This window comes from Apiospora hydei (genome assembly GCF_038363865.1).
Source record: "Apiospora hydei strain CBS 114990 chromosome Unknown utg000009l_segment0_segment0, whole genome shotgun sequence".
Taxonomy (NCBI): domain Eukaryota; kingdom Fungi; phylum Ascomycota; class Sordariomycetes; order Amphisphaeriales; family Apiosporaceae; genus Apiospora; species Apiospora hydei.
Window position 1 is genome coordinate 4,191,364 of NW_027117368.1, and position 108,843 is coordinate 4,300,206.

Below are 108,843 nucleotides of genomic sequence, written 5' to 3' on the forward strand. Positions count from 1 at the left end.
GGGTTTTCTCTAGTTCCAGATTCACCAACGGGTCGAGGGGGTTATATTACGGCTAATAAGATTGATACGTACCCACGAAGGCACACCTGATACATTAATCCGTACATACGCACATTACATATGCGCCTGCGTTGTGCTGCCGGCATCAGGCCTGCCTGGGGCTAGCGGCTTCCCGACACCTTGGATGCACTGTGCGTGGTAGTGTGTGCAGTATAATTTTTTTTTCTTCATATCTTTTCCCTTTCCTGTGCCGGGCTGGTAATACTGTTTCCGGCACCCCCTTTCTCCCCTCTCTCTCTCTTGTTTTGTTGGTCGCCGGTGACATCTGCAACTTTCTACCGACCGCACCATGGACATGCTCCTGTTGCCTGCGCGACTTATGCCTAGACTAACAAATAAGAAGAGAACACCCAGTCTTCCTTGCATGCGACCTGCACCGAGGCCGTATACTGGGCCACCGGTGGATTATGGCCAGATTGGATTGAGGGGTCGCACTTGATTTCATACATATCACCAATCAATTATTCACCGATAATACGGATACTGTACGCAGTTTCAGCAAGGGATGAATGGGCATGAGGGTCCTTCGTTGCTCTCCGGCAGTGGCATCTAGAAACGGTTAGAGCCTGTGGTTTTCCTCGGGTCTTCCATCTCCCAAGAAAACCCATAATGTTTCCTGCCTTCCGACCCACGAACTGGCAGGCTGCAGGTAGCCTCTATAAGTGTTTGCGGTATAGTAGCAGCATTATTTGACATTGGCACGATAAGTAGGCTAGGTACGCCAGCCTGGCGACTCTAGCCACAGGAACCACTCTCGAGCTATGTCCCTATTAGGCTATTGCTGACTTGACTTTCTTGCTGCGCACACTTCCAACTCTCCGGGAGAGACAGCTAGAACCGTGACAAGCGCTCGCCCATTTCCACAAACACGTCGGTGCGCGCCGCGGCTGCCCGGACTACAGTCCACTAGTCACATCTACTAGCATCAGCTAACGGCAAATGCTCCCAGGCTCCCCTCTCGGTCAGCCCAGCCTTGGTGCTTGGGGGTAAATCGACCAGTCTGTGTTATCGGCCGACTCGCTCGATAGTCCGACAGAAGCGCCTCCGGCTGGTTCAACCGTTCTGGCGACCCTGGCGTCTTCCGAGCCGAGAGAGCTGACAGACCAGACCAGTCCAGTCCAGTCCAGTCCATACGTACCCTGGAAATCCTGCCCATCGCTTAGGTAGTTGCTGCGCTCACTCTCTCCTGCTCTCCACGTATCCCATCATTTCATCAGGTGGTGATGTGTCGTACGCTGTAAGTGGCTACTGTCGTCGTTACACACATACTGTGCCGCACTATGAGAGGCCCGCTCTCTCGCTAAGCAGAGCCATTTAGGGACTAGGCTTGAGAGGCTGGCAGGCTCAAGAGGATCCCGGTTGTTGCCATCTACGGCACCTCTCTCTACCCACGCGACGGATGGGATACGTCTATTCCGCGAAGGGCGAGCATGTGCCGCCTTCCTTTCCGCTGTGCCGTCGTATAAAAGCAGTGCTATCATCCTGCTCTGTAACGGTCGACCCGTGGCTGGGCGGCACCGCGGTTTGAGGCGCAACCTTGTCCCTAATTTCTCGAGTCAGGGCGCTAAGGGCGTCTCGAGTGAATGCAGCCTATTCTTGCCCTCCCCCAAGATGATCAATATAAACAGCATGTCCTGGAGCTGGCGGCCGGGCCAGGCCATGACGCAAAGCGTGAGCGACTACTGTAGCCCTGTAGAGGGAGAAGCAGGTATCAAGGTATGTTGTGTGGGTGGTGGTTCGCACTTTTCGAAAATGCCGGGCTGTGGGCAATTTGGCTACTTTAAGGCGGGCTGGCGGGCTCACAAGGACCACACATTAGGGACCCATTACTCAAGCCAACTTCGGCAACTAGCCAGCCAGCATCCGAAACATCTGTAGATCGCTGAGCGGCTGATAAGGTACGGTACTCGAGGTACTTGTCCACGCCCGGCAGCTAGCAGTCATCCATCTCCAGCGCCGTTTCCAGCAAGGCTCACAGCTCACTCCCTCCCTCGTAAAATTGCTGTTAGGGCGAAGGGCTGTGCAGAGACTGTGCGTCAAACAGTGCCTACCTAGGATAACCTACCACCTACTCCGTACTTGTGCTGATAATGGAGGACATCATACTTACAATTTGCACCTGCATCCTGGGGTCGTTACCGCGACTGTGGCGTTTACCATGGATACGACACTGCGTCCCCGAAGCGTGACTTTGCAGCCGCGAGCACAGATTTAGTTCCTGCCGTTGGTGGAAATACTACAATGTTGCAATATCGCCGCAGGAGCTGTCTCCTGTGCCTGTCTCTCTGCCTGCCTGCTTGCCGAGGCGCGTTCGTTCTAGTCGTCAACAACTCCAGTGGTTTTCTCTCTCTCTCTCTCTCATTTAAGATTGGAACCCGAGCGCGATGATAGTCTGGACCACTACTCTTGCAACGGGGGTTGGATCTAGAGAAAATCGCAGGGCACCATGGCTTGCAACGTCCGACGGCCGGAATGTGCAGAAGGCCGTGTGACAGCGCAGAGCTCTAGACGCCCCGCGCTGTATGAAGGGGCACATCACCCAGCCATGATGGGGCCTTTTCCCCCTTGGCTAAGAAGGGGGCTACTGCTGACTTTACAGGCTTAGCGGGCTGGCTTAATATTTCGAACGATCTTGCCCTCTTTCGCCCATCCCTATGTCTGGTAGGCCAGATACTTTCCACCGGTGTACTGTACATAGCGTCCGCGGCTGCTGGGCCCAGACAGCATGGGGCCCCAGGGATATGGGTAAGATGAAAAGAGACCAGGGTGCCGGCATCTCAGAAGGGTATTCTTTGCTGGTCAGCCGCGCGCAGTGGTTCTGGTGGCGCCCAGGCATCACACTATGGCATTTCTCATCTAAACTCCCGGAAACGTTTGCTTGCAGAAACGCCACAGCTCCCTCCTAGTCGGGCCCCCTGTCGGCTTGTGTCCTGAGGTCGGTCGGCCCATGGTTTGATTTGCTCCGCCGCAAGCGTAGGATCAGGGTATGACATCAACTGCATATCCCAACCTGTGCAACGTTCAGCAGCGGAATAAGAAGACCGGTTGCTATCAGCCCAGCACGCTTGTCCATCGTCATTTGCCCGTTTCGTAGATAGGATTGCTTGCGCTTACGCTTACTTGACCACCACACCCCCTTCGACGAAGATGACTGCTGAGTGCATATACTAGTGCCACCGTGCATACCTGAAGCCATGTGTTTTCGATCCTTTGAACACGGGTCCAGGCCACCCAGGCGGCAGGCTACGTATTCTAGAAATCATGGTAGGTCATGTGTCCGTGCCTTTCCTATCAATCAGGTCAGGGTATCGTGGCGCCTCATGTTCCTATTCGTGTACAGCAGGACTCAAGGGAGGGGATGGGGCCACCGTTAGAGACATCAACCTATGATGGAGATTGTTGTGTGATACATTACACGACGTTCGGCATTCGCAGGTCGGCGACCAGTTCACAATAATGACATGTAAGGTGAATAAGGCCTCTACCCACTACCTACACTACATGTCTATACACATCATACGTTTAATAAGCTTCCCAGTGATAGATACAGAGGACGAGGCGGCCATGACGAAACATCGTGGGGACCCAGAAACGCATGTAGTAGGTTGAATACAAATGGGTTTGATGAAATCATATTAAATGTTTGATAGCGGTAAATAGAATGTGTTTGTTACTTGCTGACGGAAAGGCGGCCACGTGCCCCCCAAGCCTCCGGGACAAGGGTTTGGTTGGGATGGTAGGCTGTCACTGATCCTCCAACTCCTGATGTATTCCTCCATGGCATGAGTTTGGTGTTCTTTTTCTGGCCCTTGCTTCTCCCACGATCCTTCCGCCGGCACAACTCGTGGTTATATATACTGTGTGGTTGAAGGATTAATGGGCAAGAGGGGTTATTGGTTGGCTGTCTGTTCTCGGCAGATGGCGCCTCACCATCCCATCTCGCCAATCCTGTGTCTCGCAGCCGAAAGGATTCATAGCCTGGTAAGCCCAGCAGACGGAAAACGTGGCGCGATAAATTTGGAAGCAATGATGCGACGCTTGAAGGATGGCGTTGCTGTGCGTGGGTGCGTTCCTTCTCGTGTGTGTTGCATAAAAAACAGAGAACGTGCACCTGTCAGTCTGTTGTCGTTGTTGTTCAAGTTTGGTTTGTTGCACATTGATGAATACTTGACCTGCACTAAGCGACGACCTGCGGGAGATTTCCTTAAGATCGACAATTAGAGTTGATGGATCGAGCTCAGTCTCGATGCCTGGCTTTGCTGGAAGACTAGTCCGAATATGTCCATCAATTCGGCGGCAAGGTCGACGAGCAATGCCGATGGTCGCGCTACAACCCGACCCCTGCCCCAGTGCCCCAGTACCGCACATTTGTCTGTGGTACCGCCCAATGTGTACGAAACAAGCACTTTCCGTCATCGAGCGCCCCCTACCTTGTGTACCCGACCCGACCAGGGTATCGACCCCCCGCGCTGACAGACGCACCGTCTGCGCGTGTTGGGCGGCGCACTGTCCGGCATTCGGCCGCTCTGCCGAACTAACCGCTTGGTGTATGTAGCTGCGGTTCCTCAGGATCGGAAATGACTGGAGCATGACGAGAAATCATGCAGCCGGTCAAGTAAGTACGTGAGTGCTGTTAGAGCGCGCCATCCTCAGATCTAAGTGGTAGCTCGATAACTCGGGCTGATCCATGACTCGTGTAGGGCTTTGGTCAAGATTCCATTGGGCCAAGGTACATAAGGCCGGTCTCAGTCGGCTCAGACTGCTTGCTCAGCTTCTAGAAGCACAAGAGCATGTCTTCATGGCTAGGTGCAGCAGAACAGGGATGACTCGCATCCTTCTATGCCTCTCTTGGGCTGGTAGTTGTGGCAGCTTCCTCTTCCAGCGGTAGCGAGCAACGGTGGCTCTCCCATGAATGGCCTGGAGGAACTGAAGCCAATACGGCATACGACCCTCGCCAACCAGGACACGGCCACGCCTGGCTCTGAGTCTCGCGTCTGCTGCAAGCAAGAATCTTGGTCTTTCTCGTGTCATGATATGGGCAGGTAGGGAGGAAACTTGACACGGACGGATATGGCCAGTGCTGACATGGCCATGGTCTAGGGCCACGGTATTGGCCTGCAGATGCTCCGGTTGGGAATTGACTGATGGCCCGTAGTGATTAGATTGGACGAATAGGCCGGTCTTCATTGGATGGCTACACGAGCATGCAACTAGCAGCTGGGTAGCGCCAGAGTTTGACAGGCTACACCACTGGGAGTCTAGGTACCTGTGTCTACTGTATGTAGGGCATCACATCTCGCCCAGAGGAGTGAAGGGCACTTGTCCATGATGTACCTGGCGCACCAGCCACAGCACGGTCGGTTACACAACATCCAACTGCCAGTGACAAACCTCCGAACGGTACAGCATGGATGGGGCCCTTCCCCCTTCCCCCTCCCCGGGCTCCTCTACTGTACAGTAGCTGTCGTAGTAATAGCAATCGCACCTTTTATTTTAGTGCAGAGGGGCGAGCAGGGTGCATGGTCTTTACTTTTTGCTCCCCGAAGCCGCTGCCATTGCATCGAGGTAGGCGACAAGCCGGCCGATCTCATGAACCGAAGTGGGAGGGGGTATGTACATTATGTATGTATGCGGTCTTTCTGTCTACTGGGAAACGGGAGGTAAGCACACGCAGTAAAGTATTGTACAGTGCAGCGCCGCGCAGGGTCTGTCTATTTTTAGAGTCAATAGTACATACGGGTAATGTCAACGGCTCATCAAACTAAGCTGCTGTAGCCTGTAGCCTGTAGGTCATCCTGCTTGCTCCTGCTCCTGCTCCTGCTCCAGCTCCTGGAGGGATGCTTCAATGAAAGAAAGAAAGAAAAATCTTGGCATGGATTTCCTGGAGCGGCGTGTTAAAGAGGGCCGCATCTCGCTTGAGAGGAGGAGTTCGTATCTGGCTTCGGTGTGGCTGGCTTTTGCATCCGGCCAATCTGTATGTGTCTGGATGCGCTGTAAAACCGAGGCCCGAACCTTGGATGGGGTCGCACGAGAAGGAAGAATTGAACGAAAGCGAAATGTTTGGGTGGGCTCTCTCGTCTGGGGGTCGATTGTTGGTCCGCCCGAAAAGTCGCATGCCTCGCCGGTCGGCCGTAGGCCCATCGGACGCACCAATGCTTCAATGCGATTTGCAGAAAAGGAAAGGGAAAGGGAAAAGAAGAGCGTCTTTTTATGCTAGACTCGGCATTCCGCTCCGGTGAGCATTTTCTGCGGGGCGAACATCCCACCACGGGCACGACCCGACGATACTTATTAAGATAAGAGGTAGTAGGTATATCCAATGTCTGTCCACTCGCTCGTCCGCGAGGCGACTTTTTGCACTTGTGCCGAAAATCAGGGTCTCATCCTTCTGCTGACAGTGATGTCGAACAGGAAGGTATGTTTTAAGAAAAATGGTATTAAATGTAATATATTAAGAATTATATGTATCATATCATATATAAAAGTGTTGAGCTCGGTACGGACAGTCAGTCACTGTAGTATCTCGATGGTAGGCGCATTACCGGCTTGCAGTTGGAAGTTTCAGCCGGCTTGCCCGCCCCCTTCAGCGCATGCCACTAGGCAGGGATCCCTACTTCGAATCCCAGGTAGGTACATAGTGATAGTAGACCTTATTAGTTGTGCAGTACTACCGGACTTCACGTTCCTGCAGAGTAGTCTTGGCCTGTTGCTGTGCCGCGCCCTCCCAGCTCTGGCGAGAATAGGTCGTTGATACATACCTACCTACCTATTTACACAGTAAGTACTTAGCAGCGCCAGGGTGCCGTAAGTAGGTTACACGGCCGTGGCAGTCAGGACGCACGATATTGAGATGCTGGGTACCTATCATTTGGCCCAGATAGTTCCAATAATCGACGCATGATATATAGTTGGTAAATAAATAGAGCAGCGCTAGTCCGACGGCATATCACCCTCCAGATAATCCATGGTCTATCGTTCACTACCGAGCAAGCCAGTGGGAATAGTCCCAAGTAACATCATCATCGCCTCGCCTGGGCTCAGTTGCGAAATGGTAACTGGAAAAAAGGGGGCGAGGGATCACACCTGCTTGTGCTTCACGAATGACTGCGGGGTTCCGGGCTCTCTCTTCACTCCTTCTTTCTTTCCTTCTTTCCTTCTCGCTCTCTCGCTCTCTCGCTCTCTCTCATCCCTTCTCAATTTCTGCTCATCATCTCCAGTCCTCCGTGAAAACCTAGTGACTGTATGCAGTAGCGGCCTGCTAGACAAGAACCGTCGGCGCCACGCTCTGTTTCGGGGTGTTGAACCCGCCTAAACGACTCGACGAACACCCAGATCAATGTAGAATACGATGGTTACCTAGGCAAAATGCTAGGCTTCATCTCAGACATCGAACGATGTTTTCCCCGCTGCGGTTCTGATCCTGACAGGAGGGAGGGACCCTTGACTCTTGATAGCCGGGCCACACACCTAGGTCTGGCCACGGCTTCGGATTTTGGTTCTGGTTCTGATTGGGGCTTGGGGCTCGGGGCTTGGGCCTTGGGACTTGGGACGGCTGGTACGTACATGTACATAGGTGTATACTACATGCAGTGAAGTAATTGGTCCCCCCCCTTTTTCGCTCCCTCTCTTTTCTATTTTTTTCCTTTTGTTACTCCTGCCATCGCGCATCGCAACGGGCGTCCGGGACGACCATGCGGCTGATCTGGTCTCTCTCGCAGGGGACGATTTCCTTACCGCTTTCAGCACTCTTGTCTCCGCCATCCCCGTACTAACTAGCCCATTCATATGGTGCAATTGCAGGGGCCTTATTCTGCTTAAGCGAACTGTCAATACCATTACTGTTATCGTTGTATTAATCTTGGATATGGTCGTTTCTGACTCAATCCACCGCCCAAGCACATGTCTGTTCGTTCCCGTTCAGGAACCAAGCTGCTTTCAATGTTGTGTAAGTAAGTATTTATGCTGCACGACTATGAAATGGCCCAATTCTCTCTTCGCTGGCGCACTTATTTCGCCCTTTGTTCTTGGTGGCAGGTGTCGAATCGAGATTGCAGTAGCGCGATCAAAAAAACACGTTACGCCTGCGGTCAGCTCGAAGTAACCTTCCCGAACCGGCTCTTGAGTTGCCCCCGCGAGTGGTGGGTGGGCAAGCGTGATGATTGGTGTCGGCGCTCCCATACCCTCTCCGTACGTTTGGTTAGAGGTAAACGTGGGCTGGGCGTGAAACGCATGTTCGGTATCTTCTGTCTCTCCGTCTCTGTCTGCGACCCAACGGAAGCCCCGATCTGGCTGTTGCGGCTGCTTCGCGGGCGGAGGCTGACGGTTCCGCGACTTGACAAACCTGCTCGCCAAGTCCACCATCGTATGCAAAGCCGGGTTGTCGGCGCCCAGATGACATGTTTATATTATTGGAAGGGTGAGAGAGAGTGTGTGAGAAGAGGATAAGCTAGGTCCCTAAAAGAACTCGGCCTGTCAAGATCCACCCCTTTTCTTCGCGCACACCATGAACAACCGAGATAGAGAGAGGGGGGAGTATGTGCGTGTGATACTGCTGCTCACTCTGCCGGCACGGTAACAACCGCGATCCTTACAATACTTGAGGGTGATATAATACTGTATGTTGTGTAGTACAGGTATCACGGTCCCTTGTAACACCCGACGACTGCCAGTACAGTAGTACAACCCAGTGGGTACAGTAAGCATCATGACGCTATGGATCTTGTGCAATCCTATGCGGATGGTTGTAACGTCCAAGCCACCACATGATAGGTTCATGAGACTACCGATGTCCTGGCAGACGCCCTGGGCAAGTAGGTACCTTACCTACAGTGCATGGGGGTTAGGTTGGGTTCGGTGCAACCTACATACTGCCACATGTGCCTATTCTTAGATAGCGAGATGCCTGACAAGCATCACCACACCGGGCTAACACGCGGCATAATAAATGCGGGATGAATCGAAAATGGGTTAACACCCCGTGACCTCACAACGGTTCGTCTTCTCGGTCCGGGCATCGTCTACATCCGTTCGTTCCATGTAACAAAGGTGAATGGCATGTGGCTGCTGTATGCAGTGTAAACTGTTACGGAGGAAATGCCCAAAAGGCCGAGCGGCGGCGGCGGGAACGGTAACGACGGGCAACGAGCGCTTCTGGCCATCAGAGGAAAGAATGGGAATCAATCTCGCCACTGCATACTCGGCTACAGAGCGAACAACCTAGATATACGGCCCCGTCAAGAGCACTGTTCTGGTTTGCTCTGCTCGGGGCCAGTAATTTCCTCCAAACGGAGGGCGGTTTGCTGACTGCCTGCCTGCCTCTTGCATGCGCCCCTCTGTGCGCAGCCACGAGGGTACAGGGTATCAAAGCTGGTAACGCCTGCAGGTTGTTCCAGAGATGTGAAGCTGTCGGCCACTCGAATATGTGGGCGGCTTACCTACATACATAAAACATCATCAGTGTTGGTGCCGCCTACCCTAGGCCCTAGGGGGAGAAGAAGCGCCGAGGCATGCGGAGTAGAACCATAGGAGAATAGCGTGCCTCTGGGAGGATTAGACATGAATGTCAGGCCTGCCTGGAACCCGACCCAACTTCCTTATCGAGGGCTGGTTTATGGTGAAGTTGGCGTGGCTGGTCTCGTGTAAGCTGCCCCAAGCACCGGCCAGCTCTCGGGTGGGCATATCATTGCCAACACGTTCATTGTATTGCTACTGGCTCAGGTTTCAAGCGGATGTATCTGGCCTGGTAGCCTGGCGCCGCGGGAAAGAATCGAGTCGGAGTTCGCTTGTGGTCATTGCATCCACGGCGGCAACAGAGAAGACTGCCGGGATACCCGGGCTCCCTCACCTACAATGTGTGTATTGATGTTGACACCTACACGGCTCTGGGCCTCACGTACTCCAAAGCTGCCCTACGCTCCTTCTTCAGTGCCTGCCGAGCGCCCTTCCAACAGCACGGCTTACATCATGGTCGCGTGGCGGGTTGCTTATGTGTATGGATCGCGGGATTTGCCACGGCAATCATCGTATGAGTGCACTGTAAGACAGAGAATACGAGGTGCCAACAGTCTTGTTGTCATGCTGTCTAGTCCGGCGGCACTACCTGTATGTGATATTACAGCTCTGGGACCGTGAAGACAGCAGTCTCCAAAGTAGGCCCGACCAAAGTTGGTCTGTCATCTCTAACGACACTTTGAGCCATGCCGACGGTAATACTGCATGCCACTCTGATCGACTACACAGGGCGTCTCTTCGTGGCCGCTCAACCGTCGGCAGAATGAGCGAACCGACCAGGGCTGCAAGACAGTCCTCCTGCTTGGGGAGCTGGCGGACCCCTGATTGGTGACCTACGATACGACTTCGTCCAACAGCAACAGCTTTTGAGACGCTAGCAGGTGTGGTGGTCAGACAACATGCATTCGAGCAGCCCTCGCGTCAGTCTCATAGCCGGACAGTTGAACTGCTATCTATGGGGGCTCGAGATGGCAAGACGAACTAACGGCATCTCACGCGACTCTTGGTGGAAGGTCTATCTTCGACTCAAGTGACGCTGCCTTCAGTCGGCCAGAGAAGTCTGCCTGATGACAATGTATGCCGTTAACCTAGATACATGTAACTGTATGACACTAGCCTGGCACGTTCTGATGTCCCCTTGGGAGGCTAGGAGTCGGCTGCCCCCGCAGCCTCTCCCCGGACGGTAACTTGTATGAGATAAAGAACATTCATTAACAAGGAAATAGAGAAGGAGAGAAGAAGCTCCTAGCTTGAAGGATCATGGCTATACGTGCGAGATGTCTTGCCGATTTCGAGGCCTGCCACACTGTACCATCTGCAATCTCCCATTTCCACATAGGATCGGCCCTTTCTATTTCAACACAAAGACTTTGTTTAGTATTCCTTGGCCTCTGTAGCCCAAGCAGGGAATGATGGAACTTCTACTCTCTCTCTCTCTCTCTTTCTCTGCATACCTATACGACCTGACAGATGCCCAGGCCAGATCGACCCAGAACTTAGGGCTTTTACCCGGTACCCCATCAGGACAGGAATGGGAAGTAAGAGCAGACGTTGGTTGTTGAATAATTAAAAGGGCAAGAGGAGTCAAACGCTCTAGGCTGTACTGGCAGACGACCATAGAGACTGTAGACAGTGAGTGACATATTGGAAGTGATTGAGGTGATAATGATGAAAGAAGCACCCAGCAGGTTTTGTGTGCGCAAGACCTCCTTGTCGAACCCGGACATTGTATGGCCATCAACTCCTGCATCCTCTGCCTCAAATTCGGGCCAAGGCAGTTTATAGTCACGCAGAACCAGAAAAGACTCACCAGGGCCAGCAACTTCTGCCCCGGAAATCCAGTGACCGAATCCAGTGATGACCCCAGACGGGCCCCAGACCTCTTCTAACCTGCTCTTCGCAGCTTCAACGAGCCTCCCGTAGCACGCCGTGTATGTCAAGTTTAAATAGCAGGACTGTAGAAACGAAGGGAAAAGAATGCTTCTCAAAAATATTTGTTACTTTTCTTTCTGGGTTAGCAACATGGTGGCAGAGCCCGGCGCACGAATTAGCAGTCACGGCTGCGTAATATGAACAAGTCCGAAATGAAAACAACTCAGAGGCTCGGAAGTGATGTCTCACAGGGACCATAACCCCGGTAATATTTGTTGCGTGTAAAGACTGAAGCTTGAGTACTATACAACTCCTTGCTAGCTAACCTGCTACTGAAAAGGATTCGGGTGCGCATGAAAAAAAAACGCCATGACCGTGAGACCCAATCGTACACAAACCGCAACTCGCCCCACTGTCCCAGCAAATTACTGCTTGGTGGCCAACATATGTGCTTCCTCAATCGCAGAGCGACGTCGGAACACGCGCAACCACCGCTCACCCCATCGTTGAACGAGCTCTACTCGTTTTCCACCAAGGCCATCCATAGGCTCAGCCGGGTCCATCATCTGGTCCTTCGTACCCTCTGCCCAGCTGACGAGGGCATCATCCATCGATTTGAACAGGTCTCGCATCGCCGGAACCTCAGTATCAGATGCACCATCAGCCACACCGCTGGTAAGCACTTGACGAACACGGCCGGTGACCTTGACAACTGTGTTGAGAACAAGCTCGAACACCCACGATTTGCTGAGCGCCTCGCCGCCAGGGCCTGCCTTGCCGCTGACAAGAGCCCAATCGATCACAGCACCGGGAGTGATTATGCTATAATTCAATAGTTTCTCAATGATGACAATCGCAACGCCTGGCTGCGCTGACCAGTAAGAAATCACTGACGTGATGATTTGCAGTCGGGCAGCTTCCGAGGCAGCGCCCACGTCGAGCAGTCTGTCCTTGGTGCGCTCTATGCAAGCAAGAACATGCGAGAGCGACTTCGACCCGACCCAGCAGATGGCTGTCATGAAAACATCGGTGCTGGAAACAAGTGGATCAATCGACTGCTCGAGTGCGGCGGCATGGATACGGGCGATGACGGGCTGGATTTCCTCATCTGTGGCTTTTCTCTTGAGTAGCTGAGCCAATTCCTTGCCCTCGGCAGAGAACGGAGTGCGTTCATTGTTGTATTTGAAGTCCGGCGTATCTTGCTCCTTCTCAGGTCCAATGAGGACCTGGTATTGGGGAGGGAGCGTGCCTTTTATACGTTGTGCAAAACTCAGTCGGATCTCTTTGTCCAGCGCGCCGATGATGAAGGCCTTGCACGGGTGGATGTCGGGAAGTTCCACGTCGTCAGCCCATTCGGTCCATTTCCACATGAAACCGAAGTTGCTGAGATGGTGGGTAAACCAGTCCAAGAAACGGTAACCAAGCTCAAGGTCTAGTTGGTGTATATTGTGGTAGGCATAGCGAATAGCTCTGCCCAAACTGGGAGCGATCGCAGCCGGGGCCAGCTTGCAGGCCTCGGTCAGTACCGAGTGGTAATACACCAGCTTGTGCTCAGGGCTGGGCAACTGGAAAAGCTGGGAGAAAACAGCGTCCACTGCCACGTCCTCGGGCTTCCAAGTAGAGCGACCGCCATCGATATCTCGCAGTCGGTCAAAAGGCGTTGCGCGTTTGACGAACGTACCGTCCGCGAAGTAGCAGTCGACATCAATCAAGTACCGTGCTGTGACGTTACGATTGAAGTCCATAATGTTGATCGTATCGAGCAGCCCGTCACGGATTAAAGAAGCAGCAACATTGGTGACAGGCGGCACCGATTCAACATCCTGGTTGGCATAGACAGACATGTATATCTCGGGGAACAGGGGCCGCGGCCCCGTGACAACAGTCTCGGGTATGGCAATGGCAGGCAGAGGGTGCTTTTGAGCATTCTCCATCTTCTCTTGTAGCTCGATCTCTTCCAAAGGCATCTGCCAAGGTCGAGGCAGACACTTCAGCTCCCACCCATTCAGAGCTTCGTTCTGTAGCTGTTTCTGCAGGAGACCAATCAGGCTCGAGTTTGCTGTAGGACTGTCTTCGCCTTTCTCGGCGTGATGGGGGTCGATGAGGACCTGGAGCGCATGGGGTTCAGATGCAATCACATCAGTCTTGTCCATAAGATCTGCAGCCTTCTGCTGTGCCTGGCTTGATCCAGCCGCCATGACATATGGTATCGTCAACAGAATGATCTTGACGAGTTCGGTGCCGATCGTGTCGTCCGAGTTGCTTGTTTGAAGCTCGACAGCACGGTTGAATAATTCTTCCAAAACAGGAAATAGGCCATCGCCCTCGAGACAACTATGAAGGCACGCAAGAAGCTTGAGATAAAGCTTGACATCACGCCACTCGCCCAGCTTGATCTTTTCCTCGGCTAAAGGCGCGATGCGAGCAAGAACGTCCGTCGTAACCTCGGGCTTGAGAGAGTTGGCAACGAGGACGACGGCAGCAACAAAAGGCGTCTTGAGTGGCTGTTCTACGACGATCTGAGGAACGAGGTCGAGGAAGTTGGTCCGAACTTCTTCCTTGTCATAATTATCGGCTACCATGTGCGCAGTGGTTTGGATTTCTTCGTGCCATCGTCGCAATGGCGATTCGGCCAGGGTCAAAAGCTGTTTCCGGATTCGAACGTGCAGCGGTGGCTCGTTGTACCGGCGACGCTGAGGTCTGTGATCGGATTCATCGTCATCTGCCGAAATCGTGAGTTCCTGGTCATGCGAATAGCCTCTTTCCTTCCTAGGCTTCCAAGGTCATGAAGTGTCATGGGCAACAGAATACTCACCTCGATAACGTCGTTTGCGATTGTAGCCGCCGCCGCCACGACCGCCTTGTCTACGATCGTAATCCGCCATTGTTGGGTTGAATCTGGCTGTTGATTGACCGTGTGTCGACCGTTGGCGTGAAAGGTAGGTAGGTAGGTAGAAAGTCGGGAGGTCAAAAGTGGCTTTCTTTCCCGAATTGTCAATGGATGGACGACGTGATGAGACGCGACAAGTACCTAAAGCAGGCAGCTTAGCTCACGGTTGGATCACTGGAGGTCCCCACAACTGGGAACACTGAAAGGAAGCACCAAGAGGCAGGCCTGTTGAGTCCACATATTTACATCAATCAATTGATTGATGTACCTTACCTGCTCTGGGTACTTGCATATGTACTTACAGCACCAACCAATCCAGTACTTTCATTCCCTTCAATGTTACCTAAAGTAAGTACCTAGGTAGGAGCTGGATACCCGCTACGCCGTATCTGAGCGCGGTACGGTTTTTCTTTTGTCCGGTCCTTATCCTTATCGGAGCTGCTGGGAGATGGGCAGGACGCGGTACGATCGGCAGTCAAACGAGCGCAACCTTGAGAGTAGAAGAAGCGGCCACGTCCTACATGAGAAAGAATGGATCTTCCAAGTGACCAGGCGTGAGTGAACCGTGGGTGGATAGAGAAGCGTGTGCTACAGCCTGCAGAGAGGAATTCGGTGGTTGTTACGCATAAGTGCCGGTGGCAACCCGTTGACTTGCTGCTGATTTATACATGCATACAGCCCTTGCCTTGCACCTTTCGAAGTGCTTTAACGTCGAGCCAAGAAATAGAGAGAGATGATGAAAGAAAGAAAGAAAGAAAGAAAGAGGAAAGAAGAGTGCTCGCATCAGTGTTCACAGTCCGCGTCACAGGGCTACGCAGTCATGGGAATTTATCATCTGTTTCGGGTGATTTCTCCGTCAACTCTCCCTCCATACAAGCAGCAACAGCAGTCTTCCCTCAGTGCCGTCCGAGCCAAATGAGCCATCCCTTCCTTTTTAGAATACCTTTCTTTCAACGGCCCATGACCATTACGAGCAAGTCGTTAGGGAGTAATGAAAATCTGATTGTGAGAAAGTCATGCCGAATCTTCCTGAGGGAGACCACTTTCCATTGTGCTGCTATTGCATCAAGAAGAGCACTCCGCTACCTCCCAGGATCTGTCCTCCTTGTAAGCGGGATGCCACCAAGCATCACTCTGGTGGCCTTTCGCACCATAAAAGATATACGCCAGATCATTCGCCCTCCTTCCCTTTCCCTTTTGGACCTAAGTGGGGGGATGTATTTTTTTTTCGCAAGACCACCTGAAGGGTGCCAGCCGCCTTGTGGACCTTCCACCACAAGGTTTAACTGAGTAATCGAACAAGATGAATATTGAAGTGAATGCCATCGCAATCGTGCAGAGAAGAAGTCTAAGCGAAAGGGCCGGTCCAGGGCTGCGCAACCCAGCCAGAGTTTCAAGGCGCAGTGCGAAGAGGACAGTCCTTGATTCCATGAGGACAATCATTGGGGGTATCGTGGATTCCGAGGGAAAATGGGGTATAATCCCTTGCATAGCTCAGTAGACAAGTCCTAGACGGAAGTTTGTTCGAGCTGTTCCAGCTCTCGGTCGGTTCGAACCACCATCATCGCGGACTCTGGGTAGGGGGCCGATCCGACGTTAAACCGATCATCAACCCGCCAACAAGTACGCAGCTCCGATGCGGACAAAACCGTCTCGAGCCACATTAACAAGCTCATACATAAAACGAACGTCACTAGATCAACACTCAAGACTTGGCGGATCGTAACCAGAGTGCACGGCCTGGCGTGAGCTCAGTCCAGCTTGGCCATCATCTCCGACTTCGGAATGGGCGTGAAGTTGTCGATATCTAGTCCGTTGGCTGCTAGGGAGGCTTGCAAGTGCGTCGGCACCAGCTTGTGGTTAAGCGATGGTGCTATCGACAGTTCTGTGCGGGGTCAGTAAAGAAGTAGGGGGGTGTCTTATCAACAGAAAGAGGCTGGGAGACTTACCGTGCCGCGTAAAGTTGAACAGAGCAGGCAGGTCCTTCAAAACGCCCGTAGAGTGTCGTGAGTCCGGGAGTTTGGTGTTGGGATCACGGAGCTCGTCGAAGAAGGGGTGAACCATAGCATCAATGGCGCCCAGGCGCTCAGTGGGCGTGTACTCGAGCAGTTTGGCTATCAGGTCTAGAGCGTTCGCATCTGCCTTCCGGAAGACCTTGCTGAAGGGGTGAGGCTTGATCTGGGGGAATTTATGCTCCATATAATTGGGGTTCATCGTTCGGATCTGCTCGCGGGTTGGTGTTCCAAGGACCTTGATGATCTCCACCAGCTGATCGATGCCCGACTCTCCAGGGAACAGCGGCTGCCCAAGCATCAATTCGGCCATTACACAGCCCGTTGACCATACATCTGACAATCAATTAGGAAAGGCGAACAAAAAAAACGAAGAGGAAAAAACCAGCAACGCAAGTTGTGAAACTCACCAATCTTTGTTGTGTAGTTGGTCGCGCCGAAGATGAGCTCAGGCGCACGGTAGTACCGTGAGCAGATGTACGAGACATTGGGCTCATTCTCCACCAAAATCTTGGCGCTGCCGAAATCGCAAAGCTTGAGTATACCGGTGGAAGGGTCGAGAAGAAGGTTTTGAGGTTTGATGTCGCGGTGGCAGATGCCCTGCGAGTGAATGTAGGCCAACGCTCGGAAAAGTTGGTAGATGTACAGTTTGACCTCGAGGATGGGCATGGTTGACTTCATCTTGTTGAAGAATCGAGAGGCTCGGTAGACAGTCTCGGGAACGAACTCCTGCACCAGGTTCAGGTACACCTCATCTTTCTACACTTAAGTCAGCAACCCACTGCCATGTCTCCCGAGGGCGCAACGGGATTGCTCACGCGTTCTCCGTTCGAGTAATAGAAGGCCTTCAGCTGAACGATGTTCGGGTGTCTGACGATGCGCATGATTTGCAGCTCACGGTTCTGTAGTCTCGGTCAGAATTGGGGTTGGTGGCAACATCTGGAAGATCGTAGCCGGCTTGCCTTGAATCTCTTGTCCTGTAGAACCCGCTTGATGGCGGCATCTTCGCCCGAGGGGGACAGCTTGGTCTGGAAGACGACACCGAAAGAACCGTTGCCTACAATCTTGCACTGGGTGTATTGCAGGTCCCTGGTCTCACCAGTGATGCCGTCTTGAACCTTTTCGCGGATGATTTCTGTGTCCAAGTTTAGTCTCTCTAATTGCCCAATCATGCGCCCACCTGGCGATGAAGGATTGCTCTCACCTCCCATCCGAAGGGAGTTAAAGGCCGCATTCGGGCGGTTGGCAGACATAATGGTGGTTGAGTCGGTCAGTGCGACGAGTGGTGGCCGTGAGGGGCGCGAGGTTGATAAATGCTGTCAGCGGGGTTGAGTTGTCTTGTCAGGGCGGGCGGGTACGCTGGCTCGTGCTGCCGTGTTGGGCGATTGATGATTGTGCGGACCTTGTTCGAAGAGTCCGCGACCGAAGACAATGATGACAATTGAAACAAATTTCTCGAGTACTGCTTACGCCGAGAGCGACGAGGAAAGGATCTAGAATGGCCCCAAACAATGTATTGGTTGGGTGCTGCCTGACTGATTGATTGATCGACCTGATGGACGAAATGGCTGGAGGATGAATGGTTGCACACTGTCTTTCCCTTGCCTTGGGGGTTTGCCTGCCGCCTTGCCGGAAATAAGTTGTGAGAAGAGGTGTTAACACAGCTGGATTGGCGGGTCTCTCTGCCTCTCTTCGGGCTCTGGAATGAAATGGCGCGAGGAATGTCAAGACTCGTGGGGCCTGCTTCTCTCTGGATCTTCGTCAAGGTCAGGCTTTAATAGACCTGGGATGGTTAGACTTCCGCAGCGAGGGCCTTTCTGCTTTGGTTTTTTGGGGGGTTTATGCTTGTTTACTAAGGAAAAGGGCAAACGCCTATACGAAGAGTGGGAAATAGGTTACAACGTGAGAGAGGGACGGGATTTTAATGAGCAAGCACTCTCAGTTCTGTTATTAACAGAGGGTCGTGCAACGGTGGACTTGAGTTGAGCGAAGAAGGTTGAGCGGGGTGTCAGGTGGAGACTTGCTGTCGAATGACGGTCTCCTGGTAGGCAGTTATGTAAGAGGTAACGAGGTAGTGTGGTAGGTAGTGCTGTTAGTGGTGATGGAGAAGGACAAGGTCGATGGGAGAAAACGGAGAGAGATGCGTGGGAAAGCAATGGACAGCAAGTCGACGGGCGAGCTAGGCCTGGCACCATGCGACTGCGGCTTGTCTCCTTGGCTAGGTACGTCGAGCCAGTCTCGATGCTCAACCTCTTCCTCTCGTGCTGCCCGGTGCTGCTAGGTACATGTAGGTTGAGGGATGAGGGAAGGGAGATGCATGTATCATCAAATGTACATGCTCGAGTTGCTTTGTCCTGCCTGCGCTAGGCTGGCACAAGACGGGCTATCAATGGGCGAAAGAGGGCGCCGGTACATGCCACCGCTGGGAACCAAGCTACTGTGCTGCAAAGGAGGGGCAATCTTCTCCCCGTCCTGCTTGCCGCAGCTTCAGGCCGACTATAAAGATGCCCTGATTTCATGCGAGCAGTGTACGAAAGGGGGATGAGAGGCACGCGCACTACGTTGCTCGACTTGAACACGGTTCGGATCAATCGTAAAGAGAAAGAGAGGGGACTGGGACTGGGAATGGGAATGGGACTGGGGGGAGGGGGCCAACGCAGGGAAGAGGAGAGGCGCAAAGCTAATAGGTACATAATGTATGGAGGGTAGATAGTGTGTGTAGAAATACCGCTTACCAGTCAATACCTAACGCATGCAGTGTTGGATGTTGTTACGAGGAGAAGACCCTGCCCTGTAGAAAACGGGAGTTTTGCCCGTCTTGAATCTTGATACCTGGCCGGTTGCGTTAGTCAGGGTTGCAGAACGGCCCAAGTGGATATTCAATGTGACCGTACTGCTTCGACTGGGCTTCAAAATCGGAATCGAATCGGGAGAGGTTTGTTTACTAGGGGATGAGGGAAGAGGTGCGTACAAGTAAGATGTAGGTAGGTTAGTGGTGAGTGGGAGGACAGTGCTTGCAGCAGCTTCGTACGTGTGTGGTGCACGAATGATCCAAGTGTCGAAAAAAGAGAGCACCGAGAGAGGGAGGGGTTCGCTGGTGCTTTAATTGCTTGTTGCGCTGGCCTGCACTGGGCGTTGCGGCGTGTGTCGAAGGTGATGGGCAATGTGACACGCCCAACCGAATCGGGACAGAAGTCAATTCTTCGCTGCAGACACACAAAACGACGCGCCTATGATGACGATCGTTGGGTGGTCCCTCTCGTCTGCAGTGCGTCTCTCTATGCATCCATCTACTTGATCGAAGCAAACCCCCTGAGAGGATTGCCGTCTCTGGCTGATCTGATGACTCTCTCTTGTGTCGTGCACTTTACAGTTTCCGACCTGAGTCGAGAGAATTAGACGCGAAAGACTCATCCAAACTGTCAACAAGGCGTGTGACAAAAACAACTTGCAGTAGGTCAACAAGTAGCCGCCGCCGCCGGTGGTTGACTGCCCTCTCATTCCCAGTTTCGGTCGTTCGTCTGGTAGATTTATCAAACCTCTGTGTACGCTGCGCTGCGGAAGATGAGGGGCACAGCCGGACTGGAGGGGGAAGCTGGAGGCGGGGTTTGGGATGTTGGAATTCATGAGGGAGGTACCTCCCTACCTGCTACGACTGACTACCTACTACCTACATACCTACTGTATCAATCAATCCGAATCCGACAGCTTCAGGTTCCTTGCGCCAGACTGCCGGGGAAAAACAAAGCAACGGTCTGAAAACAATCTCGGTCCGGACCATCTTGGATCATCACTCAGCACCAACATCAAACACCGTTGGTCTGCGGCTCCTCGTAATTTTCTTGGATGCCCACTCTGCATTGTAAGCATGCTCTCCTCTCTATCTGGACCATTGAAGGAACAATGTTGCCTCTCCAGCACTCTCCACTCCAGAGTTCGAGTCCGTTGGCACGGGACTTTGTCAAGTGACCTCTCTACCTTTTGTCTGTGGGGACTGGGATATTTGGTCTTGGGGCAGGGGAGAGATCGGATTGAGAGGCCCAGAACGCCGAAAACGCACACAGGTGTAGAAAGAACATGGCACCGCCACCCGTCAGGACGAAGGCAAAGGCAGCGACAGCACGTTGAACTTGGCATCTTGTACCTAAGGTTCCCTTGCTACTGAATATATTTGATCTCGGTTCCTCCCTGAATAGATAGATCCGTTCTTCTGTACATGCGTGAGCTGCCTTGACAGAAAGGCATCTGCAATTGATAGGCGGTGCATCTACCGGACTTAGGACATGCGGTCATCCAACCATGGATGTTATTACTGGATCTTGAGGGCCTGGCAGTGGCAGGGGGTAGGAGAGGGACGAATGAAAAGTGGGAATAGTCCAAGATGCAGGTGCTCATGTGCTCACTTCCGAGACGGGGAGTCGAGCGCTAAGAGTGCCTTGTAGCCGAAGTTTAAACAAGACCGTTTCTCTACTTCACGTCAGAGCGGAATTGTTGGGTTTGAAGCGAAGTGAACAAGCATCCACTTCTAATCAGAGGTTGTGAAGCGGTAGGCCAGGCAGACAATATTGTAATAGGCAAACCCTGGGGACAACGAACTGGGATGGAGCGAATCTCTCTACCTTATATATATGTAGGGGTGTGTGTGTGTGTGTGAGCATCCTAGGTAGGTAGGTACCACATGTAGGTAGGTATGCCAGCCAGGCCGTCATCAAAATCTACCCATGTGAGGTGTATATGTATCGTTTCATTTTACATGTAAATTTTTACTACTTAAAGCATGTAATCAGCTATATCCTCCAGTTACCATATGTCTATAGTGGTGTACTTATTGTTATGTAGTTCGACTGCTCCTGCCCACATCTATACCTACCTACCTAATACTGGCCCTCCCAGCTGTGTGTGGCATCGCCGTCTCAGAGGGAATGAGGTGGAAAGAAGAGGACAGAGGACAAGAACGATGGTATAGACATACATGTCTGGTCCATGTTACCATTGAACAAGGTGTTCCACTTTTCAACTATTCTGCATACATCAATACCACTAACAACCCCTCGTTTCCCAGGCATTCGAAAGACGGGCATCCTTATCCCCAGAGTCCCACCACCAAACATCGAATTGCTTCCTGGAGCGAATAGGAGCAGAAGCAAGCCAGACCCTGCCCCACACCTGCATCCCAACATGGCTATTATCGAAACATACGTGTACTTGTTTCGCTATAGAAGCTATGTAGACACTGAACAGCAGCAGCTCGAGACACGGTCTTTTGGGTTGGGTGGGGGGGAGGCTGATAGGTAGCATGGTTGTTGTCTATTAATTGTTGCCGCAGACAGAGCAGAGAGCCTTGGCAGTGGTGCCTTGGAACTGCGAAACAGCTTCTTACTACTCACTACTCGTGCTTTGAATGGCCCTCGATCGACTGACTTCTCAACCTGCTAGTCCGACTGGTTGGCCCAAGTAACTCCCTTGGATCCCTGCTGTAGTTGTTCAACCTTAGCCATGCGTTTCCGGACGCTATTTTGCTGCGCAGATACGTCAAGCAAGCGTGTGTGCATGTTCCGGATTCCACTGTTGATGGGCCTGATTGATTGATGCCTCTAGAGAATTCCAAGATCCGGGTTCCAACAACTACCGGAGTAGAACCATATCTTCCTTACAAGCACAAGTCGATTGCTTCACGTTTTCTTCCTATTTTCACCGCCACCAATGCCTGATCTCGGTCACTTTCTGATTGGCATGTAACATGTAACCTAATCAATGGATGCGGCTAAGATAGGTAGACAGACACGTATCCTAGCCGGAGTCTGGCCCTTTCCGAACCCAGGAACGTGATCGAGGTCGGGCTCAAGCACCTACAAAAACCCCAGGGCATCGCTTTTGCCTGGTGGGGGCAGCTGAGAAGCGTCGTGCATCTGACGAACAGGTGGCTACCGAGAGGTCACTCACCCACTGCCAGGTAGTCTGGATACGGGATTGGTCTCATGACCTGCGTTTTCCACGCTAACGACACTCCTATCATGGGCGATTCCGCTCATTTAGGCTCGTACCTGAGCCTCCGATGACTTCACTTGACTTGTTGCTTGGGTTCTATTCTTGGGTACAGCTCTCAGAAGGCTGGCGCTCGCAAGACAGCTTGATATTCGGCGAGTTCTCTCTCTACATACACGTTGATTGCACAGCAGCGCTCCTCCGCTCCTGATCTCTCCTCCCATTGGGTTGGCGGCCAAAAGTAGCACGATCCGGATCGAAAGGTTCTTTAAAATACGCCACATGTCAAGAGTCTACAGCACCTTCTTGCACACTTGCTGGCCAGACCTCGAAAGACCATAGCCCCTGGAAGTGCAAGGGCCCATTTGCTATATCGTGATTGGGTACATCATTAGCCGGGGCTCAGGAGAAAAAAGTCGACAGCGACGGAATTGAAGGAAGTTACAGTCCGGTGACATAATAATTCAGACAGCGGCAGGCCAGCCACAGATGCATGCTTCTTCGCTACGGAGAAAAAGAAAAGAGGCTCTGTTGAAAGCCTTCACAGACACATTGGTTGGTCTTCGCCAGTTTAAATGTGGAACTGACGAGAAGCTTCAGGCCTCGAAACAACTGCTTACCTACATGTACACATGTACACACATACATACCTCATTTCCTACCTACCTGCACATAAGAGGTAGATTGAGAGCCTTTGAGGTGCGACAGGGCTCCGTCCGGTGCTCCCAAGAGGCGTGCTCAGTTCCGCAGCCGCTTACGGAGTACATATCCCGGCTAAGGAGCGTCAAATGGGCCAATGATTGCACAGATGTGGTTCGACCGAAAGAACCCGTTCCTCGTTGGGCCATGGTATTCATCGGTGTGAGCATGCGGCTGTGGGCGAGACGGTAACCAGGATCTCTCCTGTTCCGATCGTAGCGACCACGTTGCCTAGTCGGAAGGCGACAATGCTTCGGGACTATCGGGCCCCAAAATGTCTGGTGATCGGTGGTTGGTTTTACATTTGCATTTGCATTTGCATTTGCGCTGCATTATCCTTCATCAATTCGTCTTCACGAACGGACGGCTAACAGCGTGCTGGCTGTGTAACAGCGCAAGGCCGTACAGTCGGCAAGCCACTTGCAACAACCTGCGGCCTCTGCGTCTGGTTCCTCTCGGTTTGGACAAATTTGTATGGCCCACTGCCGCCAAGTGGAACAACCAGGGAGTTGGCCTTGAAACTACGTGCTGAACTACGGGCTATTTATTGCTCTGGATGGGCTCTTCTCTTCGCGAGTCCCAGCAAAGGATGGCTTGACTCGCTGGGAGCAAGGCCACCCGGCCTACTTATATACAGAACATCTCATTTTCCGGGTGGCATTAGTTGCGGTCCGGTAGCATCCTAGCCGTCGACCATTCGGGCAATTGCAACAACCCTTCCAACTCGGAAATAGATATCGGCCTTGCGTTGCTGTGTCCGGATCATAGACCCTGCATTGTGTTATTAGTAGTAAGAGGTGTGTGTGGCGTTTTGTCCCAACAAGACATCTGTGTCCTGAAAGGTAGTGGCTTAACCGAGACAACCTCTCTCTAGCTTCTCATGACGTATCCACGTACCGGAGAGATCTGTAGTTCTATATAGAGGCAAGCCCGCGGCATAGAAGCTATTCCAGGCCCCTGGGGGACGGAGGGGGTATCTTACAGAACCTTCTTCACTAATCCGGAGACTTGATTTCGCTTTGGGGCGTTGTGGGTTGGGTCCAGGCATGTCGTTCAATAGTCGTTGACATGCTGGATGCTGTCTCGCCGTTCTAGCTACGCCGCAACATCGTGTTTCTATTTACGGATTGGGTTGTCAATCCCTCGGATTTCGTAGCACACAGCGTCCGTCTCTTCTCATGTCTTACGCCCATTAGAACTGAACCCCTACCACATGCGGGATGTGACCGCCCCCAGACTCTTCCAAGAAAGAAATGGGCGGGAGGAGGGGAGGAAACACTGGAGTGCGCACGCCAGGCTTGACGTTCCGATTTCCCCAATTGGGACGCCTCCCAAGGTCTGCATTCGGACCATCGATGATGACATAAGGCGGGGTAATCCTTCGGGATTTGTTCCGGGAGAAAGTACCTATAAAGAAACATGAAGAAGGGAATATGTAATTGGTGATGACAGCTAGGGAACTGACGCCCTTGGGACGTGGCCGCAGATCCTCAAACACTTTACCAGCCACTGGCAAGTCGCGGATCAGGGCTGGTGATCGATTATGTCAGGTTGAGATGGGCATCAAGCTTCCATCCAACATCCTTGAACTTGCTGCGTGTAAGTGAGTCGCAGGGCCAAAGCCAGCTTACATATATGTAACGAGGTCTCAGTGCATGTACATGGGTAAGGTCTAATCGATGCCGGCGTAAGTGCATTTATCGTCGTCGTCGTCCTTCAGTGGAGGGATGTCAACGTCAACGGCAACGTCAACGCCAACGCCGTCGTCACCCGTCCCCTGACCCTTGGGCCCAGCCTCCTCCCCTTCAACCCCCGCCCTGAGTGTCTACGAGCTTGCAATCTCTCGGGTTGGAAGCTATGTATCGAACCAATCTCTTCTGTGCGCAGTAGGTGAAGCTGTCCCATGCTGCCCTTCGCTTCCCAGTCTTCTCTAATGATGTTGGGGCCCACAGGTCCAACAGGAGTGCAAGTCAGCCCAGTCGGGCCCAGCAAGATGAATATATGCAAGCACTAGAACTTCCGTTTCCGGCGACCTGCTGATCCGTGTACGTACACCCTGTCCCATGTGGCTGTGGCACTACCTCTTATGATGCGGGACTGGGTTTATTAGAAAGGGCCTGGCCTCGGAGCATGGGATTTGCCCTTCTCGCCCAAATGGATATAGGCATCTGCGGGAATTCCAGGAGAGAGCCAGGAAAGAACAGCATGGTGCCCAGACCGGTTTCACTCCCCCTCCCTCTCCGCTGCGAAATTATGGAGTAAAATGGCCATGGAATCGATAACGACGAGCCAAACCCAACTGTATCCTGCCGGTTCCTGGGCTTGGATGGTCATGCTCCCGGTCTTTGGTCCATCCCATTGGCCAACGCACGTTCTAGTCCCGGTGGTGCATCAGTCCTAGAGGTCTCGCCTCTCATAAGACAGAAAAAGCACGGGTGGTGGCATGCCAGCAGCTTCGATCGAATTGGGTCTTCGAAGGGGAAACGGCATGGTGTACGGTATGGGATTGTCTCTATGAAGCCGCTATCTACTGCGGTATTAACGACGGTATCAAGAATCTCATGTCCCTTGTTATGTGCCATTGTTCCATGCTGGTCTCCTAGCTGGTGAGCGTATTACTTGAAGAACGGCAAAACCTGCCATGCTGTTCACAGTACATACTTCAAGGCTGTATCTGATGACGAACAGAGAATGACAGAGCAGAGAGGAACTGAGAGAAGAAATGGCTACGGCTCTCGTTCCACGACATGAGACTACTTCCATTTCGGCCGCAAAGGATACGGAATGGGAAGCAGGGTTTTCTGGTACATTCTTTTCCCCTTTCACCCACACATCCCCCTTGCCAATATTGTATGACTGGACTCGTATTTTCCAGATAATGCAACGTGCCGAGCCGTCTCTTTGGGAATTTCTTTTCCTGTCTTCTCCTTTCCCCTTTCCCCTTTCTTCGCCCCATAAGATATGCTTACCCAGACCTTACTTGTTTTCCTTTTGTTGAAGCTTTCTTTTCTATGCCAAGATGCATTACTGCACTGATCAGTGTCAGTCCTACCGAAAGCTTGTTGCCACATTATGCCTCAAGGGATTTCCCGTAGCCGGGTACCATGTAGCATTTTCATGGCCGTGAATAGCGAAGAACATCATCGGCGGCCACCAAAAGTGAAACATCATCAGGCGGAAGCCAAGTGATGATATGTACCGGCTTACAACTAGCAAACCACACTCACTTTTGGCAGTGCTGTCAAAGCGCAGATCACGGGAGCTACACGCTATTAGATGGCAGGGGCTCGACCCAACAATGTCGGAAAGGTCGGGCTAATGGCCGCGGTGCTTTTCATACATCTCAGCTTCGGCTCTCCTAAGTCGTGCCCTGGCACAAACTTAGGGGGATCAAGTTGTCCATGAATACATACTCGATCTGGTTGGTTTCAGCAAAGACATAGCTCCTGCATAGCTTGCCTGCTGCGGCGAATGACTTCCTATTATATTGTAAGAACCCAACCTTAAGTCCGGTGCACCATACACCTTGTGAACCTGCGCGAGTAGTTTTTCCTGTGCTACATCTCTGTGACCACCAAACAGGTATTGCTGGGTATTAATGCTTGTGTTTTCTATTCACACCTACATTGTAGTATCATCTCAGATACAACGTCTCGTCTGTATGTGATGCCAGGTGGACCGCGAGGCTTCTGGGCCTTCTCTATCCCTGTCACTATTTCAACAGCAGATCCCATAGGGCGTCCTTCTCCATATAATCGTGGTGGATGATGTTCACCAGCCAGCTGTCCCGCTTCGTGCGCTCCAATAGCTTGCTACTTTCGGTGCCCTTGCCGTAGACCTTGGCCCACTCGCCCCAGATTCCGTAGGCTTCCTCGCACCATGCTCGGAAACTGACCTCTTCAATGATAGTCGGCGTAACGATTTCTTTGCCCGGGAAAACACCCCAGGTGACGGCGTTCGTGCTTGCCTCTACTGCCTCCCCCGACAGCCCACCTGTCTCGTCTGAGGAAAAAAAATCGCCGTTCGCGTTCGCAGCAAAGAAACAAACCGAGTCCTTGACCTCGGAAGACTGTAACCTCTCGTAGAGCACTTTCCAGTCCGCCGAAGGGATAAAAAAACTCAACAAAGGCTTTCTGGAAAACGAAACCCTGGTGCGGACCCCAACCGAAGGTGGGATCTGAAGATCGGAGGCCGTTGACCGCGGGCTGCGACGCTACAGTCCACCAGCCCTTCGAATTCAGTTCCAACAAGGGTTGGCTGATGGTTCCAGTCTCCGCATTGAATTCCTCCTCGCTCCAAGGGATTGCCGCTAACTCGCCCTTCAAATGTTTTACAAAGAGGTTACTGATATCTTCAGCCTTTGTGGGATGGCCCCAAAAGCTTATAGCTTGGGCATTAGTGACATGTAAGCTGGGACCGTAACCGTCGATTTCGCCATAAGCTGGGGATCTGGCATCTCCCCATCGTCCATTGGGGTAATCATCCCATGTTGCTTCACGACCCAGCACGCCTTCGCCTTCAGAGATTGCAAGCGTGTTGGCCCGAGTGTTGATGGGCTCGACGGGTATACTGGCATCGGCTGCTGTTGTTTCATACTCCGGATGCGACGGGGTCCGACCCATGACAATAACGCGATTCCGGGGGTCTGAACCGATGGAAGACTGCCGGCGAGAATGATCATGAGCTGGAGGGGCTAGGGAATCTTGAGGGGTCGAAGACCCGCCGTTCACAGTAAGGGCAGGGATGTTAGGTAACAAGTCGTCCGCTACTGCCTCTTCTTCTTCGCCAGGTGTGCCCAAGGGTATAAGTTCCGTCCGCTCAAGGATGAATGATACAGCCTTTTCCAGGTTAAGAGTGTAGAAGTGGAAACCCTTGGGGCCAGGGGGTCCGGCCCTTGATCTCCTTGATGCGCTCAACAATCTCACTAACAATATCCACACCGACGTTCTTGACTTTTTCGTCGTCTTGTTTGACGGCATCTAAACGGGCCATGATGGTATCTGGTATCGAGGCATGACTAAGCTTGGTAGTTCGCTTGATCATCTGGTAGCTCTGAATGGGCATGAGGCCAGGAATCAGAGGTATGGTCTTGAAAGCTCCGCTCGGGTGTTCTCTCAGCGTGCGCTCAAACTTGTCGTAAGCATCTACATCAAAGAAGAGCTGGGTCATGATGAAGTCCGCCCCGGCAAGTGTCTTGTCCACGAGATAGGCCAAGTCGTGCTCTAGACTCTGCCCCAAGGGGTGACTCTCGTCGGCATGCCCTTCAGGATACGCCGCCACGCCTATGCAGAAATAATCGCCGTGGTTCTTTCTGATATAGCGCACGAGATCTATAGCCCACACGAAGTTTGCGTCAATGGCATCTTCAGGGTCACGATTTGGGTCCTCGTACTCGTCCGCTCTTGGAGGATCACCACGCAAAGCCAAAATGTTTCGAATGCCAAGGACTTTTGCATCCTCCAGAGTCTGGTCTATCATTTTCCTGCTCATATTGGTACACGTCAGATGTAGACATGTGGTCAAGTTGAGCTCCCTTTGGCAGATCTCCGCAAGTTCCAACGACTTGCCAGATGTCGAGCCGCCGGCGCCCCATGTAACATTGACAAATAGTGGCCGCAGAGCCCTTGCCATCCTGTCCAGACGATCGCGCAGGTTGGAGAAGCCCATAGCGGTTTTGGGAGGGAAAAACTCGAGCGAAGAGTAGCAGGCATCTGCCGGCAGAGCGGCTATCTTGTCTGTTATTTTCTCCATCGTGAGGAAGGGTAACGCAGTCGTATGTCACAGGCCCTAGAGTTCGGTGAAGTCCCGCGGAAAGAGACAGTAGAACGGTGTTGATGGTGTGTGTCTTATGTCGAGGTTTCGTGTTTCGGTGGATAATGTTGGGCTATGTATGTGGCGACAGCGATCAATTTACAAAGATCAAAGGGCAAATGACGATATAATGTGTTCAAGCTAGGGCGGTGTCGCTCGCAGTTTGACCACCGCAACGTCGGAAAGGCCTGGGGAGGGGCGGTTCCGGTAAGAGGATGGCAGTAGCAATTGATCAACAAACGGGCATGAGTTCAATTGATAGATCTCAAGATTGATGTAACGCAGGGTAAAATGTATGGGAATTAGAAGACCTGCTGGACCTGAAGAATGGGATCGGGTCTGTCGCCTACATCCCAAGGCTGCTTCTGGCAAAATAAAATAATTGCCCCGCGGTTGCGTTTTCGGCGACTGACCCCTCTGTGCCGGCCGCTGCCGCTGCCTGTACCCCAAATCAAAATGGATTCAGATCAATCTGATTTGGCGTATCTCTGGAAAACCCCTGGTTGTTTCCCCACCGAAACAACGGCATCTTCTCGCGGAGCATCGGCGTGAGGTAGGTATCCTCTTAGAGGACTACTACACGTGTGTAGAATGCAAACTCACCGAAAACCTTCAGCTACTGCAGTAAAACGAGAACAACCGTATGCGAAGGCATCTCGGTAGCCTAGCCGCGTGCTGTTGGTACCTAAGCTCGTACGTCTTGGAGTGGCCAACGGGCGTCGATAGGAGAAATTAGCAGCCGCGATCTAATCTTGTCGACGATGAGTACTCTTTCTTTGGCGGCCAAATAGAGCAGATATTGGCTGTTGTATTTGATGTCCTCCAGACATATATACATGTACTTATATATTCTCGAGGCCTGAAGCCGAAGATCCAACATTGAATGCTACATTACCTGGTATGTAGGTACATGTAGGTTTGTGTCGCTGCTATCAGGTTTCTGCCAGCTCGCCAAAGGGAGACAGACGATTTACATTGGTAAGTAAGCAAGTAAGCTGCAGGGATGTCTGGCTCCGCCTAGATGATAGGCCCCCAGCTTCCGGCGCGGACTTCTTATCGTGCATCCCTCACAAACGCCGAGAAGGACCTTGAGCAATCGGGTTGCATTTGTAAGCCTCCCCCTTCGGCTACGGCTTGCTGGGGGAGATTCTGCGGCAGTATGACCCTTCGATATGGGTTAGATGATGCACCCTCCAGAACTGATCCATGTAACTATTGAGCAAGGTGTTGTGCTTATCTATCACGTATGTCTAATTGATAGATTTCAGGCCTTCTCCGCCTTCACCGTATCCGTGACGCTCTAGCTGTCTTCTTCATATTCCACCTTTCGCATTGTTGCCCAACAACTCGACCTACCATATCTATACCGGGCAGCGGTAGATGACTGTTGCTCAATATGGATTCCTCCATGGAGAGCGCCAAAATGGCGAAGCCGCCGCCGAAGGACATGAGCCACCATTTCTCGGATGTGACGTTGGCCCGTCTGCCTAGTAAGATGAAGGAATACTACAAATACTTCCTGATTCCTGGCATTGGCCAGCTTGCCGGCGGTTCGTGGCTGTTTTCCATGTCCCTTCTTGCATGCCAGGACTAACATCGCATTTACGCGGCGCCCAGGTCTCCCGAATCCCCAATTCTTCCCCTACGACACCCTCGAGGCGCAAACCGCCAAACCAGAGCGATGGACGCCCACGCCGAACCGTCCCGGCGCCGACTCGCTCCTAGCCTCTCAGCTGGCCTCGACGTCGCTCTCATCGCCGCCGCCCCCAAAGAAATCCTCGGACCCTCGCGCGGCACCGGAGCACGTCGTTGTACCGCATGACGGCGAGGGCAGCGACCCGCTCAAGAAGGTGGATCTGACCACTGCCCTGCAATACGGGCTGGCCGCCGGCTACCCGGCTTTGCTATCATTCGTTCGACAGTTTGTGCGCGAGAATCTGCATCCGAATGTGCCGTACGAGGGCGGCCCGGAAGTCGTCATGACGGTCGGCTCGACCGACGGCATGTCCAAGTCGCTGGAGCTCTTCACAAACATTTGGGTCGAGGGAAAGAACCCCGTCAGCGAACGCCAGGGCTTGCTTTCCGAGGTGTTTATGTACGCCAACGTCCTAAGCCAGGCACTGCCCCGCGGCTTGAATGTTGCACCCGTGGAAATGGACGGCGAGGGCATGATGGCCCAGGGTCCTGGTGGATTGGAAGATGTCCTCGCAAATTGGGACGAGAGCAAGGGAAAGAGGCCACATCTGATATACACTGTAACGTATGTTGGCCTACCCGCCGAGTCTGAGTCGAGCGTTGGGCCAGACCGGTACAGCCTCAAACCTTGATTGCCCCATATACTGACATCGGTCGGCAGGATGGGTCACAACCCAACAAGTGGTGTCTTGTCTCTACAGCGTCGGAGAGAGATATATGCTGTCTGCAGCAAGTACGACGTCATCATCATCGAGGATGACCCATATTGGTATCTGCAATATCCTTCGGCTGAGCTAAACGAAGCTAAGGCCCGTGGCTTGCCCATCCCGGAATTTAAAGAGGCCAACACATTGGAGAACAAGTCTGGATATCCTTTCTTGGACTCCCTCGTACCTTCGTTTTTGAACGTTGACACCGACGGGCGGGTCGTTCGCCTCGATACATTCTCCAAGACCGTCGCACCCGGTTGTCGCCTGGGCTGGATCACAACGACACCGGAGATCGCCGAGAAGATCCTTCGCATCAGTGAGACTGGCACTCAACAACCGTCTGGTTTTGTCCAGGCCCTGGTTGCGCAGACCATCATGGGCACGCAGCAGACTGAAGGCAGTGCCACCATGAGTCGCTTTGCGGCGTTGCGATCTAGCCGCGAAAAGGCGGCATTTAGCGGCTGGAAGGTCGACGGCTGGGTGCGCTGGCTGGCGGGCCTCCGCGGCGAGTACGAGCGCCGCATGAACCGCATGTGCTCCATACTCGAGGAGAATGCCTACCAGCTGAAGCAGTCGACGCCGGTTCGCAAGTCGGACGCCGACTGGGGCGTCATCACCAAGACGCAGTTGTACGAATTCGACTGGCCGCGCGGCGGCATGTTCCTGTGGATGCGCATGCGCTTTGAGCAGCACCCTTTGTGGCAAGTGCCCGGATCTAAGGGTCTCCCGATAAACGGGACGGCGCTGACGACAGCGCTCATGATCCTCCTCACCCACAAGCCCTTCCTCGTCCTCGTGTCGCCAGGCCTCATGTTTAGCACCACGCCGCAGATCGCCGAGGAGAGGGGCTGGGCCTACTACCGCCTGTGCTTCGCGGCCGAGAGCGACGAGAACATCGACAAATGTTCCCATCGTCTCGTTCAGGGTATTCACCGTTTCTTCCGCATCAAGAAAGTCAAGGAACTCGAGGATCTTCTCAATGAAGCCAACGCCATGAGCAAGCAGGATCTCAATGCCCGCGACGGCCTTGCGAATATGGGAACTTACATGGGGTGCTAAATGTGTAGATGACTACCTACTTATGTGAAATGACTGCCGAAGAGAATGTAAAGATTGTGCTGGTAATATAAAAATGCATTGACAGGTTGGCCTCTTCGCATTAGAGAATCACTAGTCATTAGAAAATAAATGGGAAGAGATGCAAATGCTGCTCTTAAGAGCGAGCGACTTTCATCTGTACGTTGCACCGATTCTGGCAGCATACGACTCATACCCGTGGATGTTACACGACCGTCCTACAAACCATATGATGTACTATCATTTAACTCCAGCTATCAATAACACAAAACGTGTGGGTACACTGCTCGCTCCACTACGGGACGATTGAGCGCCGGGTCATGCTGGGTCGACGGGATATTGTCGAAACGCGTCTTGGATTGGCCATCAAGCTACGCCTGACCGCGGCTGGAGAGTCTGACAAGGCATATCATGAAAGTCAAGCAAGGGCAACCATACAGAGGCAAATCAGCATCGAACATTTTAGATTAGTCATGATCACAATCAATTCATTCCCCTTAAGTGGAGGGCAAATTAGACCCTGTATGAAATCATCATTGATTTACTCGTAAACCGAGCCAGTACGCCTCAGTAATAAACGAACCCATAACCCATTCCCTGAAATGCCAATGCTGCTCACCAAGCACTGATCACGTTTAATCCTGGTTCACAACCTCCTTGAACAGAGCAGCTGTAGGCTGGGGCTTGCCCTCAGGAGCCTTCTGCTCACCAAGCTTCTCCTTGACGAAGGTAGCGTGGTAAGGGTTGAGGCGCAGCATGACCTGCTTATTGCGCAGAGGGTTCTTCTTCTGGACGGAAGCACGCTTGGTAACGGCACCACCCTTGGGGGCACGCAGCACGCTCTGGATTTCGGAGCTGTTGATCAAACGGGTGAGATCGGCGTTGGAAACCAGGTTGGAAGGCAGCAGGAAGTCCTTCTTGAGCTCTGAGGGCTTGGTGGTAGTGCCGTAGATGTTGTCGAGGGCCTTGAAGGCGGCGGAGGTCCAGACGATGAAACGACCGAGGTGGCCACCAGGGGCGAGCTGGAGGAGGTTCAGGGCGTAAACGTCGCAGGTCTCGCAGCCGGGCATGTTGCGGAAACCCTTGACGAGCTCCTTGCCATCAACGGCGGAGTCGTAGATGACAAGAGGACCACGGCGCTGGCGGTGACGTCGGCCTCGCATCTTACCCTTACCAGCTCGGAGCTTCTTAGACTTCTTGGCCTTGAGCACATCGGCACCAGCACCAACGGAAGTCAGGATCTTGAAGGCAGCGGCGGTCTTGGCGGCAGCGGCACCCTCGAAGATGGCGGAGTCGATGACCAGGGGAACCTCGGGAACGGAAGAGATCTGGTGGCCACGGGCAAGGAGCAGAGGAGTAACGGCAGAAGCAGCCAGAGCGGAGGCAGTAGCGAAACGCCTTGTGGAGGAGTAGGTTAGTAATTGACCAATTCTTGACGCTGGAACCAGCAAAACTCACTTCTGGCCCTGGTTGATCTTGATGTGCCACTTGCGCCAAATCTTGGTAGGAGCGAACATGCGACCGGATCGGCACATGTTACCGAAGGCGGCCTGGCCGGCACGGTGAGTACCACCACCAGAGACACGAGGAATACGGGCAACAGCACGACCAGTACCCCAAGACTCGGCAGAGGTCTGGTGGCCGGCCTTCTCGCTGACGGCGTAGGGCTGACGCTTGTTCTTGGCCATACCGGTGTGCACCTGCTGAACGATATCAGGGCGGATAGGCGAGGTGAAGACGGTAGGCATAGGGTGGGTGGCTCCCGAGGGAGCACCGTCCTTGCCGATGATGGTGACGGTCGGTCGAGACATTTTGGCGTCGGTGTTGAGGTCTGTTATGTCGGAGTTAGTTGCAAATCAATCACAGCGATGAATTGAATGGCCGCATAAAATGCAAAGGAAATCAAATGCGCGAGCCAGCGAGGCGAATTGCAAAAACTTACCTCGACGGCGGGTTGGGCTGTTGGGTTAGTAGTCGTCTTCTGATCGTGAAGTCGACTTTTTTTTTCCTGGTGGAGGAGCTGGCAAGCAGAAAGTCGAGAAATCTGCAATCGCACGCACACAAAGCCCGAATTTTGCACTTGTGGGAAGGGCAGCAGGGTTGGAAGCGGGTAAGTGTCAGACCCACATTTTCAGCTGGGGACTATGGTTAGGTGCATAGGCCTTTTAGTTGAATATCACCCGGAAGTCAATGCACCTATTCGTTCCCACCTCTCTCTTATGTACCTACATCTTTAGGTACGTACATGTAGTAGCACGGCCAGCATTACTTCAAGTTGGAACTCCCTTGGAGAATGGTCACAGTACGAAGCAAAAATACGGACGGGATTGAAAAATAAATATAGATAGATATTGCACACTGTAATGAAAGCACATTCAGTCCGATGTGCGTTACCACCAATTTCAACATCTTCAACCACGACTGTAACCGAAGGACGAAAAAAAATCTTATCTCCGATGCGGGGAATCGAACCCCGGGCTACACGGATCTACTATGAGAGCGTGTAATGTTAGCCACTACACCACATCGGATGTGAGTTATTCATGCCGAGATTTCTAATTAAAATATCATATATTCGTAGATTTAGCCAGGTGAGAATCTTAGAGTTGATGATCTAATATTTGCTTTCTTACTAATCTCTCTGTCTATTTTCAAAATCTTTACCAGACCCGGCGTCTTTTACTCTAGTTTTATCGTACCCTTGTGCGTGGTAACTCAATGTTGCTTTCATAGACTTCAGTGCCATCTCTTCCACGACTACCTAGGGTTCATGCTCTTCCCTGATTGTCACCAGCAGGAATACATTAGCCAAGATGCATGCTACTTGGCCTGCCAGAGTTTCGGATACCCCAGAGGTCTCCAGTATGTGGCGCTGTACCGTTACATTGGCCCCTTGTTTGGTCAGGTTTTATCTAGGCACAAAGTGTTGAGATCCCCCTTTAGCAAGGTAGCTGATCGGGTGATACTTGCCGCGGAAGATAGCACTCTTCCATGCAACTTGCAATGTGTGTTGCAGCGGACCGGTACTGTAGTAGTTGAGGACTATGCAATGATACATCAGGTCTACAAGACGCTTAGCTATATCCAACCATTCAAGAACCAACACAGAAAATCGGCATTTTAACTTTGCAAGGCGCCGCCATTCAAAGCCTCCTTCAGGCCAAGCAAGCAACATTGCCTCCACGCCTATGCTGGCGAAATAAAGTAGATTGATGGTCGTAATATAGTTCATACGACATCGGACTTAGGCCAGGCACAGATGCAGAGCTAATCATCCCAATGTCGTGTCTTCCATACGCCACTGGAAATGCTAAGGTGGATTCAGGGGTTAACATGGGCACAAAGCCTATCCAGCTAAATGCCCGGCAGCCTGGTGCCGAGTGCCGGTAGGTGTGGTTCGTTGTAGTAATGTTACGAGTATGAGATACATGTGGAAGATGTATGCGGCGTGCTACTTTTGTTCTCTCGTATAGGGGCGGGCACGCACCTGTGTCCCGAGCTTGCATTATTTTAAGGGGTACAACGGCGTTTCTCAGCAAACGCCGACCTACGTTGTTCGACGGCACATTTCAGAGAACCCATAGCTGGGTGCTCACGGCGTGAGCCCCTAAGTTAACTCTGGTAGAGGAAGAACAATACAATCGGTACTCACCTGCCTGATCTGGTACCCTTCAGGACCTTCGACCAGAACCATGCAACATACGCAGCTATCAGCGGCTCTCCGTTCCAACTGCCAAGCACCTGTTCATATATCTACGCTGCACTTTTGTTAGCTAAACCTGCTAGTCTTATTCGATACGATGACCGAGAAACTTTGATAAATCATGTTGATGGAAAATTACCCAATCTCCTCCCTTTGCCAGCCAGGCTCGACCTTTTCACCTCCTCGGGAGGGGAACTCCCACTAGTAAGTTTCAAACACTCGTGTGGCACGATACGCACCAGCATGATATGCGATACAGACGGCTGGACCAGAAGACACAAACGTGCCGTCGCGTCTACTAGCACCCTTCAGGGCAGCTTGCCTGGTTTTACTTGAGCAAGGTTCCGGCTGCTGATGTCGTCTTGTGTTTTATATCCCGAATCACATATATCTGAAAGGCGCATTCGAGCCAGTCTTCCGCAGCCGAGTTCTTCATTCTCTAGCCAGAAGGGAGCAGCTTGTCAAGATGTGGCTGTTATACTCTGTTACGAGCATACTGTTCTTCCTGGGCGTCTGTGCCGACCCGACATGGCCTTCATCGATCGATGAGTTGGAGGAAATCATGTATCAGGTGTTGGCCTTCAACAACCGTGGATTTGGCGGGACAGTGATACCTTGCACGAGTGAGGCAGCGGGACCTGGGCGACAAAATGCCGCCGAGTGGCTTCGGACTGCATTCCACGACGTGGCATCGGGCAACATCTACTGGGGAACAGGGGGTTGGATGCGTCTTTGCAATTCGAGACAATGAACGCGGAGGACACTGGGCCTGGATTCAACACTTCTCTAAGCTTCTACTCAACCTTTTACACCAGTCAATCAAGCATGTCCGATTTGATCGCTCTCGGGGTTTATTACTCGGTCAGGTCCTGCGGGGGCCCGGCTATTCCCATCCGTGGGGGCAGGATTGATGCCACGACGGCTGGGCCAGACGGTTTCGTGCCGCAGCCGCAGGACGGAATTGGCACCTTCAAGAATCGGTTCTCGCGCCTAGGCTTCAATTCTGCTCAGATGATCCAGCTCGTCGCATGTGGCCATACCATAGGCGGCGTCCATTCGCCCGAGTTTAACGACATCGTGCCGCCAGGTACGCCTAAGAACGAGATGGCTTTCGACTCGACCGTGGCAGTTTTCGACAACAATGTGGTGACCGAATACCTGAATAACAACGGTACGAATCCGCTTGTGGTCGGCAATGCTGTCGCACTTCGCAAGAACTCGGACGCTGTGGTGTTCGGGGCAGATAAGAACCAGACAGTGCAGGCTTTGACAAACCCGGCTGCGTTCCAGTCGGTTTGTCAAAGCGTCTTACAGCAGATGATCGAGGTGGTGCCTTCAGATGTTGTGTTTTCTGATCCAATCCTCCCTATTTCGTCAAACCAGTTGGCATTCAACTTATACTGAACGACTATGCCTCGACCATGACACTGACTGGCGGGATACGTGTTCGGACAACGTATCTGCCAGCTTCGTCGATCAATAGCCTGACACTGACGTACAAAAATCGATATGGAGGTACTGATTGCGGTCCTGCCAATTGCTCTTCAACCGTGACGGGCAGTGGTGTCACAAAAGGGTTCGATGACACGTTCTTCTGGTTCCCAGTGAAAACCACGATTCCAACGGCAACTGGTATCTCGTCCTTCACGCTGGCTCTGAACCTTGCCAACGGGACCATACTTTCTTTCGACAACAATGGCAATTCTTACGCAATCACTGACGGGATCATGCTGCAGTCACCTCAGAGTTGTCTCTTGACAACATCTGGACAGCTGACCGTCACTGCGGCGGTTCGGAACGACCTCGGGTCTATGCCCGTGACGTTACAGGTCACCAACCAGATACCGACCGTCTACCCAGTGGCCAGTCTGGTTGCCAATAGCGTATCCATGACCCAAGGAGACTGCGTGGGGCTGTATACGTTCTATACTGCCAGTTATAATATCACTGGGGGCATGGCTGGTACAGCCAAGATCGACGTCACAAGTGGCAGTGGGTCAACAGCCATTGCGGACACCTTCAACAACGGATTCGAGCTGGGGGCGAACTGCCGGCCCTTCTTCAAACCAGCGTCGTCAGCTTGCGCTACGCCGGGAAGCTCTGCGCCTCCAGTGGCCTCCCCATCTTCCAGTGTTTCCAGCAGCGTTAGTACCAGCTCAAATGTACCCAATTCGGGAACCTCTAGTCTCACGAGCTCGACGAGCTTCTCGAGTTCCACGAGCTCCAATACTCAAGTATCCAGTCCATCCACGTCGTCTGGCACGAGTACAGTAAGTTCCACACAAAGTTACAGTACAGTAGCTACCACCGCCGCTGGCACGTCTACTTCGAGCGCATCGGCAGCTGCAACTCCGACGCAGAAACAGCAAGTGGGCACGTACTCGCTCGTCGGCTGCTACAAAGAAGCAACAGATGGCCGTCGCGCCCTTAGCGGACAGAGTATGGCGGTTGACACTATGACGGCGGAGATTTGTGCCGCCTTCTGTAGCGCATACCATTACTTCGGGACGGAGTATGGGCGCGAATGCTACTGCGGCAACGTCCTCGACTCAAGCAGCAAGCCCGCAGTGATGACCGATTGCAGCATGTCCTGCGCGGGCGACAAGAGCACATACTGCGGTGCTGGCAACCGACTTGACGTCTATTTCTCCAACGCGACGACGGGTCCCACGCAGCCGCCAACCGTGGGCAAGTACAACTGGTACGGCTGTCAGACAGAGGGCACAAACTCCCGGGCACTGAATGCCCTTCAGAATGCCAATAACAACATGACGCTCGAGTCATGTGCGAACTTCTGCGATGGGTTCACGTACTTCGGTACCGAGTATTCTCGGGAGTGCTACTGCGGCAACAACTTTACAGAAGGTTCGGTAGAGGCAGGAACCTACGACTGTTCCATGACCTGCATGGGAAATCCAAAGGAGCTGTGTGGTGGACCGGATCGACTGAGTGTCTATACGACAAAAGGGTCGTCCAAGCTACTCAGCATACACCAATAGACAAAACGAGAAGCAGTAAGCAAGGGGGTGGAACCGAGCGAGGTTATGGTCAATACCAGGTATGTATCTGACAGGTTAATGTGGGATGGAGATAGACTCACTGCAAGTGAAACACATAAAGATGATATCTAAACGAGTTCACATGAATGACAAAGTAATGCCGCCTTTCTGTCTCCTCTTTCTCCATTTCTGCTATCTGCAAGGATATGAAGACAGCTGCCTCGCCGGGAGTGCAAGAGGCTGGGAGTAAGACGAGAATCTAAGACGGGAACCGTGTGGCCTAAATACTTACTTGCGATACGTTGTAGATAGCACGCCAGCTATGCCATGTCATGCAAGCGTTTGTGACCAAGCACATGCTGCAACCTCACCCTTTTTTGTAACATTCTTTCGACCGTCACGCTTCACCTGCCATCTATTCGGCATCTTTCGGGGTGCTGGTTGATCGATTTGACCGTTTGATACTGATTGTCGCCAGCGACGTTGGTATCGTTAACAATCCGTCCCAATATTGGTATCGGGATTATGAGATTTTGATCCAGTTGCCGGACAACCCTTCAAAGATATTAGGGTAACTGCAGAAGTGAGCAGCGATGTTGACAAAGAACTTGCGACCGTCCGACTCATCACTACAGAGCAGCATACATTGCCGTATGCATTACACAACGGTGCCTACTCTGAAGCAGCAGATATCTTGTTCAGAATGGACGATGAAGGGTACGTACACGCATCTCCTCTGGCAGCCTGCTTGCTTTCTTCTTTGTTCGTCTGTATTTCCTGCACATCAATGGGGGTGCAGTGTGCAGCCCAGTAAGTGGCTGTTCCCTAGGTAGTCAGCATCAGCGGGGTAACTGTAACTTCCCAGGTGCCAGGTGCATTCAGGGTCCTCTTCACATGGATGGCAACAAATTAGTGGAGTTCCAGGGCAAGGCTGCCAAAGCTAGAGCAAGGCTTGGAGGTACTGCGCTCATTCAGTCATCTACCTTTAATTGCTACAGCCCTGTCTCTCGGAGGTCCAAGACTTGGGTCGTTTTTTTGCACGCGAAGTCGCCTTGTACAACTCGTCGTCTCCCCTCCACCCCAGTCGGTTCTGCCTGCAATATTCTCTTTTGTTGACTCTACCGCCTAAACAATGTTCTGGGCCTGCTTTCTGGGCCCTTGATTTCTTATTTGTTTTTGGCGCAATCGCTTGCCTCGATCTCGTGCCAGCCAAGTTTGGCTGCTGACTTTAGCAGATCCGTCGAGGAGCATGCAACACCCTCCCCATCTCCGCCGCAAGAAGACCTTCGAACAGTCACGGAGAAGGTCAACATCTCCACCGCCGATACTCACGCGAACGGCAGATTTGGACCTGGGAACAATGCGTACATGACATGGTCAGACAGCATCTTGATTACCTCGCAGCGATCGCCTTTTAACAGCCGTTTAGGGACTGTCCTATCCAGCGATATCGTGATTTGGGTTCGCCTCGAAGGCCTGTCCTGTATGCATGGATTTCGCACATACTTGGTGCAAAGGCTGATACATACCCAGGGCTGCGCGGCAAGGCAAAATGAAGAAATTAATTGTGAGTCGAGATTATGGGTCGCTCTTGTAGAATTGCTGCTAAGGAAACACAGACCAAGTTCATCGGCATTGGTGGTCCTAGGCCAATGGACAACTTGGATGGGAATAACCCGAACATTGCCTCTCCCTCAACATCTCGGTCGGTCCAAGAGACTGCAGATTCGCCGGCCCCGAAACGCCCAAGGCTCGAACAGAGCAACAACCAGAAGAACGATGAGAATAAAGAGCATCACCCTGTGCTCTATTCGGGGTTCGCGCTGCGGGACGATACACCAGGGACTGCAGAGTCGCAGAAGACAGTTCCCCGCGGCAACTTGTCACCCAATGCTATCCAGCCATATGTAGCGGAATACCAGAATGTGGAAAGCTTGATACACCCTCCATCACCGGAGTTGAACGAACGCCTGCGGAAAATTGGAAAGCACCAATCAAGACAGTCAAAAGAAGTCATCGATCTTGCATCCGATGATGGCGGTAGCGAAGAACCCGTCGATTTGGTCCAAACAAGAAAGCAACCACACGTCACTATTGCGGCAGATGAGCTGGCTACTCGGTTCGCGGGTAGAAAACGCACCCTGAATGACCATGGTCAGGGTGAAGCTGCCAGACGCACGATACTCGCAACGAACAATTTCAATGGGAAGCGCCACAGGTCGTCAAGCGTGGATGAGCTGGCAGGAGATAGCCCTATCGCGAAGTTCCGCAAGACCAAACGAACTGCGCTCTCGTCCCCATCGCGTGAATCACAACGAGGCCACATCACTCCTATCAAGTTCGGTGCAAGTGCAAGCCAAGCAGCTCGGAAATTACCCGCCAAAAACAAGACAGCGGAGGCTGTGAAACACGCAAAGCAAATCATCACTTCATTAGGACTGAAGATTACACGGGCAGTTTCGGGCGACTTTGCTTATCCTTCACCAACGGATGATATGTACCTACCATGCGTTCTTCGAGTCCACGAGATCAGCCACATGCTGCACCCGACCGATAGTGATGGAAACATCCTGGACCAAGTTGCATATCTCACTGTGAACTTGGCCAAGGTCAAACAGGTCCGGTTTCCGCAGGGGAAAACACACTCTATTATTTCCATTGTACGAGCTGCCGATCCTGGCCAAAGTGCTTCGGCAAAACTGCATCTCGATCTTGGATCAACCAAGGATGTGCAATCTTTCATGAAATGGGTAGAAATGCCTCGAGAATCCCCTTTTCCGGTAACACTTACTGGCGTAGAGGACGAGAGGTTGCAAAAAGAGATGGATAACCTCAGGTCCAAAGCGCATACCGGTTATGTTATTAGAGATGTGGATGTAGAGAGGCCCAAGTTGCCGGATGATCTACGTCTCGCTGAACATAAGCAGGAGAAACGTTGGCAGCAGCAGCAGCAAAAGTCTACAGCACTGCAAACGTTGACCAGTCACGATCCACTTCGAGCGAAACCGAGGATCAAGGATGACATGCACCCCCTATGTCCCAGCAGCGTTTTGAGGTTGTAGACTCCGAAAGTCCGCAGGGCTCGACTATTCGTCAGACACGTGCCAAACGGAAGCCTCGTTCGCCAAGTCCGCCACCACCTGATTTATGGACTGAGAAGAATCCAGGTTGGGCTGATCAGTGGCGAGATTCACTCATCTTCCCCCAACAGGCAAGAGTCGGGCCACTGTCGACGTGGTTGACATACCTCGTCTTGATGAAGGTCAATTCCTGAATGACAACCTAATCATATTTTACTTGCGCTACCTCCAGCATGACCTAGAAATGCAACGTCCAGATCTTGCGGAGCGCATCTATTTTCACAACACTTTTTTCTACGAGAAGTTGAAACCTACAAAGAGCAGTGCTGGAATCAACTACGACAGCGTTAAAGCATGGACAACCAAGGTTGACTTGTTCAAAAAGACTTCATCGTTGTTCCTATCAACGAGTTTTCGCATTGGTACATAGCCATCATCTACAATGCGCCGAAGTTGGATACAACTGCATGCAAACCACCTGCCGTCGACTCGAGTAATGCCCACACGAATATCCCGGCAAGCGACCGGGACCATGTGGCAGATGTGCAGGGCACAGAACATGTGGTGAAGCCGCTTGGGAATACCGCTGGCGAGGTTGCTGATGGGATCGGCCACATGAGCCTCGAATCGGCAGGTTCCGATGCCATACTGAGTACCAACGGTCCATTGAACGTTTCAAGTGATGCCAAAGGCTTGGACGAGGGCAAGGAAGAGTCGGGAGAGTCGTTGCCAGTGTCAGGTACGGAGCCGAAGAAATCCGCCAAAAAGGCCAGTATTGGTGGGAAGAAGCATGATCCAAACGAACCAAAGATTATCACGTTGGATTCTTTGGGATCTGGGCACTCCCCGGCATGCCGGAATCTCAAGGATTACCTGATCAAGGAACTGAGAGACAAGAAGGGCGCCGAGATGCCTGACCCTGGATCTTTGACAATGACGGCTAAGGGCATCCCGACTCAGTCCAACTACTGCGACTGTGGCCTCTACCTTCTTGGCTATGTGGTTCAGTTCCTACGCGATCCCGATTCTTTCATACGCACCTTGTTGCTTCACGAGAAAATCGAGTGGAGTATTGATGCTCCGGCACTGCGTAATGATATCAGAACGCTGCTGTTCAAATTACAGAACGAACAAATTGTGCGTGAGAATGAACGTATAAAGGCCAAAAGGGAGGCTGCTAGGATCAAGAGGAACAGACAAAGCCGGCCACCTTCCAACGAACGAATCAGCGAGACTCCAGCATCGGCGCCAATGGCGCCCATTGAAGCAAACTCATCGTTCAAATCTCCTGTTAGATCGGACATCGAGAGCAGCCCAATGAAGACCCCATCTCCCGTTATGTTGGCACGAGAGAGCGTTGAAGGTCCCGAAATCGCATCCGCTGCCACGGCTGCACCAAACGAGGCAGACGTCACCCTTCTTGATGAAGATGATCCGAAAACGCCGGACCGCCTGGTTGCATCGCCAAAGGACTCTGATCGTTCATCATCTGCTACAACGGAGTCGGAGATCGAAACTCCAAGGGCAATGCCTTCTAACGACGGCACCAAAGGTGGATCACTCCGAGAAGCGATTCGATCGCCGGCAGAGGATGATACTGCGGAGTCCGAGGTCGAGAGAACCATGCTGGCCCCTCTTCCTGAAACCCCAGCTCGTAGCCCGACTGAGGAACTGCGTGTACTGGGTGGGAATGATTTACCTGCTGAGGATATTGACAGTACGCCTGCTCATTTAGCAGTGGAGATCCCGTCTAGACCGCGGTTCGAGGAGCTACAGCAAGCGAGGCAGAAGCAGAAGACAGCGATGCGTTCGGCCCACAAGCGCCCAAAAGAGACGCCCCGCGAAAGCCAATACTTTCCAGAACGAGAGCGAATTGGTGGTTTACTCCAAGGCGAGAGAGTTGTTTCGGCAACACCAATGCCGAAGAAGAAGAAGATCCCTGAAATAGTCCATGTTGAGGATTCCGACTGAGAAGGCCGTGGAGGTAGAGAGATACCCTAGAAAGTGTTCGATATCTGTGCAGCATGGCATTGGTATGATGAGGCGGTACGGGACAACGGCAGGGCCTTTGCGCTCTGATAGAAACTGCATGGTGTGGTTGCATGGAAACCGGAGTAACGGCATGGTTGATTTTATATGCTTTTGCTATTATACCCCCCATGCGCGTTTGTTGGTGGTGGACGATTCATCTCGCAGAAGAAGGCGTCTCTTGTTGTATTACAGGCATTACAGTCCAACTCACCTCGAGGCTGAGCGGATATTTACTTAGAACGTTGAATGACGAACTAATAAAGGAGCGAGATCGACCCAGTGATGCTCATGTCGGTGTGATTTGTACTGAAAGATTGCCAAGTGAATAGGGCGAAACTATTATGAACATCTCTTCGGATATCAGTGCTGCTTGTTTAAAGGTCTACAGAGCGTGCCACTGCTTTGTCGCCTTCCAGGGTAGCATTGGTTATACATTTTCGGCAGCTCGCAGGCGTTCAACTGACAATCGGAATAAGTTTCAAGGATGGTATACATCTCAACAGTTCAATACAACCGATCTCTATCGAATCTATAGATCTCCTTCCCCCGTCTGTATAGTTGCCATCCCCCCACATCCACGGGATAGCTTTCACGTAGCCGGTTTCCAAAGCCTCTTCGTCAACGACACCCGGCGCTCGCTCCTGCATAACGGGCTCTTTGAAGGTGTGGTCGTAGACCAGGGAGCCGTCGCGGTAGGAAAGCTCCTGGTCGAACCAACGCTCGTCCCGCTCCACCTTCTGCAGCCATACAGCCGCTGCGGCGTCTCGCAGGTCAATCTCGTCGTATGTCGTCGTCGCCGCCGTCGTGGCACCATCCGAGAACGACATCGTCATCGTGTCGGGATGGTGATGCATGCGGACCCAGGCCCGGGATTGAGGACCACCCGCTATTTTCACTTGCCACGGATCATCCTCGTCCTCGTCCTCGTCTCCCCAGCCCACAGAGCCCCTGGTCCCCTCTGGTGCCCGCACCACAAAGACCTCGCCGTGGCCCACGAGGCGGCCGCCGCGGTGGAACAAGACGCGCGAGACCATGACCTCGAACTCGCCGCTCACGACGGCGAAGCCGCCGCGCGCCCAACCCAGCCACGACGACAGGACGGGCCGGATGCTCCACTCGTCGCCTCCGGGCTTCAAGAGCTTGATGCCCAAGATGCCCGTGGTCAGTGTGCTCGTGGGGCCCGCGGCCCAGCCGTGCGCGTGACTGTTGCGGCTGGGGATCGGGTAGGCCGGGTAGTGGACGTAGCCGTCGGTGCGGAAGCCCTCGGCGAGGGTGCTGTTGGTGAACCCGGGCCCCTTGAGCAGGTAGCCCCACATGAGCAGCATCAGCTCGACGGCGGCGTCGTGGTTGCCGGCGGCGCAGTGCGCCTGCAGTTCGAACGAAGAGGAGAAGGGTGACATGACGTTGGGGAATTCGATCGCGGGGGCTCCGAACTTGTTCCAGCGGGCACGCAGCCCCTCGGAGATCGAGTAGGGCTGCGAGGGGAAGGTCTTGGCCATACCGGCGATAAGGGCCCACGAGTTACCGTCCTGGGGATCGCAGTGGTCGTCGCCGAAACAGTGGCGGTCTTGGAGGTTATCAGAGTAAAGGCCGGTGTGGTTGCAGTAAAGAGCCTCGATGCCCGACTCGAGTCGCTCGATCAGGGATTCCAAGTAGTCTTTGTCGGGCAGTTCAATGAGGGGGTCAAACGCGAGGAAAGAGGAAAGCTCGATGGTGCGCTTCAGCACCACTTGAAGTATTGCCGACGCTTCAACGTTGTGGCCGCCCATTCCATGGCGGTTCCAATCAAATGGAGACGTGACGTGCATCAGATTCCTTGAGTCGACTTTGGAGCTGCTCACATAGAAGGCGCGCATGTAGTCCGGCCATTTCTCGCGCAACCAGTCGATATCTCCGGAGTACATAACGTAGTCATACGTGCCCAACAGCGTATGCAAGTGATAGGTGTCGCTGAATTCGTTGTGATAACTCAGAGGCGGCCCGGCGTACGGTAACCGGCCATCTGAGTATTGGCGCCAGTATACGATATCCAGCGCGTTTCGCACTGCTAGCATATCGTAGGTAGAGACAGCAATGCCCGGGATGGCAATATACATGTCACCTGGCCAGACCAGACGGTCACGCTTGGCGCCATCTGTCGTCACGGCAGTCCCTTGGGAAACGGTGAAGTTGGAGTACCACGAGCCCGGCGGGGATTGGTGATGGGTCAGAAAGCTATTGACGTGAATCAAAGCCGAGCCTTCCTTGGGGTCGATAGTCGAGAGCTGCAACGTGTATGCGCCGGCGTACCAGATCCGGTTGAGAAGATCGCTCGAGCTGTAGAAGTACCCGGAGTACGCCCTCCCATTGGGTTGAGACGGGAAAGACGTGCAGTTGACCCAGACCTGGGATATGCCGATGGAGGGTTTGGAGTACGGTCTTTTCTCCCCTTGACCGACAAGTTGCAAGATTGGGTCCTTTCCCAGCAGTACCTTCTGAGCCACACCAGCTATCGTGGCAAACAGTTGTCGGAACGTCCGAGCGATGGGGCTCTCGAAGACGGGAATATCGTCAATGTACAAGGTGAGGTACTTGAAACCACCGCGCAGGAAGTCATCTCCCACGCACATCTTGCCCGTTTTCTTGCCCGGATGGAATTCTAATGGCAAGTCCCACGGGTCATCATTTGTGGCATCCGTCCGCTCGCCGACGAAGAAAGAAGACTCGGTGTAAGCGAGCATGAGAACGGGCTCGTCCATCACACTGTCGATCTGAAAACATACTCTAGAGGGATGGATGGCACTGTCAGTTGCTACACGCCTTTAGGAGCCTGCGCGGTACACATACCGGCCGGATATGTTCTCTTCAAACTCCAGGGTGATATGGCCACCTTCGCCGATAAGGATGCTGCTACCGGCAGAGAGATAGCCGCCGGTGCTTGTGCTTGTGGTCGTCACATTCCCTTCCACCGTCCATATCCTGGCGGGCTTGATGTGCGACTTGTTGGCGGGCGCTTGGATGAAACGGTCCCACGGGCCAGGGAAGACGGGCTCCCGGGGCAGATGGTGGTAATCAATGCCGTCTGGGCCGACTGTCCGCGTCAAGCCCAGAGTGGCGAGGAAGAGCAAGGGCAGGAGCTTTTGGGCCATGATGTTTATCCAATCCCTCGCCCGGCTGCAATGTGAGAGAGAAGACGCGAGCCATTCATGGACAGGCTAGTCTACTGGAGGTCGTTTTCTGGGCCGTGCCGAGTGTCCAAGGGAGCAAGTAATGCATGGATGCCAGTTGACGTCTGACTAAAACATGAAACTAATAAGAGGATCCTGATCCTACGCTTCTATGGCTCATTCCGGACACAACTGTCTGTCGTTCATTGGGGCTATGTCGATCATATTGTACGCGTAACGGGTCTCAATCACAGGTCTCATCTCACAAAAGGTGCTTGCATACTAAACCCGATGCCAACAGCATTAGCAAGGAATGCCCTCGTGACAGGAACCTGTGACCGCGACGCTGCTGCGGGGAAGGTGCACAGGCCCTTTCGTGGGGTAATATGCGAGCAAGTGAGGTAGTAATCGAGGGAGCGGCATTGGACCAGAAATAGCCACCACGCAGTTCCAGATGCTCACGGCCTTCAGCATGCAGCGACTACAAACACGGCACCTTCAGGCTGTCCAACGAAAACGGTCAACGGATACATGCGCAAAAGCTTCAGTTGTGGATGGGGTGGACAAGCTGCTTTTTTTATTGGTGCTGAAGCCTGCCGTGAACCTGAATCGTGGCAACGTCTTTCTTCCCGTCCGAACCACTTGGCCAAACAGAAAAACGCACCATCGCTATTCAGTGTCATGCTGGGTACATGTAGATAGATAGCCATTGTCACTAGACAAATAGCAACCAACACGGTACAGTAGTGACTATGTCTTCGCGGGACCGATGCCCTTGACCTCTCTGTCGTGCCCTTGTCCCGCCAATAGCCACCACCTTCGCGTTCCCAGCCATCTTGCCGCATATCTCGTGAAAACAGAGGGTTGGAGCTTTCAAGCTACCATTGACGACCCTCTTGCTACGTCCGCTATTACTAAGTCATGCTCTCGTCCTCGCTTCGTGCCCGCTTCTACCAGGCTGGAGCTTTCAAGCTACCAAACGGCCTTTTCTCGTCCCTCAATATCTGACGGCTGCTCTCTCTTTCTCCGGGACTCGACAGGGCTGCTCGCCATCGAGGTTACAAGTGCTGTGTTGTGTGATGCTGGGGGTATGGGGGGTTGTGTAGTGTCGTGTCGCGAGTCTGAAGGTTTTGTACATGGGCAACATGATGGCGCTGCCAGCCAGGTTTTGGGGGGCCCGTTGGCGCGGGGGAGGGTATTGGCCACGAGGCGGCAAAGAAGAAATCCAATGTTTCGACCGAGCCTTACATGTCCATCGAGTCGTTGCCGTTGGCAAAGTTGAAGCCACCACCCTGAGCGCCATTGGTGCCAAAGCCAAACGTGCCATTGGCGCCCTGAGCCTGCGGAGCCATAGCCTCATCGGCGTTCTCGTCCTCATCCGAGAAGTACTTCTCGATGATGTTGTAAGACTTCATGTAGATCTCCTCATTGGCGTTGTTCTGGCAGTCGTGGATCTTCTCCATACCACCACACTCCTCAATAAAGAGAGCATACCGGTTGATTGACTCGGCACCCTCACCAGCCGCCTGCTTGTCCAGGTCACCAACCTTGAGAATGTTCTCCAAGCCATCCAGAGCAACCTGGATAATCTTGTTATCCGGGCAGGCCAGGAGATCACACAAAGGCCGGATGCAGTTCTGAGCCACCAGGTAACGAATCTGCTCAGGCTTTTGCAGACCTCCGCTTGTCGCGTTGCTAATCGCCCAGCAAGCTTCCTTCCTTGTCTTAAGGTCGCCGTTAGAGAGCAGATGGATCAAGGGCGGAATGATGTTGGCATCAATCACACTCTGGATTTGCTGGCTGTTGCCAGCCGTGATGTTGGAAATGGTCCAGCAGGCCTCCTTCCTGATACCGTCCTTGTTCGAGCTGAGGAGAGACAACAGACAAGGCAGAGCACCGCAGTTAATGATAACCTGAGTCTGAACGTCGTCTCCCGTCACAATGTTGCCGACAGAACGTAGCGCAGGTGTTTGAACAGAGGTAGAGGCGTGCATCAGCAGCTCCACCAGACGGCGAGGGATGCCAGCCTCAATGACAGCCTGGATCTTATCATTGGATCCATCGCTGAGGTAGCTGATGGCCCAGCAAGCATCGATCAAAACCTCGTCGTCCAAGGAATACACAAGCTTGGCAAGAACAGGCAGAGCGGGCGCAATCTGGCCATCACAGTTAGAAATTCCATCCTCGAGAAACGATTCGTCTTCGGGGCTTACCGTGCTCCAGTCAGGCTGGGGGTCTTCCCCCGGCAGAAGTTGCTCAATGTCCAAGTCGCATTTCGAAGCATACTGAGCTTGCGACTATCGCCAAGAAGGTTCAACAGAGGCTTCAGAGCACCGCAGCCCAGAACATAGTCGCGGCAGGTGGGGCTGTCACCGGCAATGTTGCCAAGGGCCCAGACAGCTTGCTCGCGAACATCGGGCTCGGGGCTTGCCAGGAGCTCGACGAAGATGGGAACAGCACCTGCCTCGATGACGACCTGAGTTTGGGTGGCAGAGCCGGAAGCGATATTGGTCAATGCCCATGCTGCCTCGAATTGGACCAGAGTGTGGGGAGATCGAAGGAACTCGACGAATCGGCTCACTACACCGGTCTTGATGACCTCCTCGATAGGAGGATTGCGCTCCTTGGATAACAGTTTTCGGAATTTGGTAGTGGCTTGGATCTGGAGGTCGATTTGTTCTGAGAAAACACCTTGGACCATTTGAGGAAGGTCCTCGTTCAGCTGAGCAAAAAAGATTGTGTTAGCATAACTATCAAGACATAGAGAGAGAACATTGGACGTTCAAAGCAGGATGGTGCGTAGGGCAGTAGAGATAGCAAGGATATGCTGCGGGGGTAGAAGTGTGATCGTGGAAGCGCAAGTATCATCCGTTGCCAGATGCGCCAAGCATGACAGGAAAAGTGGAAGTCCGATCGGAGATGATCAGATGCGCCTCGATGAGAGGATGGATGCAGCATTGAGTAAAGACAGAAAATTCGCCTACCTGGCTCTCGGTGGGGGCAGTATCATCGTCGCTGTCGGGGGCGGCACCGAGCGAGGCGCCAGGACGGTTCTCGCCTGTGCCGATACCACGGCGCTTTGCGAGGTTCTCCTCTCTCTTGGCCTTTCGGATCTCGACCTGCTGCTCCTCGCGGCGGCGTCGCAGCTCCTCAGGCTTGAAGGTACTCTTCGCCTTGAACTGAGTTCGGCGATGCTCGGGGATGTACCGATCAGCCATGGTTGCGGTAGGTAGGAATTCAGTACGGCGCACAACAATCTGGTTGATGGGGTGTGTGGCTCGCAAGATGGAGTTGGGTAGTGAGGGAGTTGTGTTGATGAGAAGGGAATTTTGTTTTGGTTTCTCAGGCAAAGTATGTAGTAAAGTCCCCAGGGGTCCGTCTGGAAAGACCCCGCCTTTTCTTGTTTATCGCCTTACCGAAGTAGCTAAGGTAAAGTTGGTCGTAATGGCTAGGGAATTTGACCGGATTTTGGCAGACAAGAAATGCGTAGCCCGGCAGGTGACGAGGGGTCGGCGTGTTATGCTGGCTGCCTTCTTGGGTCCTTTGGGGGGAGAGAGAGGGAAAAAAGAAAGTACTGGAAGGCTGATGGAGCCTCAGGATTGGATGTGTGTCTGGGCACTCAAGGCAAAAGAGAAATTGCCCAAGGGAGGGAGGGGGTAATGTTACTGAAGGTTTCTCTCGCTCTCGCTCTCTTTCTCCTCTATTGAATGTGCAGTACTCGGGTCGAAAGACTCAGGCGGACCTAGAAATATGTAATGTGTGAGGGGGCGCGGGCGGCAAAGAGCCCGGATTTTGGGGGCGGTTTTCAGGTTACCTGGTGGAAAGAACCCTTTCCTTTCGTTGATCGATCGGGTGTCTGCTCACTTCAACTGGAAAATCTCAGAACAGCTGCAAGCACTAGCTAATAAGGTTAAGGGACTAATAAAGCAGCCTCACCACCGATGCAAGAGTTGCTACACACGTCTGCTACCTACATGTATCATGCAATACTTTTTTGTCCTCCTCTAGGAAGCCCTCCGGTAAAGACAGAGGCTCTAGTTTGCCAGCTCAGAGGGGATCAGAGGAGCCTATCTGTCTGTCTGTGTCTGGGGTCTGGGAAGGGAGCATTGGAAACAAAGAAGCAAGAACCAGAGCCGGCAGGCATGCCAATCAATGCAAGATGCAAACCACCACCCGATGTGCTCCCTACATGTATTGATGTAACTACATACTTCCTACCAATATGTACGGAAGTAGCCTCCTATGTATCTCTACGTTTTCCACTCCCTCTCACATGCCGCGATTCATGCTCGCGATGTTTCTATCTTTTCGTGGCACATATTACCCCACCATCTACGTAGGTTCTGTAGGCGACCGACCTATGCACAAATGACTTGGGCTGGGCTGGGCTGGGGAGGGGCGGACAAGGAGGGGGACGACACCCTTCCGGCTTAACTAAAGCTCACGTGACCCCTCAGTGACTCGTGACAAACTCGCGCCCACCAAAGTAGCTTTAAGTGCTTCGAGACGCGTCAAGTCGCGCCTGTTTTACTGCAAGCTGGCTGGCATTCATCTGTGAAGCCACTGCCCACCTATCTTGCTTTCTCTCGGCCTTGCAGACTCTCCAGGGTTGCCAACACCCACATGCGAATGTGGCTACGTAAGCATCACAGTTAGAGGCGCAATGGCGGGTCGAGAATCTACAAGTCCTGCTTCTCGCAGTGTCTTGGCCAACAGGCCACTGCCTCCTACTTTCATAAGCATCCAAGATGCCTTGAACGGAGATCTCGCGGCCAAGGGCTCGCTTGTAAACATAATCGGTGTAGTTCGGGACGTTCGGCCTCCTATACCGACCAGAAATGCAGGTGGGTTGAATTATCAACTGGCAAGAGCAGAGCATTCGTCGCTAACGCTATACACAGATTGGAAATGCACCATGACTATGGTCGACAAATCTACCGAGGATGAAAACACCGGAATCAACTTCAGCGTGTTCCGTCCTGAAAGGAGTTGCCGAATCCGGGTTACCTGGATGTCGTGCTCATCATGTCAGTCAAGGTACAGAATTACAGGTCTGAAATATCGCTGCTCAGCAACTTCAAGACCCAGGTACTCGTATATTCAGCCTCGGCCATTCCCATGCCACCAAAGCCTGCCAACGACGCTTTAAAATCTCACACCGGACCCAAGGCAAAGCAGCCTGGGGACGAAGAGCAGGAATATGTCTCGTGGTTGTATCATGCTGTCAACAAGGATACACTCCCTGGCGCAAACGAGTTTGAGGAACAGGCCAACAGATCGCTCAACATAAGGGAAAAGTTCAGCTTGCTGAAAGACGTTGGCGATGGCGGGTTCTCTGATCTGATTGTTCAAGTCATTAAGGACCCTCACGACCTCGTCGACAAGGTTTCTATGTGGGTGACCGACTACACCGAGAACAAATACTTTTTCAATCATTCCTGGGATACTTCAAATGCTGATGCTGGCCGTGATGGTGATCCCTATGGATATACGTTGGCATTTCAGAACCCAACCACACGGGGCTGGCCTGGCCCATTTGGAAAGCGTTGCCTGCAATTGAGTTGCTGGGAACCCCATGCCGGGCATCTTCGCAGCCAGGTCAAAGCAGGGGATTGGATTAGGATGCGTAACCTTCAAATCAAATACGGCCGCAATGGAGGTAACCTGGAAGGGTTCTTACGAGAAGACAAAGCACATCCCTCAAGGCTGGGGTTCGAAGTCCTCGAACCGAGTGAAGGTGCAGACCCGCGATTGAAAGAAGCTATCAGACGCAAAGTTGAATACGGAAAAAAGTTTAAGCAACAAAAGGAAGCGCTGGCAGGAAGCAAGGATCTCAAGCCTGTAGGCGCAAAGAGGAAAGGCAAAGGAGAAGCTGTGACGCTCAACTCCAAACAAAGGCGAAAGCTTCAACGTGCACAGAATGAGCAGAAAGTCGAGAAGCAGCAGGCCCAAAAGGCGGAGTTGCTGGGCCTCAACAAGCAAGTCACATGTGAAAGTGAGGACCAACCTGTTTCCCCACTGGACCGCATACTGGATGGTGTATCGTGGAAACGCAGCGGGATAAACGGGGAGGAGCATGTGGCACTGCCATTCACAAACGTCAAGTTCAGAGCCAATGTTCGAGTTGTCGACTTCCGGCCACGCAGACTCGAGGACTTTGCAGCCGGGAGGAAAGTGACTGAGTTCGACTGTCTTTCTGATTATGATGGAGGCTCGGGGTCCGAATCTGAAGGCCAGGGGGGACTTTGGACAGCTTTGCTGGTCCGAAGAGCTGGGAGTGGCGGTTCGCCCTTGAACTTGAGGATGCCTCGCCCAGAGCAAAGGGTGAAAAGCCGGAACGAATATGGGCATTGGTTGATAACTATGAGGCACAGCAACTTACCAACATGGATGCCGTAAAGTAAGCCGAGAATAATGCGTTGCCTTTCTTCCCGTTTGTTAACCATCGCTAACCACACTTCTTTAGTCTACACCAAGATCCAGACCAACTCTCGCAGCTTCGCGAGCAGCTCTTCAAGCTCTGGGGCAACCTGGAAGAGTGTAAGCGACCCGAGTACGATGCCCATCTCGAATCTATCCGGCGTGCAAATGCACTCGACCCTCCTCCTGACAGTTCCGATAATGAGGGAGTGCAGGATGGCCCAAACCAGCTTAATGGTCACCGGTTAACGACCAAGGTATCCAACAAGCCCTTTACTTGTTGCCTACAGCAGTATGGCCTAGAGATCCCAGAAAGTGACCCGATGAAGTGCGACGCGGGCGAGGGCAAACGCTATCAGAGAGCTTTCAAGCTCTTTGGCACCAGGGTTCGATGATGAGTCTTTGTATTGCACACACTAGATCAGGGCGGGACGGTGTCGACTGTTTGTTGTTGGGAGCGTCCTTTCAAGCGCATATATACCCCCCTTTGCAGCAATCTACGTAGGCGTTGTTAGGGCGCTCTCATGCTAGGCATTAAATTCATGCATCTGTTATGGGCGCCATACTCCTCCATCTGAGGCCTGCTTCATCAAGGCAGGAGGCAGCATTAGAGAATGGAAATGGAATTCTGTCCGCCCCAGGAAGATTGCATGGAGAATACTTAAGTATAGATGCACTGGGCCCCTGATTCTTAGAAAGCCTTCCTCGGATGTAGGTCTAGGTTGATTAGGGGCCTTGGCGAGCTCGTATTACGCCATCATCTCACCAGGATGCCTGGCTACCTGCTCTACTCAAACACCCCTAAGCCAACTTTGCAGGTTCTCGACTACTTTGATTGAAGACATTGATTGGTTGTGCTACTTCTACCACTCGATAGATTCTATGCAATCGAAACTGGGTAAATCCAGCATAAGTATCATCAACTTTGCGGGGGTGGGCTCGGACCGTGCGAAGAAGGTCCCAATATTGTGAGGCCAAGGCTCGTTCACGTTCCATCAACCGTCCCCGAGCGGATCCTCGAAGAAAATGCTGCCTACCTGCCTTGACAGTAATAGGGGCGTGGTGTTCTATATATACATGGCCGGAAACACCTTGGACCAACCAGAACGTCAGAACCTAGGTTAAATAAAGCTCATCATTCCTGCGCGCCTAGAGTTCGTACACATCCCCCACGCCATCCCAGCCCACCCCCTCGACGTCCTCGCCGCGCCGGACCGCCGCCGCGAGGCCTCGCGCAGCCACTCGCCCAGCTCGTGTATCCGGCTGCGCGCGCGCGGCGACGCGGGGGCGGCCCAGCTCCCGCCAGAACTCGAGCGGTTCGCGCAGGGCCTCGCGCTCGCGCCAGCGGTCCATCCAGCGCGCCTGCTCCGCGGCCGACGCGAAGCAGACGCCGTACATGCGGCACAGCGCCTTCCACTCGGCGGGGCAGTCGCGCGCCGCCCCGCGGAACAGGAACGGCCACAGGTGCTCCCACGTGCGGCCCGCGATGTAGTCGGACCAGCGCGTCGTCGCCAGGAAGTCCCGGCTCCGCGCGTACTGCGACCGCGGCCGGCTGCGCACCGCGGCCCGGCTCACGGCGAACTGGGAGCAGCACGTGCCGGCCAGAATCTCGGGCACCTCCACCTGTTGCTGCTGCTGGGGCGCCTCCTGCCCTTCTGGCTGGAAGAAGATGTCGCCGAGGCCGAAGTTTGCGAGGAACGCGTCCCGCATGTATGGCTCTTCTTTCTTCACGCTCTCCTCGGGCGCCCTGGTCGTGTTGATCCAGTCGGGACACGCGTTGAGCCAGCTCGTTCTCAGGTTGGCATAACCGTGCCTGCCCGAATCTTTCACCTTCAACGCATCGTCGCGGCCGCTGACCTCAGGTTGGCCCGATGATGCCCTGTTGCTCAGCCGCGCACGAGGGCCCTTCGTCTTCTTCTGGATCTCGAAATCACCGTCGTCGTCGAGGACCTCACGCAAGTCGAAACGCGACAGCATTTTTGACATGCTAGTGCCCAGCGCAGGCTCGGCGTGCCAGGCATAGTCCTGGGCGTGCACGAGGATGGCGACGTCGGGAAGGTCGTCGTAGAAGTCGTGCAGGTAGGTCAGATACATGAGGGCCTCGCGGCCCTTGTTGAGCACGGGCGGGCGGTAGGGCGCATTGGGCGCGTCCGACACATAGCGGATGACCCGCAGGTTGGCGGCGCCGGGGATGCGGAGACGGCCCGGATCTGTCGCCCACGAGACGTCGTCCTGGGCGCGCGTCGCGAGCACTACGTGCACCGTGACGTTGCGGTCGCGCAGCGCCTCGGCAATGCGGCTCTCCCGAGACGACGACGGGGCGGTAAGGGCGACGGTGGTAACACCATCACTAGAGGCAGTAGTCGTACTAATGCCGGCTGTTGAGACGGTGTCGTCGAACAGACCCTGGGTAAAGTCATATTGCGGTCGCTCAGAGGAGGTTTGGAAGAGGTGGTAGCGCAAAGCAGGGACGCCATGATTCAAGAACAAGTAAAGCGAAACGGCAGACCACAGCGCAAAGAATGCTCTGGTTCTTGGCCGCAGAAGCAGCGGGACTTTTGAGATCGCCGCAGCCATTGGGAATCGGCCTTCTCAAGTTCTCCTCATTATGCCATTCGGATGCAGCGACAGGAAGGTTGGCGGCAGGTAGGCAGGTAGGCAGGTGAGGGTGACTCTCGAAATGCTGGTGTCTCGATCGAGATTAGACTGACCGGATTGGGCTGGATCGACAGGCCTCCTCATTACTCCTTCTCCTTATCTACTCTTTTGCCTGTTTTGTTTTGATGAAACCTTGGGCAGGCCCCTGAATATCTGCCTGGGGTTTGTGTCAATCAAGTCAAGCGCCAAGCTGCCAAATTGTTGCTTCAACACCGGACACCCCCGTCTATTGGTTTATTGCCGGGTAGGGGTTGACGGCGGCAGACGCATTGCCCGATTCGATGTAGCAGGAGTATCACATGCTTTATAGGTAAGCGAATGCAATGATTGGACCAAAGCAATGTCGAGTCTCGTGTAGGTAGTTTTTAGCAAGCATTATATTCAGAAGGATAGTAACATTATCACAAACTCAATACGCCATTTTGCAGCGATTTTGGAAAACCCCGCCCCAAGTCAAGTCGTAAGGCTCATCTATCCTGGTAACAAACAACAACGGCTTCAGGCCGCCGGCTCACTCATACATATGTGGCCATTAGAGCACTCATTGTCCAATAGTCACCACACTGTCCATCCACGTTTAATCGCCCAGGACACTTTCATCGTCCATCGGCTCCGCTGCAGGCTCCTCCTCCTCTTCTTCGTCGTCCTCAATGCGGTCCTCTGCCAGCTCCCGGTTTCGTAGATCCTCAGCTGAACCCTCTTCCGGCTCATCATCCCCAAAAGGATCGACTTCGTCGTCGTCGTCATCAATAGCTATCTCGGCGCTCTTGGCAGGCTTCTTGGCTTCTGCGGCTCCGTCCTTGGCCTTGGCCTTGGATGACTTCTTCTTGCCAGCTCCCCTTACTTCACGGAGGTGGTTTTCGTCAAGGAACGCGACAACTTCTCGGTAATTGGGGCCGAGCTTGGTCTTATTCCGGTTGAGGCGCTTTCTCAGTTTGCCCGCGTGCGGTCCGGTAGCGTCAATCACCTTAGCCAAGATACCAAGAACTAGCTTTCCTGTGAGTTCGCATAAGATCTTTTCCGATTTAAGCTCTGCCGCTTGTCGCTCTTGTTCCGTCAGGTCCTCGTCTTCGTCGTCTTCTGGCGGCTCATCGTCGTCAAGAGGGTCCTCATTCTCCGAAGGTTCGTTCAAGCCCTTATGGGCGCGCTTGGCATACGCACGTTCCGCGGCATCGAATATGGGAATGATTTCAGCGGGGATCAGAGCCGACGGAAGCTCTTCAAGTAAACCTGCCAATGCTCCATACTTCTCTGCTTGCGGTCCCTCCACTACCGGTCGCAGGAATACGAACATTGCGCAGCAATCGCATGCGCTGCCCGTGCTCGAGAGCCGCAGATCGTCGTTGAATCCACGAGACGACAACGTCTTTATGAGATTATGCACAAGCCCTTTGCGGAGTGCTACTAGTTGGTTAATGTCGCCGTCGGCAAGATCCTCCTCGTTTTGCACTGCCAGTTGTACTCTGCGAACCTTCCACATGAGATAGAACTGACAGCACTTGATGGCAAAGGCCACGACTTCGTCCTCGGGGTCGTCGAGGTCATCGTCGGGGTCTTCAAGGAAACCTCTGTGCACGATGCCTACCAAAAGCTTGATAGGCGGATCGCTGTAATCGCTCGCGCTTCCGGGGGTTTCGAGGATTTCTACGCAGTCCGCCACCATTGCCAGCTTTCCAATCTTCTTCAGAACGTTGGCAAGCTCAATAAGCGCTGCACGGTCGAGATTTCCGCGCACACTGAGCTCGCAGGTCTTCTCAAAGTTCCGTAACGAATTGATTGAATTATCCCACAGACTTGAAAGTTTGCTGTCCACGAGCTCTTCCAGCTCTTCATACTGCCGGGCATGAATGAACGCCGTGGCTGCTTCGTTAAGCACGCTTTGGTCAACATGCCGGCTGAATTGCGTTGTGACTTCGTCCAACAGCTTATCGTATGTTGCCGAGTTCTGGCGTAGTTGCTGAAACACATCGAGATCGAGATAATGCTCGAGGCGGAGGATGGTGCCAGCGACGTACGGGTCCGAGCCGAATTTGCTGAGCAGGCTGGGGATGATCGTGGCAAGCTGCACGCCGGAGTCCTCCTGCGCGTCGGCATCGAGCCTGCCAGGCCTTCGCCTTGTTTTGTCATGATCACCACCGCTTTGAACAAGGCTTTCTCTCACAGCAGTGGCCAATACTTCCAGCAATATAGCTTCTTCTGCCGAAGTTGGGGCAACAGCTTTTCTTATGGCTGCCTCTACCGAATTCGTTTTGGATTTCTTGGATCGCGAACTTGTTGTGTGGTCGAAGAGGAGGTAACCAGCGAGAACCTGCCAATTGTTGATCTCCGGCATTTTCTCATATAACGCTTGGGTGGCAAGAGCGATACGGGTCTCTGGTACGTTTGCGTTGACCACATCGGCGGCAACGTCCAAACCATGACGGATCTCATCCTGTTCCTCATCGAGTTGCGAGTTGTATACCGCGAGGTTCTCGGCGAGCGCCTTGATGTTGATCCAGTCTCTTCGGAGAGACTCCATATTCTCTTCGTCTTCATCGCCAAAGACATCATCGATGGCATCACTGCCGCCAATCTCGTCGACCTTGTTGTCAATGAATTCCCCAACAAGGGCAGCGAAAAAAGGTACGACGGCCTTTCGAATTCTGACTTCGGTATCGAAGAGCAACTTGCAGACAGCATCGACCTCCTCTGGTTCCAACATGCCCGACGATCGAAGAATGTCCACAACGGCTATGGCAGCGACACGCACACCAATGTCAGCATCTGTAGTCGCCATCTCAACCAGGCGCGGTCTGAAACGATCAATGAAATGAGCAAGTTTCTCTGCATCGCGCTTCAGAACTCTGCCAAGCTGTTTCAGTACTTCGTGGCGAGTGGCTACAGCGACGTCAGATAGTAGCCAGCCCAGATAGCGTAGATACTCAGGGGCCATGTAGACAGTAGGCAAGGTGCAAATCCAAGTTCCGAGTGCTTCGACACACTCTGAACGGATTTTGAAGTCGATATCACGGTATCTGTGGACGAATACAATGTTGAAAAGGTCCTTAACCTTTTCATCAATGATCTGGCGGTTTTGGTTGGCTGCGTCCAAGGCTTTTTGGGTACTTGCAACCAAGTTCTTGTTCTTACTTCTGCGAGTCGACTCTGCCTGAAGAGACAGATTTGACTTGGTGATACGCTCATCTAGTTGCTTCGTCACGTCAATCAAAGCCGTAAGCAGGGCCAGCCCGACAGTGGTGGCTGTGTGCCGGAAAGGTCGCAGTGCCGAAGACGACATGGTCCCAACCCATCTCTGAACATTTTCCAGGAGACTGTCGTCTGTGTAAAGAACATCTGTCTGGTGGATGAGACTGACGAGCGAATCGAAGAAGCCCACAAGCTGCTCCCGAAAGTTCTTGCTGCTCTTGGCTCTCGAGATCAGGGGGTAGTCTGAGATGCTGGTCTGCTCATAGGCTTCTTCAAGCTCCGATAACTTATTCGCCGAGTTTTCTGGGTCTTGGATATCATCCTCAGTCAGGGCGTGGTCACATCCAGCTGCAAGAAGCACGCAGTTCATCAGATCTGTCAGTGCCTGTGCCTCATTCTGCTGGTAGCGCTGGAACCAGTGGGAGGCTACATCATCGGAGGAGTCGCCAGACGTGAAGATTTCGGCTGCGCAGCGCGTTAGCATCGAGTCCACGGCGTTTGTAGGGAGGGTCATCTATCCTACCATATAGGCCGTCTCCGTCGCGTCGCGCAATTGCTACTCGCACATTCTTCTTAGGCCTGCTGGCCAATCTCAAAGCTGGAGCGGGTGCGTCGTTGGATGCGCCAGCGGGGGCGCATTTCCGTTCACCTTGGCTCTTTTGGCCGCTGGCTTCTTGGGTTTCGCTTTCGACTTTTTCGATGCGCGCTCCTGGTCCTCATCTGCGCTCTGGTCTTCATCCATGTCATCGCCGGATGCCTCGTCGGCATCTACCTGCTCGGGGTCCTCGTTCTCTCCATCTTCGTCGTCGTTTTCCTGGTCTCTCTTGCGCTTGGAGGTGGCGCCTTGGGGTGCTTCGGGGAGTATTTCCTGGGGGGCCTTGACGACGCGTCCGGATCGTCGTCGCGAGTCGGCCACCGATGGGGTGGGCGTCGCGTTGTTATCTGAGCTCTCCATGAGGGGCGCTCGGGACTGTGGCATTTAACAATGTATTCAATGATGTGCGATCATTTCAATGAGATACAATTGGGGTGTTGGCGCGATTAATTCGGGTTGCGCGTCGGGGTTCATTAACATGGACGGATTCGTACAAGGTTTGGTGGGGATGAGACAAGACGTGTTTATCAGGAAGCTGGCCCAAAATTGGTGGAGAGATTACCAGCTCTCGGCCAGGCAGGTCTTCCTTGCTGGATGGAGGTCGAGGTCTTGGGAGCGACGCGCCTACGCTTCAGGCCCCCCCCGTGCGGCCGTGCCCCTTCCTGTAAACTGCGCCTGCAAAAAAGGCACGCTAACCCTACGCCTGCTTTGGTAAAGTGCCCTCAGTCTAAGCCTAGAAGAGCAGGTAATAGTTACGATTGTAACTCCAATAGGTGTGCCTGTGCAAATCAACCAATTACATGGTGAATTGAATAAAGGATACCTATCAATGCTAAGGACCTAGGTTAATAAGGTACAGGTTGCACCCATCTGAAGATAGCATACGGCCTTTGTGTCTATGCAGGCTACATCCAACACGAAACAGCCGCCTCTGCGAACAATGCCGGCAGCTTGGCAGCTTTCGTAGTAGAATAGAGCCAGTCACTCCGTTGCGTTTGCGGGGGCCCGGATACGATCGATCTGCGTGATCGGTCAACGCCCCAACTGTACCATGATCTCTCCATTTCCCAAGTCAGCATCTGCGGCTGGCGAGGGGCACATCGTGGTCAAGCTTCTGCCACATGATATTTCAGCCCTGGAAAGTATCACCTACCAATATCCCTTGAAGCTCATATCCCCTACCGTCAAGGCTACCCAGCAGAGCGTCGTGGTCTTTCTGCTGTCGTATGGGGGTGGCCTCGTGGGCGGTGATCAGGTCAACCTCAAAATCGATATACAGCCCTTCGCCCGCCTAAGTATTGTGACTCAAGGACACACCAAGATCTTTAAGCCTGCCATCCCAGGCACGATTACGCGCCAGCGGCTCTCTGTCAATATCCAAGATGGCGCAGCACTATGTCTTCTACCGGACCCAGTACAGCCCTTTGAGGGCAGTCTGTACGAGCAAACCCAGGTCTTCCATCTTCATGGCAGTGCGTCGTTATGTTTACTTGACTGGGTCACACATGGTCGGGCAGCGCGAGGTGAGAACTGGGATCTCTTGAAATGGACAGGCCGCAATGAGATATGGTTCAAGAACCAGGACACCGGCCTGAAGGACAGGCTGCTTGTGCGGGATACTGTTCTGCTCGACGGGACTTCCGAGTCCGCCCACCCAATGCCTCTACGGGAAACGATGCATGGCCATGCCATCTTCGGTACTTTGATTCTACGGGGCCCCTTGACTCAAAGCCTGGGCGAATTCTTCCTTGGCGAATTCTCGGCTTTGCCCCGGATAGGGGCTAGAGACTTCCGCACTGCAGCAGAGAAAGAAAAAGGCCTAGAAAAGTCTGCCTTGGAAAGCTGGCGGGCTTCAAGACTCCAACAAGAAATCCGAGATGGCGTTCTCTGGTCAGCTGCCAATGTAAGGAGTTGTGTGGTCATCAAATTCGGGGCAGCAACTGTTGAGGCTGGGCGGGATTGGATCGGTTCAATGCTGGCACAGGAAGCTAGTCTTCAGAAAAACTTTGGCGAGGACGCTCTCTTGTGCGTTCGTTGATTTGCAATGGATTTCTAGAGCATGGCGAGGTCGGCCTTGCTTGAGAAGTGATTTGGAGGCCATGCTTCAAGCATGTACCAGTACCCAAAGCGCAGTGCGTAGTTCACCACATGCACGTACTAACTAACGAATCCCGTGCACTATGCAAATCGATCCATGCCTCCCTTTGCCCTCGCCTCGCTCCTTCTAGTAAACCTGACTCATCTTGGCCATGAATCTGAATGTCCATTGCCAAATGCAAGCGTGCCTATGGCTGGCTGAGTGGAGATATCCATGTCGTGGTAAATCCAAGCATCTACTTGTACCTACCTAAGCTAAGGACTGCCCTCCAATAAGCAGGCGGTAAAGCACGGCATAGCTTTCCCAAGCCGTTATTCCCAAGCCGTTATCCCCCACTATCGGTCGACCTGTGTAAGCCAGCCAGGACTTTTTTTTGGGAGAGCACCCCACATGCCGCATCCAGTACTCGAATTGGCACTTTAACCATTGACCAATTTTAGCCACTTCTGCTTCTCAGCTCTGCCTCTCACTGGAAGTCAAGACTTGCGTCCAGCTCTTTCCTTGCTTCCAATGGTATAACGAGAATGCCTCCTCGTGGTTCGCGTGCTGGAGTGAGGGGAGGGGCCAGAGGTGGCCGCGGTGGCGCCGCTGCTGCCTCGACACCCGTCGCAACTTCGGATAATGGCGACAACACCGGCGCAACCGACTTGCCACCTACAGCACCGGAAGATGGCTCTGCCTCGGGCACCACTCGTCGCGCCGCCGCTTCGCAATCGGCTACGCCAGCGCCCAGCACTACAGGTGGATCCAAGCTCAGGCCAAAGGCTAGACGACGAAACTCTGGCGACCGAGCACAATTGGAGGAGCAAAGAGCAAAGGATTTGGCGGCCAAGATAAAAATCGAAGAACGGGAGCAGCGCGATGCCGATCGAAGAGCCCGGAGAGGTGGCCGGGGTGGCCGGGGTGGTGACTCTTCAAGAGGTGGCATGGTCAGGCGAACCGTCACCGGCCATGGCCCCTTCTCCGCAGTCCCAGGTGGTACGTGACCTTATGCGTGACAGGCTCATCGCTTGAAACATACATCACTAACTCTTCAACAGATGGCGTCAAGTACGGCGGCACATCCGGTGGCTACGGCGGCTATGGTAAAAGCGGACCCGGAGGTTCTACCTTTAGAGGAGGTGAAAAGCCAGAAGGGTTCCCTAGATACATGGACAGACGCGCGAACGATGTGCGAGTCAATATTGATCAACTGCGCGACGACGCCGCCCCCGAGTCGAGTTATGGTGGTTCTCAACGGTCGTCTGGCTCGATGCCTTACAGCATTCCACGAGTGGAGCATAAGAAAGAAGATGTCAAGGTAGCAACGACCGCAGAGCTTGAGGCAGAAGAACAAGAAGATGACGAAGAGACATATACCGATCTGCGCGCGGAAATGCTACGCAACAAAGATGCTGAGCTATCCGCCGCCAAAGACGAGGAGCTATGGCATGCTGCGCCTGCAAATCCTCAAGAGGTCAAGGTTAAGGCAGAACCAGGAACAGAGTTGGAAGATGAAATGGACATTGATAACATCCCTGCCAAGCCAGAAGCTCCTCCCTCGCCAGAGCTACAGAAGAAACCCAAGGCGGAGGAGCTCGATGCGCGAGAAATGGCAAAGGAGAGGAAACGCGAGAAGGTCATGCAGGATCTAGAGACTCAGTTCTCCATCGCTGATACTAGAGCGCTGATGGAAGAGCTGAACGTGTCACAGCCTGGTGACGGAGAGGAAGGCCATGAAAGAGATGGTCGTCTGTACCTATTCCAGTTCCCTCCCATCCTCCCTCCTCTTTCCAGGGTTTCGGAGAACGACGACCTGGTTGAGGTCGACAGTACCCCGGGCAACAACAAGGGGGCTAAGGCGAACGCCAAGACAGCTGCCTCGACGTGGCCAGCCGAAGGCGGTTTTATCGGCAAGTTGAATGTGCGAAAGTCGGGCAAGGTCGAGCTGGACTGGGGTGGTATGCCTTACGAGCTCTGCTTAGGGACAGAAACCGGCTTTCTGACGACTGCCATCATCGTTGACGAGCCCGAGAACGATGCAGCCGGCGGTCAGGGGAAAGCCACCGGCATGGGCAAGGTGTACAATAAATTCGTTGCAGCACCCATTCTAGGCGAAGAAGAGGACTGGAACCCGGATTTAGAGGAGTATGGCTTACCCGATCCGTCAGGTCTGTAAGCTAGATGCTGTGAGATAAGGCAGCCACGCATAATACATGACTCTTACGGCATCTGCTGGACTGCTTCAGGGAGCGAGAGACACGAGGAGTTTTACATAGAGAGGCCTTGTTCTTAAAAAAATACCAAATCCGAACTTGATACCCCCTACTGGTTGAAAACACCATGTTGACTACATCAACGCATTCATCATTATAGAGTGAGGGGCATTGCCCCCTGTTGTAGCCCTGACTGCACCCTTGCTTATAAAGTATGTAAGCTTTCAGACAAGAATAGTGCATTCGTCGCGATTGCCATTCAATGCAAGAACCACACACTTCCACCGAACAAACAGCATCTGCATCGTACGCATGTCGACATAGATCCTGCCGACACCAGTCGTGTTTTGGTCTGTGTGCTATTCGGTTGATGAAGCCTTCCCGTCCTAACCTGGAACTCGGGGACTTCATGCGCCCAAGGGGTGGATTTCCGCATCTGGAGTGGATGGTGGGAGGCAGCTATAACTGAAGGGTAGTATTATAGTCCCGTCTGTTTCAAGAGGGTACCGATATGACTGGATTGGGTTCTGTTGCTTTGCTAGGGGGAGCGGGCTGGGATTAGGTGACTGAAATACAAAGCCAATCAGAAAGACTGGCTGCATTGTTGACCCCCTGTCAAGGGTAGCAGCGGGCTTATGATCCGTGATAAGGAGTGCGTTATTATGGTCTAGAAATGTAATCGGGTAGTTAGAATCGGAAGGGCGCATTGCCGGGTAAATCAAGAATATGCAGTCATTCATTTCCCAGCACTACGTACCATGGTCATGAGGGCAACACCTGTTACGATGACGCGAGAGGAAAACAGTGATTACACGAAAGGGAGTGCTTGAACGGAGCATGCGTTGAATCGCTTCACGCAGAGATAGGATGATATTGAACATAATAATCGCCATTTTGTTTTGAAGCTTCCCAATCTGAAGCCAAAGGGGGTATCTGTGATAACCTATACGCCAGCCAGCCAACCCGCTTCCTCCCAAAAAGGGAATCATTAATAACCTTGTCGTGAAGCCCATCGTGATTTAGACATTCGGCTCGACGTCGCACTCCTGTGCACCAGTAATATACACTGTAGATTAGGCGGTGCGACGCTTCACCTCGTTTTCTGAGTTTTGTTTCTCCTTTCTTATTCCTAGTAACAATCATCGACGCGACGACCCCCTGCCTGATTATTATTGCTCTCATATTGTTGCGTTTCTGTTGTGAGCTCTATCGTGGATGAGCTCCGGGATTGGCCGTCGAGGAATGTTTCCCGAGTGTCCGCTGTCCCTGGCGTCTGCGACTGAGGACTGTACGGTTCGGTGCTGATTTCAACGCGGCGAGTTACTCTGGCATCTGAAGAGTCCTCACGTGACACTTGGTCAGGCCTCTCGGAAATGCGCGACATATACGACATCCTTGAACGGCTGGTGATATGGGTCGTGTTGCCAAAATCGCCCGACCCGGCATGCTTTGAGTGCCCTAATTCGATATCTACCAACGTGACGTCCCTGGAGCCAAACCCAGGCATGGCGCCGTTTGATCGGTTCGTTCGCGATTTCGCCTGTCCATTGCTGAGGGGTCCCGTTTGTTTGCCGGTCCCGTTCGAGGTGAAGCCTTTGATCTTCCACGCGCGGAGCAGCGGGCGAATGGTGACCAAGCTCGATGCCACAATTGCCACGCCGGGCTCGACTAACGTCCATACCATGGAATCCGTGCCACCATCTGGGAGGAAAGATATTAGTCAAACAGCCATGAGCCACAGCAAAAGTGAATATTCGACTTACAAAGGATGTCACTCAAGTCTGTAAGATCAGCCAGGAACTTCAGACGGATCAAGGTTGCAATGCTTGCAAACACGCCCATACTCAAAATCAAAACCACAGTGATTTTTGCTTGGGTTGTCATTTTGACGTTCCAGACGATCGGGATCGGGATCAGGGCGTATAGCCAGTCGGAGAGTATGCTCATGACCGAGAGGGCGTACGCGGCGTTGACAATCTCTTCGCCGGAAGCGCAGTGTGCGGATGGGTCCCGTTCGAGGATGGTGTAGTCCCACTGGGCTTCGACGGGATTGCACTGAAATATATTCCAGAAGAACAATGCCAAACTCCAGAGGGCGATAACCACGAGGCTTCCCCAGATAAGATACCTGTACCGTTTCTGGGTAGCGAGTCGCAGAAGGAAGATTCCGATCGACAGCTTGATAAACATCATATCCAGGACATAAGACGCCGTGGCGAGGGCTTGGTATTCGAGAGCCCTGATTTCGCTTGGCTGGTCGAGAGATTTATTATGCCGGCCCACGCCTGCCACGTATCCGACTATGATGAAAGCGCACGATATAGTGAATATAATCTAGGTAGTCCTCCATCAGTTACCTCATACTCGAGAGTGGAAGCGGCAACATGGTTCTTACCTGGCCGATCAGCATGAACCAGTCATCTGCTTGAAATCCATTCAGCATGAACGCCCTCACGTATGTCCTCAAGAAGACAGAAACCCATGTTAGGGTTAGGAAAACAATGGACGTGATAATCAAGGAATAGCCATTGTTTTCCGTCGATACCGTGGGATCCTGGGCCGCCATCTGATGTTCGATCTGATGTTCGATGATAGTATTGCACCGACCTTGGGAGACCAGGAAAATAAGAGCGGTGGTGAGACAATGTAAAACCTCGTATGAGAGAAGGGGAAGTAAGGTATCCCCATGCATACATATAGTCTAGAGCAACCCGGGGAAGAAGATGCCTGGGAAAGGATGGCTCCAGGCAAGTGGAACCAACACCAGGCCCATGCTAGCCGCCATGTGGTGAAGAAAAGGGACCCTGTCTTACTCGAGGATATAGCATGTACAAGCAGAAAGACGCCGTGCCTCGAGACCTTGTCCTGGAAGGGGTAGCACATAGGATGGAGCCCATCAGGGAGAGACCCTGTAGAGGGGACAGTCAAGACGATCATGGCGCCTTTTGCCTGAAGCTGTCAGTGCACATCTTTGCGTCCGAGTACTACTTGTGCAGGGCTCGGATGTGTGTGCCTCGGTAGACCGGCCGGGAGGCGTTCCTTGTCACTCTTCCCAGTATCTCCGCCGGGTCTACTAACGTAGTGGCCGGTGAGCTAGGTAGGTAGGTAGTAACTACCATGCAAAAGACCCAGGAGTGAGTGGATGTCTGGCTGTAGGTACGTAGCTTCGAGAAACCTGTGTTCCCTGTCGGCATGAGGGGATGCAGGCGCTCTTATGCAATAATTGTTCCGGGCCTAGGCGATTGGTCGAGATACTGGCATGTCCAGCCAGCGCTGTCTCGGCGCTGTTCATCCATCGGCCATTAGCGTGCTTATCTTATTATGTACTGGCCGCTGCCGTGGTCCGAGTCGAGCTCGACAGCCATCTTCCGGTTGAACAGGTAGTACGAGGCGCCAAACGGGAGCTTGCGAATCTGTCCCGGTCAGTCGGTTGCTGATCATGCCTAACATCAACTACATGCTGTGGCAGTAGGGTTGCAGCAGCGGCCAAGTCGAGACTGCAAACGTCGACAAGATCTCGGGTGCTGGTGATCAGCTGTTTCGGTGGCATTCAGCTTTAAAGGAGGCTCACCTTGCCCGGCTTCGGCCTCGATATTCTCATGTGCCCGTACATACAGCAAGTTGGATTAGAACAGGATGTGTAAGTCGAGTTTCACGCTAAGAGAATGTTCCGACACCCACCGAGTGCGTGTACATATGCATCTGGGAGGACCTGCAGAGGACCTGCAGGAATGATATGCCCATCACATCCCTTGCAGCCGTGCACGCAGCCGATGCCTCAACATCGGACGACTTGACTGTATAGGAAGGGGTTATTGTAGGCTGCAACCAAAGGGAGAAACACACGGTGGCTGGCCGTGAAGCTCTTTCGGGGGTTGTTTAGATGCCTACGGATTGCATTTTGGATTTTTTTTTTTTGCATTTGTGCATTTTGCACCGGCAGTTGGACTTGGATATGTACAAGAAGAAAGCAGGTATTGAATGCCACAACCGATTTTGTAAAGTTGGGACTCCAGATGAAGAAACATTGAACAGTAAGAAGCGGGCGTATCGGATTCTCGTTCGTACCTGCCTCCCATCTGCCATCCCAGTATTAGTAGATTAACCAAGTCCGCTTTGACCCCCTGTCGGTGTAACCCTCTAGGCGGTCGCTCTTTCTGCTTTGGTCCATGTACAGGCTCCACCAGGCTTTGCACACTACTTGCTGCTGAGGTGAAATGAGCCAACACTGGCTGTCGCTTGTTTCACATGTAGGCTCTTGCTTCCAGACGTGGCTGTTATCAGGCTGTGCTGTGTGCTGCGTGCTGTGGTATTGCGTCGTGGGATCGTGATAACCACAGATGCAGCTCGTTTCTTCCACCACCACCACTGCTGCTATAAGAACAACCCTGTTCAGCTTCCGCCCTCCCTCTCAATATCCCGGCTCGCCCGCCGCCGATCTTAAGCACGCATAGGAACACCACAGCAAACCTGGAAAGAGATCGTGTCTCATGTCCTGCAACAGTAAAGCGCACCCACGTGAATGCGGCGCGGCGCATCTCGACGTGCGCTAGTACTCAAGTAGGCATGTTCACAAAATCCTTCACCACCTATGCCGTTGCCGAAGCGTCAAAGGCGTCAATCGTGCCATAGTTGGTGCTTTTTTCCTTTTTTTTTAATCGCTGCTGACTGAGATCCTGGAGCCATAACACCCTTATGTTGGTTGTATTGTCATCGAATAAGTAAAGATCGGTACCGGTTTCCGAGCCCCCTTTTACTCCACCACAAGAGACCGCTATAACCAAATCCTTTCACATTCGATGGACAGTCGGTTCTTCAATCCGATATTGCTGCGTAGTAGTAGCTCATACTACCGCAGCATGCCGACTAGTAAAACGAACGGACGAGCCATGCCACCTTCGGACGATACAGCGTTCCAGCGCAAAGGTTAGCCTAACGGCACGGCACAGGTTGTCAAGTTTGCATCATCTCTTGGCGAAACTCGACCCGAGGCCTCGGGATGGCCTGCTACCCGAGCCTTCTTTTGATCATTGCAGAACGGTGAACGGTAGGGTGTGGCACTTGACAGCTTGCCGGATTAGTATTACGGCGTAGTAGAACAGGCTAGTCAGGTCAGTCAACCGCATCAACCACGCGACTTCCCACGGCCGAGTACCATATGCTTGTGTGAGCATTACTGGCGGGACTGGTTCCTGTCGCTGGCTGGCACCTGGTCGCGCAACCAGTGGACCATGGTGCAGGATCGGGAAGCTGGCTCGCCAGGTGTTTCTGGTTACATCGTTTCAAATAGAGCCTAGTGCACGCTGTGCGTCTCTCCTCACTTATTTCTCCCTCTCCATAATACAGAGGAGAGTTGTGGGCAACTGTCGCAGGCGCAAGGCCTCGGCCCTCTCTGCCTTGGAAGCATCTTGGTACGTGTGCCGAGGACTGCAAATTGCAAGCCTGCGCGCGCCTCGTGACGTTGCTCCTGAGAGGATCGCGATGGGTTCCAGACGCAGACTAGTATCCCCTTGACCATCAAATACGGCCGTGGATGTGGGACTGTCGCCTGGAATTTATCAATATGTCCGAGTTCATGCTGGTCGCTATAAAGCAGAGTGGAACACATGCTTCGCAAATAGCCTGTGGCGATCCAGTCGGTATTTCAACGTCTCCATAGTACTGGCGGCATTTGTCTGTCCTTGGAGACCGTCGGCATCTTCCGGGTCTGTTATTTGCTATTTGTTGCGCACGCATTCCGCGGATATTCCAAGGCAAAAGAAAGCTGTTATTGGTGAAGAACCTGAAGAAGTTGCGGTCAAATTGAACTTGATATTTAGTTCACGGCTGTCTTTTCCCTGGCAATAGCACAGCGTGATATAGGCCAGTCGTTTCGATATAGTGATGCAGCGGCTATCAATGAATGCGTTGCTCTCTCTCTCTCTCTCTCTATAGCGCTGAGGTCTACTTACCTTACCTAGCAATGCTTTCAGTGGCATTTGGCCCGTCCCGTCTTCCGCATCCTTCCGCCTATCCGACTTCGAACAGTCCGACCCCGCATCGCGCCGGTTCATGCTTTCTTTTTCTCCGCCGAACCAACCATTCACTCACTGAATCTGGTCAAAATGACATGGCCCAAGCATCTCTAAAACGTTATTTCGCACGAGCCTTTGCACCCGTCCGCTTCTCTTGTTATCCAAGCACCTAACTTCGTTTCAAAGTGATTTCCATCAATACAGAAAAGAGTCTTCTGGGCGGGTAGCTCCCATCGCCTTCGCTGAGTAATGGCGTCGTCAACACTGCAATATGACACAATCAAGTATGGCCCCCATGATCTCCAGACCATAGGTCTCTGGAGGAGTGTGAAGGAAGGTCACTTGGCTGGCAAAACCTGGATCATGTAAGTTGCGTTGGGTGTACAGAAGACCATGAACCGCCAAGCATGGGCCCGCAAAGAAATCTAGGACTATTGTCATATGATCCCGCTTTCTAATGCCGGGCTCAGCTACCTACACGGAGGCGCCTGGCGCGACCCGCGCAAGACTCACCTTGACTTCGCGCCGACTCTAAACCACTTCCACGCCTTGCCCGAGAGCTCGCGGGTGGGCGGGTACGCCTCGATTGACTATCGGTTGAGCCCGCACCCGGAGTTCCCGCAAGACCCCGCGTCTACTCCGCCGGAGAAGCTGCGGAACGCGTCTCATCCGGACCACCTCCGAGATGTCTGGTCTGGTCTGCAACTGCTGCAGCAATCGTTTGGCTTCGGTGGCGACTACATAGTCGTCGGCCACTCGGCCGGCGCCACCATGGCCTACCAGCTGTTGATGGGCGCGGCCGCGCTAGGAGGAGAGGGCGCCGAGGCGCCGTCAGGCGTGGAGCTGCCCAGGGCCGTCGTAGGGTTCCAGGGCATCTACGACCTCCGGGGAATCGTGGCTCGCTTCGGTCCCGGGTACGCTGGCTTCATCGCCGCCGCCTTCGGCGACGATACGTCCACCTGGGACCGTGCCTCGCCCATGAAGTACACCGGCGGTTTCGCGTCGAACTGGAAGGGAGGTAAAGTCGCCGTGCTCGGGCGGTCGCCTGACGACGAGCTCGTCGACGCAGCGGAGCTCGAGGGTATGGCCCAGGTGTTGGAGAAGGAAGGGATCAATCACTTGGTGTTTAGGGACATGAAAGGGTCGCATGATGGGGTTTGGCAAGACGGACAGCATGTTGCCCGCTTGATCGCGGGAACTATCAAAGCGATATCTCCATGAGTATATGACAGGCAATAAACACCATCACCAAGCCAGGTAAAAGAGAAAAGGCAATAACTGCGACCAACACTCTCCTGCCCCCCGCAGTGTCAAACCGTCGCTGCTTTTTCCATTCTCGGGCAGTAACGTGGTACTGACGATCGCCTAGCCGGTCCCATACGGCTGCACTCGCACTTCTCCAATGGCCATTATTACACAGCATATATAATCGAGATTTTCCCTCCTACAGCATCCAACGGACCTGCTCTGTGATAATAGTAATATAAGTTTGATATATCAGCTTTTTCGTGATCCCATCATCCTTGTTCATCATGGGCGACGTCGCGCCTAGTATGTTGGCTCCCACGCAGCCAAGGAAGGGATATCACCTCGACACTAGCCTGTTAGATTTGCTTGACGGTGCCTGGGGTTGTGAAGTGAACAAAGCAATAGGATATCTCACAAGGCGGGTAGGTTGTATTCTCGATCAAAGAAACACCCCAGGAGGTGAAAGACGGACAACCAATAAACAAAGAGAAGGTTATCCTAGCTTATAGCATATATTAAAGGCCTAGGTCAATGGATATACCACTTCGGATCCTCTTGACCGTCTTCTTCTCCGAGAGCTATCAAGCTTTTGCTACGCCGGACGGTTATATAATCTATTGTACAGCCAAGAAGATACGATCACAATGGGAGATGCCGCCGGGGAAAGCAACGGATCCGCGGGATTAACAGCAAAGTCCCCTAAGCACACTTTGGACGAGGCTATATCGACTTTACTTAAAGAGGATCGTCTCATCAAAAGGCAAGTGAAGGTGCTTTTGCCGTGTAGTCGGGAACAGGATCGGCTCAAGTACTTCGAGGAACGCAAGGCACTAAAACTGGATAAAATTGCGGAAACCCCCATCGAAGAGTTTGAAGAGAGCCTCCCCGAGTTTCTTGACCGCATACGGCAGTCCGTGGACATAGATCGGAAGTTCGTGGGCACCGTGGCAAGCTATATGTGGGAAGAGTCGGACAAACAAGACCGCGAGAGAAGGGCTGACCTTGACCAAAATGAGTCCAGCGATGATGACGCGGACGCCAGCAGCAGTAACGACTCTGCCAGCGAGGGTTACAGTAGCAACAACGAAACACCGCGGCCGCGAAGGAGGAAGCCGAGACGGTCATCTCGATGGCTCATGTACATTTGCAGCAGGTCCTTTTTCTACGATGTCATCTTCTGGATCGCCGTCCTTCTCGTCCTCGCCACCATGTTCTATCAAATTTTCCAGCATCCGCCGCCGTTCTTTGGCGACGGCCCTCCCGGATGGTTCAACGCGAAGAAGCCACACGAGGGGCCGCCCAACTACTACGCCATCCTCGACATCGCCCCCAACGCCACGGACCGCGAAATCCGCGCCGCGTACCGTCGCGAGATACGCATCCACCACCCGGACAAGAGCAATACTGCTGCCTCCTCCGCTGCGAACCCCGGCAACAGCAGCGACAGCGGCGACGACAAGCAAGAGCGCCAAGCGGCGGCCAACGAGAGGATGCGTCTCATCACGGCCGCGTACGAGACGCTCTCCAACGAGTCGAAACGCTGCTTGTACAACTATCGCGAATGGCCAAAGTCCGAAGGCGGAGTACGACATACGGACGGCGACCAGAGCCTCCGTGAATACTACCAGTGTGTTCGCAAGGCGCGATACACCCTGTTCCGAAAGAAGCCTGGTAACGGGGATGATGAAGTGGAGAAGGCGAGGGCAAGGATGGACAGGGAAGAGATGGCGAGGAAGGAGAAGATAGACAAGGCGAAGGAAGATATGGATAGGGCAGAGATGGCGAGAAACGAAGAGATAGAGAAGGCCAGGGCAAGGATGGGTAGGGAAGAAATGGCGAGGAAGGAGAAGATAGAGAAAGCGAGGGCAGAGATGGACAGGAAGGAGAAGGCAAAGAAAGAGGTGATGAAAGAGAAGAAGGAGCACCGAAAGAGCGTGAGCGCGGCGGTGAAGCAACAGACGGCGATAGAGAGCCCGAAGGCTCCTGTGTGGAAGCAGTGCCTGGTCTATGCCGAGCAGGCGGGCGAGGCCTACCACCAACTTTGCTACGAGAACCCGTTAGCGCGGACGGGACTGTTTGCCTTGACGGGCGCCATCGCTTGGAGATTCGGCGTGGAGCTGCCAGACCTCTGTTTAGGTGGCGGCTAGGAAGGTCAAGACGCCCAGATGGGCTTTCTGTAGATATGTTTCTTATTGTTTCTCTGTTTCAGCGGCTTGAATGAAAACGTTTCCAACCCATTCCCTTTTTGCTGAGTTACATCGACAGACAGGTGGGCAAGCTGCCGAGGACGTGTATGAGCGAGCGAGAGTAACACCAGACCTGCAACCACCCTCCTCTTGCCATACCGGCTTTAGATAACTAAAAGACGTGTGTGGCGTAGATCAGCCGCATTGTAGCACCCGGGTACAGTCTTTACACATCCATCTCCGGTACAATCTTGTGAACCCTTCACTTGTCCTAGTACCGTGGCCGCGCTTCCGTGCCATTAATGACGCAGAAAACCACCACCTAGCCACCCCATTGCTTTATCCCACCTCGGAACGAGCTGAATCGAGGTTCCTGTAGTTGATTTGCGGCCGTTGGTTTTTCGATATACGAGCTACCCCTATTCGAGGGTTGAAGGGCAGGCGTGGGCGTTGGCGAAGGCGAATAGGGGTAGCTCGTATATCTTCATTGGACCACATCCAAAAAGTCGAATTCCGTTCTTCTTATACGGTATAGAACAGCCGCTGGTTGCTCTGGGCATCAACCCATCTTCGCGGTACGGATTCGAGCTCGACTGGCAATCATCAAACTCAAGCCGGCTGGTCCCGTTAAAACTACCCCTGGAGTCAGGCCACATGCGGCAAGCCTTCAGATATGGCCTGCCCCCACTTTCTGCTGTCGCCGCCTCCATCGAGGAGGGAAACAAGGTGCGTGACCGCGAACGAGCGACCAGGCAATCGTGCTTCTCTCTCTCTCTCTTCACCTCGACACTGTGAGATCTCCCCCGAGACTTTGTACGGCACGCCACCCACCTCGACCGTCTGCGACACGACTAGCCCGTCAGCCTTCTGGACCTTGCCCGGTGTGACCACCAGTCCGTAGTCGCCGGTTATCGACGACGGGGAAGCGAGATCGTCATCCCTACCGGCCGAGGGACCAAAGACCAGGCCGTGACCACTGAAGACGGATCCGCGTTTCTGGTGTTCTTGGATGTTGCGATCCGGGGGAAATGCACCCGCTGAGACGGACGTCTTTGGAACGAGTATGGATTTGATTTCGTTAACCTGGATTGGGTGCCCGCTGGTTGTGGTGAGCAGCGCGCCGAGAAGCATGCCAAGAGCGAGACGAGACATCATATTGCGGTTACTGCCGTACCCGTAACGTAAATTTGCCAGTAAATAATATATTTCAATTTATATGTGTGAGCGAAAAAGCATGTTTACTCTGCATATCCATGGCTTCGATTGATTGCAAAAGATGAACTGTATGGCTAGACTTTGGGGTATCACGTGGGTAGTGTTTCAATCTCCGGGAGAATGCGACGCCGTGAAAGTCTGATACGGCTTGGCGTCCAAAACCAAGGCCCTTTGACCGTTAATGCCAAGTTTGTTTGCTTTCGAGAAGGGCGCAAGAAGCAAAAGCGGATCACTGTCGGGATGGGAGTGTAGGTGTTGTTGTTGATTCGTTTCACATTCGTAAAAAGTATATACAGCAGAGCATCATAGTGCTGGAGCGCGCCTGTGCCGACACCGCCGATAAGTTCCCCAAACCGATGCCCACCAAGCGGCAACAACGCGATTGATGCTGTGCGTTCGGGGCGTGAGCCCGTAACGATTACAGTCTTCTTGTCCTTCATCCCGGCGGGCGATAGATCTTCCCGAAGATCTCCCAACCCAATATGAGGCCTTCATCAATGCGTAAAGAAAGAAAAAGAGTGCTTGTGGGTCTTGGAGGGCAAGATGAGCTCACACATTTCGTGTGGCTCCCGGTATCCTTGGCCGACAGCTAAAATAAAATGATGTATATCCAAATGCGTAATCCGCCAAATTTTGTTTTGATACAGCAGCCATCGCTCGTCAACGCCTGTTTGTGACTCGAGATTGGCGCAGCCAGAGACATCAGGCCATAGGGTATCTATCGCACTTCGTGAACGTCAACCGAGTTGTTCCTGAGGTCCCGCCCACTGCTCTTCGACAAGGAGCCAAAGCCGGGCATGGCGGAGAGGCGGTTCAATCGCTTCTTATGAGCGGGTGTTTGTGGCTCCAATACGTGTGTGGGTGACCGGGGTCTTCTACACTGTGTCGGCTGTACTGTTCCACGGGTGACGAGGCCGAGGAACTGTTTGTCGACGAGCCTGTGGTGTTGGGAGTGTTGTAGACGTACTCGCCATCGACGTAGACGGCGTTGCTGATGAAAGTTGAGCGCCGGTTGCGGTTGCGCGTGTAGCGCTGCTCGAGCCGGTAAAGCTCGATCTTGGCTTGAATCTTTTCCAGAAAGCTAGGCATGATGGCGGTGTTTGGTGGTATTTTTTTTTTTTCTTTTCGGGCGAAGTCGTGAACAAGCTCAATGTGGTCGATCGGACAAGGTGAGCAGAAAGACGCCCTCCTTATCAGGGTTTGTCGACAATCTGCTGAAGGCGTACAGTCGCAAGACGGTCACGTATCGGGGTGATACAGTCCGACGTCTCGTCCGGTTTCGAGTCGAGTCTTGTGCCGAATGCTGCTGTGGGTGGTATGATGCGGATGGAATATTCAGAAAAGGTAGGTGTCCCAATCTGTCTTTATGATACGGTTTGTTGGGCGGGTAGATTTCGACCGTCCAATGTTCTGAAGCGACGCGAGTCAACGAAGGAGTGTGCGTTGGGTTGCGCGGCGGTTCTCAGATGTTATGAATGAGTGTATGGTGGTCAGGTTGATGGCGGAGGCAGTGGTTTATCAATTAGGTCGGCAGACTCCCGAGCGGAAAAGTTGGGGATGGCCGATTATATGAAGGGGGCGGAAAAGAGTGGAATGGTTGCAAGCGAGGGGAAGAAGTGAGTTACAATATACGTAAGATAGCAATAGCAGAGAAGAGAGAGTGATAGTAGAAGGAAAGATCAATTGATGCAAGACAAAGACCAGACAAGGAGTGACTGGCGAGCGATCAAGTTCCAGACGGGGTGGTGTGGAGCTCTGCCTTTTCTGCCCGTCAAGCATGAATGCACGGCAGGGCCAGGATTGCGATCCAACTCATCTCTCTGCGAATAGAAACACAGACTTTTCCTCCCGGTCGACTGGAAGAGGGAGGAGAACGGACTGGCTTCGTCAGTCCGTCGCTGGACGAACGAGTGAACCTTGGAGCTGCAGCTTGCAAGGGAGCAAGGGAAAGGAAAGGGCCAAGCTCCGAATCCAGCCATACAGGCCGTGCCTCCAACGCCCTCTAGCCTCTTTGGTGCTAGCGAGAGCGTACACGGGCCGGGGAACGGCGCCTCTTTTTGTGCAAGCCATCGTCCACCTCCCCAGCGACGCCCCAGAACCGGCCTAGAGCGGTTCATAAAGCCAAGTCTAGTTCTGCAGTAGTGTCTTTTCGACCAGCCCGCCAGCCTCCCGCTCTGGAAATCTTCGCGTGCGACGGTCCGACAGGAACGGTCGATACCGACTGACTTGCGCGAGACCAGCTGCTGCTGCAGAGACTTCCAGACTGCCAGGGTGGGAGAGGCTTGCACTTGCAGACTCTGCCCCTGACTTACGCATGCATGGAATCGACCGGGCGAAGATCAGTTCGGCGGGCAGCTGGTGGTGGGGTCACAGTTGACTCCAGTGGGTTTGCGCATTTAGCAGTCTGGGGCTTAGAGGTTACAGACAAGGTACTACTGGACTTGCTGCAAAGTGCCTGCAGGGGCACAACGTGAGAAAAGCCAGAAAGGAGAGCATCGTGGGCTGCTACTGGGTCGCGCCGACGCCCACATTCTACCATGAGGTTTTTCGCTGCTACGTGTAGTTTGGCAGTTGCTTGCGCGCCTTATCAGTCAGTCCAGTCTGCTAGCACGCCTCGACGAGTGTGATGGTGCCTGTCGATCACCTGAGTTTGGGTGCCAGTGCCAGGGCAGAGTGGGCCGTAAGATCTCTCTATGATTTTAGTAGGCGACTATTAAAACGCGATAGCTAAATAGGGTACAGGTATGATTACTTAAGAAGGGTCAAGAAGAGAGAACCAAGCAATTCTTCCAGACCGGAACTATTCCCACCGATACACATACCATCCGGCGAATTTGAGATAGCATTGTCGGTTCGCATGACAATGACACACTACGAATGCGACATCGAAACCTTTTGTCGCGCTTTAAGCTCATGCAACAAACACTCGAAACGTCCCATAGGCGGAACTCGTCAACGAGACCGAGCCGCGAGTCCAACGATCAACAGCCCCGACGTTGCATCCCCAGACTTTCCTTTTCTTCTTCGTTAATGAAAAGGATCATCCCTACCCCCATTTCCCACCCGCCACGCGTGCCGCCGACGTTGGGCACTCAAACTTCATGCCTTCTTTTTCTTCTTCCTGCCCACTTCACCAGCGCTTCAGACTTGCCTCGCTAGAGCTTCATAACCCGTCACTCGTACCACGTCTCTCGCCGTCTTGGATGGGGCTTTATTGGGAGTAATGTAAATCTTGCAAGTTAGTAGTAAGTGATGGTCATTATCAGGGTGACATTTGGAAAAGATAGCCAGGACGCCACCCGCACTTGTGAGCTTGTCAGCCAGCCCGAGGGATTTGGCGCTTCAGCCCGGTCCACGTCCGTTGTTGTCCGTTTCTCAGTCCGGCGACGTTGGTTTACAAACCAAATAGCGCTCAGCGTCTTGAGGACGCCTGAGCTTCTGGCCTCAGTGAGGTCCATTTCTCCTAGCTTGACGCTACTTCGCCAATCCAGTGTCAGCTCGTGCGCGCCCCAGCATGTGGTTTGACTGACGGCTCGCACAGCCCAGCCGCGTGGGTTTCCACTGAAAATGAAGCTATTTCGCGCCGTCTAACCCTGACTAACTCGCCAGCGGCATCACGGGAAAAAAGCCTATCGTGTGAATTGAGTTCTAAATCTGCCGCCCATATCTCATGCAGATAGCGGTCCTGTTCTACAGCCAGGTCAGTTTTTGCTAATCAGGGCGGGAAAGCTTGTGTTGGCGGGGAATGCAGTGGTAAGTAAGTCCGTGTTTGTCTTGGACAAGAGGCGACTATGGTGCAGCCAGCCCTTGTTAAAATGACATCGTAAGATCAGAAGATTGCTAGTTTTATGTTGTGGCGCGAAGGGACAGCACGGTCCAGCAGTTGTCGTATTACATCACGCAAAGATTGGGCCCTGTTATCGAAGTTGTGGTCCAGGCAGCGCTGTCTTTATTATATCTCAATGTATCGTGCAGTACCCGTAGCTACGTCTTTATGCAGTTGTGAAATGCCAATTCAACTGGTTCCTTCTTCACCTCTGCCCGGCTGTCGACCTATCGAGCCATACCTCCATCAGCCGCGCAGCCCGCAATGCCGCGTTCTTGACCTCGTCCGATGAGCACTTCGCGGCCTCTTCGCGCAGGCGTCGGGCCCAGAACGTCCATCTTTCAGGAGTGTACCCAGCCTCGCCTTTGAACAGAGAACCGGGAGCGAACATCCTCTTCTCCGTATCGTCAAGCTCCTCTGTCGGGATGACCTTGCTGGCGAGCATGATGGCGCCGCTGTGCTCGACAATCTCGGCTGCGGTCATGATATGACAGTCGTGGAGCTTGGGAGCTGAGGATAGGTCCTCCTCTAAGCCTTGTCGGAGCATCCAAAGCGGGATATCCCACCAGTTGGTCACCCCTTTGCCGTTCAACCTCGCTGCAAACGCGTGAAAGTTGATCCATGACTGAGTGATCTTGGCCTGCTCCGTCTCATCGTCGGCGCTCTCGGGTCCGTTGATCTGTTCTCTGAACTCCGCCCCAAGAAGAGGCAGCTCTTTCCATTTTGCCTCCTTCATATGCCGCCCATCAGCTTGTGAAATCTTGGATCGAGTGAGAGTATGGGGCAGGGTATAATTACTTACGTCTCCCCAAATGCGGATTTCTTGGTCGTCCGGCAGCAGCATGACCTCGCTCACCATATTGACTAGCTTGTCTTGGGCGGGGTGGTCATAGGACGCGCCCTGGGCCAGTTTGGTCACGCTTTGCCAGAGAGGCCCAAGGTATGATTCGACGTCATCTTCGGCCGTGGGAAAGTCCTTGGCTATGGTTTGAGCAATCGAGGCCGGCGCTTCAGCGCTCGGCTGCCCACCCAGGTACTCGTCGAGCCTCTTCTCTATCCGCTGCATTTGTGCTGTGAAATCGGCCATGTTGATGATGGTGCTTGCTCTCCGCCTCGGTAGACTTCTTCTTAATGTAGGATGGCGTAGGCTGAACAAAAACGACCGTAAGAACCGAGGGTGTTTATGTAGTCACATAAGCGAATGTCTATGTTCTGTCTCCTTTTTGTCACGGACTAGGCAGCGTCGTGTCGAGGGAATGATATCTTTATTTCGGACTGATGACACCCCTCAATATACTTACCCCAATCGCTGGGCTATTTCTGTACGTCATGTGCGCACAGGCCAACGGCCCAATTCGATCCAGCAGGAGAACAAACAACGTGGAAATACCTAGCCTAGATCACAACTCTGCTTTGCTGCTCTCTCTTTCTCTTTGGCATTCCACCAGTCGCGGTCCTGTCAGGCCCTAATGGCTCATCAGCCCAACAAATGCACCATATAAACATACAATGGCCAACCTGAGCGTGGGGTCCCCGAGCCTGCATGCCTGATTTCCGATTGTACAGCCACGGTGAAATTGGCTTATGAGGGGGACAAGCTCTTATACAAATTTCTAGATGGCGACACCAGTCTTATCACGTACCAGGGAGCTATCCGACTTTTTAGATGCCAGTTCAGAACATTGCTGCTGCTACTATGTAAGCCTTGTCTAATGAAATTACTGAGAAGGCTCCGATCGGAAAGTACTCGAATTGCAATAATGCGAAGTAGGAGCGTCGCCCCCTAAAAAGGGTGCAGTTAGTGATCCAAAGCAAGGGATGTCGAGATGATGCCTGAGTGCGTCGGGTTCTCAATATTCTCGATATTCCACGTCTTTGTAATATCACAGAACTTGGTTTGTGTCCCAATAGTAGTGCTTTTTCTGAAGAGATCAAGGAGAGGTCGTTCCAGACTGAGAACCCCAATATCACCAGCATCTAATTCCAGTGGCTTGATGAGTCAACTTGGTACACCAACTTTTCTGGCCGCTGGATGACTAAAGCTGGTCTCCTTTCTCATTCCCATTGCTGGAACAGGTCGATACAGGCTCAACCAGTAAATACACCCCTTTACCGGCCAGTTGTGCATATCTGCTCCAGGGTAGATGTACGAGATTTCCCCTTACATCTCCGGACGACCTGCTTGCAAGGCGAACCCCTCCATATATGCCCAGGCCGTTCCTATGCCACCAAATGGTTCGTGCTATCGTCGGAACCAGGTTCAGGCAGACATAGCATCCGGTCATCATGGTGTTGTTCTCTGATAACATGGCTGTAGGACTGCACCGCGAATACTCGCTCGTCGCCTTTCGGCATTTCCAGCACGCTCTTCAGACAAGCGAGAGTTCCACCTCTCCTTAAGAGCCGCCCACTCGGTCACAGACGCCGAGGTAGAATACATCTCCCGGGCGCTCGGCACTCGCCATAGCCCACTCGCGACCCGAGAGCGCCCTAGTACGACGTATCCCCACCGATGGACAGTGTGGTGTTGTCCACTCTCCGAGAAACCGGGGTTGGTACAGTGCTGGCGCGAACCCGTAGGCGCCGCGGCGCGAAGCAGCACGTTGGAGGGCTTCGAATTTGTATAGGAGAGGCCGAACATGGACACTAACCTACCTCCAGTCCATAAGCAATATCAGCGACCAGCTGCGCGCAGTGTATGGGTCATTGTTTCCAGCCCGTCTATGAGAGAGATATTGACAAACGTTGCGGCCTCATACCGCGAGCACAATTGGCCGCAGTGTATTGCTTGGAGCATTTTGAGAGGTTGACCTGATGTCTCTCAAGGCATAGTCAATAATCACTGCGATGTTCCGATGACTGGCTTGTGGCTTGTGCAAGACTATGCGAGGCTCAAGCGACACAGCGCCGAGAGCCCGGTTATGTCCCATGAAAGATGAAGGAGAGAAGCACTCCGGCCCGATAGTTTTCGAGTTTCTGAGCCGTCATGTTGTCACCGACACTACCCTTTCTCGCGGCTACTGCGGTGCCGCTATATCATTCGACGAGCCGTTCTTGTAAACGTTACTCGGAATATGGCCTTCGTGTGGGAAAACTTCAAGACAGAGAACTGATGACAACTACATCCAAGCAAAGGCAAACTTTTGGGTGGCGTCCACGGTATAGATGGAAAGTGCGTACAGCGATAGGCCAGCCATGTTGATGCTGGATGAGCGGCAAAAGAATGCTTCACTGGAGTCTAAGGCCATATAGCTCTTAAACCTCCTTTGGAAGAGCTCAGGGAAGTTCTCAAAAGATGGGACAAGTCAACAATCTATCGCATTGACTCTGTTCTTTACAGCGAGCGGTACAGGCTAAGAACACCCAAGATGTTAATAGACCGTACCACGAAAGAACGGTAGGGCCTGACCTCATGGCTACCTCAACAATCCAACATCAACACGCCGCCCATCTCAAAGCCACACCAGAGTTGCAGCGATAAGAGCGCAAACTCAGACCTCGCGCTGAATACGAGCATATATTCCCCCAAGTGCGTCGGGTACGAGATCGTTTCGAGCCCCACCGTCGCGACGCTCTCCCCCAACGAGTATTGGTGAGCGCGAGAACGAGAGAGAATTCTCCGAGACTCAGCCACCAATGCCCCTCGTTTAAGCCCACGCCTCTGATGTCCATCTGGACGGCGGCACCAGTCCTAGGGATAGAAGCTGTAGCGGTAGTGATGAACACGCCTCCTTCGGAGAGGCCCTTCTGGGGGCCCCGGGAAATGCGATGACCGCGAACGGGGGCTTCGGTGCGGGAAGGGGGGGCATTATAAGCCTTCCAGACATCAACGGGCATGTCAGCATCCGCCCAGGGTAAAGGGCCATCAGTATTGAGCAGCCACGCGCTCCTTCATGGTGTATAGCTAATCGCCATGGACACCCAGTACTGGGGTATATGCAGCACATCGCTGACTGAGAGCCCGCAGCGGCTAAAAAATCCGCATGAGGAGCAGCAGCAGTCCAATGTTAGGGGATGTATGTGTGTTAGTGTTGTCAAGTGCTCAAGTGTGGCATGACCACGATCATGCGGGTTCTCACGAAGGGAGAGTACATCAACGCAGCGGCATGGGCATGATGGGCTAAACTGAAGGTGTAACTTCAAGGTTTAGGAATGATCAGTGTTTGTAGCTGCCTGCACAATCACATACACGGGTTGGTATTCGAAGCAAGATAGCTGACGTGCGGTGCTAGTATTGACGACCCAAGAGATGCATTCTATATCTCACCATAGGCACATATAGTCTCCGGCTTCCAATCATCAGGTATACTGAGAGAGCATATCCACGCGCCTGGATTCTAACCGCACCAGATCTCGCAGAAGCAATATCACGAGCCTTGCCAGCTTCGAGGCCATGGCATCACAAACAATGGCAACCTGGCATCAGCTAACACCTGCATTCAAACAAGATGCTCAAGGCAATGTGGTCTTATGTTGGCGAAATAGAATTAAACCCAACACATGTGCCAATCGCAACAGATATAGACTGGTCGTCTTGATGGCAGCTAATAGTGTGGTGTGAGCAGCCCGAGTCCCTTGAAAGAGCGTTATTGTCTCCAAAACCACAATAGTACATATTCCAAGGAGATTGTCTCAGCAGGTTTTAGAACCGAATTTGACTTTTTTCCACGCTGACGTAGCATGTCCATTGATGAGTGAAACTTAAACGGCACACGAATGTCGTTACGGGTACAGTAATCAATTTTTATTTTGTCATTGAAACAGAGTAAAAGACGATGATGTCGCTATCGTGATGATCACCGACGCAATATGTCCACCAGTTGATAACGGCGACATGTGACGTATCTCTGGCATCATCTCATGGGGGTTCTGGAGGATGATAAGCGCGCTGCACTAGTCGAGACCGCGTTCTTCTTGGGATGGTTTGCGCGGCCCGTGGAGTGATGGCGGCATGATAGTCCAAAGAAGCGGACCGCGTGCACATCATATACCCGATCCTTTCTTATCTGGAGTCGCATATCGCAGATCAACCATGCCAACATGCCTGCCGATCGTAGAATATTATATTTTCCTTTGCCCACTGATCTACGTGCACACATGTGCATATTTAAGTGATCGTGGTGCCATGTTCCACAACCCTTGCAACTTGGCATCACCCATGCGGGCGGCTTCAATCCTTAACCTAAGCCAGCAAGATTGACTTCTTCCATCCGTCATCCTTGACCCAGCAAGCAGGAGCCTGGGAGCAGCCACGTTCAGCGTTGGAGCAAGCGGGAGGGAAACCTTGATAAGTATGGGGACGCCAAAGGCGCAGATCCGGCTCCGGCTCCGGAAAGCCAGATTGTACAGTACTGTAGGTAGAGAACAGACCGAGAATGTCGTGATTGTCGACGTGGATTGGCATGCCTCGCCATGGAAGGGTTTCAAGCATACATACGATCTCCAGGTGCAATGGCCGATCTGACTCACTGGGGGTGCCATGACTTCACCCCAGTGCGCACACACAGCCAAAAGAGCCAAGTGATGATGAATGGTCTTCTGACCTCGAGACAAATTCTGCACGTTACAACAGGTTTGCTGTTACAGTGAGGAAGGACGGTGACGATTACCTCATCACCGCCTGACACAGTGACACCTCCTCATGCGCTTTTTTCCTTCTTTCTTTTTGGCGTTTTCCGCTAGTGCACAGCTACTGCGAGGCGATTTTGGGGCATGCTCACCTTAACTCTCATCAATGCATGTGTTCTAGCTCAAATGTTTTAGTGAGCCTCTGGCCTGTTCCCTGCTTTTGTTCCAGCCATTTTTCATCCCGAGCAAGGTGTTCATCAGAAGCACCATGACGCTGGCCGAGGCGTTTGGGATACTGTCAGGCCTCATGAATTTATCTGCATCAACAAGTCGCAGTGGGAATCGGAAAGTTTGCTCTGGTTAGCGCTGGTTTCCTTGGCATTGGATACTGACGATGCCATGTCCCAGACACGGACTATTATATGCACGTAGGTGTTGTCCAAAAGAATAAACCAGAATCGGGAAAATAAAAAAAGTGCTCTGCACCTGCAGCAGTCAATCAAACCGTAAAAGGTAACATCTGACATGAGAGGGACGAACCGGCGGCCAAGCCACCCCCCTCTGACAAGGGAAATCAAAGAATACCTAGGAAGGCACAGGCCTGTGTTGGCTGGCGAATACGAACACCGACATTGTGTTTTTACACACCATCGCAGTGCAATAGGCATTTTACGGCAAAAGGAGCTTGGAGGGTCAGACGTCAATTGTGTGACGCATGGATGAAAGGTGCTGAGGGTAGGATCCCGCAGTGGGGACTGGCTCTTGGCAGGCCAATTAGAAGCGAGACCGAGTAAGTCTGCTGAACCCTGGGAGTTCGGTCTGCGGCGACCCAAAACATCTGTCAGGTAGGTGAAGTACTTTTCCCTCTCTCTTCTGGTATTATGTGGGCGAACCTGAGGACCAGGGGGATGGGACCCGGTTCTTGCGGCTGACCTCCCATCTCGGAGCATGCGGAGTCGGCCACTTGAAAGCCCCTCAACGTGCTCGTCCTTTTTGTCCGGCGGTACTGAAGTACTTGGCGTGTGAAAGTAGGTGAGGTGTCAAGGTGTGTAGCGTGAGCCCAGCCTCAGATGTCATGGCCCGGGCAAGGGTCGAGATTTGATCGCCTGTCCTCCGAATGGGTAGGTTGATGGTTATTCATAGATGCCGTCGTGACGCTTTGCTGCTGGCCGCGGGGTGGTTGGCTTTCCTGGTTGCTGCTGCAGGCGGCATCAGGTTTCAATGCTGTCTAGGCCTTGGCTGATGTGTGGTTACGATTGCTCGGTTTCTTTAGCGCCTGGGTCGTCTTTTTTGGGCGGCTTCCAGCGTGCCGCCCGCACCGGCTTGGCTCCCTAGGCCCCAAGCACTTCGTAGCGCCAACGATCCAGCCTGCAGCCAGCACCCCCATTCTCCAATAGAACCACCATAAGCTTCGAGAGGCTCCCCCCCCGCCCCCTGTCGCTTGTCATCCACTACCGTCCGCTTGCGCGGCAGAGCCGGGAGCCCAGAACCCAGAGCGAGGGAACTGCTTAGAAGTGTGGGTGACGTACAGGCCCTTCTAAGACAAGAAACTCTGCACGCCTGCGGGCGGGAAATACCAAAAAGAGAGAGAGAACGAGCCAGAATGAGGGAACAGAAGGGAAATAGATAAAACGGGATATTGCCAGACCCTCCCCGGGCCCTCCGTGTGTCTGTCCTTTCCTCCCTCAAGTCGCAGTGGGCCAATACTACCATACCACCGTACCGCCTCCTACATAACCACTCGAACCCTTACACCCTCAGGGCCTCTTTCCTCCTCGTTGTTACAGAAGCGGCCAAAATTAGAAAAAGTGTTTCGCTGCGACTGGACGACCGCCTCGCCTGCTAACAAACACCCGTTTTCGATTTTTGAAACATCCACACTGCACAAAGACTCGGTCCCGTCCTCGTCTGTCTGTCGCTACGTTACTATTCCAGAACCACCACCACCAAACCCAACGACATCCTACACACAACACAAACATATACACCCACACAACCGCTTTCGCTTCTGTTGCTGTTGTTATTATACACAGTCGCTCTCAGGAGAGAGAAAGAAAGAGGTCGTTATTAGTCAGAAAGCAAAAGACCTCAAAATAGGCTGAGCCTGTTCTGTTGTCGCTGGCCGGATCCACACCTCTCCTCTCCCACTTACACCGTCGACCCTCCGAACCGCTCTTCTCTGTCGGTCCATAAATCCTCCAACAAGACCGCACAACCCACGATCAAAATGAACGACTTGATCACCACCATTGTGGTGACGCTGGTCCTCGTCATCGTCATCGGCTCCCTCATCTTCGTCCTGGCCATGTACTGGACGCAGCTCCTGCGCAAGTTCGCCCCCAACCTCTTGCCCGAGCCCATGAGCGAGAAGAGGAACCAGCAGTGGCCGCAGCCGCCCTCCTCCCACAAGGGCTCGGCCGAGTCCAATCTCACCTCGCCCGTGTCGACGCCCACGCAGTCGCCCCGGTCTTCGCACTTCAGCGACCACTCGGACTCGCCCATCCCCGCGCCCCAAGCCACAAGACAGAGCCCGGAGCGCTTCGTCAGGTGATAGTCGGCACACATACACCTATCAGCAACATTAGCGGGCCGCCTGATCAATTGGCGGATCCAAATTCATTTTTTCTTGTTTTGTTTATTGAACGACTCTTATGACGGCATCAGGAGTTATATACGGGCGTTTTATTGCACTTTGATCGTCATCGCATCGCATCACATCACTTATAGATGGGCTGGATGCATATGTGGTGCGCCACGGCGTTTATGGGTCCAGGGTTCACGATGCAGACAGGGTTCAATGGCCGGGCCCTGGCGGCTTGCTTAGGTGCCAGCCAGGGGGCGTACGGAAACGGCATATCCAGCATTCCTGCATTTACACATCTGAGACAGAGACGGACAGCGCACTCCTTTGCATACCGAAATACCCTATTTCTTTTTTTCGATGCATCTGTCGGGTCTTTGATCCTGCAGCACACAGCATGGTCTCTCCTTGCAAGGCATTTGCACACAAACCCAATCCGGGTCGGCGTTTTACTGGGGGGCGTTTTGTTTGCATTGCATGGGCAGCGCAAATCATGGGGAGAAGGAGATAAACAGGGCTCCTTGCATCATTGGGTTTTCTTTTGCATGAATCTGTACTACGTCATCAGGAGCAATCCTACATTTCCGGGGTGGTGTAAGGCAAATATACACTACTACCGCAGCATAGCAATATCAGTTACAATAACAACACATCATAGTGTTTCATCACATGCCCAATATCTCAACCATTATATGTCAGGTGACCCAAGCTTAAGACAAAATAGACGAAACCAGTGACCCTTCCGCTCACGATGGACTTGCATTGTATGTGCCGGATCCGGCACACGCACCATCGACTTCGGCTGCACTAATCTGCTTCACCGCAACGCGCCCGTCATCAGCCCCTCCCCCTCCCCCTCCCCCACCCCCTATCCTCGAAGGAGCACCACCGTCACCACCCACAAATCGCACCATGGGCTGCCCATCGTCGTCGCGGAATGGCGCGACGTCAGCCCGCGGCCAGCCCAGGTGCCGCCGGATGCCGTCTGCCGGGTCCTCGAGGAAGGCGAACACGTAGTCCTGCAGCGCCTCGGCCGCGCGCCGCTGGCTCTCGCTCGCCCCGCCGCGCAGGTCGTACGTCCCGAAGACCATGGGCACGTCGCTGGCGTGGTACGCGCCCATCCACGGGTACGGCGTCAGGTTCGTCCAGTTGCCGGCCCACTGGTACCGGTACGTCGTGAGGTTGCGGGCGGCGCGCACCGCGGCCGCCTCGCGTGCGACGCAGACGAAGTCGCTCAGCGTCGTCTTGTCGAGCTTGGCCCGGTCCGGCGGCGGGTTGTGCTGCCCCCGCGGCGGCGCCAGCGACGCGTTCTGGCCCGGGTTCCACTTGGCGAGGCTCGCCTGCTCGTTGGCCGTCGTGCTGATGAGGGCGGGCACCCGCGAGATCCGCCCCGCGAGCCCGCGCGCCGTGTAGTTGCGGAAGATGAGGCGGCCGTCGACCGTCGGGCGGAACCACAGGCCCGGCTTCGTCTTGCTGTCGCCGTACGCCCCGACAAAGCTGCTGAGCAGGGCCGCGGGCACCTGCCGCATGCACTCCAGCTCGGCCGCCGCCGCCGCGTGGTCGTCGTCGTCGCCGTCGCCCCCCGAGGAGAAGCCGCCGCAGCCCAGGTGCCGGGCGACGAAGCTGAAGTTGGACTGCAGCGCGTCGTCGCCCTCGGCGAACTCGCGCACGGCGGCGCCCGAGTGCAGGAAGAAGCCCGCCACGAGCGGCTCGTCGTCGTACGCGAAGTCCAGGACGTCGGCCGCGACGCCGCCGGCGGAGTGGCCCCAGAGCACGATGCGGCGCGGGTCGCCGCCAAAGGCGCCGATGTTGGCGTAGACCCATTCGAGGGCCATACGCACGTCCAGGATGCCCAGGTTCTGGTGCTCGAGCCCGGCCGCATTGGGGAAGCCGAAGAGGTTGACGCGCCAGTTCATGGTCACCACGATGTGCTTCTGGGTGCGGTTCACGAACCCCGCCGGGTTCTGGTAGGGCACCTCGACGCCGCCGGTGACGAAGCTGCCGCCGGGCACGAAGAGCGCCACGGGAAGCCCGTCGCCGCGGCTCGCGTTCCGCGGGGTCCAGACGGCGAGCTTCAGACAGTCCTCGGAGCTCGTCTGCGCGAACTGGCCGGCGTGGTGGCTCTGGCCCGCCGTGGCGATCGAGAAGTCCGATATGTTGGTGTTCCACAATGTCAGCGTACTCGTCAGGTACTGCGAGCACGACGGCGGGAAGCGGTTCGAATAGTGGTGCTTCGTTGAGGGCCGGAGGGCGACGGGCGGCTGCCATCTCAAATCGCCCACCGGCGCTTTCGCGTAGGGGATACTCCTGAATTCCCGAACACCATTGTACTCGGTAATTTGAAGACCTGTATACTTCCCAGTAATAGTCGTGACGGTCAATCCGTCACCATCCTTTTCACCAGTATCTGGGTCTCTGCAAGCTCTCACAACTGCAGCCACAAGCAAGGTATAGAGTATCTGTTTAAACCACATTCTAGGAGTTACTGTTTCGTGACGACTGGTATCTACTCGATGTAACAATCATCCTTAGAAACACTCAATTCATCAACACCAACTTCATCTCAGCTAACATCTCGTCTAACTTATAAAAATATAAGTCTGTGTAACCAAAGCTTTCACGCACTGTTGGTTCTCCCCTTTGGATATCGCTTCTTACGAGGGTGGCATCGCAACTGCCTGATCCGTAACATCAGTGATCCGATAACCAGCACGAGCCGACGTTGCAGTGCAGCGACGCTGATCACCCGGTCTAGAATTCCCCTCACTTGCATGCCAAGTCATCTGAGCCAAGTCCACGGATTCGTGCCTCAGAGGCCCACGATATATTAGCCTAAAATCATGTGCACACATCACATTATCTCCTGCTAAAGCACCTAACGCCTAGGGTGGTGTACTTTTAGCCCAAGCCATTGTTAGAGACCGACCAATGACCGGACTGCGTTGGCAATGGGAGGAATAGAGGTGAAGAGAACAGTAATAGCGCCGAACAAACTCATGGCCAGACTCGATAGAGCTGCCGCTCGTGGGTCCGTACGCAACAGAAGTGCCGTGGCCATGGCCGAGGAGTTGGCTCCCAGAGTGACACCCCGCGTCACATAATCGTCTAGGAGTTATGACACCATCAGTAAGGGGGTACTTGGTTCCAGGCTTAAGGTATGACGAATTCACAGCTTACCTTCAGGGATCCTCAGCAAGGCAAGGAACCGCTGTCCTATGAGGACCCCGACAATACCGCTCATGATGGCGACGGCGGCGCCCGTGTTGGCATCTCCGCCCAAGTTGGAGGTGGCCGGGATGGCCAGAGCCAAGGTCAGGCTCCTCGACGCGAAGGCAAGACTTCTCTCGGCCGTGATGCCGATGGCGAAACAGATCCACGGGTAGGCAAAGAGGGACGCCACCGACACGACCACGTTAGGTATGACGATGGCGAGGAAATGCTGCTTCAGCTCTCGGCGATACTGGTACATGGGAAGAGCTAGGGCGATAATACTAGCATCTAGCACGGTGCTGAACATGTCGCCGGCCCCGAGAAGTTGGTGACTCCCGTTCCAGACCCGAGCATAGTTTGCACCTACTTTGTACTCTCTCAAGGTACTGTCAAGGTCACGACCTATGGTCAAACCGATCACCCAGATCCCCAAGACGGTGAAGAGCGCGGAGACGAGAACAGGATGGAGAAACTGTCTCCAGGTTGGCGGGAGCGCCAGAGACCCAAAGTACGTCAAAATGCTGAAGGTCAGTTGGATCGGCATTGCATAGCCCGTACAATAATAGACGGGGATCCCGACCAGAACGAACAGCAAGAAGTAGGTGACGACATCTAGATTTGCAGCAATGATGACGGCCCATTGCTTGGCCCGCGGTAGTGGCAGCGGAGCCTGGGCGGGCAAGTCGGGAGATATCGTTGGAGTGCTGGTGCCGGCAGCATCGGGGGCTCTCTGGCAGTGGGGGTGTTGCTGCGTCTGCGAGGTGCACCTGTGAAGGCCTCGGGGAGTGAGGGGGCTCACTGTCTGTATCCGGCGTCCTTCCGCCAGCCGGAGTCGGTGTAGTCATCGGGATCTCATCCGTCTCGTGCCCCATCTCCTCGGCGCGCTCGGTGATGGCTCGTTTGGAAGAGCCGACCGCGAGCTGGAGCCCGCGGGTCATGTACGCCGTGCCGACCATCATGACCAGAAATCCGATCACTGCCCCTACTATTAGCCGAGTGTATAATACAACTAGCGAGCACCGCCTCTTAGGCCCAACTCACCGAATACGGCGATCATCTTGAACACCTCGACCACGCCGATGGGCGGGCTCAGAGGCAGCAAGACGAAGGAAGGCGTGAAAAAGACACCGATCCAGCGTAGAGACCACCCTCCCTTGTAGATAGTATTTAGTCAGTATGCTGTTTCTCTCCGTCGCACCGATTGTGGGCATCCCAAAGAAGTGGCTGGCTTACCGGGACTTCGATGTAAGCGACCAGGCGCCGGGTCCGATGTTCGCCCAAGACCTGCTCGCTCAGCAGCAGAGCCAGGAACAAGACGACGAGGCAAGCGACCGAGGCCGGGAAAGCCACATTGCCGATCTGGAAGAGGCGGTCGACGCCGTAGCACGCAGCCAGCATCGCGAGGATGCCAGCGGGAACAAAGAGCCATGCCCGCAGTGATGACTGCCCAGAGGCCGCGGCTGCCTGTCATTCATTGCCCAGTCAGCATCGCAGGGATGGCATGGCAGTATAGGCACTCCACTCACCAGCTTCAGAGCGAGGACTGCATCTTTCAGTTTTTCTTCTGCGTTGTCTAGCATTTTTATCTTCGTGGGCTCCTGCTTTGGGTCATCATGAGTGTGTGATGGATGCTAGAAGTCCGGCACTCTCGGGTATACCGGCCTAAGATCGGATGTGCCACTTATTTACACCACGCTATGCCCTGTACTGTAGTCTAGAGCCTCCTAACAGAATCCGAATCGCCGTTTTTTCTCCGTCCGGTAACGTACGATCACGAGCTAAGTGCCAGCATAAGTAAATACTTTATGTATGCATGTCACCTGCAAGTAATGGATGCTTCGTCCAGATAAGCTCTATATCACAGCGCCAATATCACCAAATACGACCATCGCTCTAATTAATCTGGTTTATTACTAGGAAATCAAAACTCGTGAAGCATTGCATCATGTCTGCAATTCGGGTCGGGTCTTGCACCCTTCCAGGAGAAAACACACTCAAAGCTGCGTCAATTTCGCGGCCAATATCATAGATCCTCACGTTATCCGGTGAGGAAAATGAAGTCCGCAAAGCCCTATCGTACACTTGCTCTCTCCGGGAAATCACCTGCAAGGACCGCCTTAACCTTCTAAGGCGACTCCGCTCGCTCGTCCTCCGGTTTGATCTCATTGTTGAGAATCGCGTTAACCTTCCAGGGTCGTCTGGCACCCGGTCCCTGCAGACCAAGACCCCGACCTTGACCCCTGTCCAGGCATCCCACTGAGCGTCGCTAATTGGGTCACCGACAGGCCGGCGTTTGGTCCATGAGCGTTGGAACTGGCTGACTATTCCCCAGAGGTTGTGATGGTCCTTGAACTCCTTGCAGTCCTTCTTGCGCACCTGATAATACACCCTCTTCCGATCCTCGAAGACGGCGAGGTTGCGCTCATGGGCAATGCCTGTCAGGAGAGTCAGTCCCTTGATCATTTCGCCGTTACTCCCGATCCCGATTCTACCTGCAGAAGATAATATACATACCTTTGAACTTGTTCATCGTGTCTTCCATGAGGGTCTCGGCGTTCTTGTTGACGAACTTGGGTGTCTGCTCGATCACCGTGGCATCGCGGGTGCGCTTCTGCCCTCTGTTGCCAATTCCCTGTTGGATCTTTTGGTCGATGCGGCCTTTGTTGATCGGGTATATGATGAACACCGTTCTCAGTTTACCGAACAGCCGCAAGAACTCGCAAAGAGCTTTGGGGCAGATGGCGAGGTCTCTGTGAGGACGCAAATAGCAGGTGCAGAAAAATGCATCCATGTTCCAGGGTGTGCCACGGGCCGTCTTGCCCTCGGGATTGAAGAAGTCAAATCCCACTATCTTGATGTCACGAAACTTTTTGCGGTTCTTGGCCGGGTCCAAGTTGGTGATCTCAAAGTCCTTGCTGGCAACGCGGAGGATGATCAGGTCTCGGTACGGGTCGACTCTGGCCACATTGGGCTCTTCCTTCTTGAACCAGTATTTACTGCGGTCTCGTTGGTAGAGCACCTTGCGATTCTTGCCCTTCATGATCTCTCCCCGCGACATTTTCACGGTCCAACCGAGGTTCCAGGTGCCCAGCCAGGTTGAGTCATCATGTTGGAACTTCTGATTCTTGCTCAACGGGGACGCGATCTCGAGTACCTCCCGATCGACACGCTGACGGTTGGGGTCGTTCGCAGGAAGTCGGTCCGGGACTTTCATGGTGAAGTGGTGTGCGCCATGCCGAGGAATGGCGTACTTCAGGACGTTCAACTTCAGCTCATCGGGAAGGAGATTGTAAAATCCCCAAAGTGCCCTCTTGCGGCTGAATCTTGATGGCCTGCTTGGACTCCATGTTGATGTAAATGCCGTGAATATGACTCGGCGAGAAGATGGCTTTGGGTGAGAAAGTTGGCCAAATGTGAATTATATAAGCAATGGGAGAAAGTTGAGAAATCGGCAGGAACTAACGGTCAGAATGTCAGTTGAGTTATGCAGAAAGACTTCAGTTGAGAATAGGAAGACCACAAGCAAGAAGCAGCGGGTAGCGAGCAAGAACATCTGTGGGAGCTGGAGAAAAGCCGATGATGATTGAGTCCAGCAGACCCGGTTGAGCCGTGAAAAGTTGGACTTACAGTTGGCCGGATAGGAACGTATGGAAGTTGGCCACAAGATAGATGGGATCGGCGACGACAAGAGGTCTATCGTCGAGGGGGAGAGGTCTATCGTCGAGGAGGAGAAATTTATCGGCGAGAAGACGAAGGGATTTATGAGCAATGAAAGAAAGATAATTGTCGGTGAGGACGGAAAGAGATACCGGATGAGGATACCACTGTCGAGTGTGGAAGTTGTTGACAGGAGAGAAGGAATCGGCGGAGAGAGGAAAAGGCCTCGGAATAAATACGTACGGCGCTGATATTGAATACAAAGTCGCCTGCCTGTTTCGGCGAGGGTGAATATAAAACTCGGCGATTGTGAATGCAGCACTCGGCGAGGGTGAATACAGAACACGGCGAGGGTGAGTACAACACAGGGCGAGGGTGAATACAAGACGGGGCTACCAGAAGGTGTTTTGGTATCAGTGCCGTGAGCTGGACGTGAAGGTGTAGGGCTTGTTCACAAGACCAGATCGGAGAGGGAAGGCACAGGCTTCAGTCCAGAATATCAACCTGCTGATGGCAGAATCATATAACAAAGACAATCTATAAAGCTAGCTACAATTTCAAAATGAACGAATTCCCGCCTGGGCAAAGGAGATTGCAAGCTCACTCTCCGCCTACTCACTAGGGTGTCAGGCCCGTGGTCATGGCCATTCATTACATACAAGGGGCGTTCCTGTCAGTCACCTTGGGGTGCCTCTGCCGTCGAAGGGATTTCCATAGGCCCTGATGTTAACATTTATAAGTAGTGAGAGGAGGGACTGGTCTCTTTCCCACTTGTGCAATGCCATGGCTTGACTCCAAGGCTATGTTAGGTAGGTCAAGTGCATCCAATCTCTATCACGGTCTTCTAAGTATTTTCACGTAGGTCCCCTGAACAGCCAGTCACACTGAGAAAAGCAAGCTGCTCAAACGTGAGAGCCTAGCATGCCAACCCCAAATGCCTTTTGGCAAAGACTTTGGTGTTTGAGTTTATACAGTACAGACAGCTGGCTTGTCAGCGACGTGCTTTATGGAGCAAGCCCTTCATCCAAACTGGCCAGGCTCCCTATGACTGGACAGCAACCCTATTGAGCATCTGGCTCAATCAGGTTTCTCTGCGTTTACAGGCATCCTTAAGCAAAAGAGTCCCGTTTTGGTAGTGTAGCGAGGCATCTGTGCCGTAGCATTACAAGGCCCCTATTTCAGATACAAAGTATGTGCCAAGCGATTTTGGAATACACCACATACCAAGGCTGCCCCTTAGATATATCTCATAAACACACGCACACACGCTCCACGTCTAAACCATCGCCGTATCTTGTAAACTGCTGTCAACTTTACCCTTCGAATCCTTCATCGTCCAAGCAATCCCCCTTGTGGCATCTGGCATGTGGCAAAGAAGCCGTAGGCAGATGTATTTCACACCGCCGAATGACGCTGCCACCTTAGAGTCATATGACTATTCACGTCATATTATATATAAACTCCCTTAGGATCTGCCCATGGCAGCCTTGACCTCGTTCTGTAGGGCCTCCAAGTCCTTGAGGATATCAACCCCAGTGCCTATGTTGGTGGCTTCTGAAGTCGCAAGACTCTTTGGTGGTTCCCCTTCAACCCGCTCCAGCCCACCACTGCTGGCACTTCGTGACCCACTACCATCACGTATTGCTTCCGCATTCCCCAAGCTGCTCTTGTTGCTTCGACTCCTGCGTGGCGGTGGCGGTGGTGCGGCTATGGCACCATCCTTTTCTCTGCTGACTTTCCTGCTGCCGCTCTCCAACGAGCTAATGCTGGGTGGCCTTCTGGCACTGGATTGCCGAGCTGGTGGAGGCGGTGGTGGTGACAGCTTTGGCACGCCATCCTTGGTAGTCGTCACCGTGGCCATGCCAGACCCGTAATTCGGATGTTCGAATAGGCTGAAGCCAGTTCCTTGAGGTAGCCTTCCTCCGTCGATGCTCCCAGGACTGGATACCGATGTTGGGCTCGTAATGGAGCTACCTGATCTGTTATGGCTTGGTCGCCTGGGAGGTGGAGGAATGGGAGCAGCTAAGCCTGCGTTGGCGCTGGAACCGGGGCGCAGACTATCCGCTCGCGACCGGTTCGATTCCATCGAGCTACGCGGGGCTTCCTCATCTGCCGGATTTGCCATGATGGACGGTGGCTTGGAGTCTGATCGTCCGTGGCGGCGTGGAGGCGGAGCAGCTGGCTTGCGAACACTGGATGTAGTGCCAGTGCTGACTTGCGACTCAGACCGGCTCCGTGTTCCGTCCGATGGTTTGGATGGCCCCGAGTTCGCCGCCACCGCTGTATCACTAAAAGCCTCTGGGAGTTTTCCAGCAGCCTCGCGATCAAAGGGCGACTCACTCTGTTCATCGGCCGGTGTACGAGTGGGCGGAAGCGGAAGCGGTTTATTCACGTCGGATGACGCGGATAGCGGGCTCTGTTGGCCAGTAGGCTGGACGTCTGTGTCTAGCGACACTCCTACCTCAGAGTCTCTTCGAGGGGTACTGGGCCTTTGTTCCGATCCCAGCTCGATCTTTATCAGTTTCCCATGACGGGAGCTCGGCGGTGGCGGCTTCTTGCGCCCAGAAGCTGATTGAATATTTGCCAAAGGAGAAGTTAGATGACTGCTCCGGCGCTCCCCAGCTTCTTCTGGCTCCGATATCTCGTGGGATGTACGAGGGGTATCCAGAATGGCATCTGCTACTGACTGCCTGGATACAGAGCTTGCATCCGTAACACTTGCTCCGTCGTGGTTTGGAGTTGGGAGCGGGCTCGAGCCTGACCAAGTACCAGTCGGCCCTGGCAGTGATGTACCTGCTGCTGCTCCAGCTGCCCCGGTGTTATCGGCATAGCCTGTCAACAGCAGCCTCTTGAAAGAGTTGACATCCAATGCTCCCTTGGATCCAGGGGCCGAATTGGCCTCCTCTCCCGGTACACTCTGTTCCACATCGCCGGGTGATCTCGAGAAGGGGTTCGGCGGTGCCCTTGGTAGTGTGTGGTCGTCCGATGTTTCTGTCCTCGCCTCTTCCTCCTCCTCCTCCTCCTCCTCGGTCTGAGCACCACTGAAGGGGTCGACCCCATCGCCCTCGTTTATCGCGTTCCGGCCATTTCGGCTGTCGACATGGTCGAACCTGTCGTCGTCATCGTCGTCGTCGCCATAATCGGCGGGCGGGAAGTAGGTAGTGACGGGTACGGCATCCTCGGGCGAAGATGGCGGCGGGGATTGGACGCGGACCTTCTTCACAATCTTCTTTGGTTTTGTCTGGATAGGGTCATGGCGACCATCGTGGTGTTCTGGCACGGCTGTTCTGAAGGTCGTCACCGGTGGCCGTGGGGCAGACGATAGTGTTGGGTTGTCTAAGCTTGAGCTCGGGGCAGGGGACCCGCTCGGGCTGGCGGACGAGGGAGAGGGCCTCCGGTTTTCCGTCGAAAGGGATTATTGGAGCCGAAGGATGGCGATGTCGAGGACATGATGGCCAGGAAATGAATTGGCTAGTATGATGGGGATTCGAGGGACCGGGAGAAGTAGGGGTTGGAATGTTAGCCGGCCATGACAAGGCGTGGTGGTGGTGTTGGGTGCTGGTGCTGGTGCTGCCTGCGGAAACTTTGAACGGGACGAAGCCGTCAGGGTCCCAAATGGATGGCTCAGCGATCGTTCCCCTCCTTAGGCATGCAAGTAGCGGGCAGCTCGGACAGGGCCACAGAAAGAGCCGCAGCCGGTCGATGGCCAGTTGGAATGGCCAAGGCAAGCTGGGAAAGGGATTGGACGACGGCCGACTGGCTCGATGATTCAATCAATCGACTGCTCAGTCCATCAATACAATTGAGATGGAGATAAACCACGGGCCCAAGCAGCATAGCGTCTATGGCTTGATGTTGCACCGATGAGCCCAAAACCACTGGACTGCGTAAGCGACCGTCTGCAGCATCCCTTCACTTTACCTCGTCCCCTTCACTGGAGTGCGCAGATAACGTAAAAAGCACATGTAGCCAGACCCAGACCCAGACCGACCGACCAATCGACCAACCGATCTGCCTCGCCTGCATTTGACCCAATTGATTAAGCACTTCCGACTTCCCAAGTGATGTGAGCGCAGGTGGCATCGGCCGCTGCATTTAGTAAGAAGTCAGAAGTACAGACCTGTTACCGGCATGACCATTACGGTTGACGCCACGAGGCATCTGCTAGGGAAGGTTGCTTACGTGTACCGCCTAAGGGTTGGTTACAGTAGTCGTGCGGTTCAAGTCCAAAGTGACGGGCAACAGGGGTTCAGGCTTGTCTTGTTTGCGTACGCTGCTAATCCCGTAGTACCAATTGGGCACTAGCGCACGTTCTATGCACATGCACCCGTTCCTTCTGCTGCTTGACCCCCAGTCGCCCGGCAGGTGTGTCCCTACTTATACATCATATCACATCGGTATATTTCCGTTTCATATACCCGGGTAGTAGCCATTACTATTTCCTACACCAGCACCCAGTCAAATCAACGCCAGCTATACTCCGTTCAATGTTCTTGTCTCTACACGAGAGCTATTTTTACCCTGTCGGTTTCAACACGTCGGCACCGTGTCGGCTCATCATACTCGCCGCAGCTCTGGGTAGATCCAGATCATGTAACTTCAAACTTCGTGTCAACAAGGTTCAACGATGCTCTGCAGAGCTCTGCTGCTGGGTAGGGGGAAATGATGACGTTCAAAACACTCTGAAACTGCTAACCTTTACCTATCTACAACCTACCGCCGCCCGCTACCACTTCCATCGAGAGATGTTTTGTGAGACGAACAGCAAACCACGTGTGCTTCTATTACCTACATGTATCTACATGCTCAATTTGTCCCTACTGCATCCTAGAATCATGCGATCTAATGAATAACCAACGACAGCTGCGATGCTTTCATAAGCATTTCCGTTGGCCTGGGAGTTTGTGCCCCTCGTATTGACCTTCACTTTTGAGATACTGTTGAAGTTGCCAAACCCCAAAGAGGCAGAATACGCAACCACACCACTTGTCGGGGTACGAGACGCCAAGATACATGAGAAAGGGACTCGGGAAGGGTGAGATGAGATCCGATGCTGCTGCGGTGTGAGATTGATTGATGGATTGATCAATTTGATTGATTTCGCTGTTCGCAGGCAATGCAGTCTCTGACCCCACTTGCACGTGATACACGCCCCTATTGATCTGCCACTTGACTCTACACACGTAAAGGGAGCAGCTGCCACTCTCCATTCCCACACCAGTCCCCTGCAGTATCTGAGGCCCAACTCCGCGTGTGCCATGATGTAAACAAGACAACCCAAAGGCGCGTTTCACCTGCAAAATAGCAATGCACATCACCATCATGCATAGGGGCTCTAGTATACCCCCATGGATGAGAAAAGAGACAGAAATCAAGGTCAAAAATGCGATTCGCACATCCACTGTTGGTGGTATAAATTACAAGTGTTCTCATCACATCGTCATAGTGCCTTTCCATGCGTCTGCAACAGTGTCCACCTCTGCTGAGCGCATGCCACCCACTCATGAGCGCGACGGAGCCCATAGGCTCTGCGCAAATGTGTAACGTGGGCACTGACACCGATATTCTCAACATGGCGGGTACTCAGTTGACCCGGATCGCTGCCCGGGCGCGCTACTGGCCCAGTAAAACAATGATACCCTTCCAGCCGTCCCTGCTAAATCACAATAATCGATCCCATCCCTACGCGTATGGAAAACGCGGTCTTTGTACCCTGATCCGTGAACGCCAATCGCCAGCCAAGCTACACTGAAAAGAACCAAACATCAAATCAGGCAACAGCTCACGCCGCAGCTTCAGCTTTGGGGGCTTCCTTCTTCGCCGCGGCCTTCTTGGGCGCAGCAGCCTTCTTTGGCGCGGCGGCCTTCTTGGCGGGTGCGGCGGCCTTGGGCTTGCTAACGCGGCCAGTCTTCGTCTTGGTGGCAGCCTTCTCGGCAGCAGGGGCGGCCTCCTTCTTGGCGGCGGTCTTCTTAGGAGCAGCAGCCTTCTTGGGTGCCGCGGCCTTCTTCTCGGTGGTCTCCTTCTCCTTCTTCTCCTTGGGGGCAGCAGCGGCCTTCTTGGGCGCCGCCGCCTTCTTGGGGGCAGCAGCCTTCTTGGGGGCAGCAGCCTTCTTGGGTGCCGCGGCCTTCTCACCCTCCTTCTTGGCCGCAGCAGGCTTGGACTTCTTAGACAGCTTAACAGGGCCGGAAGGACCTAACGTGGAGGGTTAGCATATGTGCTGCATGGAGTAGGCAGGTCCGTCTAGGGTGCAGAACTTACCCTTGGGCTGCTCAAAGACACCCTTCTCAACACCAGCCTTCAGGGCCTTGTTGAATAGAGAGTCGAACATCTTCTCCGTGGCAACGATGTTGTTGTTAGCCTTGACGTACTTCTTGAGACCTTGGCGACTATTGAGTGGGTTAGTGACTGGCCAAGCACGTGAGCTGAGATGATGCATACCTGGAACCGTTGCGCTCCTTGAGCTGTTCGATGGAAAATCGAGTCAGCAAACATGGACACAAATGATAGGAGCGTACGGCAGGGGGAGTCTGGCGGGGCCCTACACAGGTACCTTGGGCGAAGACCCGAGGACTGCCCTGGGCACCATGCGTGGAGCAACGCGCCGACATTGGGGGGATGGTAGTGGTGGTATTTACAGTGATGATGCCCTCGGTGATCATATCCTGCGACGCGTTAGTCATTTGAAATGCAGGAGTATAGCCTGTCCAGGCAGATAACTGGATGCACATACCTGGTAAGAGGCATGGGCGCTCTTGGTCTTGGGGGCGGCAGTAGTGCCTTCAGCCTTCTTGGGAGCCATTGCGAAAAGTTGGGGGGTTTGTTTGTGGAGTTTGACGTGTATATACGATGGTTTGCAGTTGAAAGTGGGAGACTGAGCAGGACCAATTAATGGATCGAGCGAGAATTCGAGTGTTGGCGAGGGATCGTGTGTGGGAATATGAGAACAACAAGAGGGGAGGGTGTGTGGTCGGACGCGGGAGGGCAGAGCGGGAGCAATGTTTATATACTTGCGGGGGTTCCTGCCGGTGCTGCACAATCAGTAGCAGTTAGCCAGTAAACCTTAGAATCAGATCAGTAAAAAAAGGGCAGTTAGCTTCGCCTTAGCGCTCTTTTTCTCGCGTCCCCCCATGTTCGCTAGGCTGTTACTCCAATTGCCTGCTGGTGGTCTTGGCTTTTGGGGCTAGACTGACAAGGGCAATTAGCTAGGGTGGGGATGGGGAGGGACTGGCAGACTGGCACTGGGACTGCGTGTAAGTGATAGCCATGCATTGGCTCCAGATGGCAGAACAGACAGACGCCCATCTCCCATCCCTTCTCCCACACTTCGCCATGCCATCCAGCCAGCCATCCGTCCATCCACCGCACTCGTGCCACTCACTACTAGACTACTAGTAGGTAGACAGAGCATCTGGGAGACAGGGAATGTCATCTAACCTCGAGATACAAGCTACATTCATGGCCCAAAGCACTGCACCCGGCCTACAGTACACACGTAATTCCAGGGTCCATGTCGGCGGTAGCGTTCCCGTGGATGATCCCATCATGCCTGCATCCACAAGGCTCTCCCGCCGGTGCCAGAGCAGACGGTGGGTAAATGACAAGAATTCTTTTTCTCGTGTCGCTCGCTGTTCGGGCCACCAATACAATACAATATCGCCCTTCCATGATGCTCCTCCGTCTGTCTCGTGGCAGATGAAACGCCACTGTTTCCTCTCTTCTGCATACTCGTTTGGGTTTAGACCGGGCCAGCTCAAGCTAAGAGAGCTATTAGCAGAATAGAACCCAAACGGTTTTGTCCTGGTCACACAGCCTCGCCTGGCCCGGGAGTGTGCGCGATGTCTTCCTTTACCGTCTCTCCGGCCTCTGACGCTGCGTGGAATAAAAATAAAAATAAAATGCTTTCCCCCAGAGTGGGCCGGCAGCCATTTTTCTGATTGGCCGAGACGATTATAACAGCTATTCCTCCCTACTCCAGACTTTGCCAACTCAAATCATGCGCCCGAGCTCCAGTCTCGCTCTATTACCACCATCCCATATTCCCATACTCGCTGCTCTGCTCTGCTCTGCTCCTCGCCCATCCCTCACCAAAGCCTTCGATGACGCCCCCCAATCCAGATCACTCTCGTTCTCGACTTCTCTCGTTTCTTTCCGTCTTTTTGGCCTCCCACACCCGTGCCATCATGCGATCGGCTGACTCATTGGTGAGGGGGTGATCTGGCAGTTCCATGCCCGTCCCCATCCCCGAGAATTGCGGCGGTCCCGCGCGCCGTGTTAGTCTAGTAGTCACAAATTGATATGGGTCGATTTCCCAACACCCGCCCCCTCCTGATGACATCGCAAGATCCCAACATACTGTATCGTCGCATTCAACATGGTGGTTTCCGAACCCATGTAATAGATGTATGAACCGCTTTGGCACGCTGCTCCAAATGATTCTACTTTGATTGAATCCAATCTGGTTTATAGAACTTCACACGATGCACCCTTAGTGCGTGCATATCAATCGCACCCCCTGACTGTCTTTGACCAGCCCTTGTCGCGATGAAGCTATCCGCATATTTGCGCAACCTCCGCCGACCACACCACCACATTCAATCTCGGGCTCAATAAACTGGGCGGTAGAGTCCGTTGTCACTTCCGGTCATTTCTGGTGTTTTTAATTGCCATTCCGAGCAGATCCCCAGTGTCCTGGCGCATGCATCTGAACGCGTCGTGGTTTGGGCAAAGAGTCGTGCTTCAGCGCCTCTGTCCTCCCCCGACGAGCAGCACCGCCTAGTGCAGCTCAACACCACCCTTTGGTAAAGAGATGGGTGTTCTGGCAAGTTGAGCGGCTTCTGGCATCCGTTTTACGTGTCTTCGGAGTTTTCTGGGTTGATTTCCAGCAACTACGACTCAATGGGGAACAAGTGCCTCTACTCAGAATGGGCGTGCTTCAGCCTTCGCGTTTCGCGCTCTGAGGTCGCCCTCCACTTGCCCTCCCGGCATCATTGCTGCCACAAAACAACACCGGACGCACAGCGGCTTTCTCTGCGATGACTTCTTGTCGCACATCCCGGATATTCGGTTTTTATTGTTGGAAAGACTAGTCTAGACTCAGCCACGTCATATCGACCACATCACCACTTTGGCCGCATCACGATTGGCGAGTTGTGGGTTGGGCAGCGAGAAGATCCGTTGGATAAGCTGTCCGTCGTACCATGAGAATGAATGGTCTTGTTAGAATGTTTTTGCCTAGAACATCTCCTGCCAAGTTGGCTTGCCTGGCAAAGTCAATCGCTCTCAATCGCCTACTTTACTACGGAGATGTGGAGGATTGAGAGTTGACGAGACGCGTTTCAGCATTCGGGCGCGACAGATGCATCGTGGCCCAACCCGCTTGAATGCACACAACCATACAATCTTCCAGTCACTTCCGGGCCGATGGATCGGCTTGACGACTATGTTGAGGACTTTTTTGAGCTTCTCGGTATCAGACACGATCTGGAGATTTGGCACTGACAGTGTCGTCGCAGAAAACACAAGCGATGCTTGAGAGCGCACATGGTCACCATGCTCAGCTGACGATGGACAGAGGGTGCCAATCAGTGGTGCTCCGACGCATCAAGGCCACCATCTCATATATCTACCAGGGCATGTTCAATCACCTTGGACAGCCTGCCTTTGCACCTTCCCACACGTTCTCCAGGGTGGTTGTAAATCGGCGGGGGGTGCATTGGTGGGCAAGTTCTTCGACATGCGACCGGTGTTCTCAGGCACTCCGCATTTAGGTCACGCATTCTCTACCGCTTTTGAAGCCCGATTCTGAACTCGACCAACGGATGTTGCACACCGACTGTCAGGCCGATCGCAAATTCTGCAGCACTCACTGCGCAACTGTTTTGACAAGAAGTCACGGCTCGGATTCCTCAGCCCTCACTCACGCAAGCAGCGGGAGTGCAGCAGGAACACAGCAACATTTGTTTGAGAGCAATGCTCGCGCCCAACGATATCCCCTGCCATGAGGACGAAATAGCGACAGCCCTCTCATTCTCCGACCCTACGCTGGTTCTTTTTACTTTGCGCGCGATTGTGCTCCTGGATTGCCTCACCTGCTTGCACGGGCTGTTTGATTACACTTCGGCCTGGACTCTTTTTACCGCTGGCCGTCGCCCTGGTGTAAAAACACACCAAGCAGATTAAAGTACCATTATGGCATTCGGCCTGAAATGTAGGCACCGCACAAGTGACGTGGCACTCGAGGTAAAGGTATCACGAAAGAAGGGTGACTGGTTCGAAGCAGGCAAGACACCTCGTGCAATTGACTGTGGCGGTGCATCGATTCGGTAACCTCGAGTGGGCGGCCCGCCTAGGGTGCGCCGTCCCCAATTCGCCTCGTTTGACCAGGCTGAAAAACAGCAGTGCACATGACGGTATCAAAGTATTAATTAAGTATATCAATCATATACGCATTTGGCAGGGAACTGCTCCGATATCGATCTGATGCGTGGGTGATGATGCCGCTTGTATTGCAAGGAGTAGTGCTCGCTCCCAGCGCTTAGCCCCTTTAAGCTGTACGGCGGCTAGTGACGCCAAGACCATGCGTGGATACCCCCTTTAGCCTCGTGATGCCTCGTGATGCCTCGCTCGTATGCCCAGACCATTGAACTGGACATAAGCTGACATTTAGAGCTAATGGCAGTACAAGCTAACGTGCGGGTTCCTGCTCTCGTGGTCATATTCCTCAGCCGGCCCAGGTTGTGGCTTGACAATTACACATTCATTGCTGAGCACGAATCCGTACTTGAAAATTTGCTGGCCATAGATGGGCGAACTTGGAAGAGTCTATGATAATCACAATTAAGATGGTGACTTTGAAATTGGCTGTTTCTAAACGATATGGAAAATTTATACCAGCCCAAGTCGGCACTCGGGCAAAACACAGCATACTAATAGCATCAAGGGAAACCCGACGCAGGAGGACCCTAAACGCCGGACCTTTCCATGCATAATGCTGGATAACTGAAGTATGCACTCCATTTTTATATTTCTCAAATTTCGCTTTCCACGACCCGGGACAAAGTCGAGGTCAAATAACCCGTGAGGGGCTTCTTTTCTAACATGGCGTTGTGTTCTTGAGCAGCTAGGCGAAGGAAAGGGGGTCGGCTTTGCAGCCCTCAAACTGCCTCAACTTCCAATACGATGGTCTCACGTTTCCCTGGCCGTCCATGTTTGGCATATTTGTAGTCAAACAAAGGGAAATTTTTCTGTCTCAGCCTTCTATATGGCAGATTCATATTTAAAAATAAGTACTTCTTCGCAATACTGCCGCCGAAACGACGAGGCTATGAGCAGGAAACAAATTATATAGGCATCAGAGTATTTAATGGGTGTATATAAGAACAATACTTTGTATCTGAATCAAATATACTCAGATTAGATATCTAGATTGAGTGAAATTTATTTTTCAAGACCGGCAACTGAAATGGAGCATTAACTCTTACCCATCATGGTAATATAACCACATAGCCCCCCTTCCCTCCGGGCCCCAAACAGCAGAGTCCACCCAGTTTTCTCTTCCCAACGACGATGGCCGATGGGCAACCCATGGCGGCATCGACGCCAAGTTATCATCGACCCTTTGCGGTACGCGAGCGGCGAGCCGAAGAGTACAAAGCAATAGAACTGAGGGCACCCTCGGCGCCACCAGCATTCCCCTCGAGGCTACTCGAGGGCCTCCCCGGGGAGCTCCTCAACGAGATCGCCGGCTACCTCGAAGCCGACGACCTGACCGCCCTCTGTCTGACCTGCAAGCGCGCCTATAGTGACTTGTTCACCCCGAAGCTCCAGATGCACATGCTGACGGGGTGCTACCACGTGGACAACCTGCTCACGCGGCTGTCGTGCAACCTTGACCACCCCAGCGCCAACAACCACAGCCGCGGTCCTCTGCTCAGATACTGCCCGCCCCGCCACCGGCTGCATCCCTGTACCTGCTGGCGCTGCAGGAGCCGGTGGCAGGCCTTCGTGTTTGGAGCCTATTCGGTTGTGTACGGTCCCGTGCTACTGCTGTCGCTTTGGAAGAAATACCGCCACCACAAGGACGACAGCAAAAACAGCAACGGCACCGATGGTTTTATTGGGCCGTATTTCGTCTTTTTCCGCCACGATCTCAATGTTCGTTTCCGTCGATGCCTGGTGTATCCAGCCCCTTCCCCTCTTTCCCCTCCGCCATCACCCGAGGACCTCGAGCCCATCCCGGCACGGCTCGGTGTCTGGGCGTGCTACGCCTTCCTACTTCTGGTCGCGGCGCCAGCCTTGTGCCTCTGGGTTTTTCTGTGGGTTACCGTCCTGTTCCCCATCGTCACTGTGGTCGGGGAATCGCCAAGCTCCTGATGTCTCTCGGGCGTCGTTTCAGGCAGTTGTGTGAGGCTGCTTTCAACGTATCACGTATGATCTTACGTGGCTGTTTCTTTCTGTCTCGGCTGGAGTTGGGGCGGTGGTGACGGTAGTACGGAAGTCCCGGCAGCGGTGTTCGATACTCACTGGATGCATACGTCGGAAATGGTCGGTGGTCATATAAGGCGGAACAGATCGCGGTAATATGTTAACGGGCCATAGGAATTATATATTCTTCTTGTGGCAATCAAAGCACACGGAAAAATTTCTAGGATGGAACTGTTTTCTATGTATGTTTTATTCTACTTCGTGACACAAACAGTTACCGTTTAATGTAAATGGTGCAAAAGGGTTTTTTTGCATCGAGAAGTGTATTAAGGGGGTAATCTCAATTATCCCAAATATTTATATTATTCGTATTCAGGGGTAAAAATGTCACAGGTATCTTGTTAGCTATATTATTAAATAAATTTGTATCATAGTAAAGCCCATATTGATCGTTCTCGTATACTTCTCGAAAAGATCAAAATTTTAGAAACTTAGTGTTGCCCCTTTCGTATATTCTCTACACTTGTTCATTTTACCCTCTCTAGGCATATGAGGGATTCTCATCCAGCTTTGGGCAGCAGCAGCGCACGATATATTGTGATTAGTTTCGTCAAAGGAAAAAGAAAGCCCGGCTTGCTAAGTGACAGGACTCTGGAATGGATCATTACATAGCTTCTGCCTCGGGTATTACATGTGGCTTGGCCATCATCATTTCCCCCCTTTTCACCTAGAACTCCGAGCACAGCCATACAGGGCTGATCAATAAGTTTCTTATTAGTGTTATATGTCGTTTTGATCCAACGATAGCTCATCCACGCTGCTGCTACCAAGCGTTACGCCAATGTAGAAGTTATATGCCTAGATTACCCATCGTCCCCCAATGCCAACGAGGGACCTGCTGGGTGCGGCCAAGGGGCACAATTGCACCAATATCCAATATCAAGGGGTGATATGAGACAGAAGGACTCGGCAAAACCGTTATTACTATAACAAATAACGAGACTGGCGGAGTCTGTGTAAAGGGTGCTCACCGGTTACCTATTTTTCTACATAAATAGATGTCGTTATCTACAGTTTAATACTAGGAGAGTTTCCAAGTTGTGTTAACGGATGCAAAGCCTACATATATACACATATGCCCAGCCACTGGGAGTAAGAATTGCCTACGTATCTAATGCAAAGGCCATGTGCCGAGGGCGAGGTGAGGGACGCACAAATGAGAGCCCACTTCGCCCGCATTTATGACATAACATACCAGTCAAAGGACTAGATCCATCACCGCAGCAAGCAGATTGCGTACGCTTGGTCCAGGCCGCCCCCTCGATGGAGCGACAAGGACGCGAAGGGGTTGCGTTCGGCGGCTTCGGCGGCACAGCACCGAAAGCCTAGACAAAGGGACCACTGGACGGGCAGAAAGGCAGGTGGAAACTCGGACTTGTGATACAGAGGCTCTCCCGGTAGCGGGCGAACAATGCGTCCATCGGTCGATCCATCTACAATGCCTAATAATTGGCAAAGGACGCTGTAGTTCAAGGGCTCCGACCCCCAGCTTGTAGCGTTTGTCTGGCATTGCAATCCAGAACAGCACAAGGAGGGTCTACTTGCTGCCAGGGGGCGTGGGGACCCGGACCAACGAAGACGACTGTGTCGAACTGCCAAAGCAGAAGCGAAGCGAAAGGAGAGAAGACAAAAGAAAAAAAGAAAAACAAGCAATGTTTCCAAGTTGATTGCTACGTCTACGCGCGAAACGTCGGTCCCCGCGGCGCAGCAAAAGAGATCGTGAAGCTTGTAGTACATAAGCATCGCGCGGTGGATGCGTCGGGGAAGGGGGTAGCATGGTAGACGTTACAGATGATGGCCATGCTTGCCCGAGGGCAGGTGGGACGGACGGAGTGTCTCAATGAGCTCCTAGGTAACCCCCCCCATCATAAGAGCAGCCCTGCGTAGCGTGAACCCGGACGCGCTCACACGGGGCGGCGTAAGGGGAAGAGAGCGAGAGCGCACCCGACCGTCCGTGTGCCCGTCGATCCTTCGGCCAGCAGTCAGCCAATCTCCCATGCTTGCTTGATACCCAACGTACATCTTCGGGTCATCTCTATCGATGTGCAGATGTGTCGCTCGCTGGAACCGTGGCCCCACCGCTGGCGATGGCCGGCGACAGGAGAATTGATTGAGCGACTTGATTGGACCCGGCCCGACCACGACAGCGCGCGCAAAGGATCGGTAGGTTATGAGTGAGGCGTCTGGTCATTCATTTCCCATCTTTCGCTCAGCCCCTCCCCGGTATTTTTTCTCTTTTTTTTTTGTGACCTGCAGTCGGCTTGCATCGATTGGATTGCCCGCGACCTGAAACAGCAGAAGGGCCGTCCATCACGAAGCAAGTGACACATTGCTGAGTAAGGAGGCCAAGCACACCAGTCCGGCGGTTCGGGTCGTGGGCTCAGGCCCTGCTCTACCGGAGCAAAGCGAATGGGAAACCGCAT

At 53.3% G+C, this 108,843-nt stretch overlaps 26 protein-coding genes across 26 annotated transcripts; 8 read left to right on the forward strand and 18 right to left on the reverse strand.

Annotated features, from left to right (window-relative positions):
• Positions 1-11,867: 11,867 nt before the first annotated feature.
• On the reverse strand, positions 11,868-14,327 carry PG997_013122 (uncharacterized protein; the record flags this gene model as incomplete). The annotated part of the gene is made up of 2 exons (XM_066817436.1): positions 11,868-14,164; positions 14,258-14,327. The coding sequence occupies 2 exons, from the start codon at positions 14,325-14,327 to the stop codon at positions 11,868-11,870; spliced, it is 2,367 nt and encodes a 788-aa protein (XP_066663128.1).
• A 1,756-nt stretch (positions 14,328-16,083) lies between these two features.
• Positions 16,084-17,731, reverse strand: PG997_013123 (Protein kinase gsk3; the record flags this gene model as incomplete). Its single annotated transcript, XM_066817437.1, has 6 exons — positions 17,549-17,731; positions 17,307-17,479; positions 17,163-17,246; positions 16,755-17,103; positions 16,282-16,680; positions 16,084-16,217 (listed from the first exon to the last, which is right to left on the reverse strand). Exons 1-6 carry the CDS (start codon positions 17,595-17,597, stop codon positions 16,084-16,086), a joined length of 1,188 nt encoding a protein of 395 aa, XP_066663129.1. The 5' UTR covers positions 17,598-17,731.
• Positions 17,732-26,740: 9,009 nt separating this feature from the next.
• Positions 26,741-28,779, reverse strand: PG997_013124 (methylenetetrahydrofolate reductase; the record flags this gene model as incomplete). Its single annotated transcript, XM_066817438.1, has 3 exons — positions 26,741-27,097; positions 27,153-27,899; positions 27,958-28,779. The coding sequence occupies 3 exons, from the start codon at positions 28,777-28,779 to the stop codon at positions 26,741-26,743; spliced, it is 1,926 nt and encodes a 641-aa protein (XP_066663130.1).
• A 1,456-nt stretch (positions 28,780-30,235) lies between these two features.
• PG997_013125 (aromatic amino acid aminotransferase) lies at positions 30,236-32,303 on the forward strand (the record flags this gene model as incomplete). Its single annotated transcript, XM_066817439.1, has 3 exons — positions 30,236-30,389; positions 30,457-31,147; positions 31,196-32,303. 3 exons carry the CDS (start codon positions 30,236-30,238, stop codon positions 32,301-32,303), a joined length of 1,953 nt encoding a protein of 650 aa, XP_066663131.1.
• Positions 32,304-32,956: 653 nt separating this feature from the next.
• PG997_013126 (60S ribosomal protein uL4) lies at positions 32,957-34,300 on the reverse strand (the record flags this gene model as incomplete). Its single annotated transcript, XM_066817440.1, has 3 exons — positions 34,264-34,300; positions 33,780-34,152; positions 32,957-33,719 (listed from the first exon to the last, which is right to left on the reverse strand). The coding sequence occupies exons 2-3, from the start codon at positions 34,130-34,132 to the stop codon at positions 32,957-32,959; spliced, it is 1,116 nt and encodes a 371-aa protein (XP_066663132.1). The 5' UTR covers positions 34,133-34,152; positions 34,264-34,300.
• A 2,190-nt stretch (positions 34,301-36,490) lies between these two features.
• PG997_013127 (uncharacterized protein) lies at positions 36,491-44,074 on the forward strand (the record flags this gene model as incomplete). Its single annotated transcript, XM_066817441.1, has 12 exons — positions 36,491-36,597; positions 36,741-37,313; positions 37,508-38,168; positions 38,210-38,294; positions 38,368-38,889; positions 39,566-39,740; positions 40,259-40,399; positions 40,453-40,506; positions 40,557-40,590; positions 40,643-42,070; positions 42,121-42,190; positions 42,489-44,074. The coding sequence occupies 12 exons, from the start codon at positions 36,491-36,493 to the stop codon at positions 44,072-44,074; spliced, it is 5,436 nt and encodes a 1,811-aa protein (XP_066663133.1).
• Positions 44,075-44,589: 515 nt separating this feature from the next.
• PG997_013128 (uncharacterized protein) lies at positions 44,590-47,262 on the reverse strand (the record flags this gene model as incomplete). The annotated part of the gene is made up of 3 exons (XM_066817442.1): positions 44,590-44,593; positions 44,714-46,897; positions 46,961-47,262. 3 exons carry the CDS (start codon positions 47,260-47,262, stop codon positions 44,590-44,592), a joined length of 2,490 nt encoding a protein of 829 aa, XP_066663134.1.
• Positions 47,263-48,524: 1,262 nt separating this feature from the next.
• On the reverse strand, positions 48,525-50,498 carry PG997_013129 (importin alpha subunit; the record flags this gene model as incomplete). The annotated part of the gene is made up of 3 exons (XM_066817443.1): positions 48,525-49,516; positions 49,567-50,002; positions 50,265-50,498. The coding sequence occupies 3 exons, from the start codon at positions 50,496-50,498 to the stop codon at positions 48,525-48,527; spliced, it is 1,662 nt and encodes a 553-aa protein (XP_066663135.1).
• Positions 50,499-51,943: 1,445 nt separating this feature from the next.
• Positions 51,944-56,085, forward strand: PG997_013130 (uncharacterized protein; the record flags this gene model as incomplete). Its single annotated transcript, XM_066817444.1, has 7 exons — positions 51,944-52,124; positions 52,182-52,307; positions 52,385-53,462; positions 53,534-53,680; positions 53,747-54,086; positions 54,832-55,562; positions 55,704-56,085. The coding sequence occupies 7 exons, from the start codon at positions 51,944-51,946 to the stop codon at positions 56,083-56,085; spliced, it is 2,985 nt and encodes a 994-aa protein (XP_066663136.1).
• An 850-nt stretch (positions 56,086-56,935) lies between these two features.
• On the reverse strand, positions 56,936-60,499 carry PG997_013131 (stag; the record flags this gene model as incomplete). Its single annotated transcript, XM_066817445.1, has 2 exons — positions 56,936-60,058; positions 60,194-60,499. 2 exons carry the CDS (start codon positions 60,497-60,499, stop codon positions 56,936-56,938), a joined length of 3,429 nt encoding a protein of 1,142 aa, XP_066663137.1.
• Positions 60,500-61,190: 691 nt separating this feature from the next.
• Positions 61,191-62,177, forward strand: PG997_013132 (UreD-domain-containing protein; the record flags this gene model as incomplete). The annotated part of the gene is made up of 1 exon (XM_066817446.1): positions 61,191-62,177. The coding sequence occupies one exon, from the start codon at positions 61,191-61,193 to the stop codon at positions 62,175-62,177; it is 987 nt and encodes a 328-aa protein (XP_066663138.1).
• Positions 62,178-62,761: 584 nt separating this feature from the next.
• Positions 62,762-64,395, forward strand: PG997_013133 (RNA polymerase III Rpc4; the record flags this gene model as incomplete). Its single annotated transcript, XM_066817447.1, has 2 exons — positions 62,762-63,215; positions 63,278-64,395. The coding sequence occupies 2 exons, from the start codon at positions 62,762-62,764 to the stop codon at positions 64,393-64,395; spliced, it is 1,572 nt and encodes a 523-aa protein (XP_066663139.1).
• A 1,166-nt stretch (positions 64,396-65,561) lies between these two features.
• Positions 65,562-66,998, reverse strand: PG997_013134 (integral membrane family protein; the record flags this gene model as incomplete). The annotated part of the gene is made up of 3 exons (XM_066817448.1): positions 65,562-66,133; positions 66,196-66,766; positions 66,828-66,998. The coding sequence occupies 3 exons, from the start codon at positions 66,996-66,998 to the stop codon at positions 65,562-65,564; spliced, it is 1,314 nt and encodes a 437-aa protein (XP_066663140.1).
• Positions 66,999-70,695: 3,697 nt separating this feature from the next.
• Positions 70,696-71,667, forward strand: PG997_013135 (uncharacterized protein; the record flags this gene model as incomplete). The annotated part of the gene is made up of 2 exons (XM_066817449.1): positions 70,696-70,811; positions 70,917-71,667. The coding sequence occupies 2 exons, from the start codon at positions 70,696-70,698 to the stop codon at positions 71,665-71,667; spliced, it is 867 nt and encodes a 288-aa protein (XP_066663141.1).
• A 671-nt stretch (positions 71,668-72,338) lies between these two features.
• PG997_013136 (uncharacterized protein) lies at positions 72,339-73,841 on the forward strand (the record flags this gene model as incomplete). The annotated part of the gene is made up of 1 exon (XM_066817450.1): positions 72,339-73,841. One exon carries the CDS (start codon positions 72,339-72,341, stop codon positions 73,839-73,841), a length of 1,503 nt encoding a protein of 500 aa, XP_066663142.1.
• Positions 73,842-74,525: 684 nt separating this feature from the next.
• PG997_013137 (uncharacterized protein) lies at positions 74,526-75,035 on the reverse strand (the record flags this gene model as incomplete). Its single annotated transcript, XM_066817451.1, has 1 exon — positions 74,526-75,035. The coding sequence occupies one exon, from the start codon at positions 75,033-75,035 to the stop codon at positions 74,526-74,528; it is 510 nt and encodes a 169-aa protein (XP_066663143.1).
• A 778-nt stretch (positions 75,036-75,813) lies between these two features.
• On the reverse strand, positions 75,814-76,184 carry PG997_013138 (uncharacterized protein; the record flags this gene model as incomplete). The annotated part of the gene is made up of 2 exons (XM_066817452.1): positions 75,814-76,033; positions 76,063-76,184. The coding sequence occupies 2 exons, from the start codon at positions 76,182-76,184 to the stop codon at positions 75,814-75,816; spliced, it is 342 nt and encodes a 113-aa protein (XP_066663144.1).
• Positions 76,185-77,222: 1,038 nt separating this feature from the next.
• PG997_013139 (uncharacterized protein) lies at positions 77,223-77,954 on the reverse strand (the record flags this gene model as incomplete). Its single annotated transcript, XM_066817453.1, has 3 exons — positions 77,223-77,358; positions 77,408-77,645; positions 77,918-77,954. 3 exons carry the CDS (start codon positions 77,952-77,954, stop codon positions 77,223-77,225), a joined length of 411 nt encoding a protein of 136 aa, XP_066663145.1.
• Positions 77,955-79,126: 1,172 nt separating this feature from the next.
• Positions 79,127-80,008, reverse strand: PG997_013140 (uncharacterized protein; the record flags this gene model as incomplete). Its single annotated transcript, XM_066817454.1, has 1 exon — positions 79,127-80,008. One exon carries the CDS (start codon positions 80,006-80,008, stop codon positions 79,127-79,129), a length of 882 nt encoding a protein of 293 aa, XP_066663146.1.
• A 6,708-nt stretch (positions 80,009-86,716) lies between these two features.
• On the forward strand, positions 86,717-87,040 carry PG997_013141 (uncharacterized protein; the record flags this gene model as incomplete). The annotated part of the gene is made up of 1 exon (XM_066817455.1): positions 86,717-87,040. One exon carries the CDS (start codon positions 86,717-86,719, stop codon positions 87,038-87,040), a length of 324 nt encoding a protein of 107 aa, XP_066663147.1.
• Positions 87,041-87,816: 776 nt separating this feature from the next.
• On the reverse strand, positions 87,817-89,544 carry PG997_013142 (carboxylesterase; the record flags this gene model as incomplete). Its single annotated transcript, XM_066817456.1, has 1 exon — positions 87,817-89,544. The coding sequence occupies one exon, from the start codon at positions 89,542-89,544 to the stop codon at positions 87,817-87,819; it is 1,728 nt and encodes a 575-aa protein (XP_066663148.1).
• A 440-nt stretch (positions 89,545-89,984) lies between these two features.
• PG997_013143 (uncharacterized protein) lies at positions 89,985-91,860 on the reverse strand (the record flags this gene model as incomplete). Its single annotated transcript, XM_066817457.1, has 6 exons — positions 89,985-90,175; positions 90,248-90,801; positions 90,839-91,265; positions 91,322-91,433; positions 91,514-91,744; positions 91,807-91,860. 6 exons carry the CDS (start codon positions 91,858-91,860, stop codon positions 89,985-89,987), a joined length of 1,569 nt encoding a protein of 522 aa, XP_066663149.1.
• Positions 91,861-92,405: 545 nt separating this feature from the next.
• Positions 92,406-93,494, reverse strand: PG997_013144 (uncharacterized protein; the record flags this gene model as incomplete). The annotated part of the gene is made up of 3 exons (XM_066817458.1): positions 92,406-92,465; positions 92,519-92,715; positions 92,795-93,494. 3 exons carry the CDS (start codon positions 93,492-93,494, stop codon positions 92,406-92,408), a joined length of 957 nt encoding a protein of 318 aa, XP_066663150.1.
• A 1,908-nt stretch (positions 93,495-95,402) lies between these two features.
• Positions 95,403-97,387, reverse strand: PG997_013145 (uncharacterized protein; the record flags this gene model as incomplete). Its single annotated transcript, XM_066817459.1, has 2 exons — positions 95,403-97,210; positions 97,318-97,387. 2 exons carry the CDS (start codon positions 97,385-97,387, stop codon positions 95,403-95,405), a joined length of 1,878 nt encoding a protein of 625 aa, XP_066663151.1.
• Positions 97,388-99,719: 2,332 nt separating this feature from the next.
• PG997_013146 (histone h1) lies at positions 99,720-100,736 on the reverse strand (the record flags this gene model as incomplete). Its single annotated transcript, XM_066817460.1, has 5 exons — positions 99,720-100,129; positions 100,196-100,323; positions 100,376-100,398; positions 100,573-100,599; positions 100,668-100,736. 5 exons carry the CDS (start codon positions 100,734-100,736, stop codon positions 99,720-99,722), a joined length of 657 nt encoding a protein of 218 aa, XP_066663152.1.
• A 4,901-nt stretch (positions 100,737-105,637) lies between these two features.
• Positions 105,638-105,898, reverse strand: PG997_013147 (uncharacterized protein; the record flags this gene model as incomplete). The annotated part of the gene is made up of 1 exon (XM_066817461.1): positions 105,638-105,898. The coding sequence occupies one exon, from the start codon at positions 105,896-105,898 to the stop codon at positions 105,638-105,640; it is 261 nt and encodes an 86-aa protein (XP_066663153.1).
• Positions 105,899-108,843: the final 2,945 nt, after the last annotated feature.